Here is a 113,305-nt window from a genome sequence, read left to right on the forward strand (position 1 = left end):
GTCAACTTGGCAAACAGGGAATGACAAATCATCAAAGGCGAACAGAAGGTCCACGGGCTCGATGCGGCCGAGGCACTGCCCTTCGATCAACATAGCGGGAGACGCAAGAGGATTGGCTACCAGAAGTGTGCTAGCGCCGTTGTTCATGTCAAGGACGGCAAACGGCAGCGGTAAGTGGCGACGGCGGCAGACAACGTTAGAGGGCACAAAGAGGACTGTCGTGGCGGTGGTAAAAGAGGCAGTGAGTAACGGCATTGAGGGTGCGACCGGAGCTGATTGAGGAACAGGATTAGGGAGGACTTCAGATACATGCTGCTGGATTGCATGGCGAAGCTCCGGAACAAGGCCAGTTGTTGACGACTCCTTCACATATGGCTGCAGGGACAGTTGTCGTGCGACCTCCTGACGTACAAAAGCCTTGATGTCTTCAGAGAGGCTAGATGACTCCCTCTCAGCGGCTAATCCAGCGAGTGATGCATGAGGCTGGCGAATCAAAGCACGCTCCTTGCGGAGTTCGTCGTAACTTTGACAGGGGTCGTAGACTTCCTTGACCGTAATGGGGCCTTTGGCGATAAGCATGTTGAAAGCGCCGGCATCAATTCCTGTGAGGACATGACGTATCTTAACGGCCTCGGTCATGGTCGGGTCAACGCGGCGACACAAATCAACGATGCCCTCAATATAACTGGTGAACGTTTCACCGGACAGCTGTAGTCGTGATCAAATTCCCATCGATCCCCGTACCTCTCTCTCTCTCTCTCTCTCTCTATATATATATATATATATATATATATATATATATATATATATATATATATATATAAATAAATAAATAAATAAATATATATGTATGTATATATATATATATATATATATATATGAAGGAAAGAAGCCAACAGTCGGCGAGGCCAAAGAAAGCGTTGGGGATGGTACTTTATGTCTTTTTTTTAATGTTTACTTGGATAATCACAGAAATTAGTAGTGTAATCTGTTTAGGGGAAAGATAATTAAACACAAAGTAGAAGAAAAAACAACGTGCCGATGGTGGGAGCCGAACCCACGACCTCCGAATATCGCGTCCGGTGCTTTCTTTGGCCTCGCCGACTGTTGGCTTCTTTCCTTCATGTATTATAACGAGCACCCTCATTTCCCCTTAATTGATCTGCCTATATATATATATATATATATATATATATATATATATACATATACATATATATGTATATATATTTGTTGTGTGTGTGTGTGTGTGCGTGTGTGTGCATATAATAGCATTTTGTGAGCAAATTTGCATCGAATAAAATGTATTTGTTGTCCGCATGAGCTCAGATCTCTCAGTAATGGTGACGCAAATTCCATTTTATTATTTCCTTCATTTTTATAACAGGATATTTATTCCTATTTCGATCAATTGCGCTCTGGAAATTTGCTGCCTGCTGCTTTGCTGAATGAGCACGAGAACAATTATTTGGGATTCCGCAGTGCACCCTCGCAATACTTGGCTTAACAAGAAACAAAAAACGATGATGTAGCAGTTGTATACCGCGTGGGTGCTATGCCCACACGAGGAATGAACTGAGCATGATGGCACAGGATAGAGATTAAAAAAAAACTACAACTTACATGTCATAACTTTGTTCACGCTTTCATCACCGACTTTCTCAGCAAGCATCAAAATAATAAATAATTTCCTCCTGAAGGACCCTGAAACATTCTTATAAAAATCTGACAAACCCGTGGGTATCAATCTCAAATATGAGCGATACTACCAAATTTCAAGCGATTTTTTTTTGCCAACATGTGCCACTCTTATCCAAATGTTCTCGCCCTGTTTTAAAATGCAGCCTGGGTTATCGGACGATTCTCTTCAACACGTAATCTACTGAGCCTTGACTAAAAGGAAGCGAAATGGTGGCAAAGGATCATTGTCTGGATTTCGATTTAATTTTCTGAAAGGGAAGCCCGTGAAAACAAAATCTACCACTGCCTTCCTCCCCTCCCCCCCCCCCCTTCCCGATACCTGATCAATGCCTGAGACGGTAGCACCTTTTGTATATAATTATCTCAGAAAAGATTTAGGCTACTGATTACAGTCTTCGCAGGATGGAACAAGAGTGTCAGCAGCGCTGATAGGTTAGGCTTCTAAAACAGCCACATCGCGCCAAAGGTGCCTAAATAGTAGCACTATTGTCAAGTTTTCCGCCTCCATAAGCACCAGCGCTGGGCCTCCGCACAATAGTATTCCTTCAACAGGATGGAAAACTGGCGCACATGGGCTGCCTTACAAAGAACAGTGCACATCGCAGCAAGGTGAAGAAAACTAAAATATAGCTTTTCTTTCTTACTTTCCTTTGTCTTTTTCATTGCGTCGAGCACACTCTCTGTAAAGAACCGCTGTTGATACCGTCTGCCTGCTCCAGCGTTATTATTTTTTTTTTTTTTGCGCGTGCTGTCCATGAATGTACGTGAGCGGAATTCTTAGCGTGCCTAACCTCGCGTTCTAATCGAACATTCTAAACACGTCTCATTTAGTTTCTCGCTTCGTCTCGGTATCCCAAATCCGCACGTTGGAATGACTGCTCACACTTTCTCCTTTCATAGAGGAAACTGAACGGCAGTCCGAGGGGGCCCAGACAGCTTTGCGATAAGAGTAGCATTCTAGTCCGTCTTCTGGCTTTCCGGTTATTTTCGATGGCGATATTTCCTACAGCTTCTTAACGCTGAGTATACCACTGCGGTGGTACGCCGTATTGTTTTCCTTCCCACGAAAAAGACAGCAGCATGTACTGATGGTATAGGACTAGTTTATATCCGGTCTATGAAGAGGAGCACTGTCGGATTTCTTCGAGGGAGCGATATGACGTCGTGGTAAAGATAGTTAGGCAGTTGGGGAAGTCTTGTGGTTGCCATGTGCTAGTATAAAAGGCCAATTCGCTTGCCTAAGGCTGAAACAGAATCCTTGGAGCTCAAGCTGAAGAAGCTGCCGCAATAATGAAGGTTTTGGTAAGATGTTCTCTCATATGCACGGAACTATAATATCGAGATAAGCAACCGCTGGTGCTATGGAAAAAATAAAGCTCTGGTTTAACGATTGCGCTATTTTATCACATCCTTTCTTACTTTTTGTTTCCAAGTAATACGACTTTAGTACAGATTACGGGTGTAAGGTTCTTTAAGTGTACTAATAATGTTTCAACGAAGCGAAACAAGGCAATTTTATGGCTTTGTTTCTTGATTTCACTCTCAAAATCGACCTGAGGTAATATAAAAAGTTCTAATACATATTTCATAAGGCGCATCGTCACATCCCTCCTGTTCAGTTCTCCGTTTTCTTGAATTAACTATAGACCATGCTTTTGCGGTATGCTCACGTCAGTAACTACAAGGAGATATATGATGACAACTACTTTAGTATATTTTAGCCACAATGATGCCGAAGCTAGCTTTACAGAAAATAAGAAAGAAATTTGTCTTGTGTCACGCATACAGGCAATAATCTGCCTTTAGGTTTTGGTTCATGCATTTAAAACGGCATTTCATTACGTGTATTGCATATCAGTGTGCCTGCTTTTTTTCAGACTGCAAGAAAGTTTTCAGTTTAGATTCCTAGCAATACAAGGTCTTGAAATTAAATATAATCTAGAAGCGTAGCACACTTACCTGTCTTGAGTCTGGTTTCAAAATCGTACAGAGACTTGAAAACATTATGTAACGGCATATTTTATTTTAAAAGGCTCCGTCGTTCCAGCTCAAGCTCAGAATGTCAATTTAGTGGAAATATTTTAGTTGAAGAGCACATTGAAAAGAAAAGCAACTATGGGGACAAAGAGCGGCGCAGGAGGAAGGCGGCAAGAGCTCTATGTTTCTGATACACGGTGCCGGTTTGCGAGGTTTGAAGAGGGACAGCGGCTTTTTTTTTTGTTTTTTTTTTGTTTAATAGTGAACTGCAGGCGTAAGGCTATGCTGCTCACGATGACATTATGCTCTATATAGTGTTATGCACTGTAGAAGCCTGTGGTAGGAGATTTCTTTCGGTAATTAGTTTCACTAGCGAGGACTGTGGCGAAGGGAATTTTGCGCTTTGCACCTTATGATTCTAGGCTTTCACGCTGCGCTCTCTAAGAAGTTGAGAGTGTAATTTTTCCTTTGACGTGGTTTTTGTAGTTGTTGTTTTGGCTCGAACGCATGTTTTACAGGTTATTATGCCCTGTAATCTAGAGTTCTTCATATATCTTATGATGGCTAAGTGCATGCAGCGGTAGTGTGCTGAAAAATTTTGCTTCGTACTGAGCGATGCTTTATATACAGAGAAGATGACAGCCTTGGCCTACAGAGATTATCTAAGCATTTAACGTGCGCAAGTTGTTTATATTAGCTTGCGACAAATTACTTCAGGGCGCTTGATATCCACTTGCTGTGCACCGAATCGTAAAAATTACTTCCAGATGCACAACGGGACAGATGAAATGAGACAGATATATTTGTTTTCGTTACGCAAGTTTTCGCTTTAGGGATGGGCTTAATTAACCCCTTTCCCACACTTTTCCAGATTATTAGCGTTAAAGACAAAACTTGAATATTTTAGGGGTTATAGATTCTGTATGCGTTCACCACTAATTTTCAAGTATTGTATCTCACTTATCGCCGCACAACGTTGGAAAATAATTTCGCAAAAAAAGCAAATCTTGGTCCTCTATACATGTGCAATGTTTTCCTGTGCTTATTTATTAGAGTGCGAACATTCGCAGTCACTTAGCTATAGGTGATTCTGCGTAGCTCTAGCCTATTAGGAAGATCCCCTTTCGCTGTGCTGACCGATCCCAACCACTGAACACGGTAACGAAACTCAGCCACGCTAATAAAAGAGGATGCCAAATGTTCAATTTTTTATCACTACTGTCTAGCTGAGAGTTCTTAAGGAGTGCACAACCATCAAGAGTACGCAAAAGATAGAACAGCATGCCAGCGTTTGATTACGGCTCAGCTGCTATTCTCAAAATAGCCCTAGGCTGCCTCCTCCCCCCCCCCTCCCCCCCCCCCCCCCCCCACACACACTATACGCAATTCATTCTTGTCAGGCACCTGTTTCGACATAAAACAAGTAACCGCCGCAATCAGCATGGTCTCAAGTTTTGTGTCAGACTGCGCGTTATAGGTGAACTTATTTGTCTTGCCATAATTACACACAGCTAACGCTGCATTTTTGTTGTTTCGCAGAGGCTTGTGCTTCTGTTCTGCATCGGTGTGAAAACGACTGTTGCCGGTGGACACATTGGCGGCCACGGTTTTGTTTTTGACGATGACTTCGGCTACAGCGGACACTTTGGAGTCGGAGGCGTAGGCATCGGCAGTAGTGTGGCGCTTCTACACAGTGGCCCTGGACTGTACAAGGCAGTTGCAGGTCCTTCCTTTCTCGTCAATACAGTGCATCATGTGAACAAGGTGCACGGTGGAGGAGCCCTGCTCGCTCATTCTGGTCTCGGAGGCGGATACGGTTTCGGCTATGGCGGCTTTGGATACGGAGGCTTTGGTCACGGCGGCTTTGGACACGGTGGCTATTTCGGTCTCGGACTAAAGCACTGAGAGCACGTTTTGGCATACACATGCGGGTACATGTCGGCGCAGATCGATGGAGCGATCATTTACACCGACGGCATCGTCAAGCGACGTCTCCATCTCAGGAGGTTTTGTATATGTAATGAAAGACGTAGTCATTTTGTGCTTTTTTTTCTTTTGCTTAAAAAAAACCTTGCTGTCTGCAGAGTGCTCAAAATACTAGCTTTCACGTTTCCTGAAGCGTTTGCGGGTATAGGTTCAAGCAAACGATCCACCTTGCACATTGTCAACAGCAGAACGGGACACGCTGGTATTTTCTATTCGCTTATGTTATAGGCATATATAAAAATAACCACTAGCACTGAAAATATAGTGGATAATTTATAAAGTAGTGTTAAAAAGCTGTCTACATTCCCGGCGTAGGAGGCACTGATAGCGTAAGAAATGTGCTCGAGCACATGACGGATTCATATGCGAAGTGAATGTGAAAAATAGATTTCAGAACTGAACAGAGCGGGTGCCGAAAAAAAAAAAGAAAATAAACATTTTGCGCCTTTCTGTGCAAGTCAGGTTCCTTGTAATGTCACCTAAACTATCAAGTCAGGAATCTCTTAATATACATTTCTCCTTTCATAAATGCTCATCAAAGCATTCTGAGGTTCACATCAATGTTACCACGAACAATTTTTGCTCTTCACCAAACGGAAATGTTTGGTTTGGTTTGGTTTGGTTTGTGGGGTTTAACGTCCCAAAGCAACTCAAGCTATGAGATACGCCCTAGTGAAGGACTCCAGAAATTTCCACCCCCTGGGGTTCTTTAACGTGCACTGATGTGGTTTATACCTTGGGTGCATAGTTACATTTGTGAAATAAATTTTCAGATATCATTTTAGTGTGATTGGGTTTTGCAAATGTATGTGCATGGTAATATTTCAACTGATTTCATTTGTATATAACCTTCTTTGACAAATAAACCTCCTTCTGTCAACAAAACTGCAGGCTCGTGATCTCATATATAGATATAACTGAAACTTGAGTGACCTTCTCTCACATAGCAAAATGTAGGTAAGTGCAGTGTTGGCCTTCCTTTGTTCCTAAATTAGTTATTTAAAAAGGGCAGTGGGCGACAGGAAAGCTCCTTTTCTAGCAAATTACATCAATCCAAAATCTATTAAATACCCTTTCAATGGGCTTAACAACGTGCCGCCTTCCCGTTAAATGCGCTTCTTGCTCCGAGGGGGCGTGAATGCGTTTGTTACGGTTTGATTGCCCTACAGTCTTTTTTTATTTTATCTTGCATGATGGTGATGATTATTCATCAATGAGGATGAAGTTCACGTGAAGCGAAGGGTGATCGGGAGTAGTCACAGCTGTGGATGAAAGTCACGATAAGTACTCACAATGTGGTGTGTGTGTGTGTGTGTGTGTGTGTGTGTGTGTGTGTGTGTGTGTGTGTGTGTGTGTGTGTGTGTGTGTGTGTGTGTGTGTGTGTGTGTGTGTGTGTGTGTGTGTGTGTGTGTGTGTGTGTGTGTGTGTGTGTGTGTGTGTGTGTGTGTGTGTGTGTGTGTGTGTGTGTGTGTGTGTGTGTGTGTGTGTGTGTGTGTGTGTGTGTGTGTGTGTGTGCGTGTGTGTGTGCGTGCGCGCGCGCGCGTGCGTGCGTGCGTGCGTGCGTGCGTGCGTGCGCATGTATGACACTGACGCCCATCAGATTAATAAAAAATAAGCCCGTGCTTTCAGTGATGGATTAACATGGTTCGGAGGTTTTGAAAATGGACTGTAATCGCGACAATCACTGCTGCGGCCCAAATATGTGCAACTAGAGTGCCTGAAAATTGCGCCTATGTTCTGACAGCAGTGTCCAAGGTGTGAACACGTGTGTATAGCACATTTTGTGGTGGGTATATATGTCCAGACTTTGTGAAGAGTTATGGCGTTCTTTGCTACTAAAACCTTTAGCGAGGCGGCGCAATGGGGCCCGTACGCAAATATATCACCAAGCTTTGGCAAAGTGCGTTTCTCTGCAAGCGCTGGAGTCTGTTTCCTTTATTTGTTGTCTATATTTCTCTTTATGTCTTTGTTCTCTTTTTTTTTTTATTACCATAGCTATACTGGAGGGCGCTGCAGCCCCTCCTGTCAAGTACGCCAAGATACTGGCGCTGTCGTGTAGTGTGGTTAATTACTTTGTGAACAAGACCAGTCTCAGCTACAGTCCTTTATATGAGTTTCTGGTATATAGCAGCACAGCCTAAAGGAAGCAAGATAAATAAATTATTTAATATTTAAGATAAATAATTAAGATAATTAGCTTAGTAGCCCCACATAAGCTCTATCTACGATGCAGCGCATATCTCGCTGGCTTTCTACGTCCACTCGAGCTTTCTTTTGGTCTTACGTGCCTGCGAAAGAGCTGACATCTATGACGAATATCGCTGTGAGCCGGGTGGGGCCTAAACTTCTCAAATAATAAACCGATATAGGTGCCTTCTGGAAAAATATTGAAAACATGTGACGTCGAATTTTCTGGACATATGTCCGTCTGGAAACACCATCACCGTTAGTACTCACTGCGTAGCAGGCTTGACTGGTTGTCAGGTTAAATACGTACATTGGAGCGCTTGAAGGACACGTCTTCGAAGCGAGGCTTCCTGTTTATGTAGTACCACTTTCATCCATGTGACACACACACTACGAGTCATGAGTTCTTACAGTTTTCATCCACACCTATACATGTTTTCCGTATATAGCACTCTCCACCAAGCTATAATCATGACGTGGTGTGGACATAACATTCGTCTTATATTTAGTCATACACCTCACTACACCACATCAGCGCTCTTAAAATTGTACACGATGCATAGCTGTATACAGAGCAATTGTGAGAGCTGCAAATTAACGGAAGAATTAAAGTACCCCACTGGCTTCATTACGGTACTCCCTGTAGCGCCGGTTTTACGAGGTATCTGCCTTTTTTCGACAGAAATTGGGCATTAGAGCCCCTACACTCAGCTGTTGTAGAGGTGAAGAAAAATGAAAATGCTAAGTTTAGCACATTAGCGAATCAGGGTGGGCGGAAAATAATTTCCCGCCAAAATGCCTGAAGTTGTGGAAGGCGCTGCCTTTATGCCGGAAACGCCGCCTGCGGCGTTTTTATCTGCACTCTCTCTAACAAATATGCAGGGATTCTGCAACTTGACAAAGGCGTGCAGGCATTCTAGCTATCTGTCTCCACAAACGCGCATACTTGGTTCACAAAATTTCGTGCAATGTCTACAAGGAATGTGCACATGTTTACTTCTAAGAGCAGTCTAAATATTTTGAACACGATGTGCATAAGCTTCAAAATCAGCTATCAAGACTACGAAGCATATTTCTTGCTGCGTTCAGCTTCTCTTGTACTGTTTTTTTTTTTTTTATATGACATGCCCAAGCTAGTTTGGGATCGAGTACTGTGATCCGAAAACAGCACTCGGTAAAAATAATCAGAGATTCTCCTACACAGCCGCGGAATTCCTCTATCTGTTTCTGAGTGAATAGCACCATTACTTCCTTCGTAAGTGAAAGCATGACTCTTTCTTCTTTTAAAAAAGCATGTGACCCATAGGATGTCTTGTCCGATTATTTAAATTGAACACTGAGCCGGAAGGACACATGCAGATGTTATCCCATACGAAAACAAAAGCACTGCAATAAGGTTGGAAACGCTAGTGTCAAATTCGCTGTATTGAATTCAAACTAAAATGACTCAGTACACATATGAGGCTGCAATTTTCTCTTCAGATGTCTGGGCGACTTTTTTTTTTATCAATAGAGAATTTTAAAACCTTTTGTGGCCTATAGCTCGCAACATTAATCAATGTATATCTGTACTGTATATCGTCATAATGACAGCATCGAATTTCCGCTTTACATCCAAAGTACTAGCATGGTTGCATTGTGCTACTTCGTTGGGCATAACGCATGCCACCAGGTCCATATTCGTACTCATTGTGCTCTGGCACCTACGGCAGCAACTCATGAACTCCTACTAGCCTCTGTGCCCATCACACAAGCATTGAAGCCTGGCAGCAATTATTTTCTCCGTGACTTTGCACAAGCACCTCGTCAAAATTATGAGGAGAAAAAAATTCGAGAATAAATTTTTGTGCCCTTGAGAAAGGGATTTCAATCTGTCGGAGCAATCTGTCGTGCTTGTGACAGTCTCCTTCACCCGCAAGTGTGTACGTATCTGTGTACGTATTTATCACCGCCACGTGGCAATATGCTTCGACGAATTGGCCAACGGGACCATATAAAATGGCTGTTGACGTCTCGTCATAATGCGACCGACATTAAGGTGGTGAGCAAGCGGTGTTGGTTGTCCTCTTAAAACATTATACTCTGAGTGATTTCTGACGCCAATAAATAATTTCGTAGCCAGTACTTTCTCCTCCGTATTTATATATTTAGGTTAGAGATAAATATAACTTTTGCTGCTTCAGTACTCTGCAAGCTTTCATAAGTTCTCTTCCTATAGTTTTATTTTTCGAAACTTACAGCTTCCTAGTTGTGGGCGGTGACACTGTTGCGGTCTGGCAAAGAAGTTATCTGGTAGATTTGTGATAGATTCTACTTAACCATTCCCGAATATCTAAATCAGTCAGGGGTGAATTTCTGAAGTTGGACAATGTTCGCTACGATGGTACACCCGTTGCCAAGAACGGATTAAGTTCTACCATTACCTTTGGTCATCATCGGCATGCGACAACAGCCTCCCGCATAGAGCTGTGCTTCCGTCGAGTTATTCTGAGTGAAAGGTAAGTTACTTTTTATTTGACGTTTGGAATTCCTTCTTCGCTTCAGTAGCACTACTTATTTGTCCTCACCGCAATGGGGCATTTATCAACACAACCGGTGTCCAAAGTTTAGCGCCGCTGGCGGTTCGTGCGACCTACACGATCGGCCGCCGAATCGGGCACATGCGTTCCGTTAGAGTTTCGGAAACGTGCTTGGAAGACAACCTGCTTCATAAACATCCGCCCCACTGCGTTTGAACATTCCACACAGATGTCCGTGGTAAAGCCTTCTTTTTTCTTCGGCGTTAATCTGGGCCACGCGTCAGACTATCTGATGTAGAGAGCGATAGACGCTTCCCAGACACGCCGACCAGTATATATATAAGCGTCTTCTTGGCGCACGAGTAAACATTGACGTCAAGCAGAGGTTAATACAGTTGCATTTCCAAATTCAGTGCAGACTATGAATTCATTGGTAAGTAAAGCTGCTTGTTTGGGTTATGTGAGAACATCACTGACGAGAGAAATATGCAAGGCTGTTTTGACAAACACTTTGTTCATACAACCTTGTAGTTGATCGTAGCAAAGCATGATGGCAGTGAGTCGCTGTGCTAGCGGGCCTACGGGCGCGGAGTAAGGAAAAGAGCGATTTAATTACTAAAATAATAATTTTTGGGGTGAGGCAATTCTGAGAGCTGTTACAAAAATTACGCCTGTGTTGTCCGTACAGAGCTACCTACTATTAACAGATGTAAAATTGTGTGGTTCGCAGGTGAAAAATGTGTCGCACAACCTGATGTGGCACCTAATTCCACATGACCTGGTGGGCGAGTTGGTCAGATAGTTCTTAAGCCCAGCCGTAAGAAGATTTCGAGAGAAGAAGGGAAAGAAAGATAGCTGTACTTCATTTCTTAGTCTTATCTTGGCCGCGTACTGTACCGTTATTTTAATAAGAATAACTATATTTATTAAGTTCGTAAAGAAATTGTGTTAAATTATTCGGAGTTAAATGTGGCGCCCGAAAAATATGTACATATTTTATGTCGCAAAAAAGATTGAGGTTTGCTCAAATGATCCGAAATTTTTAAATGTTTCTTGGCTGAACACCAGCCTTTTGTGTGAACTTGAAATTAGCATGAAATGATAGTCTTCCCTTTGTGATTGGCTGTTATAAAATTGTTTTTCTATGAACGTATTCACTGCGTTTGCTGAAGCCAACTGCAAAAGAAATCTGATCGAAGCGTTTAGCTGATCTATAAATGGCGGTCACTGTATCATGTATCATTTTAACATTATTATGTACTAAAGTTTTGTTTATAACGCAAAATTTCAACTATGCTCTATTAACCTTTATGGGCTCTGGAAAGGGTTCTCAAGAGAAATATTGAGAAAAAGTGCCGCATTTTGTTAAATATATGTTTCAGTAAAAACGCACTAATCAAATGATTACCGCTCGAAAATCAGCAAAGCTTATATGATATGCACTAGGAGCATTTTCTTGTATATACTTTTCAAGCTACTAATTGAATAATTGTGTATACCCCTCTATATCCCTTACGTAGCTAATCATGATGCATCAGAAGGAAGGTTTCTGCTTTGCAGAATCTATCAGATAGCATAGTAGGGTCGTGCTGAAACCGTTCAGCCTTTCCCGAATATTTTTGTGCAGTTCATGTCACGGAAATTCAAAATTCATGCCGCTAATTATTAGTGTCTCCATAGACTCAGTCGATCTTCCTGTACCGCACTCCTCTAATAGTTACCTCATTCATCTAATAATAACTCTAGGGGCTGCCAGCTTGAACATTGAGACGATGGAGACACATCTTTCTTTGTCTCCCTCGTCTCCTTTTCCCACCCTGTCTGCCTCAAATTTGTCTCCCTCATCTCTAATTTGAACCTGGCACCCACACCAGGAGTCGCACCAACTATTCTGGAAGAATTTCGTTCCCAAAAATAAACCGGCACACACACACACACAAACACACACACACACAAACACACACACACACACACACACACACACACACACACACACACACACACACACACACACACACACACACACACACACACACACACACACACACACACACACACACACACACACACACACACACACACACACACACACACACACACACACACACACACACACACACACACACACACACACACACACACACACACACACACACACACACACACACACACACACACACACACACACACACACACACACACATGCACACGCACACACGCACACACGCACACACACACACACACACACACACACGATATTTTTAAGCACTTCCAGACCCTTCTGCTATCAAGCTGAGACGAGCTGGCGTAGAGAAAGAGCATTTTATATAAGATTAACATATTCCTGCACAAATTTCGCATTGTAACTTTACATATTTGTTCAAGAATATTTACATTTGAAAATGTTTCATCGCGTTCACATTCTTAAAATGTCCTGCTGCCTTGACGAGAAAAGACATCGCTGACACAAATGTGGAATTTTATATAAGATTAACATATTCCTGCACAAATTTCACATTGTAACTTTACATATTTGTGCTCAAGAATATTTACATTTGAAAATGTTTCATCGCGTTCACATTCTTAAAATGTCCTGCTGCCTTGACGAGAAAAGACATCGCTGACACAAATGTGGAAGCTGGTTCTCCGCCTGAAAGGGATATTAGTTGATGCGTGTCTAATTGTACCCTGCACGCAGGTCTTTGCTGTTGTCGTCTCCACAACGATTGCCCTGACAGTTGCTGGGGGCCTGACTGGAGGTTACGGCCTTAGCTACGGCGGAGGATACGGCGTAGGTTACGGCGTGAGTGGTGTTGGCGTCGGGAGCAGCGTCGCTCTTCTTCATGGAGGGCCAGCTTTCTCCAAAGTAGTGGCAGGTCCGTCATTTCTTGTCAGGTCCATTCACCACGTGAATAAATTGCACGGAGGGGGTGCCGTGCTCGCCCGGTCTGGTCTAGGAGGAGGGCATGGCAACCTCGGATATGGAGGCTACGGTTACAAACGCGTCAACTGGCCTGAATAAAGATTCTAAGTTTCTCGTGTGTCGTGTACCTTTACAGCAAAACACTCATGCTGGTTGTGCCTTTCCCATGCAAGGCAAATAAGAGAAGAAAACATTTCAAACGTACAGAAGACTGGTGTTTCACACTCCACGAGCATCTATCGAAACCAAATTGGAAAGTGCCATTATGTGCTACGCTCTGATCTCATGGCACCATTTTACACCACGAGCACATGACAAATAAAAAGTATACTGACTTTTCTTCTACGTCCCAGCTCTCAACCTCGTTCATCGCCGCACGCTTCACCACTATAATGAACGCTTTTACTTTCGCAACCACTGAATCAATGAGTAAAAACACCGCGCCACTTCAGTGAGCCCCAAGTTTCTATCGATCTACTTTATGAGCGGTGACATCAACCTTTCCCCGACGGAAATGAAATGAAGCATGGAATATAATATGGCTCGATTGCTAGATCCGTGTGAAATAAAATAGAGAAATACGTAAGTGTATGGTTATCATGTCTTTATTCCGAAGGTAAGGGATTTAACCAGCAGCGTTTGTGGAAGGACGGAAAAGTATGAAAGCAGTTCCAGAGAGGGTATTCCATGTTTATGCCTCACTTCCGTCTTGTGGTATCAGAATTAAGAGTAGTGCACATATCTCTTGGTATTGTTTTAAGACTAGTGAACACTCAACCACCCGTACAAAACTTATGGCATACATGAGAACGGGGCTATAGAGCTGGTGTCGATACTATACCAAATGCTAAACCGTGAGTACAGAAGATCTGCGTTTGATCCCGACCGCAGTAGCATAGATGTGATGAAGGAAAAACGCAAGGCTGCAGTGGAGTGTGCGACGGCATTGCATGTTGCTAAATCAACAGGTGGTAGATAGCGTCTGGCGTCCTCGACGACTTTATGAACCCCTTGCTTTGGCATGTATTCATAAAACTACAGATTACAACTGAAACTGGAAGGTCTAGCTCATGATGTATTATAGCTTTATACTGCCGAAAGTACTTAAAAAGTCATTGCCGGATGTGCCTATCATATCAGTTTCTTTCAGAGTAGATGCTTGAGTGTATTGTCGGCGATCACATTCAACAGGAACTTCACACTGACACGTCACTGTGCGTCCTTAACAGCCTCGTGCTGGGTTAGTCTATACAGCCTCGTGCTGGGTTAGTCTATTAGGGTATTCTATGGCGTGGCAGGTGGTTCACGGGCTGGCGGAAGGGGACCGCACGTCGACATGAAAGAGGTAATATTCACCATTTCGACGTAACAGCGCTTACCACCAATCGGGCGGTGTTTGGCCCAGGTTGGCCTAGGCTAGGGTTGAGGAGTCCTTCTCGGGTCGTTTCCACGCGTTGGTTGCCAGTAGGAAACGTCTGCGCGGGTATAAATTGAAGTTCATAAAACATTGAAGTTCATAAAAACAAAAAAGGAAATCAAATTTTAAAAAAGAAGTTTGATTCGCAGAAAAACTTATCTTTCTGTGGTCGCTGCGTTTCAGCTGCTGAAGGGCTCAGTGAAAGCGTCTTCTCTGGTGAATCCTGCTTGACACCCTCGAGCGTACACTGTGACTTAGCCGTGCTTGAAGCACTCAACTGCACAGCGTCCATAAATAAATAACTGCTTGAAACGCTCGAGTACACTATTCATGAGCTAATATTATTTTTGAAATGCTCACGGAACTTGTTTTTCTAGCTATGCGACTCCTAAGCCGCTGGCATGTTTCAAAGAGCAGTCTCGGCACACATCGTCGTGCAATTGTTTTTCCCTTTGGTCTTTTATCTGTGCTGAAGGACAACGTGTTCGGCGTGTTCAGTGCACTACGGCCAAAATAGTCAGCAGTGTTCATCTCGCTTGCGTGGCTTGGCTTCTACCGCTCACACTCGTAAATGGGACGCACAAGGCATGCCTGACGAAAGCAGAGGCACCATAAGTGGCACCTGTCAATGAGGAACAATTCTCACTTCCTATCAACTGAAAAGTTTGACAATAAAAAAAAAATAAAGGAATTGAAGATACAAAGAAAAGGAAACAACCTGATTCAATAAGGTATGTCATTTTTTAGCATTCAAGATGCGTCTGTTTTTTGGACAAAATGTCATGATCGTTCGAAACTTGATCCGGCTATCGGGAGAAATGGATGGTTCTGGAAAACGCTGAAGCATTTTCTTTGGATCGTTTTTCGAGGCCCGTCTCCTTTCGCGTACGTCACAACCTCCCTACGAGTTGCAGGCTCCAATTACGAGGTCCTCACGAGACGCTCCCTACTGATTCTCGCAAGTACTGGCATCTCAAGCTTTTAAAGGCGCCAGCAAAGAACGTGGTGAAGGTCGGGTTCGATACGAAACCTTTTCGGAGAGGCTGTAATTTATGCTTGTCATTGTGCACCGGGTTTTTTGCATGAGCTCGCTACGATGCGGATTAGGAAAAGTTCTTTTGTCTCCCGTGCCGGAGTATTCGAGGAATTTGTTCTGTACGTTGACCACAGCTACCGTTTTACAGAATATTAGTGTTATAGTCTGAATATTTCTTCATAGGTTTCATCGGTCGTGCGTGGCATATCTAGGGCCGGCCGCCTAAACCTATAGCGTTGATAATATGTGCAGTGACTCCACTCTTTTTGTGCACCATGGTTGCAGGCATTTGGCTCTGCTTTGTATGCGCATCATGGCTCCAGTTATCTCAACCTGTTCGATACCTCGCCCAAGCGATGTTGACCCATGGCGGCAGTAAAAAGGATCGCGTATCCAATAATACAGAGGCGGTCGAGGACATCAAAAAACCATGAGAGTTGGACTAAGCAGTCTGCACTCTGAAATATTCCTACCTGTCACTCTAAAGTACAAGGCCACCATTTTCATTTCACACCTAGAGAAATATTACCCTCGTGGTAGCATTGCAATGTATTAAGTTTAGGCACCCTAATGCGCTGACAACTGATCTGCCGTGGCGCGTAATTTTTATCACAAAAATCCCCTACAATTGAGCCACTACGAGGGGTGGATTTTGAGGCCACAACTTACCCGCGAGAGAGCGTAGAGTGTTTTGCAAACTTCGGGGCATGGTTCACTCCTCGTCTTGAGGAGCAGGTGAGCGTGTGTACAGACATTAATCCTACGGTGGAGTTGGTGCATGTATATGAGCCAAAGGGTACTTGTATGGTAACACATTCGACAGGTATCAGTTGCGCTTAGCCTAGAGAAAATTACATCGTAGCGACATGGGTCGTCTGCGCCGTAGGATAAATGGAGGTGTGTCATACGGGACAGCCCAGCTTACACATGTATCGTATGCCCTGTTACTGTTGAGATTAGCGATATAACCCCATATAGAACAGTTGCAAAACCTATAAGTCAGCTTCCCTGTGCGGCACAAATTCCTGCAAAATGGCGGCATAGACTTACTTTGGGGTAATAGTTGTGTGCAGTGCTGCCAGTGCCACATCGCCTGGCGGGTAGAGTAATTCCCGTACCCCTCGCCCTTTCGTCGCAGCATTCCGCGCGTGCACATTGTCCCCCCCACTATTACTGTATCCGGTTAGGGCCCCCTATTCTAAATCTTTTTCCTCCCCCCCCCCCAGGGACATAGTGCTCCCACCTTTATTCCCTCGTTAAAAATGCCCGAAAACCTGTTCTCTTACAATATCTTCAAGTCATGCAGGGCAACGGCACGAAGCCTAGACAAGAGAATGGGACAGACACAGCGCTGAACTGACAACACAAGTTTATTCAGGGTGCGAACGATATATATACCCTGGCGTCGTTGCGCTGCACAACTTGAAGATGTCAGACCAACTAGCCCTCGAGTTCATTTGTATAGCTCTTGTGCGACGAAGCAGTGTGGACTTTAGTAGATGCATGCACTGCACCTAACTATTATCCTTGAGTCAGGTTCTCTGGCCATTGTGCATGTATTCCTGCCTCACAGGGAAGCTGATTTGTAGGTTTTGCAACTGTTCTATAGCGTGCAAATTACATTAATTATTTTATCGTGTGCAACCGGAGACCGCCAATATTAACAAGAAAAATACTGAGCCGGTTCTCATGGATTAAAGTCAGTCTTTGATTAAAGAATCACCTGGATGAAACACGAAAAGCAAATTGTGGTCGCAGCTTTCATGGAGACATTTGGCGATATTGTCAGAGCAAATGACCTCAGCTAACACCCTCTTAAACCTGATTTTCCAAGGCTGTTCGGGCCAACAGTGCTCAAAAATGCCTCTGAAGCCCTTCATTACCTGCCTCACTCCAGCGCACTAATTCGCAGCTTCCGACCACAACTTCGCTTGCCACCTCCGAGCATAGGCCGGTCCTAGTGACTGTGCTGCCGATTGCCTTAGAATAATTACCCGGGAAACCAGCAGGAGTGGCTGATGGAGATCGGGTTGCTAAGTGATCATCTTCAATTCTGCGTGTTCTGATGCTGAAGAATGATGTGCATGTTATGATATATGATGCAAATATTTTTATGTTGACCACGGCATCGGTGAGATTACTGACACAGTGCAGGGTGCTAAGAATCTTTGTCATTCAGCAATCAACCTGCTGACGTCTTGCTGTGACAGCATTATATCAGCTGCTTCAAGAAAGCAGGCTTGTGCGGCACAGTTGTGCTAATGCTGGTGGACATCTCAACCCAAGGAAATAAGGTTACATAGTAAGATCGTTGCCTATTTTGTTATAATTAACATTATAAATCTGTCACATAGGTGCCTAGTAGCGATCAGGATTTGTGGCTGTCCGTTATTAAGAGCCACATCCGTTTTTAGAATTTCGAAAACTCGATTACGCTCGCCGCTGTAGCTCAAAAAAAGCTGTGGCGCTCTCCCGCTAAAACCTGTGGGCTTTGAAAAAAAAAACATCTAAACACCTAAGCACTGTCTCTAGCACCGTTCATTAAGAGCGCGAATTCCCTGTCATGTCCTCAGTCCCGCCTGCGATATTCGCCTCTAGCTCGAGCTCATGGGAACCAGAGGTGATGGGATACTCGTGCTCTCAATTGACAGTGTCGGGTGCGATACAAAGTGTACATGGTTCTGAAAATCTCGCGGTATGTAATGCAAGATAGGCAACATTTCTTGAGCCAAAGCATGGAGGGTAGAATAGCCTATTCGAAACTTTGAAATTTGTTATGTCTACTAATATTGCTCTGCCTTCCCACTGCAACTATAGATGCTTAGCTATAATAGTCAAATTTTTGTTTGTGCTATTATTTAACCGGCTCAATTGTCAAGGTTTTTCGCAACTATTGTATAGTTTAGCTAATATAGCAGTGCTCTGCGAGGAACTAGAGGACAGAAAATGGGATATAACGTGGCTTCATGAAGTTCGCGGAGAAATGAAGTATATGCACTTCTAAATTCCGGGCACGTGCTGTTCTATCGATGTTTAACGGCAAAAGGAGGACTACGTGTGACACTTTGAAAATAAGCAATTTTCCCGGTTTCAACGAAGCAGACTTCTAAAGTAGTATCGATTGTGTGAAAGGTATCGTAATTACGCTCAACAGACATACATATATAGAAGCTAGTAGGGGTATACGCACCTCCTATTAGTCAAAATGACCAATTAGTCGGAACCTTCCTTAAATACGTAGAATTGTCAGCGAGAAGAGTAGAAACACAGTATACTCGGTTGATAGGCTACTTGAACGCCCTGTTGATTACCTTCATCAATGCCAGGGTAGGTAAAAAAAAGTCTAGAGATCCGGCAGTGAGCTACTACTCCTCATGCTCTAGAAACATAAACCTAAGTTATGAGTGAAATTTGCAGAATGCAATTATTTTCGAATAATGAATATCATCTTGAGAAAGTGTAAGGAAAGAAAATGAACATACCAGAGTTCTAAGGGAGAGGTAGAAATAAAGACTAAATATAGTTCGCTAACAATGGCATTCCCCTTCATGCATCACTGCCTTGTCGTGGCGGAGGGGCTTGCGAAACTCGATGAAGTCGTGAGCTCTGCTGTGTAGGGCCACCCAAGATAGACAGGTCACAGCAGAGAGTTCTGACAAAATGTGATTCACTGGAGAAGGTAATGGCAACCCAGTGTAGTATTTCCTGCCAAGAAAACCCTATGGCCAGTCACAATACCATTAATGATATGGCGCCGGAAGATGAGCCCCTCAGGTTGGAAGGCGTCCCACATGTTACTGGGGATGAACAAAGGGCAATTCCTAGTAGCTCCAGGACGAATGAAGCGGCTGGGCTAAAGCCATTAGGACGCTCAGTTGTGGATGTGTCGGGAAGCGACCGGATAGTCCGATGTTGCAAGGAGATATATCACATAGCAACATGGAATGTAAGATCTATGACCCAAGGTAAACTGGATGTCGTCAAGCGAGAAATGGATAGATTAAACATTGATATCTTGGGTATCAGCGAGCTCAAGTGGACCGAAATGGCCGAATTTAACTCCGGCGACCATTATGTCTTTTATTGTGGGCACGAATCCAAGAGAAGGAATGGGGTCGCTCTCGTAGTAAACAGAAGAATGGGCAAAGCAGTGCTAGGGTACAACCCCAAAAACGACCGAATGATTTCACTTCGGATCCAAGGTCACCCTTTCAAAATAACAGTTATCCAAGTCTATGCACCGACCACTACTGCTGAAGAAGCTGACGTTGAGAGATTTTATGCGGACCTACAATGCCTTTTAGACCGCACCCCATCATCAGACGTCGTTTTTCTCATAGGAGACTGGAATGCTAAGGTCGGGAGTGAAGAAATATCAGGAATTATAGGCAAGTTCGGTCTTGGCGAGCCAAATGAAGCTGGGTAGAGGCTAGTAGAGTTTTGTCAAGAAAACAACCTGACCATAGCGAATACTCATTTTCAACAGCACAAGAGGCGCCTGTGCACATGGACTTCACCGGACGGTCTGTACAGGAATCAGATCGATTATATTCTTTGCCGGCAGAGAAGGAGAAGCGCTATACGAGCAGTAAAAACAAGGACTGGGGCCGATCGTGGCACCGATTATCAGCTTCTTGTTGCGAAAATTAAGCTTCGATTGATGAAAACGCAGAGAACTAGAAGGCCTTTCAGGTATGATCTGGATAAAATTAATTCCATTAGAATATGCTGTGGAAGTGAGGAATCGATTTCAAGAATTAGATCTAGAAGACAGAGAGCCCGAAGAGACGTGGACTGATGTTCGTGATATAATACAAGAAGTTGCTACTAAGGTAGTTCCAAAATAAAAGAAATGCAAGAAAGCAAACTGTGTATCTGAAGAGGCTTTGCAAATAGCTGAGGAAAGGAGGATGGCAAAAGTTATGGGGGATAGAGAAAGATAGAACGTTCTCAATGCGGAATTTCAGAAAATAGCAAGGAGAGATGAGAATGCCTTCCTGAACATACGGTGCCAAGCAGTTGAGGACAACAGCCAATTAAGGAACACAAGAGCTCTGTATAAGACAATCAAAGATATCAAAGGAAGCTTCTGTGCCAAGCTGGGCGTGATGAAGGACAAACGAGGCAAGGACCTCACTGAAGCCTCAGAGATCAAGAGGTGGCAGGAATACACAGAAGAACTGTACAAGAAGAACCCGAATGTGCAAACCCAACATAAGACAGTTGTGATTTCTGGTCTCGAGCCGGGCATCCTGAAGAGTGAAGTTGAATGGGCCTTAGCCAGCCTTGCTAAGAACAAAGCTAGCGGAATTGATCTCATTCCAGCTGAGTTGCTTCAAAACCTCAACCATGACGCTGTTAACATTCTGCATACATTATGTCAGAAGATTTGGACAACCCTGCAGTGGCCACAGGATTGGAGGAGGTGAGTTTACATCCCCATTCCAAAGAAAGGCAGTGCCAAAGATTGTTCCAACTACCGCATGATCGCGCTTATTTCGCATGCTAGCAAGGTGATGTTGAAAATCCTCCAAGGTAGGCTGCAGAAGTATGTGGATTGGGAGCTTCCGGACGTGCAAGCTGGGTTTCGCAAGGGCAGAGGAACTAGAGACCAAATTGCCAACCTTCGCTGGATCATGGAAAAAGCAAGAGAGTTCCAGAAACCCATCTCCTTCTGCTTTATTGATTATGCGAAAGCGTTTGACTGCGTAGATCACAGCAGATTGTGGCAAGCTCTCCAAGAGATGGGAGTTCCAATTCACCTCATCTGTCTCCTCAGGAACCTGTATGAAGGACAAGAGGCCACAGTCAGAACTGGGCATGGTCTTACTGATTGGTTTCCGATTGAGAAAGGAGTGAGGCAAGACTGCATACTGTCGCCCCGCCTATTTAACCTATATGCAGAGTGCATCATGAGGAAGGCCGGTCTGGACGAGTCTTCAGCTGGAGTGAAGATTGCTGGAAAACGTATCAACAACCTTAGATATGCGGATGATAGCACTTTAATGGCAGAAATTGAAGTGGAACTCAAGAGACTTCTGATGCGCGTACAAGAAGAGAGTGAGAAGTTTTGGCTTAAACTGAACATTAAAAAGACAAAGATCATAGCGTCTTGCCCTATCAATTCCTGGAGCATCAATGGACAAGAAGTGGAAGCTGTGACAGATTTTCTCTTCTTGGGCTCCAAGATTACCTTGGAAGGAGACTGCAGCCGTGAAATTAGGAGACGCCTGCTTCTGGGAAAGATGGGAAAGATAGCAATGGTTAGCCTTGACCGCCTAGTAAAGAGCAGAGACATTAGTCTGCCAACCAAGGTTCGTATAACTCGTGCTATGGTCTTTCCAGTTGTGATGTATGGATGCGAGAGTTGGACTGGGAAAAAGGCTGACCGCCGAAGAATTGAAGCGTTTGAGTTGTGGTGCTGTCGAAGACTCTTGAGAGTTCCTTGGACTGCCAGAAGATCAAATCAGTCGCGATTGTCGACCGTAAACCCTGACTGCTCATTGGAGGGTCAAATTCTAAAGTTAAAGCTCAGCTACTTTGGTCATCTGATGAGAAGAGTGGAGTCGCTGGAGAAAGATTTGATGCTGGGAAAGGTTGAGAGTCGCCGGAGAAGGGGTACGCAGCGAACGCGATGGTTAGATGGCATCCTTGAGGCAATGCAGATGAAGTTTTGTGATGTTAGGAAGATAGTGAGAGACCGGAAAGCGTGGCGTGACATGGTCCATAGGGTCACGAAGAGTCGGACACGACTGAACGCCTGAACTGAACTGAACAATGGCATTATGCTGAATGTAAAGGTCATCGGAAAGACGCAGTGCCGTAAACATAGGTTAATAAGGCATAGAATCACTCTAGACTTGCCAATAGAACGGAAGAAACTACAATGAAGGATGCCAACCAACAAGTTGCAGGTAAGAGGGAAAGTAGATATCTTTCGATTTCATAGCAGAATAGATACTCTAACTTTGTCCATCAGGACTACCATGGTGTAGCGTAACTGAACGATACGTCGAGAGATGTAACGACTGTGTGCACAGAAGATGTAGGCATTAGGATAGCTAGGTTACCGGCAAACTTTCAAAGGGGTGAAAAGCTATGAATAAGACTCACCAAATTATGAAAACTTTTAAAGCAACTGACAGAAGAGACCTTGCAAGAAATAAAACCTCACAAACGACGTGACAGAGGCAAGACGACAACACACGACGTTACTGACAACCAACATTTAATGAGAACACGCCAGTCTTGTATAAGCCAGACGCGTGTAATGTTCGAACAATCAAACCGTAGGGGGGGGGGGGGGGGGGGGCTAAACGTGAGCATAAGGAGCAACTGTAAACATTAGGATAACAGTCGCGACGTAGATAGCAAGAAAGCCGCAAAAAATATATCGCCAACATTATTGCGGGTAGAATCATTAGAATGTACAGCTACAAACGGAACAGATACCAGTCGGAACAAGGGTGAAATAAAACCACTAAAAAAATTGAGTCAAAAGCAGCAGCAGCAGCAGCAGCAAAAAAGACAAACGAAAACTGGGAGGTAAAACTACAGTCATAGCCGCAAAGAATGGCCGTAATATGAATGAATTCATTTCAGCGAAAGTTCTGAGACATTGCAGCGTGCAGTAGATCTCGGAACTGTTTCATACATGCGTTGTATGGATTAAAACTGCTGTCGTTGTTCACTACAATTTATAGTGATAGCCATTCAAGAGATTAAGGTATATTTGTGAGAGCTAAGCACCCAAGAAAATAATCGGTACTTGATTTCTCGGAGCACGGCTTTGCTAACATACTCGCATAGAAAGCTTGTTGTTTTCGCAATGGATCAGTTACTAATTAGCGGACGAAGTAAACAGAGTTGAAGATGAGTGACAATACTCAATAGTACATATAGCATAAATTATTACCCTCCCAATTCTGTATAAGAAGATATATATTTTCACTAAATCACATTCCATTTCACGAAACAATACATCTAAAATGATCGAATTTTCGAGTTACGTTTTTAACCCCAGCCTAAAGTAAACACTCCTACTTCAAATTTGCGTTCGCTAATGGGCAACGCGCTTTCGTGAACTTCCACAAATGCTCCCGCCATCCTAGATTCCTATTGGAAAGTCTGGCATACTTTTTGATATGCTTAGAAACCAAAATAGTAGTTATCGAGATAACATGGAGAAGTAAATTTGGCTGGCCTAATTCCAACACCGATGTAAGCGTCTTGAAGTGAAAGCCATTTCATGGGTATGCGACAGGTTTCTCTTAGAGAGCAGTGCTTTCTTTACTAATGATCTCAATCAAATCACACAAAATTAAGTTATTAAGAGAATCACGGTTCTGTAGTGTTCAGCGAATGATCAACTTAGGGCTTTTATCTTAGGCTGACACCACCCTGGCGCGTCATTGCACTATCAGTTCAGTCGAATCGTTGACCTGCTCAACATTCCTTTAAGGCCGAACCGAGCTGAACAAGTAAGCGGATTAAGATTCCTTGAATGCATCATCCCTCCGACTGACGTCAATTCAAACATTTTTTTTTTTTGGCTAGTCACATCGAAGCTTTGATGGCTTTTCTATCTTTGGGCAAATAATATAGCTATATGTCAAGGTAGAACAGCAGAAAAAAAGCAAAAAAAAAAAGACACAGCATGTCTGAAAAGTGGGAAACATCATTATCTAGTCATGCAATGCACAAATATGAATATAAAGAGCCCCAAGAGCCCTAAAACATGCGCAGGGGAACTTAGTTTAGTTCCCCTACGCGTGACGAAAAGTAGCCACTTAAGCAGCTTTGCAAAATAATTATAGGTTTTATTTATCCTCTTCCCGGCCACCGGTGCCGATATTACGCTACCCGGCGTTCGTAAGCAGTGGCTCACCCATCACAATCAAAGCCAAGCTGCCACACTGTTTTATGCAAGCAGTGCACGATAGACAAAAATACGCTATTCGAAAAGCTTCGAGTAGTATGCCGAACGGTGCTCTACCAGAAAGGGCGTTACCGCGGAGACACCATTTATGCTAGTGCAATCATACGGCCAGCCGAAATATTTCATATTTGAGAGCATCCTTTCCTTGGCAACTATTACCGTAACGTGTGAAGTGAGATAAACGTTGCTTTTAGGCTAAACGGTCTTCATCAATGTCGCCATGTGTTTTATTTTGAAAAAAATATATATATTTAATTATATAATTACAGGCAGTAAAGAATGCAGACTTCTTTAAATATTCAGAATAATTTTACCTATTTCATACACCCAATGTGAACGTGTTGTATCTAAAACAGAGAGGGATATTTTTCAGAGAAAACAACCCCTCGAAAGAAATATCCTTGCTACAATGTTAAACTCAGAACACGACACGACACTGATGATAATGGTGATAATTATGATGATAGGGGTTGTGGAGTGACTTTAATGACGCAAGGGCTTCTCAGGCCAAAGAGCGTCCCACAGGAGGTACCCCACAATACTCGCATCGCTCGGTTTAAGTTATCTGACATTAATGACTGGCATCAACTAGACCTAAAAGAGCCTGACACACCTGCATCGTACTGAACAATAAAAAACAATGCATAATTTTATTTTCAGGTTACTTTTTGGTCATAGTTGATACCATCTTAGCATTAACATTACTGGAAGCAGCGGTTTGTTCGGTGGTATTTTTTCTAATCTATAATTTGGAACAGACTATTCATTTGCGGGGTTTGAGAAAAAAAAATTCAGCAATTTTTCCACAACTAGTCTGCAACACCGTAGTATGTGCTACTTTGTGTAAGACTTTCCGTTTCGGTTTATTTATACAATTTTTTTCTACATTCAACGAATAGTACCTACTTCCTAAAGATAAGCCGAGTGCACACCTTCCGCCTTGCACCAAATATGGTGAGCGCGCAGAGAAATTCCGAACGTTTTCTTCACAAGGAAGGCACCTTGTGCTGATAAACGATGAGAAGCCATCGCGGTAGCGTTTAGAACTGCACGCGCACTTGCAGATTTGTTCATTTTTTCTCACTTCCATAAATGGAAAGCAGTTCAGCCCGATTAAAAAAAAAAAACTGCATAAAAGAAGCAGCAAGTTTGCACTGTCTTTTTATTTTTCGACGCAGCTACAGGAAGGAGACATACCGTCAGCAAATACGTGATCCTCGTCCGGAGCTGACCAGGTTTTCCTTATGGAGCGAAGTGTATATAAGAAGCAAGAGAAAGGACGTCCAAATATCGACTGTCGTGTAGTGGCAGCAGAAACAACCACAGTCATGAACACACTGGTAAGTTGGCCTAAAAACGCTTGCCTGAAAGGTGTCCGTCATCGACGGAAAATGTTTCATGCACATTCAAGGAAAAGGATGTATTGGGGAAGTGAGGGGGTCGCTTTGGTCAACAAATTCATCGTTGAGTGCATAATGAGGACATGCGCTGTTAGCCTGCCCTAAAAAATTAGTAAGCATGGCCAGAAAGCATACAATATGAAATATGAAACCAGCGTCGTATTAAGCGGTACAGAAATCAATACTCTGAGGAAGGAGAGGCCTGCACTAAAGACTTTGTAAATGAATGCTTCTATGCTTGCCGCTGCGGTAATCTCAAACGTTTCAGGTGCGATTGGCCTATTAGCACCGATATCTGCATAATACACGTAAATGCTCAACGAAAAGGGCTTTTTCCCAGGCCAGGTTTTAACATATGTGCTGCCATAGGGGTAGTTATGTTTATTGAAATAAAAGGCAGTGAGGCTGACCGAAAGGTTTTACACCTGGCCTGCTACTCCTCACTGGGGAACGGGAAGAGAAGAAAGGGCAACTTGGTGCACAGGGGACGATTTCGTGAGAAAATGTGTGGAATAAATACGCATGTATTTACGTCTAGTTCGCGTTGCCTAAAAACGACAAAGAGCCGACATGCTGGAAAAGCTTTCCATTTTTACGGCCAAGAGCCTAGTCTAAAATTAACAGAGAGAGGCCTATTTCAAAACCCTTCAGAGAAGTGGCTCCAATTATCCTTTCGCGCGTATACACTGGCCAAAGCATTAACATCCGCTGCGCCGTCTCCGCAACGCCAAAATTGGCGTTACGAGACTCAGCCTTTTATTTATTTGAAAATACTGCAGGCTAATATTTTGGCCAACGCTGGAGGGGCAATACAAGACCTTCAATGCTTCACAGATAAAAAACATACCATAAATAGGCAGTTCAGGCGGTGCAGTCAGTAACCAAAAAAAAAAAAAAACAAAACAAAATAAAGCACTTGTTTACTCGTGACAATGCTCTTCTAGAGATTTACTAAAATTGGAAGACTGGGAAATGGCCTTAGGAAGACAGTTCCTATCGGCAACGGTCAGCGGCAAAAACTGTACTGTACGCGGAAATAAACTGTAGAGAAGCGGCTGCCATTATCCTTTTGTGCTTATACACTGGCCAAAGCATTAACATCTGCTGCGCCGTCTCCACAATGCCACAGGTGGAACATTACGAGACTCAGCTTTTTAAATAAAATGCAAGTGAATTCACTTGAAAGCCCCGTTTAAACGAAGTCTATGGAACACCTTTACATGATGGCGCGTAATTCCACGCGGACCAGGAATGACAGTGTCCGATCTAGTCTTCTGGGACGCATATTTCTAATGTCTGGGCAGGTCCTGTTTCCAATTGGTGTTTAACCCTTCTGATTTCCTGCCATTATCTACTCGAACTTTAAGCAGTCTTACAAAACAACAAATACATATTTTTAGCCACCCAAGAGCACTCAGCGACAAAACTGCAGGCTTCACAGGAGTCGTATTTCAACATAGCATATACTTCGCAATTAATCACAAAATCTACTCAGAAAGTGGCCGATATAAACAGCTCGTTTTGATGCCACTAGCATTACGCAGTGATACAAGAGACTTGACGGCCACAGTACATTTCAAAAAGATCCACCGCTACTGCTCATTCTCAGCTGAGAACATTTGTAGAAAACAATTTTTATATTCTTTTGTTTTCCGCGGTTTATTCGGCAATACTTATGCTGCACATAGTTGAAAGTACTGGTTTTAAGCGGGAAGGCGGAAAAAGAAATAGGAGGTGACGATAGTATGTACATCGTAAGAGACAAAGCGCATTTAAAAAGACGTTTTTTTTTTTGTACTGCAGACCGTTGTCGTCTTACTTTGCGCCGCTCTGGCCACGGCAATGGCTGGTGGGCTTGGAGTCGGCTACGGTGGCGGCTACGGTGGCTATGGACTCGGATATGGGCTTGGCGGCTACGGTGTCAGTGGTGTTGGTGTGGGAAGTAGCGTCGCTCTTCTGAGTGGGGGCCCTGCTTTTGCTAAGCTCGTTGCTGGGCCTGCGTTCCTGGTCAGGACGGTGCACCACGTCAACAAGGTTAGCGGCGGAGGAGCCCTCCTTGCTCACTCCGGTCTTGGAGGAGGCTACGGCCTTGGCTATGGATACGGTGGATATGGTGGATACGGATACGGCGGCTACGGATACAAGGGCTGATTGCAGCGGACTTTTGTTTCTTCTTTGCCTTCTGTCTGCAAGTCAGGCGTACCAAAAGAGATCTCCGCGAACAAGACCTTTAACAGTATAAAGGACTTGCATCACGAACATTGTACATATCCAAAACACTGCGTGAAATGAACAAAGCAAACATCCAATGACTTCCATTGTACTTTTGTGTCTTGCCTATCTACCTCACAGTTCAATAAAAACATTTTTTGTTCGAAATGTATACTTATGTTGTGGATACACTACAGAACTTGTGCAGCTTAGCGGTCTGGTATCATTTCACATAACATTGTAGTTCTCACAGAAACGAACTGCCTGCAACATTCGTCAGGTATTATCTCAAACGAATATCGTCTTGTAAAAAGACGTCTCTCTCCCAAAGGACAAAAAGTATGAAGTTCTGAAGTTCAAAACATTATTCGGTTACCTCCGAATTTAGGCTCTATAAGGCGAACAGTACATGCTTTATACAAAGGTGCTGCACCAAAGGAGACTCTCTGCGCCCACCAATAGAGCTTCATTACATTAACCGCTTCAAAGGAAAGCTTTTTTGAGCCTTAACCTTTGGTTCTGCAGGATGTCCTCGATCAAAATTCATATTGGCTTATGAAAGACGGAACCGCGTCATCGACTTGAAAGCTTTACAGTTTGATTGCTCAGTGCGATCTGCAGGCTTTACCTCAACGCAGGAATGTCGGCGAATAGGTAGGAATACATATAGCAAAAGAGCGCTGAAAAAAAAACAAAAAAACAGCAGAGATAAAATGGACATAACATCCGCACTGTCTGCTGTCCATGTTTCTGCACTCTTGCAAGCTAAGGGTTTAACTCTGTGAATGGCTGCCACATTTTGATTCAGCTCATAATTTACCAAGGGAGCTTGGGAATTCGTTTCACCGCTCACAAGAGAAACGGTAGGTGCACAATCTTGATTCTGGTAATTTATGCTTTCACTCGTCACTCCGTGAGCTGTTTTCCGTGGCTGAGTTTCAATCCGCCTTTTGCGCGAGGATGTGGCGCCATCATGCGGGAGCGGGCGGGAAACACATTGAGCGGCAGTGTAGCGGACGACGCGAAAGCACACCATACGAAATGGCCACGCCAACGCTGGTAGAAAGCGAAAGCTTCCCCCCTTTTTTGGCCTCGGAGCGGAAAGTAGTGACAGTGATTGCAGCATATCATGTTCACGCAGTATGGGGGAAGGTAGAGCGTTTTCACAATCCACTCATAACGCACGTACGCATATACTATCTTCGTATTGTATGAGCGTGTAGCTCGGGCCGTGTTCGACGTGACAGAATGAGACGCTCTCAGCGTGCAGGTTTTCGGCAGACAGGAGAGCGTGGGGGCAGAGAGAGAGAGAGAGAGATCTCAAAGGCCAAAGCAGCCAGGGGTTTGTTGATGCTGCAGAGCTAGGTGGAATCGTTTCCTGTGACTTTGAGCGGCGCATATGCGCGGGGTGTCTTGAGTTACCGAGCACAATGCGGTCACCGCGGCGCCGGCATGGTGCAATGGGCGTCTCTTCCTCCTCGCGTCATCTACAACCGTGCAGCTATAGGATTTCATCCACGAAGATCGGCAGAGGGTCACATATACACACCCCGTGAAAAGGGCATTGTCCCGGCCGGAATGCACACCTGCAGGAAACGCGCTGCATTTTTCTGGCAATGGATGATTCAGAGCTGTAGCCGGTTTCTGGCCTCAGGAGTCAGAACGGATGTGGTCGCAGTGGTGAAAAGGTTCTCGGTGCGCAGAGAATGGTCATTCTGTTGTGAAAGGATCTCCAATGTTCATTTCTGCCTCCGCCGCGATTTCTGCGGAATCAACAACTTGGTGACACATGTGAATCTCCTACATATCGGATGCGCATCTCGGTCAGGAACCAACCCTGTTCTACGTCCAGAGCGATCCACTCTGCAAGTGAACGAGCATGAACCCTCCAGGAGACTCATTTATTGTGCCGGGCGGTTTCCTTGCCGTTGCAAATGGTTGGACGAAGACGACGATTATCAAGCTCCCTAACGAAGTGCATCTGATTGCGTACATTAAAGGAACAAAGTCCGGATGCTTTGGCGTGCACGAAGGCGAGCCTTTAATTAAAAAAAAATACTGTGCGTCGTGCAAGTGTCAAGTGCGTCATATACTCCGAGCGGCAAAAACACAGATACTACAGGTATGTATGCATCTAAGCGAAATAGGCATGATGAAAAGTACCTACTGGAGTTTTCACCCAGGCTGTAGCGCACCAGTGATAGCTGCAATAAGGATTTCTTCGGTGCGTGATTGCTTCAGTTGCACCGGGGCCTGAAGGCGATGTATTTTGTCCCTTATCTTTATGTGCGAAAGGGCTAGGTAGCTTAGATATCACAGGCGGCTGTGTGCGCTAGGCCGTAATATTTAGCATGTTTTATCGTGAATGCCACCTCACTAACAAGAAAAAAAAAATATGGCGTTTTAATGCACTGCCGTTCGCGAGCCTCGTGACCAGCTCAACCACTCGGCTCGCTAACGGCGGTGCATCACAACAAACACCCTTTTTTTCTTCTTTTTAGTCAGGTGGCAGTCGCGATAAAACATGCTAAATATTACGGTGTAGCGCACACAGCAACCTGTGATATCTGCGCTACCCGGCCCCTTCGCACATAAAGAAAACAAACGACAAAATACATCGCCATCAGACGCCCCGAACAAATGCTCATTGCGGCTATCACTGGTGGGTTACAGGCTTGGTGCAAACTCCGGTAGATACTTTTCATCATGCACATTTCCTTTAGATGCATACATACCTGTAACGAAGTGTTTTTCGCACAGTCGAGAGCACGCAGTCGGCTGCCAAGGTCGCCCATTCACGTCTTGACGCTTGGTTGCCCCAATCTAAGCTTCACGCCGTTGCAGGTCGCGGCTCGCCGAAGGAAACCTAACTAAACGCGTCTTGCATCCCGGCACGCCTCGAGAGTGGCAGCCGTAAGTGGCACAGGTGGTTGGCATCGTTTTACCGAGGCTATGAACGTGACCGCGCCTCCAGCCCCCGTGCGTTGGCTATGAGTGCGGCGACGAGAAGCGCCGTCGACGCCGCTCAGTGTGTTTTCATCAGTCGCCGCTGGGGCTTCGCGCATGCGCAGAAAACTCGCGCAAAAGGCGGATTGAGATGTAGCTCAGCTGTGCTTGATACCCTTAAATGGTTATCGTGTCCTTTTTTTTTTACTAACAATCACATACGCACATACCCATAACCCGCGGGAGGCATCTTTGTACATTCTTCTCAAAGAAGCAATGGCAACAAAAAAGATATTTTTTCATTATCAAAAATGCAGACACTAAGATTCCAACCAGTAACACTGTTTCACACAGACCAGTGTAGTATTGCGGATCGTTTACAAATACGAGCAATCACTGCTTTTGGGGTCCTCTTTTACTATTACAACGCAAAAGTGATAACGAAAAACATCGTATTAAACACTATATTCACGACAGATTTCGCGAATGCTTCATAAACTGACCTCACTAATTTATGCTGATGGATGTCGTTTAACCTTATTGCTGTAAACGCTAATTTACAAGAAGCCATTGTGAGGTTTAGGCTGTGGTATATCAAACACCAATCGTTTTAAAATGTAGACAACTGTACAGTTTTCCATTATATGCTTTGCCAATGGCTTTACCGGTGAATTTTTGCTCATATTTTTTTCTGCCATACCTTAACAAGCATATATAAACCTTTATCAGACCTAGTGGCCTTACTGTCTGCTTTGGTTCGTAGTCGACTTTATAATTAAGACGGAATGAATGTATCTCGCTCTCATATTCGTGCTCTTTTGTCAAATCAGAGAAACATATACACATCGGCCCAATCATCCTCCTAAATTATTCGGCTATATTTTATTATAAATCAACGCTTGTCCGGCCTCAAAATAATACCATCCGCTTAATAAATTTGCCTTCTTTTCATTATTTTGGGTGAAGAGTGCCCACGTGACGCCATGGCTTCCTTTGTTTTCTAGTATTCGACCAAATATATATTTGCGTAATGTTTTTCATAACGATGTATTCTATTTCTACTTTTTTACCCATATAACTTCTGATTTATATTGATTTTATCTCACAAAACTGCTCCGTCATTGCTTCGTGTGTTCATGAAGCCGAAGTTAGTGGTCTGAGTTTTTTTACCATTCATAATCCATCAGCATCATGGCTGTCTTTTTTCTTCATAGAAGTTTGGCTTCGTTTAGTTCTTTCTTTTATCTCAAAATTAATTTATTTCCCTAACTATTCAAATATTTAGTTATTTTATTTATCTTAATAGCCCATTAAAAGATCGCCGATGCCTATTTCTTCCATAATGCTAGGTGGTTTATGGCGACGCTCTGCATGCCCTCGCACTGCAACTCCCAAGGTCATTTACTTGCGTGTTTGGACTTTAGCTGCCGGAGTAGGACTGGACCTAGAGCGATCGCTCCTTCTCACGCTAATGCCAGTGATCGCCTTCCTGATTCGTAGATCCACCAAGGGCCACTGAGCGACCATCCTGATCGTGGATGTGTAGGCTTTCCGCTGTAATACCACCTCACCACCACTGTAAAATTGTATGGGAAAATACAACAAATATGTAGAAAATATCAGTTACAATGAAGAAAACTTCCATTATCGTGAGAAAACACAAACCGGTTCTAAGAAAGATTAGAATATTTCTTTTTATTCGCTCCAGTTATCTATTTCACTCACATGGGCAGATGAAATGTCAAGAAAGGTTACATAATTTTGAATATATGATAATATAATTGTTTTGGATATTTTAGGCAAGAAAAAAGTACTTTTAAATATTTTGTGACGTTTATAATGCTTTTGAATTCTGCGCTCATCAACTGTGCTGCGTTGCGTGGTTTGACACATTTCAACAATAGTGGCTTTGTCATGCGTATGCTATGTTCCTCGGTTACATCCGTGTTTGATGTCCACACTTCGAAATTGAATACCGATCGAACCTTCGGTGCACTGATAACAGTAACAGTTAAGATTGTGCTCCTGCTTGTGCTGTTCTAAACCTCCACATGTGATGAGTACAGTTTGCTTCTTTTAATCGGCGAATTTCTTGTTGCTTATATCAGTGGTGCACACGTTTGATGAACGCACGATTTGTTGCTGATCATATGGAGATTGTGTGCAAGTTAACACGAAACCACTTGAAAATTTCAGGGATTGTTATTATTTTGCGTCATAAGATAGTAAATTGTCAAGTGCTAGTCGCTTTTATCGGTCCTGTCTGATAGCGTTGTCTTTCGGTCGATGTTCATTTCGCCAAAAGCAGGTTAACGACTTTCTTTTTCGTCATATTCGGTGCCGCGCAATCCGTGGGAATAGCATTTCCTTGAATTTCGTTGCAATTCAACGTTGTTTCCTTCCCTACTTCGGCAATATGCCTTCGGCTTGAGATTGTTTCAATAAACGCGTTTATTAGATAGCTACAAGGTAGCTATTTGATAAACCTCCTTCAACTTGCTATGCCTGCTCTGTTAACTACCACTTGCAAGAAGCCGTTATTACATCAGTACAATTTTGACGTTTAAATTTTCCCTTTAAAGATTGATTTGCATTGCATGTTGGCTTCCCCAGGTCAAAAACGTGTACTACTCCGTGGGCTTAATTAAATCCGTAATCAGAAATGCACTCTTCTAGTGCTTTTAGCAATCTCTAGCTGATGCTTTTGATTACTAAACGCATTTTGTATGCCAGGTTATCACAGAATGCAATAATAGTAATTCCATTATGCTTGCAATCCACAGCAGCCGAATTTCGCCAATTGGAGCCAACTGTAACTTGTCATAGGAGTCATTTTAAGACATTGTTTTTAGAATCGGTGCCTAGTCACAATACAACTGGACCACGCTATGTGCACCCAACGAGAAAACACAACTTAGGCTTATTATTCTGTTTACTGCAACGGTATTTCAGTCCTTACATAACGTCTGCTGAAGCTCAGTGCAACCATATTATGCTTCCCGAAGCATAAGACACAGTGAAAATAGGACAATAAATCGTCGCCTGGGGAAAGAGTTTGAGGTGGGAAGATTTGTTGCTTCCGCGTCGAATTGCGCTCTCCTACTCTTTCTTCTCCCCATCCCCTTTTCAGGTCAGATGGAAGCAGAGAAATGTGCAGGGCCCTCTTCCATTCACTGTGTGTGGCTCTCCCTCTAAAACCGGGGTCACGAAACCGGAGTCCGTCTCCGATCCCTCAGCGGACTGATGACAGCTAGAGCACCAGAGGCTCGCCATGGCTAGCACTTTGTTTTCACTTACACTGTGAGTAGCGTTTTAGCGAGTTCGCTGAAGGAATCGCAGCGCTTGTAGACGAAGACTCTCAACGTGGATGCCCATACAACTGCGCTGAACACTACAGAAAACAGGTGTCGCTAAACATGCCTTACACCCAAAAAACATGCATATGCCGTCCATGAAAGCGCTGCGAGGGACACAACGGTTTCCTTCGTTGGAACAAAGCGCAGCCTCAAACAGACCCTTCTCTCAACAACAGGGCTACCGCATCTCGAAACGCGCCTTCTTGTTTCCCATATGTGGCCTGTGTGCACCGGGGCGGCAGCCTGACAGGACACCAGGCTTGCGAGTCCGAGAGGGGCGGCATAGGTGGTCTCCATGTTTTAGCTGCCATTGCCTCACTGCGAGACTTTGTCACGTGAATTTTGAATTCCGGGTCGTTTTTGTTGTTAGGTTTCTGCTGGCATTGCTTGCAGGCGTGCGGTTTCGGCTGTTATTTTTTTAATCATTGCGCTCAATTTGCTGGAAATGTGTTGTTGTTCTTGGATTTCAACTACGGCAACTCAACTCAATAGTGATACAAGTTGTTCGAAGTGCTGTCGTGTTGTGAACGGCGAAAACAGTTGGCCCATTGCGATCCACCGGCTAACTGACGACGGCAAACTGCACGTGCTACACGAGGCTTTGTTTCAAGTATTTTGCCAATGGCAAGTGTTGGATAGTGCTGTAAAAGCTGTGAAAGTTAGTAAAGTAGGTTGTTTGTTCTCGTTCAAGAGCACCAAGTTCTCGCTCGGGCGATTTTGGCTATGCGCTACAGTTATTTTCGTATGATGACGGTAGCAGCGAGCAGTCGTTAAACGGTTTCAAAAGGTTCGAAAACGGTGCTGTTTTGCCTCCGTCAGTACAGCGCGATATTGTAAGTACTGAACAATTTTCTTCCTTGGCCATTTGTGCAAAATGCAAGTTTCGAGAACCACGACCAGTGTTTACCAATCAGCTGTCGATGGTTGGTCTCGCTTCCTGACTAGTCAAGCGTGTCAACGTTAGCAGTTGTAAGATTCATACATTGTTGTGTAAGTAATTATTTGCTGATTTAACTCCAGATAACGAAACATGCTTTCACCAGCGGAGAAATAAGCGTGAGCACGCATAAATTGCGGAGAAATACAAGTAAGATGAATAAAATTTTCTGCTTGTGCAGACGTACTACGTGGTGCAGTGGTGTTTATTCTTGTCCCTTGTGGAAAGAGAGAGAGTTAAGGACTGTTGCAGGGATAAACATTAACATTTTTTTTATACACTCACGAAAACCTTCACTTGACAGCACTATCAGTGTTCAGCTTTTTTTTTTCATCTTTCTATGTACGGCATAAAGAAAAGCTGACAGCTGAGATACATGGCATCAAACCAAATTTTTTGTTCAGCAAAACAGTTTTAAAATGGCCTAGGTGGTACTAAACGTACATGAGAAATTTAAATGAATGTCTACATAGTCCACTTGTGAAGCAATGCAATGTGCTGCACCCAGGAGGTTTATGTCCTATTTTCGTTCGCTGCGTTGCCTGCAGAAGGAGAAAAAGGCATTGACGGTCATTGGCTATCCCATGATGTGCAAAATTATGCAAGGTAGGCGGAGGCTGGCCTATAGCTATCAGCTTTTATGCCTGTAAGGGTATAAGAAGTATGAATCATGCCGAGGCAAGATATCTATGCTCTGTACTCTGCACTTTCTTTGCAGCTTGCTATTAATCATCCACAAGTCTGCTTCAGGTCATTTCTACAGCCTGTACTAGACATTTTGTCACAATTAACTATTCTTCACTGCCAGCCTTGCTTGGAGGTCACTAATCTCATGCTGTAAATGTGTGCTGCAAAGGTGTGTGGGAGATAGTAATATGAAGTGTAATTACAGTACGAGAAAGATTCCCATCTTCAAGAATAATTGCTCTTTCATTGCTGTATAATAAAGAGTAGTCCCTTTCACTTTTGGCAGTTTTTTTTTGTTCTTGACTGTTTCTCTTGGTGCCCGCCGCAAAGCTGTGCTAAGCTTTGACACATTGCTTTTAATTGACGTTTTTATTATGAAGAACCACAAAACAAGTTGACTTTATGCCTGGCTTTTCGTACTTGACTACTTTAACTTCAAAACAGTCCATATAGTGCATAAGTAATGCATTCCCGCATTTTAGCATATAAGCATTGACAGCTATGTGCCTACTGGAAACATATGAATCTACAAATCTAGTTTTTCTGACCAACCAGACCCTATGCACAAAGTACACAACAGCAAAATAGTTACAGGCTCTTCCCCGCTTTGATTGGAAGAAATAAGGGTTTCTCATTCTGAAGCTTCTGGAGGTTTCAAGAGATGCCATTAAAACAAAGCTTTTCTTTCAGGAGTTTCCTTTTATTGCGAAAGCAATACTATTATAGGCTTCGAGCCTTCAGCGTGGCGCGGCCGCACCCACGTTACGCTGTGACGTCACACCCCACGTGACACTAGGGTGAGAGCTGAGCTACACACTCAAGTGGTCGGCGTAGCGCGGCCGCACCCACGTTACGCTGTGACGCCACACCCCACGTGACACTAGGGTGAGAGCTGGGCTACCAACTCAAGCGGTCGGCATAGCGCGGTCCCAGCCGCGGCGCAGCGCGTGACATCACACCCCACGTGACAAAAAAGCGAGAGATGGGCTGGAAGGAGCTGCCAACTTGGGTCTCTCGTTTCACATGGGACGGTTATGTCAGAATGAGCCTGCTTGCAGCCTGGCATTCACGTTACCCACTAAGGCACGTTCATACGGCTTGGTTAAAGCGAGGCTTCAAATTGGGCTGAGGAAGAAGAAAAAGAGGAGAAGAAGAACGCTCGGTCACCCGCAGCTAATGCTTTCGCTCAATATTTGGTTCAGCGGCGTTGAACCCTTGTAACTTTTTTCGATCGACATAATGTAGCAGTCAGTATTGGGCAATCATGTTGGGTAATTTCAGTCATGGAGAGCTTCCACAGTTGTATGTTAATGGCAAAAAATATCTCACACACAATGCTTGATTAATTTATTTTTTAATTATTGGGATTTTTTCGCTTGCACTGCAGCCTCAACATGTGGATATGTCTCTCTGACTGCCGGAATAGCTACGTCACTAGCCGGAACAGGCCCTCAACAAGCATTTGTAGAGGGCTTTCATCATATAGCCTTGGCTACATACATTTTGGGGTATGATGGGCACAGAATGAATACAGCAGTGCTAAAAATAAAACTCATAGGTCATGCAGTTGCATTTTCGTCAGAGAACTCAGGCAAAAATCAAATCCTTAAAAACGATTTATCTCATGTACCTCGTAATGTTTTCATTGAGTGACAGTATGATCTTAACCATGATACAGTTCATTGGCATTCTACCTCCTACGGTTTAAAAAAAAAAACTAGCACATGTGTGAAAAACATCAGTTCAGCTTTAAAGAGCATTTAGCTTAAAATAGCGAAGAGTGTGCACACTTTTAAAGTTTCGAAGCACTGGTAACACCCATATTACTGAAATCAGGCGTGCAAAGAGACGGGCCATCTTCCGATTTACACTCCCGGGATTGCATATGTAGCGCCAGATTAGACTTCGCCTTCCCTCCCAGGGAATTAGAGTGTTCCGTCAGGCGCGCATTAGACATCTGATGTCTGCCCGTAGTAGCACCGGCCACAATTGAGCGGAATGCGATAAACCACATTTTTTTCTGCAGGTGGTGAACCTTTTCTTATGGGACACTGCGCAACGAAAACTATCACGAGCTACATTGTCGAGCCCCTTTCTAACTCTGCCGCACAAGCCTCCTATCTTGTTTTTCGCTGTATATACAACGTCAACGCCGCACCTTTGCGCAAGTTTCTGGAGTCGGTGTGAAACGCCATGGTGGTAAGGTATACCAGCCTTGTCCTGTTTTCTTCCCTGTGTCTCGTCCTTTGGCTGGTAAATATGAACCCTTATCAACTTGCCCAGTCGTCAACCTTGTTGACACCCTTAGTATCCGGTAATTCTTTTTGTCATTCCCTCATCACGAGGAACGGCATTTTGAGTGATTACAGCGTGACCAAGTGAATTGCAGCGTCAGTGCACTGCCTAGTAATGCGTTGAATTGCCCATGAGGGATCGTGCACGTCGAAATAACAGCTCAACTTTGAAAAATAGTTTCCTTTTAAATTGAATATGATTTCGAGGAAACTGCCAGCTATTTGAATTTCGGCACAGCCACAAGTGATACTGTTATGCGGGCAGCGACTTCACGAAAACTGAACATAGCTTTGAGGACTCATAATTTGCCATATTTGCTACTTTTATCTGCAAATACATGTACAGCTCATGACCACGGTTATTTTGTCTTTACAGTACGAAATCTGGCGAATAATTAAAACTATTTATTAAGCCCGAATAGAACAACTGCCTTTGAAAAAAATGCTAAAATTGGCGTCATTTTCTTTAAACTGAAATGGACATAAATTGAAAAAGAAAATATTTTTGATTTCTAGATTAAACAGAGGTGTCAACAAACGTATCAAGTTATGTTTTGGCTAATTATTATCTTTTTAAAACGTTTTTCTTAGACGTTCTATTTTTTTAAGCAGAAATACAACTGCGATAAAAATTTAGCGAATTCGGAGATGGTTGAGCACCCTCCTTGAATATTTATTATAAATTGGCCACTAAAATACGTTGTAATTTTTTGCCTAAACAAACGTGTTTACCGACGCATTACAATAGACGCCTGTTATAATATCTTATTACTGTGTTGTTCACTACACTGTCTTATTATCTCTGAAGACAAAAATAGGAGTCACTGGAAAGACACTGCTGTTCCTCATCCTCGTACGTGAAGACACGAATTCGGGCAGTGCAGGGAGCAACTATCGGGCCATTCACAGTATTAACGTAAAAACGTTTTCCCGAACTCTTCAATTCCGCATTTTTGCTGGCGTAAGCCCAAGCCAGAGTGCGGAAGTCGCCCTTGACGACGAGAACTCTGACACGCTGTTCCGCTTCTTCCTTAAACTGCTTCTTTTACCTGCTCAGGCGAGGCGCCTACGATACCGCAGCCGAATACGTGATCGAACAGGAGGCAGCTGTTCCTTGTCTAGTTTAGAGTATATAAGCGAGGTCGCGGGGAGCCACAGTCACACTCTTTCGAAGCGCACAAGTAGCCGTAGCAGCAGCAGCAGCCGAAGCCATGAACGCCCTGGTAAGTCCAACCCAAATGTGTAAACGTGGACCAGTTCATTGGATTGTGGGCCTTATTGTAAGGACTCCACAGCTGCTTATGTGAGGTAATTCTCTAATCTACACTATCTAAGGCCAGCTGACGCATAGAAACAAAAAAGAACTGTTTCGTGAAAGCAATATAGTTACCATTCAGGTGAAAAATTATAGGTGATTGCTTTTTACGGACGAATGCGAGATTCTATGAAAGCATTTTAATAGCGAAAGTAGCATAGCTAGGAGAGCGTTCTGGCTAGAGCAAAAAATAATACAAATTTGATTTAGGGCACAACTGAAAATTATGTGATGAATGCAACAGAACGACTTCAGGCGAAAACATCACAGAGAAGCTAATATTAAGTCACTTCGCACTTCCTAAGTTCGGCATTGGTTCATACGATCACCTTAGCAGCCGAAGGTGACAATTCGTAAGTGACTGCAAAATATTGGAAAGGTTACGGCAGACACTTGAACCCAATGAATTGTCAAAAAACGTTAGTATTGAACAAACATCAAAACCTTGAAACAATGCGTGTCAGAAAATATTTTATCAAGAAATATCAGTGTCAGTATATATATGTGCTGTCTATTTGCTTGTGAAAATAGTGAAATCGAAGGAGTTGCTAGTGTATTGGAAAAACTATGGCACTTTTTTCGAAATTTTAAATGTATTAACCGCAAGAAATGGTTAAACAAAAGCAACATGACCAGTTTTTAAAAGCAACACATAATCTTTTTTTCTGTCACCTTCCGGAAAAATAACAGCAGACTTCCTGCTCCTTGGCAAATTATCCACTTCAAATCAAATATTCTGTTTTGGTACATAAACAGTATTACTTAAGGTAAATTCAATGACTTCTGCTAGCACGCTCATCTGCCTAAAAGAAATAATACGCAAAGATAGAAAATTCCCATTGCACACTAGCGAGAACCAGCCATACATTTTTTTATCCCCATACGAAATAATATCAGCGAACATTGTGGGATCTTTGGCATTTCCACGTGAAATGGAAGATAAACCACGCTTGGAGAGCAAGTATATTCGAGCTAAACAATAGTTTAAAAAAGACAACACAATAACTCATTTTAGAGTACTTCTTGAAACGATAAACGCAAACCTGGTCAATCATAAAGCATACCTAAATTCATTTGTGTGAAGCTTTGATCTTGCGCCGGGAGCTGTGAGGAGAAACTAGGCATAGTTACACATGTTCGCAAGATCCACGCTACCTGTTTGGTTTTTATTACTTCTATCTTCTTATTACTTCTTTTATTACGTCGATAAACAGTTCATTATCTCAGTGAGCAGTAATCCATATTCCGAGTAATAACGAACTACTCTATCCTTCCAGCTTAGTTGTAAAATCATCTTACATTCGCAATATCCGTAACATTCCACCCAACTGCACAGACTGGCAAGCCATTATATGATACCCTCCATATATAGGTGACTGCAACTGATTTACTATAACTGAACTCAACCCTTTAGTCCCAGTAGCCCAATCTCGAGCTTTCTCAAAGCTGCTGGCATTTCGCTCACCGCTTTTGTACTTGCTGTGGTCCTTTTTCATTATTTAATATGGCTCCCCACTCCTGCAACGGTATGAAGCGCATGCTATCTTTAACAAAAATCAGAAAACTCGTCAATATTATGGAAAGAAAGTACACATTTACTATCAGAACCCCGTCCCGAGCTTTATAAAAGCTACGGAATATTTGCTCACCGCTTTCCTATTTCCTGTTTTTCCTTCTTTTTTTTTTTGTTAAAGAAGACTGCCTGACTGCTCCCGTGGTGGTTTCATAAAGCGCGCTCTTGTTGAAACATCCAGTTGAATATCCACTGCTTCTCCCAGTTTCTTTGTTTGTCTTGTTCTCCATTTTCGTGTCCTCTTTTTTGTTTTGTTTTTCAAAAAGCGTTGCCACCGACGGTGGGCGGACACATCCCAGATGCACTTATGCTGAGAAGAAGGTTTAATAAACTGTGCCTATAACTTCCTTTATCGAGATGTGTTTCCGGTTCTGCATCATTACTCATTTTCTGCATCATTTCATTTTTGTAAACTGCCCAATTCAAACCATATCCTACCTTGGTCCACCATGCACGGCAGCCACGTTCTGTTGATTCTTCATTCATTCCACGAACTACCTATAAGGATAGGAAGCGTAAGTTAAGAATGTAAGTTTCTCATAATGGGAATACGTTTTTGAAGTAGAATGTAGATTCTTGAAAGTATATATTTACCAATTTTCATTACTCTTGCAGAACACCCTCATCGTCCTCTCCGCCGTTTTGGCCACCGCCCTTGCCGGTGGGCATGTTGGCGGCTACGGTCTCGGATACGGAGCAGGATATGGCGCAGGCTACGGTGGTGGCGTGGGAGTCGGCGGCGTGGGCATCGGTAGCAGTGTGGCCATTCTTAGGGGAGGCCCGGGCTTTGCCAAGGCAGTGGCTGGGCCAGCCTTCCTGGTGAAGACAGTGCATCATGTTCAGAAAGTCAGCCCCGGAGGAGCTCTCCTCGCCCACTCCGGCCTTGGTGGGGGGTATGGCGTTGGCTATGGAGGAGGCTTTGAAGGAGGTTTTGGCTACGGCTACGGCGGCTACGGCCACAAGGGCTAACTTGTGACGTTTACGTGTGTGTGTGTGCTTGAGTCGGTCGGCAGTAAAAAGAATATGTGCACTTTTTCAACAGGCTCTAGGACTGCCAGTTCAACTGCAGTTGCTTTTGCTTGCCAAATAGGAAGTGCTCGAAGAGCCCTGCGGCTCTGTCGCGCTACCGGAATGAAAACTGACCATCACGAACATCGAAGGAGCTTTCCATTTTACACGGCACTTCATGGTTCCTCTTTTTGCTCATTGCCAAAATAAAGTTTTTTACACTTCACAATTTCTCTCTGTTTCTAATATAGCGAAGCATACGCTGTGATCAAACTTGGTGTGACAAGAGCTCCTGGAATGAATATAAGCTTGCACACAGTTATGGAAACGATGGTACGTTTTACCTGCGAATGACTGAACTTTGAACCGCTTCAGTATGAAAAAGTGATTCACGCATCGTTTACCCCAAACGCAAGGTCGAAATGTTTTTGCGTGTTTCTGCATTACAACGACTTACCCTAGCAGCAAAGCCCACGATGGAAGTCGATCCATGAGCTCTTTAATACGAACGAATGATTGAAAACCAAGAACCCTAATAATTTGGTGAGCCTTCAAGATTTTGGCTACATATCCGAAATCCAGACAAAAGTACAGTCGTCCGCTCATCTGTCAAAGCTCTGGAAAGCTGCACATGATATCATATTTGCACCATTACGACTTACTTAGCGTTGTTCACGAGAATATATGGGTCACACACATTACCGTGAATTATGGTTAATTTTAATGGTGTATAAACTTATGTCGGCATCGCCAGGCAATTGGGATGCGGTCGAGGCTGCATGCCAATTGAGCGCTCTAGAGCGGTGTGTGGACGCCTGTACCAGAAGGGGAACATAAACTGTCTGTAAAAGGAGGGCCTGAAGCTAAATCTGGAATGTTTACTTTATGTAATGATGCGTGTAGAAGGCAAAAATAGCCAGAACATTTGAAAGTAGACATTGAAGAGCCTACTACTAGTTTTGAGGGGCGAATCCTACCTGGTTATGTTTATTCAGCAAGTACCAAGCAATAAACGGAGTTTAACATGCTTGGTGAACCTAGGAAAAGCGACAGACGACAGAGAACACACAAATGCGGTCTTACTTTTTGTCGTACCTCCTGAACGGACGGAAAATAAATCATAGTGGTATTGGTAATCACGCAAAACGCGCATTCCTGGCCTCAAGAAAAAGAATCGTCGTATTGCAAAAAAAAACATCGAATAAAAAATTTGCATCGGAGATTGTCATCTCACCATTAGCAGACGACTATGAAAACAAAAACAGTGAAAAGCTTACAAGGCACTATTATACGACAAACATCACCATAATGTAGAAGCAACAGCGCGTTAGGAAGAAGTAATTTTAATGCCAAGTTAAGGAAAAATTAAGGGAGGCAAAAATAAGCATAGTGGGACTTATGCGTTCTAGTTTCAAGCGGCCTCCAAAGGAGCACCAGTATGGGGGCCTTTTATTCGCTTGTTTTGCTCGCACTCTCCTTTAGGTTCATCTGGTATGGGCGTTTTATTTCCGCGAATATATGGCTTTCGCCTGTCTGAAACAATTTTTTTTCTGTTTGAGGGATGTCCATTCATATTTCATCCCGCATTCTAGGCTAAAATTCAACTCGAGACTGCAATAATTATTTCATATATTATATGCAACCTTGTTGTTTGAGATATGGATATAATGTAATATTTGCTGAAAGCACTCTACTGGCGCCGAGTAAAAAGCACTGAGAGGAGTGAAACAAAACTAGATTAGCATCCACAGCTACCGACATGTCCAAGTTGTCAGATAGTATCGGGATGGAACAGGAATGCGGGCACCGTGCGGCACATAGGTTCTTCGCTATTCCAATGCCTTCTCATCGTGCTTCTGCAAGGTAAGTGAAAAAAAATACTCTGTAGCCGCCACTTGTAATACGAACGACCTTAGTGGGTTTCTGCTGCAACCAAAATAATATACACATAACGACAAGGCCTTCAAACAGCCAAACATGTACGCGCTCCACTCTCAATCGCAATTCGTTCGCGTTTCTTTTTTTTATCAAGGCGTAAAACATTATGGCACAATATGAAGATAAGATGCCACAATCGATTGTTTTACTTGTACAAGGGATGGATACCCAGATAGAGCTCTGTGGTGCATAGTACTTCATTACAGGTAAAAGGGTCAAAACCATACTTGACGCTGACGGCTCGAAAACTTGGCATAGTGAAGTCAAGTCAACCGTTATTTGTTTTCGATTTTTGTGCCAAGAACCAAACAAAGCGGTCATCGAATTTTTTTTCCCTCTTCTTTTACAGGTTTCGCATTCAACAGCGCTTCTTTCGGAGTTTTGCACTCTTCTTTGTATAAACCAATCTTATCAGGTTCAACTTACGTTGCAGAGCATATGTGAACACCAAATTAGCTCCAAGATCTGAATAACATTACTGCATGGACCTTTGATTGGTGGCACAAAAACAAAAACAGGTCACTTTTTGCATCATGACGAATTTAGTCTTTCAAGTAAGTGTTATCGCGAATTTTAGCACCCCAAACGAAAATGATACATTTATGCAGCATCACAACATGCATCGCTACTGAGATGAGTTGAACGAAAATATGATGTAAGGCTGCGTTATCTATCCCCCTTCTCGTTAGCAGACTAGCACATAAACTCAACTCTAGATATGTTTGGCCTTGACAGCCGTACTAGCTGAACTTCACTGCCATATTTAGATTGGTATCTTCCTGGCGAGCAAAAGCTTGCAAAACCTCCGGTTGGTGCAATATGAGTAGTCTTTATTAAGTTTCATTTATTCATTCAAAACATAAGATTCAAAACACAATGCAATTAATGTTTGTAATACGGGTGTGCTTGCATTTGTGAGAAATATGCAAAGTAACGATGAATGCCAAACGAAGATTCGCATATTTTATATTGGCCCATGCTGTATGCTGGTATAGGCTCATACAGTAGTGAGTTGTAGTAGATCCAAACACGCAAACTAAAATAATTCAAAAATCAAAAATCGTAGTAAATACATAAATCCATTATTAACAGAAATTCTGAACAAGTAACTAGCAGTTTACAATGCGAAAGAAGAGCAAGAAATGCATCAAGGAAGTTTTATGTCTGAAAAAACAGCTCAGTTTTGCCGGTGAGTACATTGATGCACGTGGCCTTCACAATGCCATGCTGAAGCGAATTTCATGTTTCAATGGCTAGCGAAAAGGAAGAATAATTACATGTAATGTATTCGGCAGCAACTGGCTTAATGCGAAACACGTGATTTATTCTGCTGGAACGCTAGAAGGGCGGTTTGAGATACTTATCTTTATAAGTATATGGTAGGGGTAAAGAAGAAACTAGAATTTCATGGATGCAATGCGTCGACGGCTTCCCATGGTGGGTATGCGTGCTTTTCAGGACTAACGGTTACATTGATATGGCATGAATAACGAGAGTGCATTAAACCGAGAACTGAATTCTTATCCATTCAAGTTTTGCAGTTAAATATGTTTGATGAGGATTCCACACTATAGGAAGCGTGCACATACGTCACAGTGGCCGCGCGTTTTTGGTACATGTAGCACTGCGAAAGGCTGCGAGCATATCTAGTCCCATTATTGCCACTTTCACAGCTGAACCTGTGAACTGTACCGCAAAGCGGCCTGAATACCTATGCCTCTTGACTTGAATGCCTGCAATACTGCTGTATTAATGCGACAGCCTTTAATCGCTCATACTCGCGGCCAAGAACCTGTTTTATCCGCCACGACCATGCCACACAGCTGTAAAACCATCCTATGATGTCATCACAAAAATAAAACTTCTGTCTCTACCGGGAATCGAACCTCCGTTCTTCATATCCTCAGCCATGCACTTTAAACAGCTTCGCCATGCCCAGGAAGTTTTTTCTCTATTGCATGGAGGTACTTCGAGAACCACGTCGCATCCCACAACCCATCAATACATAAAAAGCACGGTTTAATCCTCCTTGTCTATCGTGAGAATGATTGTAGCGAGAAAAATGACGCTTCAATTACTGATAATGACAGTGATGACAGTGGCCTTGTGGTAGAGCATCCGCCTCGCATTCGGGAGGTACCGGGTTCGATCCCTGGTGCCGCCGGTTACCCACCGGTTTTTAAATGGGTACAAGCTTTCCCCCGGCCTGGTGCTCGGCTCTTCTGGGGTGAAATGCTTGGGAAAAGGGGTCACGGCCCAAATAGTTGCGCCGATGTGGCAGTGATTCGTTCCGCCATCGGACAACAATAAGTCCGCCTTGCGCGGCAGCAGCCCATAATGTGGCCCTTTTTTTTTTTTTTTTTTTTGGAACCTCCCGCAGCCGAGACGGGCGCTCTAACCACTAGGCCGTTAGAACCCACCGGCTGCGGGAGGTGGTCAGTTCGAAACCCACCGCCGGACACCCACCGGTAAAAATGGGTACAAGCGTCCCCCGGCCTGGTGCTCGGCTTTTACAGGGGTGTGCGTTTGGGAGAAGCTCCGTAAACCCCGCTGCGCGCCCCTCCTCCGCAGTGGGCCCAAACCCAGTTTCGAACCTCGCAGCCTGCAAAGGTGGTTCTGTTTGTCTTGCAAAGGTACTTCCTTTGACCCTCACCGGGCGCCGGGCCGGGGGACGCTTGTACCCAATTTTACCGGTGGGTGTCCGGCGGCGGGTTTCGAACTGACCACCTCCCGCAGCCGAGACGGGCGCCCAAACCACTCGGCCACGACTGCGGTGGCGATGATAATCACAGCATTTAGTTCATAATGATAATTAGAACAAACGCGATGCACTGTGCGCAGTAGCAACGCTCAGGCTTTCCCATTTCTGTAGTACGTAGATTCCACAGTAAGCTCAGAATTTTTCGATTATTGGCCGAACAAGGGTTTGGTATGCTAGTAACTTACTTCAATGGGCGCCGCGGCCAATTGCCTTCGCAGAATTCATAATTGTATCCCAACATTTGCTCAGGTGTTGCTTATGTGTGCATTCAAATTTAAGTTGTCAATAAACACTAGTCCCAAATATTTCACTGCAATTCCTTGTCTCAAGGTCTTATCCTACAACAACTTCTTAGTTTTATGGGCTGATAAGGGTAGAATATATTTGAATTTTTTCATATGTTAAATTATTGAATATAATTTATGATAACAATAACGGAGGAGAGTATATCTGTTCTTGGCCGTGTCAGAAAAAGAAACATTATGAATCAAAGCTTGGTATCTCAAACGTCCCATTTCTAATTGTTTCCACCAACGTTTGTGTTTCCATTAGCTTCGCATGTTCCCGAAATTTGCAAGGATTTGTTGGTGGTATGATCCAAAACGTTACATTAAATCTTGTAGTTACCCCACTGGATTCGGCAGTATGTTGCAATAAAATAATAATAATAATGCAATAACCGTCACGTTTCGCCAGCGGCCACACAAAATGGCTAAAAGCTGGTACTCTTAGTTATGCGGTCTCAAGGTAAGAACATCCAGGAATAGAGTGCTTTTCTTTTCGCGTGAATTTCACAGCGCACAAACATTTCGTGAATTCTTCGTGGGATATGAGGGAAGGGATAATGGCCGCACTGAAGGTCAGGTTGTCTTGAACTACTGTTCTGTATTATACCGAACCCTTTGAGAATTTCTATACAATGGTTTATTTTGTTGCCCTTGTGCTATTACACAAATGTGTGAACACTTTTCAGTGAATGCAAATGCAGTAAATTCTCATATTGCAAAGCAGCAGCTGATTAACCACCGGAGCAACACATGTAACAAAATGAATTGGCACCTAGAACCCGAGATAGCTGGCAAAAATGAAATTAGCTACAACCAGCGAGTAAGATTTTAGTGGTGGCGATGCACTCGCCACACAAACTCCACAGTGCTATGTTAAAAAGACTCATTGAGGTACTGATGACCACGACACAGGGCAAAAGAGCCTCCGTCGCCTAAGGCGGGAAGGACAGGAAGTATTCGACAGCACGAGCTTGTCTCCCCTGTGCTGTCCTGACAGGAAGGCCCCGGGGTAAAATGACAAGAGATTCCGAATGATGGAACCAGTAATGCACTTCGCTTTGTAAACTCGCTTCGGCCCTTTGTTTTCGCTTTCATCGTATGCAGATTTTTTTATGTGTCAATGAAGAACCTAGAGTAGCTAGGGCAATACGACTCAGCTAGATCCACGTGGCTTATCTTCAAGCGCCCCTTTTCACAACTGTGGGCTGAGAGTAAGCGATATCTCTAACTAGTACGTGAGTCAAGAAAACTATGGGCGTTGGTTCCTCGAGCAGTCAGAGTATATAAGAGCAACGCTACTGAAACGGCACCAGTAGCCACCCCCTCCAGTGTAGAAGACAGCAGCTGCAGCAGCCGGAACCATGAACGTCCTGGTGAGCACGATCGAAAATATCGGCACATTTGGAGTGAGGCTTTAAAACTGGATGTCATTTTAGGTCAAAATTCAGGCCAATCTTCCAAAGGCAAGCCTACCAAATTGCCGATGAACCTCCTTGCGGGACGTGGGGGATATTTCAGTGGCACCTAGAGAGTAAGCTTTTCTGCGGAGAAGGAAGAAAAAGGTATATTCCCACAAAGTATATGTAGAAAGGCGTGTAAAGGCTTAGGTCCTATTAGCGTAGGGAGGAACTTTGGTCTAAAAATGAGAATAGAAATGCTCAAATCGGGAATTTATGAAGCGGTGGCCAAATAGCACTGTTAGCTTCTCACTGATGAACTGAATCATGAAACAACAGCCAGGAGTCCGCTAAAGCATAAAGCCTTCACTGCAAGATGTTGTAACAGTCTGGAAGGTTATTCAGAAAAATGGCCACTGAAAATATATTGCCAGGGATGTTTTGTCAGCGGCACCATTATTCGCTGGATTTAATGTTTATTTATTGTCAACGTGGTATCCCACATCATTTCCAAGTGATACAGTAGTTGGATCCATGGTGTTCGCTGCCTCCTGTCATTCATAAGGAGTACTTTTAAATTTCGCCTAGCAAACCTGACGACTACGATGTATTTTTTTCATCTTTGGTTTATAATCGCTGGGAGTGCTGTATGCAAACCTAAATGTCAGTGAACTATCAGGCATCGAGTAAAAATTAAGCGGCGTTATTTTTTGAATGCAGCAGTACTTAAACGAAATTCTGGCCACTGCGGTTGTGAAGCACTTAGTGTTATATTCGTGTGAGATAAATCAGGAGCCGAGACGGGCTGGTAACTGAGCTCAGCTTGCCTGTGCTCTCCTGCTGTTTACAGCTAGCACTCTTCGTTAAATTCAGATTGCTTTCCAATAAAAAAACGCAAAAACCTTAACACATGCTTTCTTTATCCTTGCTATAAGAATCGTATTTTCTTGTTGCGAAATAATCGTGCATTTATATTACCAAAATCACAGAATATTAGGTGAATACAGTGATGACGTGAAAGCAATATTGTCTAAATCCGAGAAATCAGTTCTTTCCTAAGTCCACTGCAATTTTTTGTTTTATTGGTTTAGAGCTTCGCGCCAATTCGCCGTACTGCATGTGGCTATGGGCTATAGAGTAGATATAGGTACGACTGTTGCGACGAACTACCCCTAATTCGGATAACGTTTTTAGCAGTCTGGTAAGTATAACCTCAAGGTGGAGTTTCCAAAACGTATGCAGATGTGTGTTCATAGGTCAAGGATTCCATCTATCCCTCTTTCTCACGAGAAAGCAGTCTCTGCGCACTTATCACAACGATCACACTTCTTGAAACAGGTATTCTGCATGATATATATCACCAATTACCAGTTGAAAATTTTTTTCGTTTTAATTTTTTACCTTTGCGCAGAAGTAGTTAAGCAAGAGAACTATGTCTCTTTTTTTACAAACCAAATTAAATTAGAGCAAATTACCTTCCAAGGGTGTTCGTCGCTCTTTTACAATGGCTTTGGCTTTTGAATTCTGGTCCCGAGGTCTCGGTTTCGTTCCATGTGGCGACTGAAAGTATTTTGATTGACACAGAACGCACATCCAGCAATCGGGGGATGTGCGACGTGAGCGGATATTAAAGAACACTACGTGGGCTCATTGTTTCTCGGCGCTGCTCTATGGCACGCCTCATACCTAATAGGTCGCTTCCATAGGTCAGATGTTATTATGCAATTCTTTGATGCTGATGACATTCTCTTGCTACGTAACTCAGGGGAACAACATCAATGAATAACCTATACAGAAAACGTAGAAAGGTAGACTTGGAAATCAGTATGCAAAAGACTAAGCTAATGTTCAACAGCCTCGGAAAGGAACAACAGTTTGCGTTAGGTAGCGACGCACTGGAAGTATAGTAGGCGAATATGTGTACTTAGGACAGGTAGTAACCGCAGCGCCGGACCATGAAAGGGAAATAACAAGCAGAATACGATTGGGATTGAGCGAATTTGGTAAGCACTAAGAGATTATTGATAGCATCTAACCGGCATCGCTCAAGAGGAAAGTATACAACAGTTGCATCTTACCTGCACACACTAATGGGGCTGAAACGTGGAGGCTAATGAAGAGGATTCGACTAAAGTTGAGGACAACGCAGAGCGCTATGGAAAAAAACATGGTAGGGTAGCGTTAGATATAGGAAGCGTGCAGAGTGGGTAAGAGAAATTACTCAAGCTACTGACATTCTTGTGGAAATCAAGAAGATAAAATGGGCATGGGCCGGACATGTAGTGCGAAGAGAGGATAACCGATGGTCGCTTAGGGTAACAAAAAGGATTGTAAGGGAAAGGAAGCGTCGCAGGGGGCCACAGAAATTTAAGTGGGCGAATGAGAGTAAGAAGTTCGCGGGGGTCAAATGGATGCAGCTAGCACAGGACTGGGTTAATTTCAGGAATATGGGAGAGGCCTTCTTCCTGCTGTGGGTGTAGTCAGGCTGCGGCTGATGATGATACATTCAATCAATCAATCAAAGTGATCTTTATTTGTAGGAAACGAAATACATAAAGAATATTTGGACCGATAGCCGGGGGGCTAGTAGACGGTCCAGTACAGAATAAACTTGGTCAGGCAGCCGTAATGAGCGCATACAAACACACACACACACAAACATACAAAAAAAACGACTCAAACAGACAAGCAAAAAGAATCAACAGGCACGGAGAAAAATACTTTTCAGCAAGCAATTCATAGGCAATTAATACAAAACGCAAGCGCACACACACAAAAAAAAAAATGGGGGGGGGGGGGGGGGAGGGGATCATAACTCTCCTTGGCTGTTAATAAAGAACATTTTACAACTCATTTTAAAGTTACCTGCAAGTTTTACATTAATAGGCAACGTGTTCCAATGTTTTGCTCCAGAAAATTGTACTAAACGTTCTCCGTACACATTGTGGCAGGCAGGGAGGTTGAAATTGCCATTTAATGCGTGTCTTGTATTGCGAGATGGCAACAAGAAAATATCAAGTGGCAGAGGAATACTAGTATTAATGATGTTATTTACCAATACACAGATTTTGTATTTAAGCATTGATTCTAAAGAAAGTACTCGATTTTCTAGAAATAAATTATTGTTGCTGCAGTCGAAAGATACGCGGTATATTATACGCAATGCTCTCTTCTGCAGTCTCTGTAAGGGAAGTAGATAAGTTTTGTACGTTTGTCCCCAAGACTCACAGCAGTAGCTGATGTGGCAGTGAAATAACGAAAAATACAGGGAACGTAGTATGGTGTACGGGAAATACCTTTTCGCCTTGGTAAGCGCGTAGCAACTGAGAGCTAGCTTTTTAGATAGCTTATCTATCTGCTCTTGCCAGTGCAAGTGTTGGTCAAAGATGATACCAAGGTATTTGAAAGAACAAACTTGCTGAATACAATCGTTGTTTAGAGATATGTGAATCGTACTAGGGTCAATGTTTCTTCTCTTGGAGTGGAATACTACATATTTAGTTTTATCTACATTTATTGTTAGTTTATTAGCACGAAACCATTCTGAAACATTAAACAGTTCGGACGTTATCGTATTTTCTAGGCCCAAGAGTGACTTAGATGTGAACAAAAGAGCAGTGTCATCTGCATACATAAAGACTTTTGAAAATTGAACGGCCTGCGGTAGGTCGTTCACGAAAATGGAAAACAAAACAGGACCCAATACAGATCCTTGCGGGACCCCGCAAGTCACAGGTAGTAGTGTGGAGTGTCTGTCACTCAGCACTACTTTTTGTTTTCTAGCGGAAAGGTAGCTATCAAAAAACTGGAGAGAGGCATTAGTAATACCACACGATTTTAATTTTTCCAATAACTCTGAGTGACAGACGCACTCAAATGCCTTTTTTATGTCGAGGAATATTACTATTGCAATTTGATTTTTGTGAAGAGCAGTGTTAATATGGTGAGAAAGTGATGTGACAGCAGTGGTTGTTGATTTGGCTGAGATAAAGCCATGCTGCTCAGCACAGATTACATTATTATCAAGCAGAAACTTGTTCAATTGTAAGGATATTAATTTTTCAAAAACAGTATTGATTATACTAAGCACAGATATGGGTCTGTAACTACTGGGGTCATTGGGATCTCCTGTCTTGTAGACTGGCACAACTTTCGCAATCTTCAAGCTTATTGGATACTGAGAGCTAACCATCGCATGGTTAATTATGTTGCATAAGGGGGTGCAAAGAATGTCGATATTGTCTTTTAGCACCTTCGATGGTATTCCGTCATAACCACAAGCTTTGTTTTCTCGCAGATTTTTAACTACTGACCTCATTTCTTCTTCAGTTATCTCCCGGAAAGCAAAGGTATTATTTGTTGCAATAGGTCTTCCTAGGTGAGGCGTTGTTGAAGGAAAGCCATTAACCAGTTTTTTTCCTCGATCGACGAAATTATTATTGAAGGTATCAGCCATCTCCTCTGAGATTAAGTCTGGAAGGATATGTTCTTTTTTCTTTAATCCAACAACATCGCTCACAATTCCCCATATCTTTTTGGAATTTCCTTCCTGTCTCATAATTAGATTAGTGTAGTATTGTTTCTTTGAGTTCCTCATCATGGCGACCGATTTGTTTCTGTAGCATCGAAACTGTTCCCGGTAATACCTATTAGTTCGATTGTTTTTCCACTTATGATAGTATGAATCTTTCTTTTTCAAGACTTCAAGTATAGCTTTTGTCATCCAAGGGCATATACCATGGTCGTAGTTATGCCTAGTGTATGTGTAAGTGGATCGGTCAATGACGTCTGTGATTTTCCTTATCAGGTATTGATATTCAATATCTATGTCATCATCATGCACGCCTTCGAAATCTGTGCACTGAAGCAGCGATCGCACTTGAGCGTAATCGATTCGGGTGGTACGTTTTTTAAACTGCTTGGGAGGATAAAGCAAAGGGTCACAGGGATAAAGAATAAAGATGGGATTGTGGTCTGAGATGGCAATGTCGCACACACCAGCAAACACATTTATGTCCTTGTTACAAAGCACATGGTCAATCAGAGAGGCGGATTGGTTAGTGACTCGAGTTGGCTCATCTATAACATTTGTCAAGTTAAAGGACTGTATCAGCAAGAGGTAATCACGGCAATCATCTTTCAACAAATCAATGTTGAAATCACCACATACAATCAATGACGATTTACCCGTCGCAAGTGATAATAGCGTAGTTTCCATTACGGAATAGAAGTTGTTTAGACAAGCGCTAGGTGGGCGGTAAACAACACCTATAATGATGCCACACTTCATTTCAATGAACAGTGTTTCAACTACACCTGCTTCATAACTAGCATTGCATTTACAGCAGTAGTCGATCCCTTTTCGAACAAAAAGTGCGAGGCCACCACCACGTGAGACACTATCCCGCGGTCGCGAGAGGAAATTGTACCCAGGAATTTCAACAGTTTCACCTTGCTTGAGCCATGTTTCTGTCAGCGCAATAACATCAAAACGGTGACAGATAAGCAACCAAATGATCGAGGTTTTTCCTAGCACTCCGGATGTTGCAGTGTAACACAGATACCTGACCGCGCCCAAGCCATTTGTTTTCGATTTGAGCAGAAGTGTAAGTCATTCGGAGATACAGCGATTACAGGGTAGCCTATTTATTACTGTACCTGGGCGAGGTCAGCCATTCGCGTCACCTGCAGTACGTGCGAGTTGTCTGTCTTGCGCATCAAGATTTTACCTTCTATGACCCAGGCATACTTCCAACCCTTCTCTTTTTTTGCCTTCAAAGCGTGGCCCAGCAGCACTTTTTTTGCCGGGCACAAATGCTCGTTAACATAGACTGGTGAACTCTTTTCTTCTGAGCTGTTGAAACCCAGGTGAAATGTGTTTAGTCTTTGTTTTTTGGCAGCTTTCAGCATTTTGTCTCTAGCGGCACGGGAATGAAATTTTACCACCACATTTGACTCTTTTTTGTTCATCGATGGCACTCGGTGAACGACATCAATGTCACTCTCACTGATTTCAATTTGCAAATGGCGTGATATATCTGTCAAAGTAGCGACAAGGTTTTCACCCTGGACTACAGGAAGCCCCTTGATTTCCAGATTACTTCTCCTGCTGTACTGCTGCAAGTCAATCACCTCTTTCTTCACGTCTTCTAGTTCTTTTGAGAGGCGATCGTTGTCTTTTTTTATTTCTACGCTTTCAGCTTTCACATATTTCAGTTCCTTTTTCATTTCAGCTATTTCTGCCTTAAGCTCCTCAAAAATTGTGTTAATGAACTCCATGAATTTCCGCACTGGCTCAAGCTCATCTTCAATTACCTTTTTGAGGGCCTCTTTCAGCTCTAGCTGATTTGTCTCAAAGTGTGCTGACATGTCAGCAAGTGCTTTCACGACTTCCTTTATAGTCGAAGGTGCCTTGTCTCCCATAATATCATGTACAGACGGACGGAGCAGTCCAAGAGCCGCTATATAGCAACAAGCACCTTAAGTAAAAGAAGGCTCACACACGTACCTGCACAGAATGAAGCAGGCAGTTAGTTGCAGCTCAACGTTACGGCGTCCTGGACTGCTCCGGAATGGTGCTGAGGATGGGCTAGACAGCGGATTTTATAGCCTTCCTGTGACGTCGATGGCCCTTCGAGCTGCGCAAGCGCAGCTGACTGCCGGATGATAAAGTGTCGCCGACGGCCCTCCAACAGTCCAACAGCAAAGCGCAGGCACAAACAGGTATCTGGCGGACGCAGCACGTGGACGCTCGGTGTAGGCAATAAGCAGGATTTCAGGCGATGGCTTGAGGATTTTTTTCCCGATGACAGGCTGCACAGAATGAAGCAGGCAGTTAGTTGGTGCCTCTGTGATACCCATGATTCTATTAGCAAAGAGGTATCTTTTTCTGTGATGGACTGTACTCCATGGTTCCTTATTAAGAAACGGTGTGTTGCTATAGTTGAGAAATTCAGATGTTTCCTTGTGCAGTTGTTTATGCAAACTTTGACTGCACTCAAAATCTGATTTTCAACTTCTTTCAGCTTTCCTGCTAAGAACTTCGTTTCAGAAATAGCACTTTGTAGCAATTTTCGACAGTAAGCATTCATTTTTGCGCATGAGGAATCTATAGGATATGGCGGTAGTAAAAAGAAATTCGAAATGCCTTGAATTTGTTGCGGGATATTGTAGATTCTCAATAGAAATTTTGTTACAATACTAATATAAGTACGCTTATGAACCCAAGAAGTTTTGTCTCTCCAGTGCGCATACATCCACAACTGATGAAAACAAAAAACTCGATACTTACTGACCTTTTAAGGATTCATTCTCGTTTGTGCAGTATAGAAAGAGGGGCAGGCCGACATAGAAGCAGAAGACGGCTCCTAAAACACGGCAGATGGATACTTTGAATGTATTTTTAACAAGGCAGAGTGCCCAGATATAAGATTCAGCCGCTGGTATGGCGAGAAAACAGCTGTAGGCAGAGCGCCCAGATATAAGATTCAGTCGCTGATATGGAGAGAAAACTGCTGTAGCATTTCTACTCAACGTGCCGAGAGGTACAGTGTGATCCAGCCAATCTATAGTGAATGCTCAATATCATGCCTTCAATTATGCACGCAGAATACCGTTGTCGTCATCTGTGCCGCACTAGCCACAGCCATGGCTGGCGGTCTTGGCTACGGAGGCCTTGGTTACGGCGGAGGCCTTGGTTACGGCGGAGGTCTTGGCTACGGCGGAGGCCTTGGCTACGGCGGAGGCCTTGGCTACGGCGGAGGTTTGGGCGTCGGCGCCTTGGGAGCCGGCGGCGTGGGCGTCGGCAGCAGCGTGGCTCTTCTCAGTGGAGGCCCTGCGTTTGCTAAGGCTGTCGCTGGACCAGCCTTCCTGATTAGGACGGTGCACCACGTCAACAAGGTCAACTCTGGAGGAGCTCTCATCGCCCACTCTGGCCTCGGCGGAGGATACGGGGTTGGCTATGGTGGTCTCGGCTACGGTGGTCTTGGCTACGGTGGACCTGGCTACTTGGGCTATGGCTACAAGGGATGATTTTTTTACTGGAATGTGTGCTGGCACATTGAAATATATTTATTAGCAAAAAGCGGCAAGCGTAATGTCTGACTGCGGCGCCAAGTTAATCGCCTTCGGTTGTGCTTCAAATATGAGTAGAAGCCACCTTTGCTCTTTTTTCATTTGTACATTGCAAATTCATGATAGAGGCCATTCAGCAAGGGCGAAACTGAACACCTATCTGCCGCTTCTGGTTGTTTCATGCCAAAAGTAAAAATATCGGATTCGTTTCAACAGAGCTTCATCCCTCATCAAAGAAAAACCTCTTTGGCAGGAGGAGGACGATGAGGAGGAAAGGCAGGGAGGTGAACTCGTAAAAGAAGCCTGTTTGCTACCCTGCACTGGGGGAAAGTTGTGAGTGGATATAGAAGTTGCGAGAAAGTGATGGGGGAAGCTAGTACAGTCACATCACAGACATGTCACATCACATCACAGTCATATCACGGAACATAACAGCAAACTCATAGTCTTTCCATTAGCTATGTGCTTTTCATAAAGCGGAGCAGTGCCTGGGAGGCCTTCACCGCAGAAGATCGCCGTGGCCAGGGATCTAAAATCTTAATTTTAGTCAATGGGCGTCCATCTAGATGCTCCAGCGCACGGCATACAGACACTGTCTTGCCTCACTGTATATAGGGCACTCACAAAGAATGTATATAGCGCACTTACAGGCGGCACAGCAAAGTTTCTTCGCGTCGGGGTAGGCCAGGTGGAAGCCGGAGCTTTAGGTCAGGGTCCAGGGATTTTAGGTGGCAGTTCGCAAACTGGCCAGAATTCCACAATGAGAGCGTGTGTTTCCGCGCAAGCGTGCGAACCCTGCCCTCTGCGTCTGCCTTGGAAAAGGGAATCAACACACAATCGCCGTCTTGGTGGGCTGTTCGTGCGACTTCGTGCGCACGAAGATTGCCCGCTTTGCCGCTCTGCCCTGGAAGCCATTGAAAGATGATTTAATGTCCTCCATTAATTGCACAGTGATGAATTTGTCGTATTTCCGCAACATGTTGTTCATAGGGTTCACGGCGAAGAGCCGCTTTTAAGGCTTGCAAGGCTGCTTTTGAATCTGTGAAAATAGACCATCGCTGAGGCCTCTGCTGACTATTATGGCTAACTGCGGCATGAACGGCGGTTAGCTCTACATAGCTTTTGAATAATTCTGGGGAATTGTCCTAACTTTTATTTCTGTATTAATTGAGGGTATGACCATGAAGCCCGAAGAACTCATGGCATTCACTGAACCAGCGGTGTAGACGTGCAAACGATTTGCATGGTGCTCGTGGAAGTATTGAAGAGTGATTTGTTTTAGTTCTGTCGGCGATAGCTCGACCTTCTTGCTGACGCCGGGTATTGAAAGAAGCACGTGTGGTTTATGCAGGCTCTATAGCGGAGAGAACGGTCTAGATGCGGGTGTAAACTGGGACAGCAAAACAGCGCGATGCGCATCAACGGTCTCTGTAAACGATGTACGCGGCCTGTTAATAGGAAGACTGGCCAAATGATGACAGGGAACCCGGCAGATGTATCGGAAATGTACCCTCAGGGCGACAACTGTTAGGTAGGTCAATATAGAATGCTCCTGTGCAATTAAAAAGGTATCAGCCATAGATGCACATTTCGGCAATCCCAGGCAGGTTCGCAGAGCTTGAACTTGAACGGTCTGTAGAATTCCTAAGTTCGTTTTCCTGATATTTCCAAGTGCAGGTAAGCTGTACCGAAGACATTCCATAAATAATGCACTGTATAGTTGTAGCATCAACGGCACGGACGCTCCCCATGACTTCCCCCAATAAAGGCAAGTACGTGAGCAATTGCTGTCAGCCTCTTTTTCGTGAATGAAATATGGGGAGTCCACGAAAGATTTCGGTCGATGATCACTCCCAGAAAGCGATGGCTGCTTTCATAAGGTATTGCTTTAACATCAATGCGTACGGTGTAAGGTGATGTTCTTGCGTGTAAATGCAACCAGCGAACACTTTTCAGTTGATATCTGTACATCTTGCAGGTGGAGGTATGCCGCAACTATACTTGCCGCCTTTTTAAGCCTCACTCTAACCTGCGGCCGCGTAACTCCTGCTGCCCAGATACAGATGGCGTCTGCATAAATTAAAAGTTGCACCGACTGTGGTGTTAAGTCGACAAGCCCGACAAGAGTAAGATTGAAAAGCGGTGGGCTTAGTACTCCGCCCTGTGGGACTCCACGGGAAGTGAAACGAGAAGCTGCTGGGCCATCCTCAGTCTGCATGAAATGAGATCTGTTGGATAAATAACTACGTATCCAGAAAAAACACGACCGCCAAGCTCGACAGCTTCCAGGGCGTCCAAAATGACCTGGTCAGTTACGTTCTCATATGCGCTCTTTATATCCAGTGTTAAGCGGGGATCCAGGCACTGCTAGTGGGCACTGGTAGAGAGCAAGACCGGAGCGCTGGTGGCTCAGTTTGTAGACAGCTTGTCCGCAAAAAGGCACTTCCTCTTTCTCGACGACCTGTCTGCCTGATTGGAACTTCTTTACAATCTGGCCCCCGCAGAAAAGAGGAGCCATCCTGGCGACTCAAGGAGACGAAAGGATAGCGGGATCGTAATAGGGTTTCCAACGGTCCACGTGAACAATCTCACGCCCACTGCGACGAAGGTCGGTGGAAGCGGCTAGCGGTTCAACTAGGTAATTGACGGGAGACGTCTGTTGGAGCACTAGATAGGGTCCGTGGTGCTTGGCAGTAAATTTGCTGGTCAGACCTGGTGGTGTCGATGGGACCCTGAGCCATACGTGAGCACCGGGAGAGAAATGGTGCACAAGGTGGCTGCTGTCGCTTTGCGCTTTCTTCTGGGCTTGCTCGTCCGAATAAGCGATCAAGCCAGCTTGCGACATTCTTCAGCGTGCCTGGCAGCTGCTGAAAGTCATGTATACTCTGAGATATCAGGACGATAGGGGAGGATGGTGTCGAGTGGAGACGAAGGTTTACGCCCGTACAGCAGAAAAAATGGTGAGAATCCGGTAGTCACTTGAACGGCGGTGTTATAGGCATAGGTTATAAATGGGAGAATCTTGTCCCAATCGGAATGGTCGGAGGCGATGTACTTGGACATCATGCCACCTAGTTTGCGGCTGAAGCGCTCTGTGAGGCCGTTGGTTTCAGAGTGGTACGCGCTGGCTGTCCGGTGGATGGTCTGACATTTGCGTAGGAGCGCTTCGACAACCTCGGATAGGAAAGACTTTCCTCAATCACTTAGAAGTTCACGAGGGGCCCCGTGCCGCAGAATGAAATGATGAAGCAGAAAGGACGCGATATTGGGTCTGGTGGCATCCTGAAGTGCTGCTGTCTCCGCATAGCGAGTAAGGTGATCGACGGCAACGATGATCCAACGATTCCTTTCAGGCGTATATTGCAGAGGTCCATACAAATCGATGCCAACACGATCGATTGGTCGGTACGGGCACGGAAGATGCTGTGGTGGAGCAGGCTGATAGAGAGGAGAAGGCTTGCGACGCTGGCAGTCGATGCATGAACGCACATATTTATCGACGAAGGTGTACATACCGCGCCAGTAAAACCGCTTTCGCAACCGTTCATATATCTTAAATACACCCAAATGACTACACTGCAGATCGTTATGATAAGATGCGCATATATCACTACGGAGGTGGCGAGGTACGACGAGCAGCCACTTACGGCTATCTGGCATATAATTGCGTCGATAGCGGAGACGGTCACGAAGGGCGAAATGCTGCGCTTGACAAGGAAGGGCGCGAGGAGCCGGTGAAAGTGACGAGTTCGTAAGAAGATCAATTAGTGATGTTAGCCACGGATCCTTGCGCTGTTCTGATGGCATGTCGTCGATGGACAGGGAAGACAAGACGATGCTGGAGGCAGGTGACAACGGAGCGTCAGGCGGTACCGGCGAGCGAGATAATGCATCTGCGTCGGAATGCTCGCGCCCTGTGCGATGGATAACTCAGATAGCATACTCTTGCAGTCTAAGCGACCAGCGGGCGAGACCGCCAGTGTGGTCTTTTAGTGAAGAAAACCAACACAAAGCGCGGTGGTCTGTAACAACATCGAATGGGCGCCCATACGAGTATGGCCGAAATTTCTGAAGCACCCAAACAATGGCCAAGCATTCCTTTCTGTCACCGAGTAGTCGGTCTCGGCCTTGGTCAAAGTTCGACTTGCGTACGCCACAACGTATTCATCAACACCGGGGTTTCGTTGGGCAAGAACAGCGCCGAGGCCGGCGTCGCTGGCATCGGTGTGCACTTCAGTAGGAGCAGCCGGGTCAAAATGGCGCAATACGGGAGGTGAGGTAAGTATCGTGCGCAATTTCGTAAAAGCAGCATCGCAAGCCGGCGACCAGGCAGAAATATCTCTGTGAGCGCTGAGAAGTCGCGTCAGAGGGGCAATGATTGTCGCAAAGTTCCGAACGAAACACCTAAAATAGGAGCATAAGCCTATAAAGCTGCGTAATTGCTAAATGGATGTTGGCTTGGGAAACTCAGCGACAGCGCGAAGTTTAGATGATCTGGAAGGATGCCATCTTTGGACACTAAATGACCTAAAATTGTGAGTTGGCGAGCGGCGAAATTGCACTTTTTAAAATTGAGCTGCAGACCGGCGTCGCTAAGGCATTGCAAGACAGTTTCAAGGCGAGTTAGGTGGGTCGCGAAGTCGGATGAAAATACAACGATATCATCCAAGTAGCAGTGACATGTGTGCCACTTCAAACCGCAGAGAATATTGTCCATCATTCGTTCAAAGGTGGCGGGCACATTACACAGGCCAAATGGCATGACGTTGAACTCATAGAGCCCGTCGGGGGTGACAAAAGTTGTCCTTGGGGCGATCGTCCTCAGCCATCGGAACTTGCCAGTAGCCAGAACGTAAATCGATTGAAGAGAAAAATTCCGCTCCATGCAAAGTGTCCAGCGCGTCGTTTATGCGTGGTAGCGGATAGACGTCCTTTCGTGTGATCGCATTAAGGCGTCGGTAGTCCACACAGAATCGAATAGACCCGGCTTTCTTCTTGACTAAAACGACCGGGGACGCCCAAGGGCTACTGGAAGGCTGAATTACACCCCTACTGAGCATCTCGTCGACTTGCTCATCAATAATGCGGCGCTCCGAGGCTAATACACTATAAGGGCGTTGGCGTAATGGGGCGTGCGTACCAGTATAGATGTGGTGAGAAACAGTTGATGTACGACCCAAGGATAGCTGCTGGATGTCAAAGGAAGCTCGGAATCGGTTCCGCAAGTTGAGGAGCTTGGCGCGTTGATCTGGAGCGAGAGCACTGTCGATGCCTTTGTCGAAGGCAGCCAGAGGCGATGAAGGAGACGAGGAACGAGGTGGGCTAAGGGCACTGACATTGTCGGATATTGTGTCGGCACAGGTGGAGAAATCCGGTGGGAAGGTCACAAAATTTTCTGATCGAACAGGCTCGGCATGCCCAACGCACTCGCCACGTTGCAACGTGAGTGGATAGAACGAATCGTTAGTAATGGCTTGTTCGGTGCGTCCGCTTCGTACACTAAGGACGGCACAGGGCAGGGGAAGACAGCGTCGCGAGACGAAAAGGGAAGATGGGTGAAGAGCACTGTACAGTCTTGAAGAGAGGAACAGTTTATAGGCACAATCGTAGCAGATGAAGGCGGGCTATCAGTAGCATCCGCAACGTGGCATTTGGCATCCCCAGGAACGTTAGCGGCAGTCGGTGCGGTGCACAGCGGAGAAAGCTGTACTTCGGCAAGAGCGCAATGAATTACGGCGCGGTTGCGACACAAGAAGTCCCATCCTAAAATAATGTCATGAGAGCAGTCACGGAGAACGATGAAACTGATGACGTAGAGAACGTCCTGAATGGTGACTCGCGCCGTGCAGGTACCGAGCGGTTCGATGTGCTGAGCTGTGGCGGTGTGCAAAGAAACCCCAGAATTTGGCAGAACAACTTTTCGTAATAAGCGGCACAGCAGCACCAGTATCTACAAGCGCAAGAGTACAAATATTTTCAATGGTAAGTTCAATTAAATTGTTCGGTGGCGAAGCAGGACTTTCACTAATCGACGGAAGCGCAGTTCTTGCCTGCGGAACTGCGTCTAGTGGTTTTCCGGCATTGGCGAGGTAGAACGTCGACGCATCGGCGACGGAGAGCGACGGCGCGGAGAGGTTGAGCGGTTGTCATGCGAGAAGTGGTCAAAGTTGAACGAGGGCTGTGGGGACACACGGAGATAGGGATGGCGGCTGCGCGTAGTTGACCGGGCTCTGATCGAAAGCGTACGGGGCCTGTGACGGCGGCACAGGCGTGCAACATGGCCAGGGAGACCACATGCAAAGCAAATGGGCTGAATAGGTGGCGCACTGCGCTGGGTGAAAAATGCCCGCTGAGGTGAACCGCACGATGTAAATGGCGTAGGAGGTGGTGGTCTTGCGTCAACTTCAGCATACGACAGTGGAGTGTGTGCGGGCGTCGGCACAGCGTCGGCATAAATGAGCGGAGTTGTCAGTGGTGCGGCATGAAGACTTGGTTGTCGAGGGGGCGAAAGTGCGTCGGCAACTTGTTGCTGAATAACCGGGCGTATGCTCGGAGCCAGGTTGTGAACTGGAATGCGGAACGTTAGGAATTAGCAATAATTGCCGTGCAACTTCTTCCCGTACGAAGCCTGATTTCTTGAATTAGTGTGGAGCTGACAGGGGCGTCAGACATAGCCGCGATCGTGGCTTCAGAATGTCGAGGGACGATGCGTTGCCGACGAAAGTCGTCGTAGCTTTGACACATTGTGACAACCTCAATTACAGTACGAGGCTCTTTTGCCATCAGAATGTTGAATACGCCTTCGTGGATGCCCATCATGATGTGGCGAATCTTCTCGGCTTCAGTCATAGATGCGTTTACACGATGGCACAAATCTAAAACGTCTTCGATGTAGCTAGTGAAGATTTCTCCTGTCTGCTGCACCAGCTCGCGCAAACGGTGTTGGGCGCGAAGCTTGCGGACCGCAGGGCGACCGAAGACATCCAGAAAGCGAGATTTGAACGAGGCCCAAGTTGGAATGTCAGCCTCGTGATTGATGAACCACAACTTTGCCACTTGTGTAAGGTAGAAGATAACGTTTTTAAGTTTCAAGACGTCATCCCACTTATTGTGGGTGCTTACACGCTCATACGACGAAAGCCAGTCCTCCACGTCCTGATCGTCGATACCGCTGAAAAACGGCGGGTCCCGCTGTCGAAGCACCCCGAAGCATGGAATTGAAGAGGCCGAAGAGGCTGAGGTAGCGGGGCCGGTGGTGTTGGTGCTGGAGTCAGTCATTGAGGTCGGAATTCGGCGGCTGCGGAGCTCCAGGGTGAGGAAATAGAAGAAAAATCTCACGACCTCCACCAAGCGTTAAGCGGGGATCCAGACACTGGTAGTGGGCACTGGTAGCGAACAAGACCGGAGCGGTGGTGGCTCAGCTTGTAGAAAGCTTGTCCGCAAAAAGGCACTTCCTCTTTCTCAGCGATCTGTCTGCCTGATTAAAACTTCTTTACACCAGGAACAGCGCCGCGGGTAAGCGCTTCAAACTTTTTTGGCGTTTTACAGATGATACCAGGTCCACCATGTTGTCAAGTGAGGAGCGTACACGTCGAAAGCCTGATATTATAGCCGGATATATGCGGTTGCGCTCCAGGTGCCACTCAATGCGCGTAAGCAGCATTCTTTCCAGTACTTTACCAACGAAACTAGCCAGTGAAATTGCACGGTATGATGTCAAGTCGAGAGGCGATTTGCCAGGTTTCAGGAGCGGAACTAAACGACTGCACTTGCACTCATCTGGAACTGTATCTTCACTCCATTATGTGTTGTAATATTCCAAGAGAGCATGCTTAGCTTCTTGTCTAAGATTTCCAAGCGCAGTGTGTTACACCACTTGAACCCGGCGATGATGACACTCCGCAAGAAGCCAGCGCAGCGTCAAGTTCCTCCATGGAGAAGGGAAGGTCCATTGATGTATCCCGTAGAGCTTGATTATACTTGAAATGCAGTGTTGACGTTGGAGTCGATTGGCCTGCTACCCTAGCGCAGAAATGTTCTGCTACCTCGACCTCACCACGTCTTTGGTAGACTGCGAGAGATTTGAGTGGGTAGATATGTTTAGGGGATTTTTGGAGCCCACGAACGACATTTCAGATGCATGATAAAGGCTTGCGGGGATCAAGCGTTTCACAGAATGACTACCAACCTTCTGCCTGGAGGGCTTGAAATCGGCGCTGAATTTTCTTTTGCATGCGCCTCGCATTTCTGAGGTCGAGGCGCGACTTCGTTCGTCGGTATCTACGCTCTGCCCTCCGTCGAAATGCTCGCAGGAGCTGTAAATCCGTATCAAACTCTGTGTAGGTAGAAAAAATTCTTAGGTATCCTCAGCGTCTATGGCAAAGTAGTCTATAGGGATTCAAGTCAGCCTTTGTAGAACCTGTTTTATCGCTTTCCAGCATACGCTTGATGCGAAACGCCGTCAGGAACATGACATTTGCGGTATACTCCGGTAAAAATGCAGTCATTGTTTTCCTTGTTATGCACATAATGGTTCGATCTCACTATTTTTTACTGCGGGCCCGGAAGGCCCCACGCATGTAAAAGAGAACGTGGGCGGAAAAATAAGTTTCTTGGACAATCCCTACAGTACAAAGCCTAAATTACACCGAACGCCATCCACAAAGATATGGTACAGCAAATACATATTACACTTAAACATTTAGGTGATATAATGTTAATTTACTGGCAGCAAGGTAAAACGATACCTTTTAAACTATTGAAAAGATAATTCAATATCTAGAATCGGATTGGAAACGAAAGTACTATAGCACAGCTAGGTAATGGCCAGAGGAGTTGGCAGAAAATTTAGGAAAGAACGCGCACAAGGAGAACAATGAAGTGAAACACAGCATCCAAGAAAGATGCATTACAAAAATTAACTTCCGAGAAAGAAACGCATTCAAACACTGATATATACAAAAGAGCGAGAATATTTACGCATAAAAATTAGAACGAAACAACATTGCAAACTGTGAAGTCAGGAGTGAAGAACTTTGCAAACTTGACAGTAATTCGTTTACAGGAAAGGGAAGGGGCAGTACCTATCATTCGCGAAATCCCGCTATCATCCTCATGATAGACAAGCGGAATTATGAAAAGCGCTTCATGATCCGGTTATCCTTGATACATAATGAACGTGTCTACGGGCTCAGTCTCCAGTCTACGCAGGTAAATGTGCTGGCTTACTAAGACGATATCGCTTTTTTTTTTGCTCAGATCGAGAACGCGTTAAAGAAGTAGTTCGAGTTGCGTGTGACTAGTGCAAAAAGACAAAGTGCAAAATCAATTGGGAGAACAGCATTGGTTGTTGGCATGATGAATTGTATAATACACTAGCAATGTTTGCTAATATGCGGTGGACGACTGTTCCAGCGAAGTACTTGGGTTTACTTTTAGATCATTATAAGAACAGCAGAGTTGTGGAACGACGAATGGGAGGAAAGGACGCGACCTCTCAGTGTTCGCTCAAGCGAGTGTCTACTTTGTTTTTGATCACCAAAGTTTGGTATTTGCTGCATTTTTTATGCACATCCCGCTTGAATATGTAGGCAAGGCGTAGAGTATTTGCTCTTTTTATTTGGAACTCAAATTGGGAGCGAACTTGCTGCACTCATTTGTTATTTTTTCCCATGAAAAGCGGTGGCCTTGGTATTTTGAACTTGTTTCTGAGACAAGTTGTATCTCGATTTCTTTTTTTGAGCGATCAAACAGACCCTTTGTTGCGCACGATGATGCAGATGCGTTTAGGTAACGTGACACCGAACTATGGTCTGTCGAGTTATCCGGCCAGAAATCGCGCTGTCAGAGGATTTTTAAGAGAAGTTGTTTTTGCCTTACAAATTTTGCGTGCCCATTTTTTGGTTGAGTATCTTGGTACTGTATCCGGGAAAAAATTGTATAAGGACCAGCTCAACCTGCTTGCTGCTTGTACCCGTGCCCCTATACCGATCCATATATTGCGGAGGCCCAGGACAAGATGTCCTAAAGAGAGTATGACGATGCCTGTTAAACCGATCGTCAAATCATTTTTCTTCAAGCTTCCCTCTGATATCCTTCCCTTAAACACGTAGCTTAATGATAAAGATATATTTGTACCTTGGACCCTCAACTGCACAATCTGTAAAAAACCAGATACCGCCGATCACGTTTTGATAGACCGCTGAGATCACGTTTTTCACTAGGACATATTACAAAGAACCTAAAAAAAAAAGACCTTCCCATTATTCCTTACAGCATTCTGTTTCTACCCGTAGAAAGTGACGAGGTCCCATACGGCATGATTACGGTCCTGGGCCTCCACAGCTCCACAGCCTCAGTGTAAGGATGTGATCGACTGATTGATCAAAATGAAAAACGTCTAATACATCGCTTAAGCCGAATATAGGCTAGTGATTTTTATGCCCGTATGTACTTTGTTGACCTCCAATGAAGAAAAGCTGAACGTGGCACAGCGGTAAAGCGCTCGGCTGGGGATCCAAGGCAAGGGGGTTCGATACCCGGTGAAGGCAAGGTTTATTAATTTATTTTTAACTCTCGCTCTAGAAGCACGGACACATTTGCTACCGATTGATTGAGGCATTAAGGCTTTCACCCCAAAAAAGGTAATGTATCGATCCCCGTTGCGCAGACCGGAGTGCAGCGAGGCTGAGTATGAGAGGACAAATTGAATTGAGGGGGGAAGGGTACGTCGAAACCAGTAATTTCTTCGACCCATTACCCAGCCTACAATTCACAAGATATGAATTCAGTTGGTTCTATATTTGCTGCGTAACAACGCACGTTTCTGTAAGAAAAACAACGATTAAGTTCTTGAATTACCATCATGAAGCGGTGAGAGTCCGTTTCATGACCTTGAATGATGTCACAAATACGTATGGCATTGACGTGAATTATTACTCTCATTTCTTTGGATCACCCTATCCTATTTACGAGCCCTTCCTTTGATCAAGAATTTCGAGTGCTCAGCTAAGCTCGTTTCTCGAATTTCCTCAAGCCTGTCGTTTGCGTGCAGCAACAATACAGAAAATGTGGCTGCGATACAAGAGGGCCGAGGAAAGTAACCTACCAGCATCTTTTACCAAAGAAGAAGATCAGCATACTCCACAGAAAAATTTCCACATACACAATGCACAAAATACCCCAAAGTATTTCCTCTCTCTAACAAATATGCCGCGTAGATATTTGCGCCTATATCAGGCGTGCGAATAAGATGAAAAACATGCCAACACAATGCCCAACAAAGCGAGCATCGAATAAAATAAAGCCTTGACCTATGCGTATATCTAAAGCAGATGAATAATGCGGTTATGTGAAAGTCCTGCGGGAAAAGATGGAGCGCGACATCAACGGTATAGTCCTCCCTGCCACCATGTTGCAGCATAACGGTTCTTACCATGCTTACCATGGCATGATGATTGAGAATCGCATGGTACTCCTTACACACCATGAAAAACACAAAGCAGAATGTAGTGTCGCAGAAGCAACCGTAGTAAATGTGAGCTCTCGGAGGTATCGGATGTGGGCAAATCGTAAATTGCACATAAAATGGTAAACAAGGCGTGAAATAACATGCGATACGCGCGTACATCAATAATAAAAAAACGTATTGAGTTGTAGCCGTGCTATGGCCACACTTTGGAATGAAAAGGCAAATAGAAGAGAGCACACTGCTACACACATCTTTATGTGTGTAGCATACTTGCTAGAAGGTAAAATGCTATATAGTTTCCCAAATGTTCGGCATGCAGCTGCAGTAAGGAACGTGGTCTTGCAGTGCCACTGGCAACAGGCAGAATATTACATAAAAGTAGATGAAACCACTTATAAAAAAGGTAATATTACACAACTATAAGGAAAACTGTGCCCAGCCATATGCCCACAGAATAAACTTCTCAAGATGTACAAGTGAAAGATAATCCACGTCGAAACAAGCATGCTGGAGTCACCACGACAATTAAAAAGAACCTTGCCCAAATCCACATTTAGATGCAAAAGAAACGCACTTGCTGGCTACATTTGTTTACAAATAGCTGTCATTTAGCGCTCATTATTAAGGCAATCAGATTCATATCAACTCAACTATAACCCAATGAAAAAGTTATGCATACAACAAAACAATCCTTATCTATCCACAGCGAAAACTGTCTGACTTGTGAGATGAATTAAAGGCTTAGCATTTGCACATGTGCTAAGGCTTTTGCATGAAGAGGCACTTGTATTTCGCAGCAATATTTCGATAATGTGAGCGTTAGCCTAATTTAACATGGTTAACTCACATTTATTAAACTTAGCATATTAACCTGTATTATTGTTATAGGTCGAACTAGCTTTACAGATTTCTGTACGGCTGCTTCAGTAGATGTTCTCAGAGAAGGTTATGTTTAGCGGTCAATTGTCCGCCACCACTCGGCGCTCCTGTGTCCTCGACGCTGCAATCAAAGCTGCAGTTCAACACGCGTATGCACGAAGCTGTGCCCGATCGTAATTTGTAGTAATTAGAAATTTCCTTCTTGAGCAAGCACGAGCGCTCAATACACCTCAAGCTCTTGATGGTTTTGCTTACACGGACAGACTTTCCAGTAGCCCAATCTGTATTCCTGTTGGTGATTATGTACGCTTTGACAGTTTTGCAGGTAAAGTAATCGCAACAAATATGGAGAATTTTAAATTCGCGCAAATCCAGAGAACAATTGCCTATTAAGAAATCTCGGCAATGAAGGGTTAGGCTTGCTTTTATGAGGTGATGCCCTTTAAAACTCAGCGTGCTGCCTGAAGGGGACCATTGATCGAATGACAGAAACTTTTGTGCATATGAGGGTAATGATGGTTATCATGCTAACAAGTAGGACCCTGAGATGAGAAGTCTTTATTTTTTCAAAGTCGTCTTCATCATGGCACATTCTCTAACCATTATTAAAAAACTGGCCCATTCGGTAAATGTGTACGTTAGCTCAGAATAAGTGAAATGTGATATGCTTCTCTTAATCGGCCTTGTTTTAAACATGTTTAATTCGCCTTCTGACAGCCTGATTTTTTTTTCTTGAATTTCTTCGGCATGCTAGAAACATCTGGCAGTCTTCGGCAACGCACACAATATTGCTCTAAAGGGAGCAACTAGCAAATCTTTTCGTTTCTTTTTGTTTTGCCTTCTTTATGCTCTAAAATAACTTTGATAAAAATGCCCCAGCAAAGCTTGTGCTCGCCAGAAGAATATTTTTTCTCGTTAAAGTGTTACCTACGCTTCGGGACTTAGTATGAAGTGTGGAAATAGCCACGACCATTTTGCACGTTATTTATTTTCATTGCTAGCGGTTGTAACCATGTTTCAACTTTCCATCGTCAAGGGTTCTCACCGTCAGGCGTCCAAGCAAACGCCAAGAAACTGGGAGACGCTTTAACACTAAAGCCATTGATTCAAGTGTTCCAAAAGTTAGCAAGCACGACTGTAAGGGCGCACAGGAGGTGCTATTGGCAATACCGCCGCATTAGGCACTCGTGGGTATGCTTCCGTATGCATGGATGAGAGACATATGTTTTAAACTCATGTACACCTACGTGCTTTTTCTTTTTTAATAGGATAATTTTAATCTCGGCATCTTGAATTTCGATGCCGCTTTTTGATGGTATCCCTCCCCTCGCCCCTCCCACGTGTCGAGTAATATGGACCTTAAATAATGTCGAGTTTTCGAGTAATGTGAGGGAGGGGGGAGGGGGAGTCGCTCGCTCAGTATTTTGCTGTAGTATCCTTACACGATAGTAGAGTTGGGGTTAGGGCTTACATGACAATGAAAATGTATCGAAGAAAATTGAGTAAGCGGCACTCGGGGCAAAGTACGGAGTTAATCCCGACATTCCCAGTAAAGCAACCAGTTATCGTCGTCAGTAGAAACATATCTCATTTGCTTTGAGAGGTTTTCATGGCTGCTGGTCCAACGAGAATGAGGCATCGCCGCAAGCAAACAGAAAAATATTGGCAGCGCGCAAAATTACTACTGTCATATCCACGACAAGTATTCAGTAACCGCCATGCGCACGTTCTCCCTGGTGGAAAATAGACCACTACTACGGTTGCTCTCATTAGGTAAATAAGGAACTTGGGAACAGACCAAACTAGTCGCTCGGCAATTACAATGGCTTTGGATTGTCTGGAGTCGTTAAATGTAACAAATCATCGCGCTTACTGCTCATTGAAGGAATACATACTCCCATAGTCACCAACCGCTATTTCTTTAGGTTGTGTCTTAGTATACACTTTTTCTGCGTAATATCGGCTCATAAATAAATGCATATTAATTCAAGCTTATCCTCATTTTAGCAGGTTGTTTAATTGTGGTGTATTGGTTACCCACATTTAATAGCTCTTTGTTCAATTATCAGGGAGAAATAAACTACACGGCTATGGGAAACTGAATTGTCAAGAAGAAAAAGATATCAAGTATGCAAGTAAATGATGAATGACCAAGGGCCAGCATGTCTAGGGAACATGTTGAAAGAGAATCACATTATCAAGGTTAAAAGTCAAGAAATTACCACTGCTGCCTTTAGTGCTTGTAAGCTAAAGAGGAAGTGTTCAAACCCTTGCAGAAGAACGTTTCTGGACGAAGGTCTTTGTTATCGAGCAATGTCCCGCTCTCGAGAAAGCAATTGACTAAATGTAAAGATAAGTGCCAGAGCTTAATCACCATCAATAAACCCTTATGATTCCAGAGAAAATAGTATTGAGCGATCTCAGGCGAAGCAGTGTAGCCCGCATTTTTAACCGAGAAGCGTTAGAATCTGTTTTGTGCATTCGGCTTATCCATTACAATTGAAAACGTAGTGAGCGTAGTTAATATATGAGGATAGCTTCAAACACAACGCGAGTAAAGGAAAAAGAAAAAACAAATACTCAATTGGTGGCTCCATCTCACAGAATAATTTACTGAGCTCCCGCTACGTGGGGTTAATCACAGGTGCCTGTGTCACTGAAAGTTCGTTCGGATAGTTTCAGGTAGTTTACCTGAAGTGTAAAATAAACAGAGCAGGAATATGTTATAATAATAGTAGTGCCTTTATTTTTTATCACAACGATAAAGGAGGCAGAGAGAAAAAGCTAGGATTCTAGCTTGACCGGCCACCTCCCCGACAAAAGATGCATAATTTAGAGAAAAAGACAGGCGCAGTATAAGAGCATACCAGAACAGCTTAAAAAAAATAAAGAAAAAAGAGAAAGCGAGCATGTATCACAAAGGAATATTAACCAGTGGAACGGCACAAGGACACGTACACAGGAAAAAAAGAGGAATATAGCAAGCATGAACAAACATTCAGTTTAAACTTAACTGCAACACTCCTTAACGTAAAAAAAAAAAACAAAGATAAAGAAAAAAGTTACACCTGGCGACATATATTTAAAATTAACTTACGCTACTCTTTTTGTTTAGTGCGCTCAACAATCAAGTAGTGGCTTTGGCAGAGGTTAAGAAAGTGTAGTAGATTATGCCTAAGCATCAGTTTAACATACCATTTTCTATATAAACGAATGTTTCATATATTTTTGCTCCTTGTTTTTGCATGAAGTTTTGTCATTTTCTCGAATATATTTATTAGTCCAGCAGACAACTATATCATTCTTCTGCTGGTGGACACCGATCATTTGTACGTTTTCTGGTGTTTGCTAGGGTGCGTTTCCAGTCTCTCTAAAAGCGGACATTGTCCATTTCTATTCAACACTCATTGATATCTCGAGCTTTGGGGATGCTTGAGTGTTTAACCATAACAAGAATGAAACGATCTCGCAAGGAAGTTTAGTGAAGTGCATCTTCTATGTTTAGGTCGGCATGAGAGGCCATGTCCCCCGCAGAGGAAGCTCCGCGGAAGCAGACACGAGATAGCTGGGCCGTGGGGACGGTGCTGAAGTTAGGAGCACGTGCTCGCTCGGAGGTTTTGTCTCCGCTCTTTGCGTATGCAGAGCAGTGGAACATCCCAGAAGCTACAAACGGAAATGTGACAGTCTGTGCGGTTTCCGCTTAAATCGTTTCTGCCCTCCCACGGCCAAGATATCGTGCCGAATACGCGACCTCCATCGAAATAGAAGCGCGTGTTCCTCGTGCAGTTTAAGGTATAAAAGCGGGAGAGTCCGGAGTAGTGAACCATCTGCATTCGACGCGCTACCGAGAAAGCAGGAGCAGCCGAAGCCATGAACGCCTTGGTGAGCACATACTGAAAGCAATCACTCTATGTGCTGCTTTTTAATACCTCCACAGGTTCTAAAGCCATGCAAAAAAAAAATTAATTAAAATGAAAGTGTGTCAGGCGGCTACCGAGGTTATGGAAGTGCATAGCGAGCTTGAGTTGCTGCTAACGCTGAAATACCAGAGAAGTCTGTAATTAGGATTATGGGCAATATGAATTCCCCGCGCTATTCCTTCGAAAAAACATATGCGAGAGCGCATTGAGCAATGTAACTGCTTTGAAGCATTTGCGATAGTTTCGGTTTTGGGCAGTAAGCCTATCTCATAACAAGCCTTACTACATCCTTTTTAGAGAAAGATGTCTCGAATATATCACCATTTAACTTGGTGCTACCGCTTGTCTTCACTTGTAAACTCCTCTATGAATATAGTAATTAATTACGTATGGAAGATCATACATCTATTTTTCACACAAGGCGATCACATTTGTACCCGGGGTTTTAGAAATGCTTTGTGCATTTACATCTCTACGCATTGAACAGGAGAAGCGTCCTCTCATATGTGAACCTTATAACATAGGTTAGTTTAAAATAGCATTGAGCCTAAATGCGACTACTTTTTCCTACTGCTTGTTTAACCCCCATTCATAATGGTACCTATTTGCGTTACTCTAATTCGAAATATTGATCCTGAATCGGTAAAAGTAAAGCTGTCAAAAAAAAAAAGAAAATAAATACCGAAATTGGCATAGCTCAACGGTTATGACACCATACGAGGAGATCATTACCTTTTTAGATGCACTGTAACTCGCGATAATGGGATTATCGTTATGCTAACTGTCTTCTAAGTGCCACTATATGTAACTGCATTTCTATCATTTGCAGTTATTCACCCAAACTTTCCCTGTACTGAAAAGCCTGGCATAAATTGTTTGAGTAAAATGAGTGATATGAAGAAATATCCTTCACACCACATCGTCTGACACCGTCGAATGATCAGCGTATTCTGCTGGTACACTGAAAAAAAAAATCATCTCCTGCAACAACTCTCTCGACAATTAATTGGTAGTTTCATCGGACACTTAAACATTGCCGGAAAGCAGACCGTCGTGTTATAAATGCGAAGAGTTGTATGTTATCTCAATTTTTGTTTCCCCAACGGGTAATTTATTCTTAGCTTCTGTAGCTCATTTCAGAAATTGTCAGGGGTGCATTTGCGGCATTTTATAAACGATAAGGACTAGAGTTTACTTTTCTTGGTGCAGAAAGTAAAGATACGCCGCAGCGTTAGTCACTGCAATGAAACTTATGGAGATGAAAGCCCTTCTTGTCGTGGAGCTGCAATTACAGATTTTATGCAGCGTACAGCAGGCTTACAAATCTTATCCCATAAATACTTAACTTTACAGGTTGAAAATGCTAATTTTAGTGTTAAAGCTCATAAATTTTCCGATTCAGTCTAGTCGTTAAACTTGTATACAAATGTTCGACTCTTGTTCATTCATGTAAATTACACTGATCACCAGAGTGAAGATGAAGATAATAAAAAGGGGGCAGGCATTACCCTACATTGATGAAAGCATGCTTTTTAAAATAAAAGTAAGAAACTTGTGCCGTGCTTAATGGTTAGTATTTTACTATCGAATATCTGAAAAAGATGGCTACAACATTGAAATTGCGTCCGCAGTGCATCGTCATCGTCCTCTGCGCCAGCCTGGCCACTGCCATCGCGGGTGGACTTGCTGGTGGCTATGGCCTCGGATACGGCGGTCTTGGCTACGGAGGCTATGGCTTGGGCTACGGCCTTGGCTACGGTGGAGGCTTTGGCGGTGGCGCGGGCGTTGGAGGCTTGGGCGTGAGTGGAGTGGGTGTCGGCAGCAGCGTGGCTCTTCTGAGTGGAGGCCCTGCGTTCGCTAAAGCAGTGGCAGGACCTGCCTTCCTGGTTAGGACGGTGCACCACGTCAACAAAGTTAGCGGCGGAGGAGCCCTCCTCGCTCACTCTGGCCTCGGCGGAGGATACGGGCTGGGTTACGGCGGTGGATATGGCGGCTATGGATACGGTGGCTATGGCGGCTACGGCTATGGTGGCTATGGATATGGAGGTTATGGCCACAAAGGCTGATTGAACTGCGTGTGTGCTTGGTAGTTTGCTGTTATTTGTGCGTGTAAAAGAAGCACTGCAGAAGCCGTACTAGGTACTATGCACCTAGAAGCGATCAGCAGTTTGTTCTGAATGCAAGGCTTCAGGTGAAAGACTGTGCCCCAGTGCCACGGCAGCTTCAGGCCGCCTGCTCGTCAAGTGCTCCAAGGAATCGTTTGCCGATGGTTGCAATGTTGAATTTCAATATGTCCTCAAGCATAAATAAAACTTGCCTGGAATGAGAGCGCGCTGCTTCCAAGTCTCCTCACTTAAAGCCGAACTATATTTCAGAATGGCTGTGAAATGGATGCATATTTCTTTCATCCGTGATTTTTCGTATTTTCGGCTCCCTCTATGAACAAAAGAGGATTCATGTTTCAACTTAATCACTGACACCTTCAAAAAAATTGAGCCCGAAATTTGTAATTACAAAAGCACAGGATGAATGGAGGAAGATAATCTTCCCGCGATAACTTACTCTGTTATATGCTCCATTAATGATTCACAGCCGGGGTGGACATAAGCGAATTATGCGAAATTAGCACCAAAAAACAGAAACCGTACCCAGATGATGCATTACACAGCGCACTTAAATGAATTGGAGTGTTGATAGGGGAGATTTCGCCATCCCTAATCAATACCGCTGTTCATAATTGTGTTCACCAAGTTATAGTCCCAAAGGATTAGAAACTGCGCTCTCCGACATTAGCTATACCATGCGCTGTATGTGAACAGAACTCATTTTCGATTGAGAAAATTTGAACAATCCATGTGCCGCAGTGAATACGACTTAGACTTTCTATCTGCTTCTGACTTGTCGCTCGATATATTGTTTGTTCCCGACTACTGCCCTAATAAGAGAGTAATTACTCGCCCACGTCCACCCAAGCGCAGCCATATACGGACACAAAGGAAAACTATGCAGCTTTCTCGGACACTTCGTGTTTAAATAAAGGTTCATCCTGGTCCACTAAATAGTGGGCCGCAACTGTCCTATTATGAGTTAACAAAGTCATAAAAATACTGTCAAGGGCACGGTCTCGGGTGAGTCGGTCGTGCAAATGCGCAAATAGAGAGACGGACGAGAAGAGCGAACGGGCGCATCAAGAGAGGCACCCATCCATGTACTTCTCTCGTCCGTGCCTTCATTTATGCATTTCCCTTTTTTATGCCTCTGTATTGCGTGTGCCTAGTCCCGCCTGTGGGACAGAAAGACGAGGGGAAGAGCGGTAGATTTTGTTTACCGCGGATGAATATTTTTGATTAAAATCAAATTCGGCCCTTCATTAAAGCGACCTTTAGCGTTATAGGCATCGTTACTGAGAAAATGCGGCCCCGCCGTTATGAGCGAAAAAGTACGGACATGGCGCTGGTACGTGACAGCTTAAGAACACGAGTCATAAATCTCATAATAACTGCCAAACCTAACGCAATGAGCTACTGCCATTTGGAGGCACCGCTTCCAGCTGTTACCTGCATTCGCACACTAGTCGTCAATGGCTTCCGCGGATTTTAATATACTGTTGAGGTTTCTTCTAGGGAGCATTTTTGTATCACGGAGAAGTTGAAACCCTAATTTATGTAACAAAACAGAAAAACGACGTTTTGAAATTTCTCTGCAGGTACAGAAAGATCACAGCAAGAGACTTGATAGAGCGGCTATATGACGTAAACGTTAAATCGTAAGTATACAGCTCGCCTTGAGAAGGCAGTAGGTAGAGCGTTCTCGCGCCTAATCCCACCTTTTTTTTAAAAATATCTCATAGGTCATTGCTAAATACGAAGTCGAGGAGCGTTTAGAGTGCTTTCCGGGCAATAAAAACCTCCTTCCAGGTGAAAGTTTCTGAAACACTCGAAACTAAGAAGCGGGTTTTCTCGTAGACGCTGCGTCAATAGTTAACAAATCATGTAGAGCGAAAGTTCCTGGAAGATTGAAAACTTCCATATTCCCCTTAAACCGCTGCATAAAATTCTCTGCCACAAGACCTCTTCTGATATTTGCGATGGGTTTTTTAGCATGGCAAATTTTACAAAATACACGTTCAAACCTTCCCTCTGCTTTGAACCTGAGCAAAAAAAATCTCAAGTGTCTTGTCGAAAGGCGGCAAAAGTAGCAGTGATCGTTCAACTCCTCTGGTTGAGTACCTCTGAAGGACCTGTGATCACATGGTCGCTTAATGAAACCGCTATTCTTATTATCAAATTTAGGGGGAGGCGGAAAGCAAAAACGATGCTTGCGATGCAGTGTTGTTACGCATTACAGATACTCAGGTTGCCCTATTAAAAGAGAGTTCCCCACTTAACCTACAGCCCGCAGCTTCGTGGTCTTGAACTGTAAATGCAGTTTTAAGGATGGAGAATCTTCTAACGCGCCATCTTTAAAGAGCTTGTGCACCGCATGATTCGGTCATGCATTTGACAGGTGGTAGCTGGACTTCCTCTGATTGGTCGTCGGGTTATGTGACGTCACAAGTCTTCATTATGCGGCCAGTGTGGAAGGTGCCACACAAGCTTCTCCCTTCTGATGGAAGAGTCAGATCCGAATCCGCACTCCCGTGAACCTTGGATTCCGAATTGGATTAGATGCCATATAGACCACGAAGGCACGCATGTGCGGCTTGATTGAAGCGAATACTTACACAGAATGGTCTTTCGCAGAGTCTAGAAGCTTACGACATAAGTTAGCGTAGGCAATTAAAAAAGAAATAAATTTGACGTTGCGCAGCCTGCACCGCCAAAAGCACGACCGGCTTAAACCAATATAAAATTAAACTGGCAAGAAAGAAATTTTCGTATTGTAAAAAAGAAAAAAAAAACTGAAAAAGAAAAAAAAAAGTGTCAGGGGGAGTGTAGATGAAAACTATGCAGGTGTTTGAGGACAGCGATAAAATGAATGTTCATTTTCCTTGTAAATCTATACCTCACCTTTTTTTTGCATATATACATTGCCTTCCCATTTTTTATTTAACTATTGCTCGATAAGTTGCCCTTTGTGTGTTCCAGAAATATGTTCATGATATATTTAAATGTATGCTATATCTGCACGCAAATTGAGTATTACTGAATGAAAGGAGATTTGATGGTTCATTTATACAGTCAGCGTTTAATTATTACTCTCTGCTGTCTTGCTGCGGCCTTGTAATTGTATGACAAGTGGTTCTCTATCGTTAATGTATTACTCAAGGTTATTATGAACACTATAACTATGTACATTTTCAAAAAGATGATGAAACATGATTTTGAAGCGAAAGCTTCCTTATATCATGTAAAGCCACGGTCGCTGGGCGTGGCGAAAACCGTTATGTAGCATGAGCCGTAACTATGCTAACCAGCTGCGCCGTTCCACAAGTGTTCCGCCGCGGCGCTCGCTACAAGAGGAAAAGGAGGGTAGCGACCTCCCAGCAGATAGGCACGTCGGTGCGGAGAGGACGGTAGTTTCCGCACTGGCCATGCACACCCCGTCGAGGAGAGATGACCGAATGGAGCAGGAAAGCGTCTGCCGGCATGGCCTACGCAGGGCATGAAAGTGGATGCTGCCTACACCGGAATAATTTCGACCCCCTGGGTATCTTAAACGTGCACTGACAACACACAGCCCACGGAAGGCTTTCCATTCAACCTTCATTAAAATGCAGCTTTTGGTGGTCGGCTCGCCAGACACTTTTTTTCCGAAGCCGCTTTCAGTCCACATTCCGTTCAGCAGCGTCCAGCCCCTGTAATATTTTTCGGAAACTTACGACTGTATGTAAGCTTCTAGATTCCATGTATTTAGTGAACAAGGATCCGCAGGCGCAGCCGACCAACGGGAGACATAAACTCTTTCGCGCCATACATCTAAAGGCTGATAATGTCCTGTCATTTTTCTCCTACAGAACGGTGACAGTGTAGCGCTGTTTCGGCGGCATCCCCAAGGCTCCGGTTAACACAATTCTTGTAATTCACCACTGCTAGAGCACGCAATTGTGAATTGAGCAATATAGCACCCCATAAAAAGCAGACAGGGTTGGAGCCTGGTTGGATGTCGCGTTTCCGCAGAAGCGGAGTGGACGGATAATGCCTTTGACTTAGCCATTCAGACCACCTTACATGACACCTCTTAGCTGTTCTGTGGAGAGTTACAAAATAACTCAGTATGTTTTAGGCTCACCTTTCAGACCGGAATTCCTCGAAGGTTGGTTGGTTGGTTGTACAACCTTTATTTCCATCGGAAACGGGGAGTCGTGCGCCCGCGGATTAGAGGCTGGCAGGTAGCCCTTGGCTTCTTGCGGCCTCTTCCTCCAGATGGACGGTGCGGTGCTGGATCGCAGGGTCCGCGCTTCGCAGCAGGGTATCCCAGGCTTCTCTACTTGTAATATTTTGCCCTATCCCTGGAGATTGTGGGCACTCCCAAATTATGTGGTCGAGGGTCCCTCTCGCCCCACATTGTTTGCAGAGATCATTGTCCCTAAAGTCTGGTAGCGCGTGAAACGCCCAGACCGGGTTCATGAACGTATTAGTTTGTAGCCGCCTCCACGCGACAGCTTCTCTATTATTTAGCCCAACATCTGGCGGGGGTACCAGTCTACGTCCCAATTTATAATGGTCGATGATTTCCCCATAATTTTGCAGATGCTCGTCGTATGCCCAGTGTTCGGGGGGCTCGACGGCTACCCGGAAGTAGAGAGCTCGGGCTAGCTCGTGAGCCGCCTCGTTACCAGGGACGGCAGCGTGAGCGGGTGTCCAAAATAACTGAATTTTCCTATTTATTGTTCTTTGGGTGAGGATTTTGGCCGCCTCCGGCGATATCCTCCCCTTCCCAAAATTTTGAATGGCAGTTTTGCTGTCGCTAATTATGAACTTGGCTTCTGTTCCTACGCAAGCTAGCGCTATCGCAACTTCCTCCGCAGTCTCTATGTTGCGGCCTCTGATGGCTGCCGCGGATACCGGTGCCCCTCGGCCATCGACTACCGAAGCTACCGCCGCACCTGTTCTGCCACTTGCCGCTTCAACATAGACTACTTCCTTTGTTCCCATGTTCTTGAACCGTCGCTCTAGAGCTTCAGCTCGTTTGGCCCTTCTTTCGACATTAAATTCTGGATGCATATTCCTAGGGAAGGGGGGGACTACCAAGGCATCCCTGATTTCACTATTAATTGTGACTTTTTTTTGAACTCCCCTGTCTGGGTTGAGGCTTACTTTTGCAAGGATTACCCTGCCCGTCTCGGTCGTGCTTAGTCTCTCTAATTGGGAGACTCGCACTGCCTCCGCCAATTCTGCCCACGTGTTATGCACCCCGAGTTCGAGCAGTCGTTCGCTCGAGGTACCCATGGGCAGTCCTAGCGCCTTCTTAACGCATCTTCGAATCAGGCAGTCTAACTTCTCTTTTTCGCCGGCCTTGATGTCCAGGTAGGGCGTGGCGTAACTGATTCTGCTTATTACGTATGCCTGGATTAGTTTTAGTAAATTTCTCTCCTTGAGGCCTCTTCCTTTAGTGGCGACCCTCCTCAAGAGCCCGAGGGTTTGCATCGCGTAACTTTCTAATTTTTTCAGGACCTCTCCGTTGTGACCGTGGGGTTGGATGACCATCCCCAAAATCCTGATCTGATCTACTTTTGGCATCGGTTTGCCCTCCACCTGAATATGAAACTCCCCGCTATTCTTGCAGCGGAGGTACTTTGGGTTATAAACGAACAACTCAGATTTATGCGGGGAGCACGAAAGTCCCCTTTTAGCCGCGTAATCGACAATGATGTCGGTCGCTGCTTGCAGGCGTTCCTCCGTACTCGCATCGCTCCCCTGGTTAATCCAGAGGTTAATATCGTCAGCATACATGCTAAAATTTAGCCCCTTGATTTGGTTAAGTTTACCCGGGAGGCCTCTCATTGCCACGCTGAATAGAAAAGGCGATAGCACTGAGCCCTGCGGTGTGCCTTTGCTTCCTAACTCTATAGTAGGAGATTCTAAATTTTGAAATATCATGCAGGCTTTTCTGCCCGATAAGAAGTCTTTTATGTAGTTGTACGTTCTCTCCCCTACTCCGAGAACTTCGAGCCCTTCGAGAATAGCCTCGTGCGTGACATTGTCGAAGGCCTTGGTGAGGTCTAGGCCCAGGATCACTTTGGCGTCTCTCGATCGCGAGTCTATGATATCATGCTTTAGTCGGAGCATTACGTCCTGCGTGCACAAGTGTGGTCGGAAACCGACCATTTCATGCGGCCACAGGTTGTTTTGCTCCATGAAGCACGTTAATCTCGTCTGTATTACGTGCTCCAGCAACTTCCCTACTTGAGCCCATACCTGAACAAGATACTGCAGTTATAACAGGCAGGGAAAGTGTCCTCTTCGAGCACGCGTTAGCCTGTTGACATGCGGAATGATATGTAGTGAGCCAAACTACTGACTTTTTTTGTTCGTGCCCAAGAAGCAACATGTGACCTTCTGTTTGTTTTGCCTGTCAGTGATAAAAAAGAACTTCGAATTTGTACCTCTACTCTACAGTATCTTAACGCACTCGGGAATTGCGGGTGCTCACAGTACCTCGCACCATAAGGCGCATAGAGTGGCTGCTGTGAGCACCCGACCTCCGTCTACGATCCGCCCTTCCTTAGCATGGTGGCCGACAAGGACTTCAACCACCTGAATGCTTATACTATGACCTTTATTATGAGCAGCGGGACGCTGCGCACGAATTTTCTGTCGGCGTAGCTTGCTTTGCATGTGGCCTTTTTTTTTTTTTTTTTTTAGGCTCGGAAGAAAGTGACACTTAAGGGCTGACCTGATCTCAAAATACATAATCACCGCTGTCCAGAGGCGATCTCAATCTTTGCTAATTAAATGTTTTTGAAATTGAGACATCTTCGTACAAGGGCAAATCATTAAGCAGTAAAGGAAAAGTTTATATACCTGCTCGACCGCGAATGATATGAACGGTTAAGTTCATCTAAAGTGTACTGCTCGCTTTTTTATGCCTTGGCTTCAGCCAATGATATGAACGGTTAAGTTCATCTAAAGTGTACTGCTCGCTTTTTTATGCCTTGGCTTCAGCCAGTTCAGAAACCGCTATAGAGAATAAATATATTTAGAAGCCAGGATTCTCATGCTGCCCAGTTGCGCGACGTTTATTTTCAATATGCTGCTTCTTTTGCAACATTTTTCGGTTTCAGTGTCAAAGCTGGTACTGTTTCACCCCACCATATAGAGTGGAAACGCGATTTAGTTTCTTTCGCAATGGACTGACAACAGCGTTTGGACGTCATGCCGGTGAAACCCCACAGGGCTTGTTAGGTCGTCACTGGGCTGAATTAGCAGAAGCCCTAGAGCACTTCGATGTAAGAAAAAGGCTATGCTATCGAGAGAAGGACGAAGAGGCAAGAAGCACGACAAATGCAGACTAACAACCTGATATTATGAAAAAATATTTAAAGCATATATAAATGATCTCCGCTAGAATCTAATCGTCAAAAGAAACCACTAAGCGAACAAATGGTGTACAAGACATCAACACGAAAAGAAACGATTCCAAGACAAAGAAGATAGTCTTAGCCTTCGCCGGCCCTCTAAGTAAATAGTAATTTATAAAGTCATCGTACGAATTAAACCGGAGGCGGCTCATTCACGAATGAATGGAACGGCCAAGGCTAATATATATTCTTTGGTGTGGAGTTTTCTTTTTCCTTGGTGTTGATGCCTTGTGCGCCACTTGTTGACGTGTTGGTTTCTTCTGGCGATTAGAGTGAAAGAGGGAATAACTTATATATGCATTGAACTTCTTCACGAAATAAAGTTGTTAGTGTGCGTTTCTGTGCATCTGGCCGCTTCTTCGTCCTTGTCTCGAGAGCTCGGCCTTTTCTTTTCATCGAATTATAAGGATGACCATGAACTAACCAGCCCAACAAGGTCTACCTAGATCCCTGGTGCAGTGTGCCGAGCTGGCGTCGCCCGCTTCTTCTTCTTATTCACACACCTGACAAACTTCATTCGTACCGGCACATATCTTCATAAACAAAATTCGAGGACGCTTTGGCGATTGAAGTGGTGAAAGGCGAAAGCCTGAGTGCTCCACTCTGCTATGCGACTGTAGCGCATGTAGCGATGAATGATGCGACGATTAAAGCGAGCGACTACTTTTTCACATTCTGCCAGTGCATTGTTCAGTGAATTCTGCTTGGCAGAGACGAGATCGCAGTCCTTGTATCATCGCAGTTGTTGTACAGGTACTGTTGTGTGGTCGACTTTACGGGGTGGGCGGCATTGATTAGGTATTATTTAAATAATTACGCAACTGTCAATAATTAGTAGTTATGACTCAACTAGACATTAATTAGTAAATAAATTAATTTGCAATAAAAATAATAATGAATCATTTACGCAACTGTCCCTAATTTGTCAGTGTTATTTATATAGTCATTATTTAGTGTTTTGCAAATAATTATTTGGTCACTAATTATTAATTGGTCACTGATTGACATATGACCATATAAGGCAGGCATTCGCGCATACTGTGGTGGTGCTTTGTGATTGGTCGAGACCTCCATGACGTCATCTTGTCTTGACCAATCAGAGCATCCGCAAAAGCGTGACACGATTGCAGACGACAATGATAAGGCAATAAAGGCTTTCGCCTTAATATGAAACCTTGCCTCACACATTGAAACAAAGCCACGAAGTTCCTTGCCTAGCTTTTCCGCCCACCTCTACCACGGCCCTTCTCGCTCACTTCCTGGTATCCACCCTTCAAAAATAGCGGTGGTGGTTGGTTTGTGCGGTTTAACGTGCCAAATCGACTAACTGAGGCAATGAGAGACTCCGTACTGGAGGGCTCCGGAAATTTCGACCACCGGGGGTTCTTTAACATGCACTGACATCGCACAGCACACGGGCGCCACTCCGTTTCGGCTTTATCGAAACGCAGCCGCCGAGGCCGGGATTCGATTCCGCGTCTTAGTAGTCGGGCGTCTTAACCACTGCGCCACCCCGGCGGGTCCCTTCAAAAATGGCTTCAACATCTTCGCTTCGTTTAGACCAGTCTGTGGTGCCCTTGAGGTTATCAGACAGACATATATCAGTATCGCGCTGAAACCAGTACTTCTGCTGCATTTCCTTGACGTTCGCTGACAGCCATTGAGGAGTTTAAGCAGAGCAAGCCATGTTAGACCACACTTAATTGAGCGGCCACTCTCTAAACTATGTTCGGGTCTATATGTGAGTCTGATATGGCTTAGCAATACAGAATAACCAAGCGAAACATTTTTTCGCTTGCATGGCCGAGTTTATCCAAACAAAACCGTAGTAATTTTTATAATTCTATTTATTTCCGCATTGTTCATTGGTGCGAGTCTAAAAGGATACCAATAAGCCTTCTGGTATGGGCACTTCGATGCTCAGCACCGATTTCTTGTCCACATTAAAGCGCTTTGCAATGTACCTTTTATCATTTGGCTCGTTACCACTTGAAGTCAAACTCGTACAATTCACCGATAGCTGTCTTAGAGTCAGGTAGACCTTAAGTAAAGCAGGATAAAGCAAAACATTTGATGGCCCGACGGACTTTCTAACGAACAGTTGCCCAAATCAATTTCCCCTCGCTTGTCGCAACATCAGATCTTAGCACCGTCGCCGAACGTAAGCTTATTATGCGCTATGAATAACAATCCCACCCCTCGATTTCGCCGATCTCTCTCTGAAGCCTACTTGACCTACAAAAACGAGCGTCTAGTCGAAATTGAAATGTGAACACAAGAATTAGCGCACTAATTCGTGTTAGGCTAATCATTCTAAATCATCCGTCATTTTTATGACGTTTATGCCTTCACGGAGTGAGATAAATTAATTCTAAATATCTAAGCCCAAAATGAAATCGCTTTATTCTAATTAGACTGTGAAAAACAAACTTGTGCCGGTTTTGCCTCATATATTGATTTAAGCTAGAACATTGCCTTGCCCCTAAAGTAACACGTAAAGACTCTTAACCTATGAATAAAACACAATATATCAAAGAACATTATCTGTATCCTCAAACTAATATAAAGTGCTGGGCTGGTAGCACTCCAGAGTGGCCAAAAAAGCGGAGTGTTTATATCATGGACATTAGGCCACCTTCCCGAGCACCAATGATCATTTCGATTTTTTTTTCGGTGCTTGGAAGAGAGCATCTTCTTTGTATCGTTGCTGAAAGCATAGGCGAGTCACGTGAGCTTAATAATCAGATCGAGCGTACATTTTTAAGCTGATGTCTGCGTTCCAAACAGGTGTGCTTCGTGCCCCTTTTATAAATGTATATATGTATATATATATATATATATATATATATATATATATATATATAAATATATATATATATATATATATATATATATATATATATATATATATATATATATATATATATATATATATATATATATATATATATATATATATATATATATATATATATATATATATTTTATTGTTTGCAGAATGCTCTTTATAGAAAAAAGCTAGGTATGAATTGCTTTCGAACAAGAATACTGACCGGGTATAAGGTGTGTCGAAGATGAAAAACAATTAACGTGTATGTTTGCTTTCCTGCTTCGTTATCGGCCCTTGTTGCTCATTACTGTTCCCAAGCACTCTCACCCCCCCCCCCCCCCCCCTTTATGAAAGATGCAAAATTTTACGGCGCACATAGTTATTCAAAGACTTGCAGCTGTTTTGTGCAATAATGAGCAGGGGTTTGGTTTTGAGTCATCGTAGTAGCAGTATGACTTTTGTTCTGTTGTTCAGCCGAAAATTACAAGCCGAGCATGTCGACGCCCTGGGAGTCTAGTGGACACTGTTCAGCGTCAAGCAAATCAAACCTGGCGGTGATGGAAAGGGCCACAGGAACGCGACTTCTGTGTGGCCGAGAATTATGTGTGACGGGAAAGGTCCACACGGACGGAGGGACAATTAGGAGAGGAGGGGCCGAATCACCAGTCATAAAGGAAGCGGCGGGAGGGGACAAAGAGTGCGCTCACTTGAATTTCACCGGAGAACGCGGGCTTGCGGCATGGTCAGAAATTGACGAGGGCACTTGAATTCATTCAGCGAGTTATAATTTATGTAGTAACCTGAGTAACGTGCTTCGCCGTCTACTCCATTTCTGAATTAAAGAATGTTACACGAATTGCAAATTAAGAAACAGCAGCAGATTATAAACAACATTTTGGGACAGGAAAACAGCTTTCTTAGCATGGTAATGAAAAAAAAAAAGACGTTAGACGGATTCCGGCAATATTTCATTTTTTGACCATAAAAAATACACCGCAATTTCTGCGCACTTTTTTTTATGCTGAGCAGTGATTCGTTTAGGCGAAACGAAAACCTTAAAACAGGGATTTGTTGCAGTAAAACAATGTGCGACCGTAAAACCAAATAACAAAAATAAAACCAAGGTGTGCGCATAGCTTTGTGTCAGCCCATAACACGAGTGCGGTACACAGCAAGTTGCTTTAGGGGCGTTCAATGTGCCCATGTAATTTAGAGGATGGTAAGAGCAAAAAGTGAGTCGACCTCGGTTGAAAACATTTCGTAAAACGGATCTCACCTCATAGAAAATATCAAAATACCCCGATTATGGCTGAGGATGGCTACAAAAGAATGAGGACTCGCAGTTGTCTCACCACTTCTTAAAATACCTTACGTGTGAACAGCTTATATATATATATATATATATATATATATATATATATATATATATATATATATATATTCGTGAAGAGAGTAAACGCGATTGTTCTGTGTGCACTTTACCAACATTTAGCAGTGAGCTGTAATATATTACCATGCTTGTCCCAGCGGTCATGTCAATTATGCAAGAGTACTCGTGACACTCGCTTGCTTTAGGTTCGGCCTTAAAAAAAATGAGCCCACTCGACCTAGACACAGAGAGATCGCACAATAAAGTTTCACATGTTTACCAGAGCGTATAAAAGGCGTAAACAAGACAACAGTCAAGAAAATATATACAGCAAATAACGAAGCACGCAGTCTCGCGAATTATGAAGGATGCGATAAGAATGCTAAAAGGAAGCGCGACGCGGCGACCACCAAAGAACCTGATCGGCCAGCAGACATAAGAGCGGCCAGAAGCAAGTGCAGACCTCTTCCTTCGCTGGAGGAGACGTGACTGGAATGACACGAAGCGAAATTGCGCTGGGTGTCGAGCCATTCGCACATGGCAACAATGTCGCATCGCTGCACGTGAGCTTTTGGCCACATATAAATGGCCCCAGTTGATTCTCATCTTTCCTCTATACCCCCGGTACACCTATGACACTCTGTCGTCTTTTTTGCTCAGCTTTTTTTTTTCTGGCTGCCAATCGCGAATAACGGCGGAAGCCGCGCCCGCGGCGTTGAAGGAAACGTTGAAACCAGTTCACTAAGAGTGCATTCGTACCTTGTGCGGTGGTATCGGCTGAAAACGGGATCTCCCACGTGGATTTTGAGGTACCGCGCGCTCTTCGTACGTGCGCGGTGAATGCCGCTGAAGCCGACGGAATCTGAAACGTTGCTCACGAGGATTATATTTAGATTCTCTTGCATACCACTTCCTCTTGCAGTCCCTTTTCCTTTTTCCTCTTCCGTATCGGCAAAAAAAACTTCTGCCCCTGTGAGATCACGCTGTGGTTGGCATTTAGCTTGTAATTAAATTAAAAAAAAATTCTCGTACCTTCTTAAGAAGTGAAGTTTTATTCACTAGTCGACGAAGTATAAGGATTGTGCCTTTATTTTTTTCGGAGTGGTGCCCCCCAAAAATTTCTGCTAGTTTAAGATTTTAGCACGTTTGTTTTATTTCGAAGTAACGGAGCGAACCATGTACCAGTTTAGCTGACTTGGTCATATTGGTGATGCCATTGCCCCATGTGTCTCTTAGTAAATAAATAAATAAATAAATAAATAAATAAATAAATAAATATATATATATATATATATATATATATATATATATATATATATATATATATATATATATATATATATATATTATGGTGAGGCAAGATACAGTTGATTCTCGGCTATGACATGTTTCCAGTTGACTGTTTCTAGTCTACCTCTGTTTTTAGACCATGGTGAATACCTTACAAATTCACTTGTTTAGATAAGCACGTTATTGTTATTAATTTTGATTGTTGTGCAGTTGGTCATGCTTTCATATTTCATTTGGTTTTGGTTATGAATAGCTAAATTATTTTGCAAAATAGAAGCTTGTCGTAATTAGAGGTGGGTTGGTTATTTTAATTTGCTTAGTGTGCCGTGTAGCTGAAGAATTGGAACGTCAAAACATGAATCTGCCCAGTTATTTTTATTCAATTCGGGGCGCTCGAATACTGTCCCCAAGGATGCTGGATCAAATGCCGGCCTCGGCAGCCGCTCTTCCGTGGTGGCGAAAAGCTAGGCGCCCGTGTGCTGTAAGTGCACGTTAAAGAAGTCCAAGTGGTCAAAATTTTTTTGAGGTACCCATTACGGCGTCCATGATTGCCTGAGTAGCTTTGGGACATTAAACCGCAAAACCGTATCAAACCAAGTCAATGCAGAGCCTCCTTTGCCACATTGGAGGAATTGGTCAAAATGTAACTTTATTCACCAAGAGCCGGATTAGACTCAAGTTAAATACAGTGCAGAAGCTTGTACTCAGTTTTTTATAGCTTGAAAGCTTAAATTCTATGATTTTATGATCAGCGCTGGAAATTACAGGTGCAAGCTGCAGCTATTCGGAGTATAGTGCAAGTGAGCAAAGTTCTGGCCTTAGTTGTGTGCCTCCTTTTTTCCTAGCGCGTTTTCCTTTTCTACTTGTGTTTATAGTTGTGACTTTCTTTTCCTCGTGAAATGACATGTGCAGTTGATATTTGTAGTTAAATATACCGCAATATGCGGACTGTAGTCTGTAGACGGTGTATTGTATGCAGGGGCAAATTATGGCTCAAAATATGTTTTTCGTTTTTGATCAGATAGTCCAAACCCGCTATATATAATCGGCAGGGCGAATTCCGATGGAAGAAAACTTTTGTATATTGTTAGCAAGCAGTATTCAATGTGTAAGCAAGGATGTTATTGCCAAGAACTAAAATCGCGCGTTTTCTTATACCGCTTTGATTTCAATCCGCGTACGCCTTTTACGTCGCTCTCCCTAGGACTGAACGCTGCCGAAATGGCACTTCGTATTTTGGGGGCCATCGTGGCCGCCTTAACGTTGCCAACTCAAGCACTACAACTACATTCATGCGTTACCATGTTTGCTAGTTATGTAAAGCAGCTATTCGTTGCTACCGTGACAGTATTCGCTTCCATATTGCATTTGATTCCATATCGGATCAGATATAGCCCCATTTCTTAGCGAGGTAGCATGTTGTAGGAGCCCACTCCGCACATGTTTCCTTCTCCTTCTTTTTTTTTTTCACCTTTATACATTTCTGGCTGTGATAAACGATGGAAAATTTTAAATAATGTATAATCCGCACGCAGAGATAGTCCGCATGACGCAAAATTTCAGCTTTTAAATTTTTATAATCGGCCGACTAGAGTACGGAAATTACAGTATATCTTCTTTTTTGCAGTCATTTATGGGGGAATAGAGAGAGATAATTGATTTTCGAGGATTGCCAGACAGTGAACGACTGCACCTATACTCCGCGTCAACTTTTCTTGGCACCGCTGGAAAGGCTACGGGGCCGAAACTCATTGTCTCCTTGTGCAGGTGAATATGGTCCGCAGGTTAAAATTAGTGTTTAGCCTTGAAGAAAATGGTAATCATAAAGCTTCTGATTTTGAGCACATTTCTAACATAACTACTCTTATTTAGCGTTGGAAGGTGACTGCGAAGCGTTTTTTTTTTCTTTTCCTGCTTTTCTGGGTTCGCTTGAGTTCCGTCACGGGTCTTCAAACACCCAGAGCGCTGATAGAGGATGGCGTCTGCTCGTTGCGCCGCGTCGGGCTATTCCGAAACTATACCTCGTCTTTCGCCAAAGAAGATGCAAGTGAGACTGAATAACCGATGGTTGTCCAAGCAGGCAAAATAAATTGTGTACAACGTGTACACAGGCGTAAGGAGCAGTCAACCTCAGCTTTCTACATCATCCGTGCGCCGCAAAGTCAGCGAGCTCACCGGTGTGAATGAGCGTGCCGTCTCCCGTATTAAAGCGGAGGCCCTATCTGGCACTCCTAAATCTCCAAAGCGAAGAAGGCTGAAGTCGTCAGCTGGGCTTGTTTTTAAAAAAAAAAAGCAAGAAGACGCGGCTTAAAAGGTACGGCACCTTCACTCTCGCTGCTCTGCGGCGCAAAGTGCATCAGTATTATGTGCGCAACGAAGTGCCGACTGCCGCAAAGCTACGGGACGATGTAATAAATAATCCCAATATGAATATGCCGAATATAAGTATCCGTACGTTGCAGAGGATACTAAACGATATCGGGTTTGCGTTCCGGAAGCGCAAGCGCAACTTTTTCCTTCTGGAAAGAAACGAAATCGTCGTGCGGCGACAAAAGTACCTCCGCACGATCTGGGAAATGAGAAAGAAGTAGAGGCAAGTACGCTTTTTGTTAGCTTGTTTTGGATATGTAACTGCATGCAATATGCTAGAAGGCAAGGATGAAACATGTATTGTTGTGTAATTGCAGAGCTGTAAAACCATTACATTGGCAAAGCGCAGTGCAGTGTCGGAAGCGGTTCGGATTAACCTGGAGAGGCAGGCGCGTAGTAGACGAAGTGATACGGTCATACGTATGTTGAGTTTCTTGCGCTGCCGGTTTCGTCATCCCATGTGATCGCGATAAAAATCATCCAGTTGCATGGTCTCACGTACCCTGCAATCACTTATAGCGACGGGGCCCCTTCGGAGCTGCATATCTGAGCCATGTTTTTTTTTTTTTAAACCTCTGTCCGTCCTAAATCGAATTTTGCGTCAAAACCACTTTGGGCTCGTTGTTTATTATTATTATTATTATTATTAATATTATTATTGTTATTATTATTATTATTATTATTATTATTATTATTATTATTATTATTATTATTATTATTATTATTATTATTATTATTATTATTATTATTATTATTATTATTATTATTATTATTATTATTATTATTATTATTATTATTATTATTATTATTATTATTATTATAAATGTGCAGGCTAACAAAAGGGTTCTACTTAAGTTGAGGACAACCCAGAGGGCTATGGAACAAAAAATGGTAGGCGTAACATTAAGAGATAGGAAGCGTTCAGAGTGGGTCAGAGAAAATAAGTCTGTATAGTTGAAACAATTTAGCGGTAGTTTTGGAAAGAAGAAAGCAATGACGTGGTACGAAAAACAGCTCCGAGCAACATAAATAAATATTAGATAAAGAGTGCTCTGAAGAACCAAACCTTCAGATATAAAATGAGATACTATGTGCAATGCTATCAGGGCGATTTTATGAGAACAGCTGGAATGTGGGAGTTGTTTCAACGATTACTCAGTGATTAGAAGCGTGTAACATAATCACTCGCACGCACGCGAAAAGTGGCCAGTCTTCGTCCAAACGCTATAAACAATCCGCAAGGGGTACTTAAAGAAGAAACTTGATTCGACGGTGGCGACTTTCAGTGGGCTGTATGCTGAGTCCTTTTATCATGTCTACTGCACCCGTAGCTTCAGCAAAAAGCCCAGTGCATCCCATGCGTGATCTCGTTCTATGGACGGAACTGTTCACTAGAGTATTTACAGTGCAACAGCGCTCTAGCAGATTAGTTTCCTGAAAAGCTGCCCTTTAAATCTTTCCGCTTGTCTCAGTTCATCGACATCTACAAGGATACCCATAATTTTTCCCTTACATATAACGTCTTACCACATACCAGCCTGTACGTAAACCAATAAAAGAACCCAGGTCAGTATATATAGGCACAAAACTTCACAGAGGATTTATATTGCGGGAGTGTTTTGTAAGAATGTTCACATGCTGGTGTCAAGGTTTATTGGTTAATTATATATTTGAAGCGGCTCTTACATACGACATATATGCGCAGCCACTAGATGGAATAGCGGCTACTTATCGCAGTGTCAGTTGTTTGGAGAGAGTGACAAAAAAAGCGGGTGCGAACAGGAGGACTCCACTCTGCCCTACAATACGGAATGCTCTTTCATGAAGACAAAGCGACTGGTCACAAGGTGCTATCTGGGGTTCCACCACATAACTGGTTTTGTTTAGGGGTTCAGGTTCACTCATACAGAGGACCTGTTTTAGTGCATTCTTTGCCTTCCAGTTGTCATAAACACGTGCTACATTTTTCCTGAAAGTGTACACGCATATTTTCACCGTAACATCAAAACAGGTACAAAAGCATGCATTAAAGTCTAATGCTTAAAGGGTAAAGGTTTCTGCTACGCCATGGACTGCCACAATTTTATCTCACCCCATAAACGTATAAACAAGTTCAGTAAACATCTGGATCGAAAAATACTTTTATTGGTAACCTATAGTCAGTCGTCTAAAAATGTCGGACAGGGCCTTTGTTTCGACAGCCTGAAAATGACTATCCGAATTACTGCATTCGTTTTCAAAGTGTTAGAGAGTTTCCTCAATTTTTTCATTGCTCTAATTTCCTTGATATATTATGGCCTCAAGTTGCAACTTCTATGAACGTCTCCTTTACAAAGGATGAGCACGTCGCCAGTGATTATTGGTGATTTTCAACGACAGTGTCTTTCTATACTTCACTTGTATGATATCGAAGACATTTGTTAATATGTGTTAGGAAACTTCATTCTGGTCGCTGAAGCAGCATCAATATTCAGCAGTCAGCCCTTGTATACATAGCCTCCGTATCCTTCGTGTCCACCATAGCCGCCTCCGTAGCCCCTACCGGGTCCGTATCTGCCGCCTATGCCGGCATGTGCAAGCAGGCCTCCTCCACCGCTGACCTTGTTCACATGATGCACCGTCCTAACTAAGAATGCAGGGCCAACGACAGCCTTCGCAAATGGAGGCCCTCCCGAAGGGAGTGCCACACTGCTGCCGATGCCCACGCCGCCAGCGCCAAGGCCTCCATATCTAGGGCCACCATATCCTAGTCCTCCATAGCCCAAACCGCCGTAGCCGGGACCTCCATACCCAAGACCTCCATGTACGAATCCGCCGTAACCAAACTTCAGAACGGTCATGGTGGTGAGCAGGACCGAGCGAGGATGAGGGGCGTGACCTGTGCAACATTTAAACACAGAGATGAAAAAGTGTCATCAATTCATTTTTTCCCCTAAAGAACACTACCAATAGTGTTATTCAGAGTCTTGCATCAAAATTAACTGCTGAGTCATACTGCTGACTTGATTTATTAGGAGGAATCCGGTTTCGTGGTTGAAAGTAAAAGAAATTACAGAACAAAAATATTATGGATTAAAGCCTTACAATGTGCAAATGAAGCACTGCCAGAAAAATAGATTCCGTTGCATTTTTTTTGGGCATAACAATGTTATACCAAGTCTAAAATACAGAAATAAAATTAAAGACTGTATCCTTTATCTCTGTGACTGCCTTCGTGCGTATATTGTACGCCCGAATTACTTACTGCAAGTATAACGAAAGCGAATTCATAAGTAGGCTTAGAAAAACACTCTCATTATTTTTATGGCTGTGACAGTGTCAGTAAAGTCCTCGGTTTAAAGGAGCATTGAAATATAAACGTCGCACAGAAAAATATTCAATTTTTAGACGGCCTAGTAGCGTTTGAGCTGAGGTTTTCTGTTGAAATATTTTCGAGCGGGACAATTGTGATTCTGGTTATTACGGCTTGAATATCGACTAACGTTTCTGAACCGGCTAGAGGAATATAGAGGCAACTTTCTTTATGTCAGGCCTTTTACCTTCGCTATGCATAGGGCTCAACACTGTTCTCTTCAATTTTAGGAGCCCTTAGAATTGTGCTGGGGTCGGCGACGACCCCCCGGTTACGTAAAATTTCGACATCTCTGCTTCCTATCATTTTCTGCCGACCCCTCGTGATATTTATGTAGGTTGGCAGTCATTTCGCTACTCTATGGGGCCATCTGTTATTCGCATTGCTTTTACTGACCTAGATTGCAGTTCCTAGACAAAAATACGGTATACAGTTGATGCTTATTCAATAAACGATTCATTTCATTTAGGGTCCCATAAATGTACCTTCACCGAGATATACACTTCTTTTTCAGAGTTATGTTCACTGCATTGTTTGCGCCTCAAATCTTCTTATTAACAGCACACCGATAACGAATAGGTTTTGTACAGAAGGGCTTTTTTGGGGCATTAGAATGCGTTACAAATGCATTAGGGTGCCGCCTCATTGCGCTCCTAATCTGGCTTGCATTGTCTGGATCTCTGGTCATACTTTGGCATAGACGGCGGTATTTACGGACAAATTTTATGTCTCTATTGCTATCAATAATAACTTTAATATCACCGTATTTTCGTCATTGCTGCCATTTTCTTTTTAATCTTATTCGAACTCACAGTTTTGTTTCCGTGCTCATGTTCGAATCTCGCGCTTTCTTTTTTCCACGAGGGAGTGTCATAAAGGTCCGATGGAAAGCTAAATACTAGAAGTATAAAACAACTGCTAGTCACAGGTATCTAATCAATCATCTCTGCAGCGCAAAATGTTTAAGCCAGCTTCATTAGTACCGAGGGTACGGGTGATCGAAAGTGATGCTCCTCCTCTCCTCCTCAACTCGAACATGCAAGAAAAAAAGAACAAAAAAACTAATAACGAAAGCACACCAGCACGCTCAGTCCCACACGCCTATCTTTGGAGAGTCCAATGAGCGGGAGCAGCCAGCAGCCCCACTGACGTCAGTGGGGAGGATTTCGCGCGGCGATGTGCCGCCCACGCAAATTCGCTGAGAGTGGTGGCCACTACCACGTTTTAAAAATTATTCTCAAATTATGGCTTTCACTTAGAGCTTTCATATATAACTGCCATACTTACAATCGGTGGTTACTGAATCGGTGGTTACTGAAACAAAATCTTCGTCTGTCCTCTAATACTTCATGTAAACCTGCATCAAATATTAGTGCTCCACCGCAGTGCGGTGGAGCAATAATAAGTCAGAGAAGGATGTGCCCCTTTCGACACTTGCACTAGGCATAGTTGTGTGTAACACCACCGACGAAGTGCTGTTGGTATCTCCACCGGCGTCACAGCTTTTCGTTTTGATGTACGTCTATGAGAGATATTCATCGATTTCGCCAGCCAATACTAAGTTGCGAAGACGTACATTTAAAACGCATATAGGTAAATAATGGACTTTAGAGAATCGTGTGACGCATACATCCAGTCAAGCTGTCGTCTTCCCTCTAAGCTTCGTTCTCAATTTCTCTTCATTTACGTTAGTAGAGGTTAATAGAGGTAACACCCGGCGAATAAAGTTGACCAACAAAAAAATGTTAACATGAACGTGTCTCAACTAATGACACCGTTTTAACGATAAAAAAGGCAATAAAAATTCAAACGGCCACTAAATTTATATTCTTCGCAAATAACTAAAATCTTTTAACCATCGAGATGTTCTTCAGAAAAAAAGAATACTGAACAGAGCTGACTGAAAACAAATTGTATCTTTAGCGATACATGCAAAGGTGAGGCGTTTCGACAGAGGATTCCTTACTGGAGTGTGCATCTTGTATGTTACAGCACAGGGGACTCAGCAAGGAATGGTAAACAGATGGCTGCGACGACTTTATATACAGGTCCGGACCAGCTTAATCTGGAGGGAACAAGTCCGCGTAAAAGGTTGCGTTTTGCGAAATACACGTATAAAAAAAAAACAGGTACTCTTGAAGGAAAGATCCATGGCTTACTGTTAACGTGCGGCACGTATTTTAATAGTATCCTTAGTTTTATCTGAGACCTGTGGACTTGTGCTTTCCCAGGAACCGAGACTTTATATCTGATCAGCGCTGTGTTGGTGTTCAGAAGCACACTCCTCTTCTATCTTGGCCGCTCTGAGAACAGGAAGATTATAAAGCAAGGCTGATGCGGATGCAACATATGGAAACATTATTGTTATTCATGTGTCGAAGTACAAACGTCATTGCCGGAATTTGGTACAGCGCGCACAAAACGTGTGCCTTACAGCTGGTAAGGGGATTAAGCGCTGCAGACATTGTACAGCACACGGAAGTAGTGGCATTATTATGAAACAATTGGCAGAGTCGAGCATATAGCAGCCTACCGCATTCTTCAGCTTAGGTTGATTGCTATTTCACACCAAAATGTGTGGAGTGATTGAAGGCGGAAGTCTAGGTAGGGAGCGCAGATACCAGGCTTGGCTCTCCTGTGCCTCCGCTTTCTCACTGTAACGACGTAGGTCAGTCAAAAGAGTTTATTTACTTATGACACACTAAAATTAACACATACACAACAAAGGCTCTAGCTTTGAGTGCCACTCGGGAGGTTCTGCTGCAGCTTTCTGGATTGCCAAAAACCTGTCCACGCTTTCCCGAAAATAAATTCTGGCAGACTGTGCACCTTCATCGCAATGGTAACCCGCCATTCTTGAGCGCCATATACAGTGGAGACCCATGAGCATAATTAAATGAAATGGTACCCCATCTTCAGTTTCTACGCATAAGTACAGAATGCCATGCGGCTCCAGCGGAAAATCTTTCATTAGCGTTCTTTGCAATACACCCCAAAAATATACTCCTTCCTAACAGTGTAAAGAAACGTGGTCTATGGTTTCTGGCTTTCTGCATATTAAACAGTGTGATCCCCACAATATGAATAATCTCTTTTTCTCCAAAAATGCTTTTACCTTCGAGGTTTCAGGGTGCAATTTAAAAAAGATGTTTTTTTCTCCTGGCGTTACCTGCTTTCTTTTTACCCTTTTTAAAACATCTGCACCAGTGCCTCCATCGTAGAAGGCCCTGAAAAAAGCACAGGGAACATAATGTCACACAATGCACTGTACGATTTCATTCGTTTTAGTGCAGATAAATAATAACTTGAAACCGCGCTGAAAGGAACCGAAAACTTGCTACGACTTCTCTATAAAAGCCCTTAATCCCTACGGAAAAATCTTCTGTTGAAACAAAGTACTCCGGTAGCAGCCGCCTCAGTCTGACTTGGCATACGGTGCGTAAGAAAAGGTCAGTCGTGTCTCTAAAGAACAAATAAACGATTTACCAGCTGTCGCAAAAAACGTTGGCCCAATCCTAGCCTACCATCTTTTACTCGTCTGAACAAGTTATTCCAGCAACAGCACTCCCATTCAGACGCCCAGACAAACACAGCGAAATTCCCCTGCAGCTTCTGAATACTTAACCGAGATCAGTGCAACACCTGCATAACATACCAGAGCTTACTGATAAAGAACAAATTGCAAACTGTGGCCCGGGATTTGTTTTTCAGCATGGTATTTATTACATGCCTTTAAATGCAGGAGATAGTTATATACATTATTTACAAAGTAGTCAGCCTGTAGCCGAAAAGTCCAATTGAAACATACAATACACCACGTGAATAGATCATCTTAATTCTCCTTCTCTAGGATGACGATATTAGTAGTGATGATAATAGACAAGTCAGCGGCGCATTTCGGGCGAGCTTGTACTCAGCATTGGGCACGATTGTATGGAACTACATTAGATTTGATTGGATTGGATTACACTGGAATATATGAGATTAGATTGGGTTGGATAGGAGTAGGCAGCCCATCACCTGGCACACATGCTTCCATGATGTATATCCTGGCCTACCTTAACAATGGAACCGCAAATTTTCAAGTGTAACCACAGCTCTCTAGCTTTCCCTAGCCCTCGGTTACGCCAGAACTTAATCACAACTAATTTCTTTACATTGTTAAGAAGGGGTCTATTTTTGGGATGTATTACAACGCACCACAAAGAAGGATTTTCCACTAGACTCGCACGGCATTTCATATTTAAGCATCGAGAATGAGGATGGGGTTCCATTTGACGTAATTATGCTTATGAGCCTCCACTGTATATGGCGCTCCAGAATGGCAAGCTATCACTGTGACAGGGATGCACGACCTGCTCGAATTTATTTTCGAGAGAGCATGGAGTGGTTTATTGCCATTCAAAAAGCGGCTGCAGAACCTCCCCAGTGGCTCTCAAGTGTAGATCCTTTGCTGTTGCTGCGGGAGTTTTAATGCGACGAGGCCAGTCTAACGCTGGCTGATCATGACATTCAGTCATGCAGGTACATTGGCTTGTGTACTTTTTTTCATGTTTTGATCGGAGTTTCCTTTCGTGTTATGTGGTGTGCAAAAGCCAGGCAATAAAGAAAAGCTCCGGGGCGTGTAACAATTTGTGAAGCGCTCAGCTGTGGATCCAAGAAATGGAGGTTCAATTCCAGGTGGAGACAAGATTTTATTAGGTTATTTTACCTCTCGCTCTCGAAATCGTAACACCTGTGCTGACAGTCTTCTGCTGAGAACCTTCTGCCGGCAACGATGAAGAATTAAAGGCTTTCGGCTTAACAATAACAATCACGATCATTGATGTAAACCTAGTTTACAAAGTTTCTCTCGATATCTAGTCGATATACTGCGACCATAGCTACACTGCATAATGTAGGCGATGTTTGAGTAGGCTGCCAGTGTAAAATAATGATTGGTTGCACAGCCACCGCTGCTCTGAGATGGCACCCCAGTGCAGTGAATGCAAAGGGCTTGGCAAGGGAAATCGATATGTGCCATTATTTGTGGACACTGCTGGCATATTTATTCATTACGTTAAAATCACACTCGACCTCAAAGAAGGACATCATATCGGTAGCTTTTTAGATGTTTGAGTAGGTACTCTATTATTAGTACTAAACAAGCATGGAATTAATGTCGAATGTAAAGGGCGATTGGTTTAAAAAAAGCAGTGATTGTAATTATTACACGGTGCCTAGTGATGTGGTAGTGTGACCAGGAGGTTGGCCGTGCGCGTCCAATCGTGCCTAGGCCCATTTTAGCCGACTGGAATACGTAATGGTGCTGAAATAGCATTCATCTAGCTCATTCTCGTCAGTGAGAATTTACTACCGATTCTACATCAATATGTCTCTCTTGTCGATGTTGCAACCTTTGTCATGGAGTTTGTTATGATACTAGCGTTTAGTGACTCTAGTTTTTAGCTACCGGTATTACTTTTGTGTACGTTTTGTTTTTGCAAATATATATTGCGATTTCTCGAACAAATTGTTAATTGCGAGCAAGCGCGTATGCAGGGTTTCCTTGCTCTTCTTCACTGTATTCTTGCGCTCTTCTAAAATGAACAGCTATCAAGTACTAAAGCACACGAAGCTAATGCAATTCTTTGAAAGACTTCGACATCTGCATATACGTTAGAAGAACAGCAGGGGCGAGTTGGTGCTGCATAGTATCCAGAAATGCGGCGCAACGAAGACAAACACGGTCCTCTTCTACAAGAGGAAGTGCATGTTCAGTTTCATATTACAGTTGGTAGTGTGCACCAGTGTTGTGTTTCTATTCACGTGTTTGCGCATGTTGCGCCGCATTTCTGGATACTATAAATATATGGGGCACCACGCTTTCACATTGTTGAGTATTCCTTTTCCCTTGGCGTGATTATGTGTACAGGAAACTTTAGGGAAATTCCTCCTAGTCATACACGCTTTTCTGTACAGAAGAATGAAGATAGATATTATTTCCAGATTTCATAAGAATAGAAGTAGGTCGCCGATAAAACGGCGGACGCCGCCAAGATTGCTACATACGCAATTTACAGCAATCGGAAGTTACTATGAAACTTAAACTTTCTTTAAAGCAAGCCTTCTTGGCCCCATATCAGCTAATGCGGAAAGGTGTGATAATCAGAACTACCAGGGTGCCCAGCTTTTGAAGCTACGCAGATTCCTTGAAGTCATATTAGTGTCGATTTCCGAGACCAAGCCTCCAAAAGAGTGAATGAAAGTCAGCGGGAAAAGTAAAATGCTTTAAGCACGAAATTGCACGACATAAGCTTTTATTTGCCGTTTTGGAAAACCAAGCTATTAAGTGATCACATACACTCTTTCGGAACTTCATAACACATGTGACGAGAAGCTTCAACTCTTATATTTTCCTCCTCAATGTTTCAGCACGAGATCATTTGCAACGCATTAAAATGAGGGATTTCTTTTCGACTAAGCTTCAAGCCAGCCTTTGCCAGGAAGGCCAACCAGCACGTACATGGACTTCAACCGCAGGAGCAGCTTTTCAACAAGGTTCGCATTCTTGTGCAGTTTAACAAATACCAAGCTTCTGTGAGCAAATATGTAGTGTCACATGACGTTAGCTATGACCTACGCCTGAACTGAACTGATGACCTACACTCGACAACTACGCCGTTCTGGCTCTGTCAAAAGTCCAAGCCGAAATCGCTTTCCAACCGGGAAGTCAGCAGACATCTGCCGATACTTATTTATATGCCGAGTTTTATGTGCACATGATATGAAAAACGATGAAAGGACTAATAAGTACAGCAATCAGCCCTTATAACCGTAGCCACCATAGGCGCCGTATCCGCCGTAGCCGCCTCCGTATCCATAGCCGAGACCACGTCCAGCTCCGAGGCCGGAGTGGGCGAGGAGGGCTCCTCCACCGTTGACCTTGTTGACATGATGCACCGTCCTCACCAAGAACGCTGGCCCAGCCACAGCTTTGGCGAACGCGGGGCCTCCACTGAGAAGGGCTACGCTGCTGCCGATGCCAACGCCGCCGACACCACCACCAACGCCTCCAATGCCAACGCCACCAGCGCCCAGGCCTCCATATCCCACGCCTCCGTATCCTAGGCCGCCGTACCCGAGGCCGCCGTATCCAAGGCCGCCGTAGCCGCCTCCATATACGACGTTCTTTGGATAGGCTATAACCACGGTCAATACAGCAAGGAGGGTGAATACGGTAGCCTGCGCATTTTTCCAACCATGTTGAGTTGTAATTCACAATTTTCTACCACAGTGATGCGCTTCGGAAGCCAAAGTAATGTTATGTACAATATATAAACACACTATGTTAACATCCATTTCACATGTACAATATCAAAATGCATAATGTTTACACTATCTGGACTTAAGTTTTGAAAGAGGCTATTTGAAGTAGTAAACTGCAGAACACAGTTTTCCACGGCATCAGATTCATTCACAAAGTTTAAAGAGAAAGTTTCTCCTAGGAAACTCTTTTTGTGGCCTTGCGTTGTGGCCTGCAGAGAAATTTTGAAATCATCAGGTCATCCTTTTCAGATTATTTGATGATTAAAATGCATTTCAAGATAAGTCAGGGGAATACGTTATTGCATTTGAAATTATGTGATATGTTTATTCGATCAATGCCTCACGGGTGTCTGCCACACAGCCGCTTCCACTAGACACACTGTGTCATAGCTACTGCATTGTTTGGAGCAAATATCAGAAATGAACTAGATTTGCTATTCAATGAAGAATCCTGGAGAATTTCGTAGATATGATGGCATGCAACTGATATAAGGCAGTGGATATAAAGAAGAAAATGTTACCGATTAAAATCGGGTAATAAGACTATTTCAAACGTTCATGGCACGCACACACAAATAATCATTTTATAGAGTTTGACACAATGAAGCCGTTTTGTTTGTATACATTTCGACTGTTGTGTTTGTTTAAGAAAGCTTTATTTTATAATAACCCCTTTTTTTAAATACTTTGCATCATCCATTATATTCTATCTTTTAACATAGGAAAGAACATATATGGTCGCTACAGTTTTTCACACTAATTACTATGCCCGATCTTACAATTTGTCTACACCTGTTAACTACTTTTACGACAGAAATACAATACTCGAAGATACTTTCAGAAGATCCCTATGATCAGTCCTATAAAATATTGAATAGGAAAATCAACCTTAACAATGTGCTAACATGTTCGGCCTCTTCCAGGTATTTTTACTATTGCTATTGTGTATGTTCCTCATTCCTTTTTCATCTTGCTGGCCTCTTGTTTAAACTGTATGTACATTGGGTCTCTAAGTAACACACTGCCGCTTTTTCTGTTGTGTACCCTCTCAAGGCTGTATGCTGCGAAAGAAATAAAGAATAAAATAAAGAAATAAGAGAACTGACTTAGTGCTGCTATGATTACATTACAAGGCTGAGTATGATTAACCAGGGAGCGGCTCACAACGCAGTGCTCACGCACCTTTGACGGTTAAGAATTATCACTACACGTTTAGCTCATTCATCATGCTCGGCATTTCAGCATAATGCTCCTTTGAAACGAATCTGATGAAACCCTTGCGCATAGCCCAGCTCAATGCTGAAATCAATTTACAATATATCCTGAAATTTTCAGTGTCGGGGTTCGTAAGAAGCAGTGCATAGAATTGAGCCAAATAAACAGCACCTTTGTGTGAGCCATTATTTTCGTTTTCTGAGGACAAAATTCGTAGCAAACGACTGTTTCTAAGAGAAAGCAATCACGCTAGCAATGAAACGTTTTTCTCCTTATAATATGTGACATTTAAGAGAATACATAACATTATCTTCACCTTAGACGGTCCTTAAGATGCAAAACGAAAAACCTCGCCACAAAAGACTAGTCCCAATACTTCTCCTTACCAAAGACATCGTGCTGAATGTTCCAGTGCAACGGAAGCGTCAACTGTGATCGCAGCATGTCCAAAGCGCTTATATATACTCACTCGAAAGATGTTTATCGGATTCACTGAAGGCATTGCATGCCGTGCCGTACGGAAGAAGCCGTACAGATACAGGAGGACACGAATCGCCTAAAACCGAAGCCTTCATCCCTGTGAATAGTCTACTTCTCTCGTTGCAGATGGCACGTGCTTTCTGGCTAGTGCCTGAAACAGCACGTCCGAGAAAAAAAGGATACTCTTCCCTGATACCAGGCCTGATCTCGTCTCTATGGGGAACATAAACGAAGCTTTTAGTATCTGACCGTATTTCATACTCGGCTGATAAAGTTGGTGACCGCGTGAAGAGGAAGATGTCTGATATCTAGAAAAAGCATTGAGCTGAATCGTGCAGTGCCGATTTATCGGAGAAAGTAGTAGATGCCAACAGAGCCACGCAGTCTGTAAGCGCATTGGTAAGGAAACAGTGCATTTCTAGACTGGGCGTGAAAGGCGGAATGGAAAGCTGACGGAAAGGAGGCAGAGTTTTATTTGGGTCGATTGCATCTTGCATTTAGACGTGTGCAAAGCTACATCATCGACTTTTCCTCGGAGGGAAGGTTTTTCGTTTAGTACACACGGTGATACTAGTGGTCGAAAGATATCGGGTTACGTCTCTTATATCAGCAATGCCGTGAATTGGAGCTAGGTTTTTCACTGTGCATCTATGTGCTAGCAAAAAACCTTTGAGAAGTTGCCCAAATTAAACGAAGCTTCGAAAACGTGGTGGCTGCTATGCGCGCCCATCATGGAGAAAAACATATGCCGTGCTTGATGCACCCTAACCCATCGTTCAGAAGAAAGGGATAAGATTGCGCTAGCGGTATAGAAAACATGGAAAACAAGTGCAGGGGATGACGCGGAATGAGAAAATTGCTGAAGGTAGAAAGAACTAGTGAAAGAAGTACGAAAATAGAGAAAGGAGCGCTTCCCATAGGTTGTTTGTTGTCCGCACGTTCGAGGAATGTAGTAACAAAACAAAGAACCACATTGACGTGAGGGGTTCGCAACAAAAAAGCAAAACACGCTCGTGGCTGTTTTTTTTTTTGTTCAGGAATATAGGCTTTACTTGAATATTTTTCTTCCTCTTGATAATAATTAGAGAGCCATTTTTTTCATCCAGGCAGTTAAAGAATAAATGGGATCTAAGTAACAAATTCAATCGTCCCACGCTTTTGCAAATAACCCCTGTAAAACAAAACGGCGCGCATAAAGAAGGATCTAGAATGTTCCGGCTGAATTCCCTTTTTGCATACGTGTAGCTTGGATACATCTGCAGCGAATATTGCAACAACGAATTCGCCTGTACAAGGAAGGAAATTAAAAGTCCTCCGCAGCTTATTTGCTGCGACAGAAACAACATAAGGAGCGGTGCGTCATGGTACTAAACAACCGCCACTTAACTGCGCTGAGTACAGGGAGCCTAGGTCGACACCACAGGGATCGCGCAAGAAATTTAGTACTCTGGACTAACCGTGATCTCCTCAGCGAGAATATAAAAAAACCCTTGCGCTACGGGTCACATGGCCGAACAGTTTCACGAGCAGCTCAAGGGTACCTACCAGCAAAGAAGCAAAACTTTAGGCACAAATATATCTTCGCGCCAGCCCGGCAGGGGTGCAAAGTAACCAGGTGTAGTTAGCTTATAGAAACGGTACTGGGCTGGAAACTAACATTGGCGTACTCTGTGCACGAAGATGATGCGAGCGGCTGCAGCGGGCCGTTTTGCACTGATGCCGATGCGAGCTAACGAATCAATGTCAGCTTCACCGAGTGCTTGTTGGCACATTCTTCCCCACAGAAATGAGCAGGACTGTGCGTTATGTGAAACATTCAAGGCTAACAAGCAATAGCAACATACAGTGATCTGCCGCAGTATACCTACATCGCTTCAAGGTTTCCCTGCGATCGCGGTGAAACCTTAATTTGCAGTGTAATAAGAAGTACTTTGCTTTGGGCTAGTTGGTTCATGGTTGAAGTGGATTATGAAGACGGCGCGAAAGCGACGAGGACAAGGTGTTCCTTGGTGTTCCTTTTGGTGTTCCTTGCTTGTCCTCGTCGCTTTCGCGCCGTCTTCATAATCCACTTCAACTGCAGTGTAATGTAACGGGATTCTATGACGCCTACTGTTATTCTGCATGTCGGTGGCCTTTACAAGTTCCACGCATTTCAGCGATGTGTTCAGAAGACCATGAGTGTCATCTTTTTAAATATCGCTTTCTTTACAGATCATATAACGGTTTTCTTATCTTGAACGAGCTTAGTGTCTCCATTGCCGGCTATATGGCGTGGGACATTCGCAAGCAAGTTGCTCGTATATCAAAGGATTTCTACGGGCCCGATCGCTTCTACAAACGCTCGTGATAGGAGAAATTTTCTTCTTCGATGCGGAGAACCTGTCTTTATCTCGTCGAGCTATATGGGAGGACGAGCGACTTGTACAGCCGTTTTGAAGGCAGCGGTATGGTGAGCTGCGCAGTGGTCGTTCACCATTCCACCACCTCGTGTCCCATTTCCTCGAAACAAGAAGGCGACGTTATCACAAATAAATTTAAGGTCTTTGAGGTTCTGTGTTCACTTGTAGTGGTTTTCGAGATAATAAAACCGTTTTTCGCTTGCTATCGAATTGTGGACTAAGATGTTCGCGTTCATTTCGAGAGTTGTAAACGTTTCAAATAGCAATTAAAATTAGTATGCAAGCAGAATGAAATGAAAAGAACTCTACGGAGCTATTGTTGGACACACCTGTGGCTGGTGTAGCGGACAACAAACAGCGTCAGGCTTGGCAAATAAGAGCATATGTCATTGCGATGCTGGATATAGTGGGAAGATTTCATAATGCAGATGGTAATTCAAGCGCGTTTTACCTATATGACTATAAGCGGTGCGTATGAAAACGTTATTCGATCATGAAACTTTCGACTTATTTAAAGTGCAATGCATTTCTTTTTGATGATTCAAAATGTTTCTAATTCACACGTGCTTACAAAATTAAACCGAAGCCCTTATCAGATAAACGTTTTATTCCTCATGGCCCTCATTGCACGCTGCCTTGAAGAGAAATGTGAGGGCTGATTCCAATTGAGGAGAGGCGAGGGGAGGGGGGGGGGGGGGGGTTACAAGTACGCCAATATTTCTGTGCTGTTATGTGTAAGATTTAAATACTTTTTTTGCGCTGTCATGTTCCATTTACAATTCGCGGCTTCTCTAAGGTAAAGAATAATGCACTACAGCCATGATTAGGCTGGCTTATGTTTCTAGGGGGCGCTCCGGCAAGGAAAGAGGACATTGAACTGAGTCGGCTTCGCTCCCGGATGGACGTGCTGCCAACTGGTGCTGTCGCTGAATGCCTACTATGCCCAAGACTCGTCTAATATGTGTCATCAACGCCGTGACAGATCTGGTGGTGGTGCTGTGTGAACGTCCTCCTTGCCTACGGCATTTAGCTTGCGATAATCGACGAAAAAAAAACGTAATGTGCTGACTTTCGTTTTAACGAGAAAAACCAAGGATGATCATGGGCTGTTCGATAGCTGGATAATGTCATCGTTGAGCACCTCCCTAATTTGCGACTTAATTGCCGCGCGCTCGGTCAAAGAGACGCGGTAGGGGTGCTGGCGGATAAGGTGCACGTCATCGAACTTGACGATCTTTAACGAAGGTAGTTTGACGCACTATCGGCGAAGAAGCAAAGCGTTTTTTGAATTCGAGTAACAAAGTACACCACTGGTAACGCTGTCCGGCTCACAGCGCCAAGCTGACGTCGAACTTTTCGACGGACGTGAGTGGCGGCACGGTTTCTGAGGAGAAGCACTCGGAGATATCACAGATTAGCCCGGCGAAAGCTACGGACGTGCCGGAAAACATATGCCGGTGATCGTGTTTGAAAGTTTAAAGAAGCACCTGTGACCGGCCATAGTAAAGGTGGATCAGGCTGCGGGCCATACACACTCCTTGAGTCAGCACAATGAAAATTTAGCTTTTGCAACTGCGTCACCATCTTGATTGGCATAACAACGAACATTAAAGAAGACACTGGTTCGGGGTGACAGCGTGACATGTTCCGCGGAAACTCGAAGCATCGGGTGTGGTAACTTCGTGCTTTGCAAACTGTTGCTTTCTCAGTGGAAAAAAGAACCTTGCCTTTTCATAGGTCAATAATTGCTCCATACTGGGGAGAAACTTAAAGCCCAGGATCAGGTCACGCGAGCAGTTTTCAAAAACAAGGCAGCTGACCATGAACTTCAAATCCTGGATTTTAATTCGGGCCGTGCAGGTGCCTAGTGGAGTAATTAGATGCCCACCCGACTTGGAAATATGTGAGCTAGCCGATAAAGTGAGAATATTCCTACGATCTCCGGCGAACTTTCTACTCAAAATAGAATAATCCTCCCCAGTATCCAATAAAGTATGAACGTGGCGGACATCAAGTACCACGGGTATATCCAACGATGGGCGTTCGTCCATGTCAGGCTCCTGAGTCAGCTTGTCATCTGAGTCGTGTCCAGCGGGCTGTTTCAGCGGCGATTCGTCGTCGTTGCTTCTGCATTGTGGTGACGTCCGTTTCACCGGCAATTCGTCGTTACTGCGGGTGCGTTGCAGCGTCTTTCTTTCCCCCGGAAAGAACGACGGTGTGCCGGTGTGCTGTTGGGGCATCGACATGGCGTTATTATTTTGAACCATGGATGTGGTCACCGTCGGTACTTATTCATTCCTTGTCCACGGTGTTGGGGGGCCTCCCGCGGTGCGATGTCCGGCGAGCACACCCCCGACGATCACTGATTTCAGTTTTCCCTGCGGGGGCTGGGCGATCGAGCCGGCGCTGCCCGTAAATAACGGGCGGAATATGGTGACAGGCGACCCCTGGGTGACGGTGATCGAGATGTTGAGGGTCGGAACGGCTGCCGCTGCGGTTCACTAAGGAAATATTCTACGGCTAGAGTTCACTCACCGTAGTGAGGATGCGCACAATTGGCGGAAAAACCTCCGACTAAGTGGCGACAATAAGGACATCGCCGATAGGTGTGACCCGGTTCGCCGCAGTGAAAGCATGACGGTCGTCGGTAGGGGCACGCCACTCGTTGACCTTCCACGGAAGGGGTCAACAATGCCGTTATCCAGCTTTTAAACAGCCCATGGTCATCCCCGGCTGTGATGTCACTGTGGTAGACCGTAGACCGCAGTGGTGTTGAAGGAATGAAGCGAAACTAGATAGTAGGTATGTCATACCATAAATCCACACTATCAGTATGGCATCGTCTTTGAAAATAAATATCTGGGTTGAAAATTAGGAGGGCACTTAAACTTTGCTTTAAAAGTAGCAGCGATAGTGTCTTTAACACCGAGTCAAAGGGAATGCCTTCCACTCCGACTGATGCTTAGTTGGCGGAAGATTTCCCTTTCGGTGGATGGTATTGCGTGCATATGAGATGAGAGCGTTGTGATGGACCCTGGGTGCCTTATTTTGCGACTGTGGGCTCAGCGCATGTCCAGCGAGGAGTAACTTCCGTCCGATGGTTTTTTCCGATGGCGAAATGGGTTTAATTAAATAAAAAACAACACTATACTAGCATACGTTACAATAGCTTCACATGGCTGGGTGCCGAGCCTTCTATCGGCCACCGCAGCGAACTACCGTCCTACTTCCATAGACTCTTCTGTAACCTAAAGTCCCTGGCTACCACCAATCACACACGCCTGGCCCGCACGGCTGCCGTCCACCAAAAAGCTCCACGCCCTCACTCGCGCATACCGATCTAGAGAAGTTCTCGCAAAAACTTATTTTTCAGCCGGTTACGATGCCATCACAACACTTCAATCATTGGATAATTTTCCCCGCAATTTCTCCAGAATTAGACGATCGATACAAAAAAAAAAAAAAAAAAAAAAAAAAACGAAACACAATACTACACCAGCGAAGCTGCTCGCTGCTCTTGCTAGCTAACCTAAAAAATTTAAAGATGCACGAGGCCTCATGCCCGACCTTTCTGTCGTCGCCCCATGCGCAAAGTGACTCCGAAAGACAAGCAACGCGCTGCCGTGAAACCGGAAACTCAAGCCTCTGCGCCCCTGGAGGGCCAAATTACTGTCTTTCCGGGAAGCGACTACGCGTAGAAGGGTCAATCCCTCTCTACTTATTATCCTGCAGTACCGTTTCGTGGGTTCAGTGCACTCTGTTGTTCCGTCCCACTTTAGTTGGCGCTAACCTTTCCTCTCCTTCGGCATTCTTCACTACATACTCTGGATATCTTGTAGCACCACTTTTGTCATTCCGCGCATTTTTGAGCAACGAGAGACTTAAACAGTTTCCTAAATTATATTAAACGTCTTGAGGTGGTTTCGTTTAAAGGGGAAGAAAGGCGCAGTATCTGCCTATCTCAGTGCACGCATACACACGACATTGAATTGGAAGTGTTTAATTTACGGTTCAAGTTGTTATAAGAACTTGGCGACAACATGACCAGCAGGTGAATGCTAAGTGGCAAGTAAAGGAGGTGAGAGGAGCCTGTACGCTGCACAACGAGCAGTTCGGTCAGTAGTATGATGCATGCGTATTTGTTCTAACACGCTTCTCTCAAAGTTGTGCTACTGAGAGAGCGACGCCTTATTGGCTCAACCAGCCCCTCGCTTAAAACTTTCTTATCCATACAGTACTTGTGAAGTATTCTTATCACCCTGGTCGTGACTGTACTCCTCAATGAAAATTTTAACTGTGCTTTTGTACGCTGTAAGTTATCAATCGCCTTAATTTACTGCCCTTTATTTTGGCGTAGGAAATCTCATAGGAAATGAACATGCATTATCCAAAATATGAATAATTGAAATGCTCAACCTCAGTCATGTTGCCAACTTAAAACATTGTTTTGAAGCCCGTCGTACGCACCATAAAATCTTCCTTTCTACCATGCAAATTAACAATGCGGAAATATGAATCAGAATGTTCAGGTATGAAAGTTTTGCCGAAGCTTTGCCGTAGCCAGATCAGATTGACAGCCGGCATTGTAGAAATACTTGGTATCTTTTAATATCGTTTAAACACATATGTGTGGCCTGCTGTCTGAAAGTTAGCATACTCTTTATGATTGCCTTGCACGAAGTCTGTCCTGCGAAATAGTTGCAAATTTTGTCGTCTTGAGCGTAGCAAGATTTTTATTTATGGCGTGGAACATTAGGTCACAAGAATTGTCATTCGTGAGAAATTAAAGAGCACATAACTATTTACTCTCTATCTACCAGCGATATAATCAACGGCTTTCCAAATGACAAGGGCTGTCATTTCCTTTTTTCCCATTACGCCTCTCCTGAGCACTAAATTGTTTTGAATGCAAAACCATTTCTTGTCTCTTGAGAGACGTCACCGCAGTGTATCGGCAGAGCCTGTCTTCAGAGTATTTTCGCATGAACTAAAACTTAGGGAAACAAATGTCTACGCCATAAATGGCTTTACTATCCGACCGTACATCAGCCGAGCCTCCTAACCACTGCTCAACGCCTACTTCCTGTGAGCGTGTCCATAAAACTTAAAAAAAAAAGAAGAAATAAAAATGAAATAACAAAACATTCTAAAATAAAAATTTAATATTAGAACCATTTATAAAACCGCGATGAATAAATGGTTTTACATTAGTGCACCTAAGCAGATTTAAGTGCACGAATGGAAAATTATTAGCGCCCAAACTCGCATCGCCGCCAAAGAAAGGCAAATACTTCTCCTATGTCTCTCGAGTTCACCAGGTCCTGGTTAAGCTGCAGCTCCTTAATCCCTACAACATCCCTATAGACTTAAAGACACATCTTTCTGTCGCACTTTCCCATCTTTGATTTCATCCTCAATTTGAGGGCAAATATTATAATGGTGCCAAAATTGATTGCATTCTCCGAGCGATGACGTGAACATTGAGTCTGAGGTGACAAGTCGAATGGCCCAATGATGCCAAGGCGTGACCTTTCACGAAAAAAGCCAATGAGATAGCAAAGCCAAGCCCAAATGCTTTGCTTTATTTTTTTTTAAGGAAGATCTAATAAACACGTTTAGTTTCGAAGAAAATTTATTTTGTAAGAAGTTAGCCCAACTGAGTTGTATAATATTAGATGTTGACTTTGATATGATAGCGGAATTATGTACATAGCTCGCAGTACACATAACAATATCTGTTTAAATAATCCTCGCCTCATTTACAGCCGAAAACAGCGCGTTCCAAATCGAATCCATTTTCTTATAGACAAAACAATTATGCCGGTGTATGATCAGCAGCTAGCTCCCGGTTTTTAATAACTTCACTCCTCTTTTGCTGTAGTTTAGTGCGATTGGTTGATGCCAATGTTCAAGTTTCCCTCATCTGTTAACAACCTTGTAAACTGCGATCGGTCTGTAAGCTCAACATCGCTGGACGATGACTTCGTGCACGAAGCCCGACCGTGTAGCACCGATGGCAAACATTCACATGTTAGTGTCGGATACCTGTGGTCAGGCACTGCCGAGAAACGCCAACTGTGAAGCAGGTCAAGGACGCGTCTTTAACGACACGAAATGTTATCGTTTAAACTTCGGTGTGATAATAGGGTAGCCATTACGACACGGACAATCTGGCTCCTCTAAGCCCAATGACGCTAAGAATGCTGACGTGGTGGAGATAATCTCCCTTGAAAACTTTTTTTTCCTCCGGCGTCTATGGCAAGTGGGCCCACATCTGCCCACCAACACGGACGATTGGTCACGCAATGCACCGAAAGCATACACTCACGGAAGGTTGCGTCTCTCGTATTGTTACTTGTCAGCTAAACGATAAGCTTTCCTGCGAAAACAATCCCGCACGCACCTGTACCGCTACACCGAAGAGCGGGTTCTCAAAAACCAATTAGTTGTTTCTCTAGTTCGCCGCACAGTGACTGCACACTTTTCCTTTTTAGTCAAAAGCAGCGTATGAACTTTTCGTCCCAAAGTCGATCGCGTCTCGGCAGTCGCGGTCGGGTCGGTATCGCAAGAACAACTGCGGCATTTTGTATTTCACACGAACAAGGACACATGAAACGATTCGAACAAAAGGTGTCACAGGGACATATTTAATGCGTATACGTAATTTAGACTCCGTTGATTTTCACTGTTTGTGACGTCACACGACCTCGTTCATTGAAACATCTTTATTCACATATCCAAATTTTGGCCGACTAATCGCAAAAAGGGCGATTGCATGGAATCGTTTCCTGATGAAAGACTACCGTTATATTATTTGGCCCCTTGATTGTTAACCTTACAAAACTTCGGGCATAATGCCTTCATTTTATGGGCCTTGTCCACGCCCATATTTCCGACATGTGCGTTTTGGTCCGTTATAATTTTTCTAGCTTTTTCAGTCCATAATGTTTCACGGGGATCACTCTGTTCGGGTGCGCAAAGGAGCATTTGTCTTTAAATAAAATGGCGTTACTTGACTGCGTTTGTGACACGCATTTTCAAAACAACATATTTTAGCCGGTATGTTTCACGGTCTAGTAGCGGCTTCAACTGGTAGCCAGGTGGCGATTCCCTTATTGCCGCAGCTGCCACTTCGCCCCATGCTGCCCAAAATAAAAATAAAGAATTTATTTTGTGTTGATAGACGTTTCTGAGTTTTCGCTGTTACATTTATCTATTCAGTTTTTTTTCTATTCTTAATGTTCTTTCAAAAAATAAGCGTACTGTTGTACACTCCAGTGTGCAACCTTTTTACTTAATATATTTCCCTTTCTCCTCTCCTTCGTTTCTGACGCTGCTATGTTTTTCGTTATTTTAATATTTCATCTGCATCTGCACTTATCCGCCAAGGTATATCTCGTGCGTTGTCATTAACTGGTTTTGCAAAGCAGCAAAAAATACAAAACCTCACATAAGACAGTGTTTTTTATTTTCAAAAGGGCATAAATCTTTTTGCATCATCCGGGCTTGAACGCAATATGCCTCAGAATTATTACCGTGTGCTATTATGTTGGGGCCATCTCTTTAGTGCCTGGAATTCACATCACCGAAACGTCGTTCCAGCTATTTCCGGATGATATTAATGTGATTTTCGCGGTAATCAGATGACAGTCAACATGAGCATGTTTGTATATTTATACCAATAAAAGTTCAAATTGTAGTGCACGTACAAGGTGCACTAGTTGCACGAGCTTTGAAACGGAAATCGAAAAGCGGCTGCCGAAGCCGGGATTCGATCCCGCGTCCTTGGGCACAGTAGTCGAGTGCCGTGACCACTGCGCCGCCCCCAGTGGGGCATAAGATGTTAGTACAGCTACCAATCTCTCCGGAGGTGAGTTTGGTTCGATACTTTCTACCTCTACAGATAATTTGAGCTTCGTGGGTGTCGAAGTTCCGGAATATCTTGCTTGAAAAGGCACTTTTTTGCCTAAGCACATTTTAGCATGTCCTGTACCTTTGAAATCTACATGAATAACTCAGCTGCGTATGTTTGT

General features: G+C 43.9%; 5 protein-coding genes and 1 pseudogene across 5 annotated transcripts; 5 read left to right on the forward strand and 1 right to left on the reverse strand.

The window, feature by feature from the left end:
* The first annotated feature begins 22,639 nt into the window (after positions 1–22,639).
* Positions 22,640–28,306, forward strand: LOC146196171 (uncharacterized). The gene is made up of 2 exons (XM_084596938.1): positions 22,640–22,660; positions 27,888–28,306. Exons 1-2 carry the CDS (start codon positions 22,640–22,642, stop codon positions 28,233–28,235), a joined length of 369 nt encoding a protein of 122 aa, XP_084453064.1. The 3' UTR covers positions 28,236–28,306.
* An 11,420-nt stretch (positions 28,307–39,726) lies between these two features.
* LOC146196172 (uncharacterized) lies at positions 39,727–42,372 on the forward strand. Its single transcript, XM_084596337.1, has 2 exons — positions 39,727–39,738; positions 42,019–42,372. Exons 1-2 carry the CDS (start codon positions 39,727–39,729, stop codon positions 42,370–42,372), a joined length of 366 nt encoding a protein of 121 aa, XP_084452463.1.
* Positions 42,373–45,669: 3,297 nt separating this feature from the next.
* LOC146196173 (uncharacterized) lies at positions 45,670–56,825 on the forward strand. Its single transcript, XM_084596338.1, has 2 exons — positions 45,670–45,786; positions 56,403–56,825. Exons 1-2 carry the CDS (start codon positions 45,757–45,759, stop codon positions 56,823–56,825), a joined length of 453 nt encoding a protein of 150 aa, XP_084452464.1. The 5' UTR covers positions 45,670–45,756.
* A 16,189-nt stretch (positions 56,826–73,014) lies between these two features.
* On the forward strand, positions 73,015–75,431 carry LOC146196174 (uncharacterized). The gene is made up of 2 exons (XM_084596340.1): positions 73,015–73,098; positions 74,768–75,431. Exons 1-2 carry the CDS (start codon positions 73,087–73,089, stop codon positions 75,200–75,202), a joined length of 447 nt encoding a protein of 148 aa, XP_084452466.1. The 5' UTR covers positions 73,015–73,086; the 3' UTR covers positions 75,203–75,431.
* Positions 75,432–90,189: 14,758 nt separating this feature from the next.
* LOC146196175 (uncharacterized) lies at positions 90,190–95,098 on the forward strand (annotated as a pseudogene).
* A 5,547-nt stretch (positions 95,099–100,645) lies between these two features.
* Positions 100,646–107,518, reverse strand: LOC146196176 (uncharacterized). The gene is made up of 4 exons (XM_084596939.1): positions 107,291–107,518; positions 103,123–103,181; positions 101,550–101,571; positions 100,646–101,094 (listed from the first exon to the last, which is right to left on the reverse strand). Exons 1-4 carry the CDS (start codon positions 107,516–107,518, stop codon positions 100,672–100,674), a joined length of 732 nt encoding a protein of 243 aa, XP_084453065.1. The 3' UTR covers positions 100,646–100,671.
* Positions 107,519–113,305: the final 5,787 nt, after the last annotated feature.

The sequence above is a fragment of the Amblyomma maculatum genome, chromosome 3 (genome assembly GCF_055883805.1).
Source record: "Amblyomma maculatum isolate TAMU_Amacu chromosome 3, ASM5588380v1, whole genome shotgun sequence".
In the NCBI taxonomy this organism is placed as follows: Eukaryota; Metazoa; Arthropoda; class Arachnida; order Ixodida; family Ixodidae; genus Amblyomma; species Amblyomma maculatum.

Excerpts from the sequence above, each read along its gene's own strand:
- LOC146196171 (XM_084596938.1), top strand. The coding sequence starts at position 22,640 with ATGCCAACCAACAAGTTGCAG. Across the intron at positions 22,661-27,887 it reads TGCCAACCAACAAGTTGCAG|ACCGTTGTCGTCTTACTTTG; the intron begins GTAAGAGGGAAA and ends TTTGTACTGCAG.
- LOC146196173 (XM_084596338.1), top strand. The coding sequence starts at position 45,757 with ATGGATGCAATGCGTCGACGGCTTCCCATG. Across the intron at positions 45,787-56,402 it reads TGCGTCGACGGCTTCCCATG|AATACCGTTGTCGTCATCTG; the intron begins GTGGGTATGCGT and ends TTATGCACGCAG.
- LOC146196176 (XM_084596939.1), bottom strand. The coding sequence starts at position 107,518 with ATGTCGATGCCCCAACAGCACACCGGCACACCGTCGTTCTTTCCGGGG. Across the intron at positions 103,182-107,290 it reads CATCGTTGGATATACCCGTG|ATATCAGACATCTTCCTCTT; the intron begins GTACTTGATGTC and ends TGCTTTTTCTAG. Across the intron at positions 101,572-103,122 it reads TCAGCCGAGTATGAAATACG|TAGCTATGACACAGTGTGTC; the intron begins GTCAGATACTAA and ends CAAACAATGCAG.